At 46.2% G+C, this 144,179-nt stretch overlaps 2 protein-coding genes across 6 annotated transcripts; both read right to left on the bottom strand.

Annotated features, from left to right (window-relative positions):
• Window positions 1-30,288: 30,288 nt before the first annotated feature.
• On the bottom strand, window positions 30,289-77,550 carry CSNK1A1 (casein kinase 1 alpha 1). Of its 4 annotated transcripts, none has more exons than XM_088475774.1 (11): window positions 76,948-77,550; window positions 68,711-68,817; window positions 57,613-57,739; window positions 57,137-57,235; window positions 52,337-52,420; window positions 47,829-47,968; window positions 46,318-46,396; window positions 39,149-39,223; window positions 37,853-37,959; window positions 35,392-35,540; window positions 30,289-32,318 (listed from the first exon to the last, which is right to left on the bottom strand). In XM_088475774.1, exons 1-11 carry the CDS (start codon window positions 77,068-77,070, stop codon window positions 32,311-32,313), a joined length of 1,098 nt encoding a protein of 365 aa, XP_088331900.1. In that variant the 5' UTR covers window positions 77,071-77,550; the 3' UTR covers window positions 30,289-32,310. The 4 variants fall into 4 exon arrangements, with proteins under 4 accessions (XP_088331900.1, XP_088331902.1, XP_088331903.1 ...); XM_088475776.1 differs by having other exon boundaries at window positions 35,428-35,540; window positions 76,948-77,547; XM_088475777.1 differs by lacking the exon at window positions 52,337-52,420 and having other exon boundaries at window positions 76,948-77,545.
• Window positions 77,551-125,561: 48,011 nt separating this feature from the next.
• On the bottom strand, window positions 125,562-135,505 carry LOC148520039 (uncharacterized). 2 transcript variants are annotated; one of them, XM_088475801.1, is made up of 2 exons: window positions 135,423-135,505; window positions 125,562-128,772 (listed from the first exon to the last, which is right to left on the bottom strand). In XM_088475801.1, exon 2 carries the CDS (start codon window positions 128,611-128,613, stop codon window positions 125,809-125,811), a length of 2,805 nt encoding a protein of 934 aa, XP_088331927.1. In that variant the 5' UTR covers window positions 128,614-128,772; window positions 135,423-135,505; the 3' UTR covers window positions 125,562-125,808. The 2 variants fall into 2 exon arrangements, with proteins under 2 accessions (XP_088331927.1, XP_088331928.1); XM_088475802.1 differs by lacking the exon at window positions 135,423-135,505 and adding an exon at window positions 129,926-130,876.
• Window positions 135,506-144,179: the final 8,674 nt, after the last annotated feature.

Raw genomic sequence — 144,179 nt, 5'->3', positions numbered from 1 at the left:
GCCATTGTCGACTGTATATGTAAGTTCATGCTTCACAAACCATTCATTTAAAAAAAAAAAAAAAAAAAAAAAAAAAATGTCATTAGAGCTGGGGTCAGTACATCCTGTTCATATATGGTGTACTTTGGGTAAGAATGGGGAAAAAGCCAAATTATCCCATAGGCAAAATTTATGGAATATAGTCTATGCCCCTATCCTTCATAGCCTAAAGTTATGAAGTATAGGAGACTATTGTTTAACACTACAATTAAAAAAAAGTTAATATTGATGAGATTTAGGGGGGAATTTAATAAGCCCCAATACATTATCAGAGGAAAAAAAGGGCGGTAGCCTCAGGCTTTCAATTAAAGTACATACACATATAAAGATTTTCTATGCAACTAGTTTATTGGTTGGAATGAATATCTGGTAAGGGATGAAAGCAAATGAAAATCAGCAATTTGCTCCCAAACGCTGGAAAATGGACAAAATCTGTTAAATTGTTTATCTAAACAATTTGTTCAAACTTGTCTGAACGACCATTATCATCTGTTTTCTGGCATTTAAGAGCAAATTGCTGATCAGTTATTCCCATACGTTACCAGATTTTCATTCCAACCAATCAACTAGTTGGATGATTGGACAGAAAATCTTTGTGTGTACCCAGCCTTAGGCTCCCTTTTTCTCCAGATGCCTGTGGTAATGCACGTTAAATGAACGAGTTACTGTGCGTTAACTCTGGTTATCGGGTATTAACATCCTAATCCGTGAATTTATCACGGATTCTGAGGGTTAAGCAGCTGTCATACCCCCCCCCGATAACAGCACATTTATCAGGGATTTTATTTTCGTGTCTCGTGACCCGAAAATAAATTCCTGTTAAGTGGGGCTGATTGAATAGCCCCCGGGGGACAAATGGTAATTTACTGCGGCTAATTGAATTCCCCCTTTTGTGTTTTGATTTTACATTCGTATTGAATACTGTAAAAACTTGCCATTTAAAAATATAAATAAATAAATACTGAACATGCACAACAAAATACATATAACAATACCATCTCAATGGTCAGTCACATTAATATTTTTTTTTCCTAATGTAACGCTGTTCACTTCTTTGGAAGACGTGTCAACGCAATTAGTTATAAAGGTTGAGTCTCCCAAATACGAATATTCCGAAATACAGAATTTTTTTTGCTTTACTGAGATAATGAAACCTTTGATTTTTGATGGTTCAATGTACACAAACTTTGTCTAAAGGCAGGGGCGGATTGGGCCGCCGGGATGCCGGGCCGTTTCCCGCTGGGCCGGTCCCTTATTATATGTCTTTAAGGGCTGGCAGCAGCCCTTCCCTCACCCACCCCTCTGCTGGCCCAGCTGCAAGTTGCCGCGATCGGCGCTCAGCTCCGATCATGCAGCATTACAGCTCCCGCGAATGCCAGCAGCCGCCCATCCCTCACTCACCCCTCTCTGCTTTGCCGGCCCAGCTGCAACGATCGGAGCTCAGCTCCGATCGGGCAGCATTCTCTCTGAACCTAATGAAAAATGGCAGACGGGGGAGCTGCCGCGCATGCCCAGCCGCTGCAGCTCCCCCATAAGCCTTTGCGGAGCCTGTCAGTCACTACTGACGGCTCCGCCTCCAGGCGGACCACCTTGGCGCCTCCAGGATGATTTTGTACACGCCAGCCCTGCATTGCACGCGTACACGCACAGAAGAGCAGCAGCCAGCACACACTATATATATATATATATACATATATATACACACACACACACACACACACACACACATAACTAACAGAATAAGCTGGCACTCAATTCTATATAAATGTCATCCAGCCTGGGTGCCTCCAAAAAATTCCAAACAGTCAACTAGAATGTAGTGGTACTCTCAGGGCTTGTGATCCATTATATTGGTGGTGTATTGACACCTAACAGAAAACCGATACCTTCGTATGGTCATATTTATATTATATATATACATATACATATATATATATATATATATATATATATATATACACACATACACACACACACATATATACATATACACACACACACACACACACAACTAAAGTGCCGCCCATCTACTTGCTATATACCGTGTATGTGTGTGCATGTATGGTTGCGTACAGAGATGCTGAATCGATCACGTTGGCTGGTGCAAGTTTTGATGGCGTAACTAATGGTGGTGTCTAAAGGTGCACCAAGCGCTAATGCTGGGTACACATTTGTACCCAGCACAATCTCGTTAGTGATGGGACTAGCGGTGGTGTCAGGAGCAACATTGCAATGGCGGGGGGGCATGCTGCATTTGGCAGCATGGCCATCGCTAATGATGTCACATGTCGGATCTGCATGCAAGTCCGAAGGGTGATGTCGCTGACGATGCACCAGAGCGCGCATCGTCAGTGACATTGAGGATACACACTAGACGATGTGCCCAATATGTCGTCCGATCCGTCTGGTCGGACAACATATCGTTTAGTGTGTACCAGCCATAAGAGTAGGTGTCTCAGTCCTTGCACATTCGGACGCACATCTGTGACCATGTAAGGGATTAGTAGTAGCCGCAACTGCGTCCAATTTAGAAACAGGCCCTATAAAGAGGGAGTATCCCATTCCCTCAGCAGACCCCACCCTCTCAACAAAGCCCGCCCCCATCAGGGCTGCATCCAAAAATTTCCCGGGCTGGTTTTACATCCCAATCCGCCCCTGTCTAAAGGCACAAATTATTAAAAATATTGTATAAAATTACTTTCAGGCTTTGTGTATAGTGTGTATACGAAACCAAACTGAATTTGTGTACATAGATAAAACTTTGAGCCACAAAATTATTGAAAATATTGTATAAAATTACCTGCAGGCTGTGTGTATATATGGGTCCCATTCCCAATATATTTCATTATGATATGCAAATATTATAAAAAAAAAAGGAATATTCGTTATTAAAATAACCCTGGTATATAGAACCTCCTCCCCAATGCACACCTGGATCAGACCAAACATTAGTTTTCAGATACACAGACAACAACACAAGGCAATAGTGAATAGCGGTTGGACAGAGAATGTAAACTTTACAATAGCGTCTGATTATGAAAGTTAAATAGATTTTCAGGAAGTTCACAGATAACAGTGAGGAAAGACTGGGCTGATCTTTTACTAACAGACATAACAAATACTTAAAAGAAAACAGATTGTATTAACCGAGCATTGTAGACAGTATATTAATAATACATACATTCTGTCTCTGCATTTGTGATTGACTAGCAATTCTACACTAATCGCATGTCTTTGCAAAGCCACAAAATGACAGAACAAAATGTATACCATTTTCGGACCTAAATTCCCAGCTTCAACATGGGTCGTCCTCCTCAATGTGAAAGGGGTAGTCCGGCTCTGTGCGCAGGTAGAAGTAGGACTACCCCTTTCACATTGAGGAGGACGACCCATGTTATTCCCGGGTTGTCACCCTCAGTGGACCTGGGTATTCCAGCTTTAAGTGGGCTCTTGGAGATGCTCTAATCTCCAGTGCCACTATCCCTGGCCAATTAATTTGTTTTAGGCGTGACCCGGGTCGCACCTTTCACACTTGAGCAGAGTCATCAACATGTGTTGCAAGTTCTGGGAAAAACCATGCAAGGGACTGTCAAATCCAGGTCACACCCTTCAGACTTACGCCTGACCCGGGTTTTAGGCTTAAGTCTGAAAAGGGGTATTGAAGCAAATTCGATTAACAATGCTTGGCTATATCCATGTGCAACTAATATAAGCCGAGCTTTGGCTATGCAGTCCACACTATATAGAGAACAGCAGTAACACATGCTGCAGCAAATCTAGTTCTCGCATGTAAAATAAAAAGCATACAAGCGGACAACTCTTATTTATTTATTACCAGTTTATATAGCGCAAACATATATTCTGCAGCGCTTTACAGAGAATATTTGGCCATTCACATCAGTCCCTGCTCCAGTGGAGCTTACAATCTATGTTCCCTATCGCATGCTCACACACACACATACACACTAGGGTTAATTTTTATTTTATTTTTTTGTTGGGAGCCAATTAACCTACCAGTATATTTTTTGGAGTGTGGGAGGAAACCGGAGTACCCGGAGGAAACCCACACTAAGTACAGGGAAAATATACAAACTCCACACAGTTAGGGCCGTGGTGGGAATCGAACCCACAACCTCAGTACTGTGAGGCAGTAATGCTAATCATTACACCATCTTAAAGGTGCCTGTACATGGTACGATATCTATGAACGATAAATCGTTCATTTTTAAGCAGTGAACGACAAACGATGCGTGTTCCCTCATGGCCAATAACGATATCTATGCTCACCCGTACATGCAGGCCAACTTGGGACAATTTCATCACGATTTGCATGTTCACAGATGTGGCAGGATGACTTCACTAAAAGCTATCTATCAGACATTTATCAGTGTGTACACCCAATATAGTTTGTCCTGCACTACAGAAAGTTGAAGGGAAATCGTTCAGAGACATCGTTGGTTGTGCAGATCATACTGTGTGTACAGTATGCAGCTTTACTAATATTAAATAGTTAAATACACTACCAAAGCATGCAGTATTTGCATATAAAACACATATAAACCAGTAACCAATCAGTATTTTACAGAAGTCGGGAAAATGTGTAAATAAACTGAATAAAGTTGTGTGGAGATTGTCTTGTTGATTTTTCTCTTCTATATTTGACTTTAAATGAATGGGGGGAAATGTAATATGCTCATTAATACTCACACTCCTGTGTGATAGAGGTGAACTCATACACTGTTAAGGCCATTCAAGGATAAGGATGACAAGTTACCATTAGTTGGCAGACAGGATTTGGCACACGCTCTGCATTTTGTGACAAATACACTCATTCTGTTGTCCTAACAAAGACATCTTTCTTTTTATTTATTATTCACAATAGAGTCTAATCTCCCTGATGCAAATGCTGTGCAGCACCTGTATCTCCTCACAGCAGCACCTGCAGAGCCCCTTTATCATTGCTTTCATTCTGTCTCGTGACATTGCTTTGTTTGGCAAAACTGTGTGCAAGGTTAGGATTGGATGAAATTTCCAGCACATAAGTCACTGCAGCAGAACCCACTGACAGGAGTTCTACAGCCCGAAGCTTCGCACAGCTCATCAACCAAATAAGAGGATGGCTGTCAGCAAAGACGCAGGACTATTAAGTCATAAACATAAAGGAAAGAGTTTTAAATTACAGTGTACTGGTTTTTTAAATAACAAGTATACCCAGCCGAAACTCCCTGCCCAGTATTGCCAAGTATTAGTGTTTTAATTACTGTTAAATTGGTTTTTTTTTGCCTTTAAAACAAATGGTCACCCACGCCTGCTTAAAGAAGCTAATAGACACAAGAATTAAAATAAAGTAGGTAGTCAAAGAAATATTAAAGATAAAATGTATACCACAACACTTCATATACCATAAAAAGCACTAAGACCACAAACACATGGGCAAATAATTACAATGGCCAAATATACACTTGATGGCTAAAAGTATATGGACACCCGATCATCAATACCCTTTTGTACTAGTTGGACATCTCATTCCAAACCACGGGCAGAATATGGTCCACAGCATGCAGCCTCCACTCTACTGGGAAGAGTTTACACTAAATCATGGGAGACGGCCGAGAGGCAGTAACGCACGCAACCGGGGGGGGGGTCGGAGTACCCAGAAACCCCCCGACAGACTCGAGAGCAGGCATCATGCTCTTAAGCCTCACCCCCTCACGGCAAAATGCCACGATTTACGGGCCACTCGAGAGGAGGCGGAGCCAATATGGCGCAATTCCATTAGAATCACGTCATTTGGCTCCACCCGATTGACCTGCAAATCGTGGCAATTTCATGCTGGGGGAGGGGCCTAATGACATAGTTCCAGTCTGCCAGGTAAGGGTGTGTGTGTAATGTCTATATGTATGTGTTGAATGCATGTGTATAATGATATATTATTTATTACACACTGTGTGTGTAAACCCCCTATAAAAATCCTGTGTTTGCCCCTGAGAGGATTATCATCCATTCATCCACAGAAGCTTGAGGGACTTCAGTGATAGTGGTCAAAAGGGTCTGCTTCACAGTCTGCATTCCAATTCAACAAAATGCATTCAGTGGGGTTGAGGACAGGGCTCTGTACAGTCCAGTTCTTCCACACTAAGGGGCATATGTATCAAAGCTTGATGTGAGCTAAAATTGTGAGATATACACTACCGGTCAAAAGTTTGGGGTCACCCAGACAATTTCGTATTTTACATGAAAACCGACTTATTTATCAAATGAGTTGCAAAATGAATAGAACATACAGTCAAGACATTGGCAAGGTTAGAAATAATGATTTTTATTTGAATTATTTTGTCCTTCAAACTTTGCTTTCGTCAAAGAATGCTCTTTTTTCTAGCAAGTACAGCATTGCAGACCTTTGGCATTCTAGCTGATAATTTGTTGAGGTAATCTGAAGAAATTTCACCCCACACTTCCTGAAGCACCTCCCACAAGTTGGATTGGCTTGATGGGCACTTCTTGCGTACCATACGGTCAAGCTGCTCTCACAACAGCTCAATGGGGTGGAGGTCTAGTGACTGCGCTGACCACTCCATTACAGACAGAATACCAGCTGCCTGCTTCTTCCCTAAATAGTTCTTGCATAATTTGGAGGTGTGCTTTGGGTCATTGTCCTGTTGGAGGAAATTGGCTCCAATCAAGCGCTGTCCACAGGGTATGGCATGGCGTTGCAAAATGGAGCGATAGCCTTCCTTATTCAAAATCCCTTTTACCTTGTACAAATCTCCCATTTTACCAGCACCAAAGCAGCCCCAGACCATCACATTACCTCCACCATGCTTGACAGATGGCGTCAGGCACTCTTCCAGCATCTTTTCACTTGTTCTGTGTCTCACAAATGTTCTTCTGTGTGATCCAAACACCTCAAACTTCGATTCGTCTGTCCATAACACTTTTTTACAATCTTCCTCTGTCCAATGTTTGTTCTTTTGCCCATACTAATCTTTTCCTTTAATTGGCCAGTCTCAGATGCGGCTTTTTCTTTGCCAATCTGCCTAGAAGGCCAGCATCCCGGAGTCGCCTCTTCACTGTAGACATTGGCACTGGCGTTTTGCGGGTACCATTTAATGAAGCTGCCAGTTGAGGACTTGTGAGGCATTTATTTCTCAAACTAGAGACTAATGTACTGGTCTTCGTGCACAGGTGTGCACCGAGGCCTCCCACTTCTCTTTCTACTATGGTTAGAGCCTGTTTGTACTGTTCTCTGAAGGGAGTAGTACACACCGTTGTAGGAAATGTTCAGTTTCTTGGCAATTTCTCCCATGGAATAGCCTTCATTTCTAAGAACAAGAATAGACTGTCGAGTTTCACATGAAAGTTCTCTTTCTGGCCATTGGAGAGTATAATCGAACCCACCAATGTGATGCTCCAGATACACTACTAGCTCAAAGTAAGGCCAGTTTTATAGCTTCTCTAACGAGCAAACCTATTTTCATCTGTGCTAACATAATTGCACAAGGATTTTCTAATCATCTATTAGTCTTCTAACGAGCTTAGCAAACAGTGTACCTTTAGAACACTGGAGTGGTGGTTGCTGGAAATGGGCCTCTATACACCTATGTAGATATTCCTTTAAAAACCAGATGTTTGCAGCTAGTATAGTAATTTACCACATTAACAATGTATAGTGTATTTAAGATTAATTTAATGTCCTCTTCATTGAAAAAAAAAAAGTGCTTTTCTTTCACAAAAATAAGGACATTTCTGAGTGACCCCAAACTTTTGAACGGTAGTGTATATCATCAACCAATCAGCTTCTAACTTACATTTTGCAGGCTGTGTTTAAGAAATTATAGTTTGGAGCTTATTGGTTGGTGATCTATATTTCACAATTTTATCTCACATCAAGCTTTGATACATATACCCCTAAATTATATCAATTCACAATACCATTATTTCTAAATTTGGTTTGCAGTGTGCATACAGACAAGAGCTCTCCTAGCATTTCCCATCCCCAGATTCTTCTGTCAGACTGCTAAAAAAAATAATAATTGTAAAAGTGGATTCATCACACAAGATAACACGCTCCCACTGCAACAAAGACTGGGCTGTTTTGCTTCCAGACATTTCCACTTCAACATCAGCACTTAGTTTATTGAGGCAGCTTGAGGGCAGATATTTGACTTGGTAGAAAGGTGGCATCCTATGGCAGTGGCACGCTGAAAGTCACTGAGCTCTTCAGTATGACCCATACTACAGTTAATCACTTGCCTGGTGTGGAAGCAAACAATGCAACCACTCACACACACTAGGTGGCTGCCGGAAGATAATCTTCCAGTGGCCACCAATGGCAGAGGGACCTGCCGGCCCCTCTGCATCGCCCAAAAATGTCTACTGTGCTGTGCACACTGCTGAAAGGGCAGGACCCCCCACCGGCGGCTTCAGGAAGAACCAGCTGCCGGGAAATGTAAATCCAGTAGCCCCCCAGAGTATCCCTGGCGATGCTCAGAGAAGCAGCCACTGAGAAATTACAAAGTCTCCATGGTTCGATTAATAGTCTGATAGAGTACCAATCAACACTGGTGACACGGTTGGTGATTTATTCAAAATTCAAGGCACACTTAACCAACATGGTTACCACAGCATTCTGCAGTGCCATGCCATCCCATCTGGTGTGCGCTTACTGGGACCATCATTTGTTTTTCAACAAGACAATGACCCCAAACACACCTCCAGGCTATGTAAGGGCTACTTGACCAAGAAGGAAAGTGATGGAGTGCTGCGTCAGATGACCTGGCCTCCACAATCACCTGACCTAAACCCAATTGAGCTGGTTTGGGATGAGTTGGACCGCAGAGTGAAGGAAAAGCAGCCAACAAGTGCTCAGCACCTCTGGAACCTCCTTCAAGACTTTTGGAAAACCATTCCAGGAGACTACCTCATGAATCTGATTCAGAGAATGCCAAGAGTGTGCAAAGCTGTCATCCAAGCAAAAGGGGGCTACTTTCAGGAATCTAAAATATAAGACATATTTTGATTTAACACTTTTTTGTTTACAACATAATTCCATATGTGTTCTTTCATAGTTTTCATGTCTTCAGTATTAATCTATGTTGAAAATAATTTAAACAAAGACCATTGAATGAGAAGGTGTGTCCAAACTTTTGACTGGTACTGTATCAATGACAAATATGTTTTTGAAAAAAATATAAAATTATATTCATGTTATAGGTTTCAAAAAAATAAAATGCCTTAATAAAATTGTTGGATAGGTTTGAAATAGATGCTCTTAACCGAAGTCAATAAAACAGAACCGACAATTTCTGAGTGTTTTGGAAAAATATTAGCCAGTTAAGTTGTTAGTGTGACTATGAAGACTATATGCATCTGTTAACAATGGGTGCAGGTAAAATAGCCAAACACTAATTAAAAGGGGGTGTGCACATACATTTTGTGGCAAAAAGTAGCTAGAACAGTAGAGCTGATGCCAAACTTAACCCAATAGGTTTTAGGGGGTGCTACTGCTTACTATGCATCATTCCCCAACCTGAAGGATGACCTACAAGTTAGTCCTACTAGGGGAGTATTCCTCTCTTGCAAAACAGAAGCACTCAGAGACCTCTGCTTCTTCCTGTGCAGAGTCCTAATGAATCCTGTCAAAGGCCTAAATGAACGCTATGGCAGTTTCATTCTGAGATCATAATAAGAGTTCATGGTCATACCACCTTAACCCAAAACACTCAAGGCTGAATGTTACTGTAAACGCTGGCCATTCTCTACAAGATAGGGATGCTCAGTATTGCCCTTGATCTCTTGTGTAGCGATTAAACAGATGCCATTAGTCAGGGACAACATAAGTCTTCAAAACCTAAATATAGGATGAGAAATCACAGGATCAGTCTTCGTTAAAAAGTGATGTTTACTTACCTAAGTGGTGAATAAACATGAAAATATGTTTATGGAAAAACTAGAAACATTTGGAACACAGAAAATCTGTTATTGTCAGTGAAACCACTGCATCTTGAAATGGAAAAGCCTATTATAATACAGTATGCCATACATAAGCACAATTACAGTAAATACAAAATAAATTACAGGAAAAAAAAACATTTGTTTCAAAGTAAATATTAAAAATTGTGGGACTGCCTCCCTTCACAAGTCAGGACATGAAAATAGAGCTTTGTAATTTCCTGCATTATAGCAAAAAAAGTACAAAGAACAAACATTCTCCATATCAGATAAAAACAAAGTGTACTATGAAGTGTGAGCTTTTTCTGAAGTTATAAAAAAGGTTGTTTAGCACATTTAAACTAAGGGAAGTCTACAGTGATCTCTTGGATCGTAAAATCACACATATGTATGTGGCCCATCCAAGTATTGGATGGGAAATAAAAGAAAAATAACTACACTCATGTCAGCATTGTCATAGATATATGATTTCACAAGTCTCCATGGGGGGAGATTCAATTAAGTGCGTGGTGAATAGTGCCGAAGCTATTCAATTCACTGCACTGTTAAGTCTGACTTAAGTCGGAGAATGCCGGTTCTCGCGGCCTAACCTGGATGTTTTGTCGCTGACTAAATGCTGCTAAGCCGGAAAACAGTCTTGCGTCCATCACTTTAGTTGGAGCTCTTCTCGCATCCTCAGGAGAGGGCAGTAATAAACCCTTTAGACTGCGTACATCGCGGTCAATTGAATAGCTTCTGGACTTCCTTCCTGGGGCAATTCAACATCGCAATCAATTGAATCACCCCCCCAAATGTGTTTAAACATCTTGTACAGGAGAACTTCAAATTAGCATCTAATGCAGTTATATGGCCCATAACTGTTACAATGCAAAAAAAGAAAAAAGTGACTATTGCCTGAAGAGTAATAGTCTTATACACTCATAATTATATACTACAGATGTACCCTCACACATCTTTCTTCAGTCGTGCCAAACAGCCCCTCTAGGTGTGCCAGGTCAAGAGACACTATGGCCTCTAGGTGTGCCAGGTCAAGAGACACTCTGCTAGCAACTGGCATCGTTTTTGTTGCCAATATGTCCAAGTCTCAATGCGATGCGACTAGGACGCACCAGGAGACTGATGATTAATTTGATATGTGACACTTTTATATCTGTGTGCGACTGAGCCTCCAAATCAGTATACAAAGTGCTATGATGCAATGGTCGCAGCTTTTCTCTAAGCCAAGTTCTGTATAGAGACTCCGTCGCACACAGCTATAGAAGGGTCACATAAAATTAATGAGCAGCCTTCTTTTGCATCCTAGTAACATTACGTCAAAAAAAACAAAGCAACACCCAATGCTAGCAGAGTTGCACGGGACCTGGAGGCTCACTCACACCAGGCATGTGGCGCTGCATGGCGCATTGAGGATAGATGGACGACATCTATATACATTTTATCAAGTTGAATTTTTCCATACATCTTGAGAATCAGCTTGTTATAGCTAAGAGTATTGGAAATGTGACAGATTGACAGATGCTGTAGGCACAACGGCTAAGTGATAGCCATCTGATTCTATACACTGTAGGCGGTTTGTCATAAAACAGGAATGTGGATTAACAGAAAAAAAGGACACCAACTACGATGTTAACTATTCGGTGTATTGATGTGGAATAGCTAGGACAGATGTAAGATTTACAAAGTTATTACAACCCTCCTCAAAAAGCAATTCTCAAATTATATAAAAGGAGTCAAGCAATACAAGCTGCCTAATGAAAGGACAACACGTCTGCGTCCAGCAGATGTTTGCATGAAGTGAAACGATTCCCAGGCTAGGAAAATGCGGGCACAGCCCTTTTTTTGAACAATAAAGCAAACTGCTTGTATTACCAAGTTACCTAGGCAGCAACACGCTGCGCCATTTCTGGAGAGTAGGTTTTTTTTTAATCTTCTTTAGATTTATTGCATTTCGGAATTAAACATTTAGGGGTTAATTGACATACCAGAGCGGCATTGATCTTTTCTAACATGCACATCACACTGGACACAGAGCCAGCACTACCAATTCATCAATTATGCTAGCAAGCTACCATTAATATAGTAGAATGCGCTGACTTAAATCACTGGGAATGTTGTATGCAGTGTAGTGCGTTATATAGTATGTGATAGCTCTCACAAATATATAGATGTGTGGCAGGGTATATTACAATAAAGTGAAAGGTATAAAGCTGGACAGTATAAAAAGTAGGGATCAGCGCTAGCACAAGTCACATATAAACGCAGAAAAAAAAAATTGTATTTATCTCTGCAATGGGCACTACAATCAACTACACATAACACAGTGGCTGGTAGGATACAGCACTGTATAACCTGGTCCGTGGGAGAGGTATACAGAGAGACAGGACCCAGCGTTCCCAGAGACCTGTGAAGAAACTGGCTGCTGCGCGTCTGAGGGGGCGGAGGGTGAGGGAGGAGCAGCTCAGGGAACGGCTAGACCGCAATAGAATGGCGCACTGAGCTGGGGGAGGGGCTGCAGGGAGAACGCCTTCTTCCCGTGCTGACGTTAACCACCAGGTCCCCTGGCCTCTAAATATGCCCTGCTCCAGTATATTAATGCCCCAGTGGTCTAGTGGAGTCGTGGGCGCACCAGTGTCCACATCAGCGCCTCCAGTCCGTCTCCTGAGACCGGAGGCTAGACTGTGTAAAGACACGGGCCACCGCAAGCAGGAGTTGTGGGCGCACCAGTGTCCACATCAGCACCTCCAGTCCGTCTCTTGAGACCAGGAAGACGCGGGCCACCACAAGCAGGGGTCCCCCTGGATTCTGGGCTGCAGTCTGGGGAGCCTGCTAGTCCCCCTCAGAGCCCCGCCGGTAGTACATAGCCGGGGCTTTGTGTCACGGTGCTGCGGAGGGGTGATGGAGTAGCAGCGCAGACGTCTTTTGCTGCTGCTCAGTTGCCAAAACCCTAGAAATAAAAATGAATCATAAAAATAAGCTTGAAGCAGCCCCACTGTTAAACATGGTCGGACCCAGCTCCTGCTGGACAACAACAAAAACGGAGTTGCCCTCAGGCTGTGGGGGCAGGGTATAAAATGAAGGATTGGAGCATCCTGGGATTGAAAAGCTTTGCTGTTGGTGTCCAGTCCTCCACATCCCATCTACACCCCATTGTCCCCCTGTGGAGCCCTATGGACCCTGAAGACAAAATTACCTTTTGTCATTTAAAGGATGGCAGTTTTGCCTTAGGAGCAGGTTCGCTCTTCTATTTGAAGAAAAGATTTTACAGCTCTCACAAGCGCATAGTGAGCGAGGTCTGCATCTTCTGTCTCCCCAGATGATAAATCAGAATCTGATAGCTGGGTGGACTGGGAAGAGAACACAGAACGCTTAGTAGATTTGCTATGTAAGGGTTTCTATTTTTGCAGCATTTGCAGAAAAGCTGTAGAGGTATCCGCCAGACTCTGCACTGAGGTAGAAAGTAGGTCTACCCATGGGGGAGGCAAAGGATTTGCAGGGAGTACCTGTTGTGGCCATCCCATAGGGGGAGCTACCACAGGGACCAATAGATTGTCCGCTATTTTTGCCAGCATCTGTGAAAAAGTAGCCCAGGCCTGAGGAGAGGCCACCAGGGCAGTATAACAATGCACAAAGACCATCCTGATTGAGGTCCTCTGAAGTTAAGCCTGCTGAATAGGACTTACAAGACACCAGAGTGGGAGGAGCAGGCTGCTTGTCAGTATTGCCTCTGCTAGACATAGCTGCAATAATGTAACATCCAATCTGGCGCAGTGCAGAGAGCAACCCAGCTGAGTGTAATATTGCAGTGTAGTGCACAACAGCAGATTTTTATTTTATATATATATATATATATACACACATATACAATACACATACACATAGCCTTGCAAAAGTATTCAACCCCATTTGCATATTTCTTGTTTTGTTGCCTCACAACCTGGAATTAAAATGGATTGTTTGAAGGTGTGCATCATTTCCTTCACAGAACATGCCTACAACTGTGACGTTGTTTTTTTTTTTATATTGTGCATCAAACAACATTTGGGACATCATAACCGAAAACGTCAGCATGCATAACTATTCACCCCCCTAAAGTCAGTACTTTGTCGAGCCACCTTTTGCGGCAATTACAGCTGCATGTCACTTTGGATAAGTCTCTATGAGCTTGCCACATCTTACCCCTGGGATTTTTGGCCATTCCTCAAGGCAAAACTGCTCCAGCTCCTTCATGTTGGATGGTTTCCGCTTGTGAACAGCAATCTTCAAGTCGGATCAGATTCTCAATTGGATTGAGATCTGGGCTTTGACTAGGCCCTTCCAACACATTTAAATGTTTCCCCTTAAACCACTCCAGTGTTGCTTTAGCAGTATGCTTCGGGTCATTGTCCTGCTGGAAGGTGAACCTCCATCCCAGTGTCAAATCACAGGCAGACTGAAACAGGTTTTGCTCAAGAATATCCCTGTATTTAACACCATCCATTTTTCCCTCAACTCAAATCCGTTTCCTAGTCCCTGCTGCTGAAAAACATCCCCACAGCATGATGCTGCCACCACCATGTTTCACTGTGGGGATGGTGTTCTTGGGGTGATGGGATGTGTTGGGTTTGCGGCAGACATAGCGTTTTCCTTGGTGGCCAAAAAGTTAAATTTTAGGCTCATCTGACCAGAGCACCTTCCTCCATACATATGGGGAGTCGCCCACATGCCTTTTGGCAAACTCAAATCGTGTCTTATTTTTAGCACTAAGTAATGGCTTTTTTCTGGCCACTCTTCCATAAAGCCCAGCTCTATGGGGTGTACGGCTTATTGTGGTCACATGCACAGATACACCAGTCTCTGCTGTGGAACTCTGCAGCTCCTTCAGAGTTACCTTTGGTCTCTGTGCTGCCTCTCTGATTAATGCCCTCCTTGCCCGGTCTGTGAGTTTTGGAGGGCGGCCCTCTCTTGGCAGGTTTGTTGTGGTACCATGTTCTTCCATGTTCATCCGTTTGATGATGATGGATTTGATGGTGCTCCGGGCGATCATCAAAGATTTGGATATTTTTATTTATTTATTTTTTATAACCCAACGAAGAATTGTACTTCTCAACAACTTTGACCCTGATTTGTTTGGAGAGCTCCATAGTCTTCATGGTGTGATGCCTCTTGCTTATGCTGGCCATACACGCTGCAATTCTCGGGACGATCCGCCCGATATCGGCGGATCGCCGCGATAATTGTAGCGTGGGGGGGGGCGACCGAGGGTTAAATATTGCTCGGTCAGGCATGCAGGATTGTCCAGCATGCCCGTCCGATGCGATATTTACCCGGTAACTGTCGGCCGCATCGGGCAGTGTATGCCCAGCGCAGCCGATAGACAGACATTTCCTGTGTTCCTTCCTACGAAAGGAACAGGAAAATGTCTCCTCCCCCGGGGGCGGAGCGCAGATGTCGGGCTATACACTGTGAGATTTCTCTCACAGTGTATGCCGCGGACATCTGCAGCTGGCCAGATAAAATGTCTGTCGGTCTGACAGACATTTTATCTTGCCGTGTATGCCCAGCATTAGTGGTGTTGCAGCCTCTGGGGCCTTTCAGAAAAGGTGTGTTTATACTGACAGATCATGTGACACTTAATTTCACACAGGTGGACTTCATTTCACTAATTATGCAACTTCTGAAGGCAATTGGTTGCACCAGAACAGGATGTAAGACTGCGCATACATGCAGTTCCCACAAGTGGAGATCCGCCTTTCCTGTCCCCTTCAGTCCCGGCTGCAGTCTGGGGTCCGGGGAGCCTCACTTGCTAGGTCCTCCACAGAGCCCCACCGCGAGTACCTAGCCGAGGGTTAGTGTCACGGCGCTGCGGAGGGGTGCTGCTGCTCATTAGTAGAATAAGTGAAACCAAAATTAAATCATAAAAATAAAACTTGGTGGACTTAATAGCAGCCCCGTTAAAATGGTGATCCAGCTCCTGCCAGACACCAACGAAACGGCGTTGCCCTCAGGCTGTGAGTGGGGTATAGGGGGGACAGACCAGACCATCCTGGCATTGAAAAGCTTTGCTATTGTGTCCAGTCCTCCAGGTCCCACCTACACCCCACTGTCTCCCTGTCGAGCCCTATGGACCTAGAAGAAATTATTCTGATGTGTGGTAGATTAACAAAATATCAGCTATGTTACATTAGAAAAACAAATTGTGCTAGTCGTATGTGCTGCAATATTGGCCTGAAGAATGTAACCAAAGTTTATCGGCAGTGCTATACACTTCCACCAATGCGGTTATAGCAGATCAACTCCATCAGCCGCTAGCTCTGGAAACGATCATGAAATTAGGGATGAACACGGATTCCAACTGCGATTAGCTCATGTGGGGCTGCTTTACATACTGTCTGGTACTGAGCTCCACTAAAACTAATCTATTAAAGACTGGTCACTGAGGAAAACTTTCAGCGGTATGATAGCAACAAGGTAGGGATTACTCCTGTCTGAAAATATATGATCTGGATTGCAATAGCCTCAACATGTCAAATTCCACGCAAATCCTAAAGACAGCTTTCTTAGAATTGTGATCCATGATTTAGTGGGCATAGGAGATCATGCAGCGCTGTCCTTCCCCCATTAGAGTGTGTAGATGGGCACTCACCACGTCTGAAGCAAAACTAACATTTTAACAATTATATTGGGAACTGAACCTAAACCAAGGCCTACCTAACAAATAGAGGGGGGCCAAATTTGTTCAGGTATTTCTACTTCAGGGTCCATAGGGGTCCACAGGGTGACCTTGGGGTATAGCTGGATCCTGGATCCTCGGGCACCACAGAGTTAAAGCTTTTAGCTGCTCCCAGGACGCACTTGAGTCCAACCTCCCCTATACCCCGCCCCCGAGCCACAGGCACCTCAGTTTAAGATGGTGCCCGGCCGGAGTCGGGTCACCCTGCAGGGGGGGGGGCTGCAGGAGCAGCCCCCTAAAGCTTTTTATTTTAACTTAGTTTCATTTTTTTTTTTTTTTACTATAGTTTTTTTTCTCCAGAGCGGCAGCGATGGGCTGTCTGTACAGACGCCCACGCTGCCGCTCCTTCTCCCTGCTGGCGCCGCCAGCACTGAACTGGGGATCGCGGCGGGGGAAGCCAGAGTCTGTACTAGCCGGACTCTGGCTTCCCCCGGGGCTGCTGCCGGAAGACGCCGGGGAGATTAAGGTAAGCCGCTCACCGCCGATTAGCGGCGGTGCGCGGGTTCCTTGTAAATGCCGTCCCATGCCCCCGGTCTAGGAGACATACCGGGGGTGCTAGCGGTGGCGGCGGCCCCCCCTCCAGCAGAGGAATACCCCGCCAGACCACTAGGGTAAATTATGCGGCAAGCGGGATGCCGGCAACCCAGGGGTTAAATATGCTAGCCAGGGGAGGAAGCCTTCCCTGTCTAGCGGCTCCTCCCCTCAGCGCGCCTTTCAGCACGTAGTCTGGCGTCGCTGAGCTGCAGCTACTCGGCCACTCCTCCTCTGAGGTCTCCATCGGCTATTTTCTCCAGTGGCAGCGCGAATACTCTCAGGGAGCACGCGGAATGGTCCCCCTGTGTACCTCTCCCCCAACAAGGACAGTGTACACAGCACTATAGCCCTCCCAGACACTGAATCTGGGAGGTTGATTGTAGTGGAAAGGTGCAGTGAGTATATCTTCCTGCATGGTATGGGACTTTTGCTAGTGCTGCCTGTCTGTCTTTTTTCTACTTACTGTCAGCCTATACCTATCCCTTTCCTTCTCCTACAAGCCCTACAGGTGTGTGGGGGAAAGGTGTTTCTACAGACCTCACCTATATAAAATCACGTATTTGTGAGGTCCGTCACATACAGTTGTGTGCTACACAGTACCATATTGTGGGCTGTTGCTCAGCACACTGGTGAGTGCGCACGTTTTCTTCCTAAGTCATGTCTGAGGAGGAGATTGAGCACTCCGGGGCTCCGGTATTGTTCTCCTGCAGGCGCTGTTCTGCAGGAGTGGATAGGGAGGATTTGTCACAGGACGGCCTGTGCGGAGGGTGTCAGGCACTCCCTGGTATGTCTAAATCTCCCATGTCGCAGGAGCCACCATGGGCGATGTTTTCCCAGGTGCTGGTGTCCATCGCAGACCGTCTGTCGGTCCCGACTGCCGCCCCTACTAGGGCGTTGCCCCAGCCTGCCATCACCCATTCCCCGGGTGTCCCACAATTATTGCAGACTCCCCCGGGGCCTCAGCCTGTTGGTCCCTATGCGTGGTTGCCAATGTATATTCAGTCCACCCCTGTGGCACAGCAGGCTGTGGTGCAGTTTCAGGCTCCTGTGGCAGCTCCTCCACCCTGGGTGGATGCGCTTTCCCACACTGTCCAAGATTTGGCGGCCGCATCTTTGGGTTTTCAGTCGATGTTGCGCAGTGACGTGCCCTCCAGGGCGTCTAAACGCTCAGTCATGGCGCAGGCTGCGTATCTTTCGGATTCTGAGGGGTCCTCGGATGATGGTGAGGTGCAGGATGACTCAGCCTCAGATGCCTCAGTCCAGGAGGTAGACACAGTCTTCCATCAATGTGCGGGCTCTGGTTAAGGCGGTGCGGGCCATTCTTCTGATTGAGGATGAGGCACCCGCTCCCAAGTCGAGGTATCCTAGTTTTAAAAAAGCTAAGTTTACTTCTGCAGCGTTCCCCTTGTCTGATCAGTTGACTGATCACATGGCGGTGGCCTGGCAGACACCCAGTAAGCGTTTCCTGCCACAGAAACGCTTGGCGTCCAATTATCCATTCCCGGAAGCGCATTTTAAGAAATGGGAAACTCCGCCTGCAGTCGATTCCCATGTAACACGCCTCATCAGGAGTGCTACTTTGCCATTGCCATCTATATCCTCGCTGAAGGATCCTACGGCCAGGAAGGTGGAGACTTGTCTAAAGTCTATTTATTCTCTCTCAGGGGCTGTAGCCCGGCCGCCCATGGCCATCTCCTGGGTGGCCAAGGCCATTGAGGGGTGGGCCAACGCCTTGGAGGACACGTTTACGGATGAAGCTCCGGACGTCCAGAGGGCGTTGTTAGGACAGATGAGAGATGCCGCCTCCTACATTGGAGAAGCATCGTTGGATGCTAGCCTGTTGACCTCTAGGGTTTCGGCGGCAGCAGTGTCTGCTCGTAGATCCTTGTGGTTGTGGTCTTGGAGAGCAGACGCGGATTCAAAGAAAGGCTTGGAGGCCTTACCTTTTAATGGAGAATTACTATTTGGTCCGGACCTGGACAAAATAGTAGATACCCTGGCACCGAGGGTATTTACCAAGGTGATGGCAGTCATGGCGGCTCATCTTCGGAGCCAGGGAATACGGTTGCTACCATATCTAGACGACCTGATAGATCCTCGCGCAAGCCTGCTTCCGCGAGGATCTATCAGAGTGTGGCACACTTACTTTCAGTGGTGCGAGGCCAGAAACTGATTCCCAGGTGTTCCGGGTTTCGCGTATTCTGGCTTTCCTTCAGTCGGGTTTGGACTTAGGATTACGTCTTTCTTCGCTGAAGGTGCACGTGTCTGCTCTGTCGGTGTGGTTCCAGCGCAGGATCGCTGCTATGCCGGACGTACACACCTTTTTCCAGGGAGTTTTGAAAATCCAGCCTCCCTTTGTGCCACCTGTGGCCCCGTGGGATTTGGCGGTGGTTCTTCGGGCCTTACAGGGTCCGCCTTTTGAGCCCTTGGAGTCAGTGGAGCTCAAGTGGCTAACTTTTAAAACTGTTTTCCTCTTGGCAATTGCTTCTGCCAGGAGGGTTTCAGATTTGGGGGCGCTTTCTTGTCGTCCCCCTTTTCTGATTTTTCATCAGGACAGAGCGGTGCTTCGCACTCGTCCTGAGTTCCTGCCTAAGGTGGTTTCCAGGTTCCACATTAATCAGGAGATTGTTGTACCAGCCTTTCAGTCGCCTGATCTTTCGGCTGGGGAGGCTTCCTTAGACGTTGTCCGTGCACTCCAGGTTTATGTGGACCGGACTAGTTCTGTGAGGAAGTCGGATTCTTTGTTTATCCTCTTTGGATTTCACAAGAGGGGTTGGCCTGCCAACAAACAGACTCTAGCCCGTTGGCTTCGTTCTGTTATTATTGAGGCTTATATGCAGGAGTGTTTACCTGTTCCAGCCTCTGTTAAGGCTCATTCCACTCGGTCTGTGGGCCCTTCTTGGGCTGCTAGCCGTGGCGCCTCTGCTGTTCAGCTCTGTAAGGCGGCCACCTGGTCTTCCATTCAGACCTTTTTGAGGTTCTATGCGTTTGACACCTTTGCCTCTCAGGATGCATCCTTTGGGGGCCGGGTTCTCCTATCAGCACAGGAGCGTCCCCGCCCTTAGTTGGACTGCTTTGGGACATCCCCAAGGTCACCCTGTGGACCCCTATGGACCCTGAAGTAGAAAACAAGAGATATGGTAAGAACTTACCTTTGTTATCTGTTTCTACGAAGTCCATAGGGTTCACAGGGCACCCGCCCTGACGCACCTGGCTTCATATGGGCTCTGTAACTGGTCACCGGTTTTCCGTCTCCCATTTCTGTGAATATGGTTCTTGTGTGTTTCAGTCTTCCTTCTCTCTGTTTCGTCTCCTCCTCCGGCCTGGGCTGCTTACCAACTGAGGTACCTGTAGCTCGGGGGCGGGGTATAGGGGAGGTTGGACCCAAGTGCATCCTGGGAGCAGCTAAAAGCTTTAACTCCGTGGTGCCCGAGGATCCAGCTATACCCCAAGGTCACCCTGTGGACCCTATGGACTTCGTAGAAACAAGAGATATGGTAAGAACTTACCTTTGTTATCTCTGTTATTCAGTAACTTGCAGACCGGCCTTTAAACTAAATTATGGTCTAGCCCCTACACTCCTGTATACATTACCACAAAAAAACTGTCCATATCAGTATCGTCATATTTGCCTTGATATCTGCAGTCCCAATGCATTAAACAGATTTGCAAGTATTCTGTATATGTGGCTAAACATCTTGTGCAAGAGAATTTAGTGCACGATGCAGACAAAGCCTGTTTCTCAAACCAGTCTTGTCTTGTTTCAGACTGATAATTACAGTCAGGAATGTGGGAAAGCGTTTTCGGGAAAGGGAGGGGAACATAAGGAGGCAGAAGTTATAAAACCAGTACGTAAGACTCTATATATGACCAACTAGGCCTTTGATAGGGCTTTATTGCAGATCATTTAGAAACAAAGTTTCCTTGATGGCTTAGAATATATACAAACTAGATATTTACTTTCCTGCTTGAAATCTGACTTTTGTTTGCAATTGTTAATAAAATAAGAATCTTTTAAAACAAAACATACACAATATAAAACACACTAATATACACACACAGTGGTGTATGTGACTTAACTTTCTGTCGATATGGTATGCATGAAATAATATGAGATATGGTAAGAACTTACCCTTGTTATCTCTATTTCTACGAAGTCCATAGGGTTCCACAGGATACCTTGGGTATAGGTGTGACGTCAGTCGTAGGGCACCAAAGAGTTAAGCTTTCAGCCTCCCAGGATGCACTAGGTCCCCCTCCTATACCCCGCCCCCGAGCCAAGGCACCTCAGTTAGTTACCAAGCCATAGGCCGGAGGAGGAGAAGGAAGAGAGAGAACAAAGATCTGGACACATACAAGAATCACATTCTCACCAGAGGGAGACGGAAAACCGGTGACCAGAGCAAAGCCCATCTGCAGCACAGGTGCGACAGGGCGGGAGTCCTGTGGAACCCTATGGACTTCGTAGAAATAGAGATAACAAGGGTAAGTTCTTACCATATCTCATATTTTCTACTTCAGGGTCCATAGGGTATCCACAGGATACCTTGGGGATGTCCCAAAGCAGTATCCTTTAAGGGTGGGGACGCTCCTGTGCAGAAAGGAGAATCCGCCGCCCGAAGGAAGCATCCTGAGAGGCGAAGGTGTCAAACCTGTAATACCTCACGAAGGTATGGACAGAAGACCACGTAGCAGCCTTGCAGATCTGAACTGCCGAGGCACCACGTCGAGCTGCCCACGAAGGACCCACAGACCTAGTGGAATGAGCCTTCAGAGAAGGAGGGACCGGTAGGCCTTCATGAAGATAAGCTTCAGAAATAGCCATACGGATCCAGGCTGCCAAAGTTTGCTTTGAAGCAGGCCAACCCTTTTTACGGAAGCCAAAGAGGACAAACAAAGCGTCCGACTTCCTAAACGAAGAAGTGCGGTCAACATAAGTCCTTAAGGCCCGCACAACATCCAAAGAGGCCTCACCCACGGAAAGACCCGGTGAGTTAAAGGCCGGAACAACTATTTCCTCGTTAATATGAAACTGGGAAACAACTTTGGGAAGAAACTCGGGCCGAGTGCGGAGCACTGCCCTGTTCCCATAAAAAACCAAGAAAGGGGGTCTACAAGAAAGAGCCCCTAACTCAGAAACACGTCTGGCCGAAGCAATGGCCAGAAGGAAAACAGTCTTAGCTGTTAGCCATTTAAGATCCACTGAGCCCAGTGGTTCAAACGGCGGTCCTTGGAGAGCCCTCAGGACCACAGCCAAATCCCAAGGCGCCACAGGTGGAACAAAGGGCGGCTGAATGCGGAGAACACCCTGCATAAAGGTGCGCACATCCGGGATTGTAGCAATCCTACGGTGAAACCAGATAGGGCCGAAACCTGTACCTTCAAAGAAGCAAGGCGAAGCCCATGATCTAGTCCCGCTTGCAGGAAGGCGAGAATCCGAGACAGACGAAACTCCCGCGGTGCATAACCTCTCGGTCGACACCACTGGAAGAACGTATGCCACACGCGATGGTATATCCTCGCGGAAGACGGTTTCCGAGCTCGCAACATGGTACGCACCACAGAGCTGGAAAACCCCCGGGACCTCAGCATGGCCGTCTCAACAGCCACGCCGTCAAAGACAGCCGAGTCAGGTCCGGGTGAAGGCAAGGACCCTGAGACAGAAGGTCCGGTCGTAGCGGCAACCGCAGAGGAATGTCCACGGACAGACCCTGAAGGTCTGAGAACCAGTGCCGTCTGGGCCACGCGGGAGCTATCAACAGGAGCGTCCCTCCTTCCTGTTTGAATTTCCGGATTACCCGTGGAAGAAGGGAGACCGGAGGGAACAGGTATGCGAACCGGAACGTCCACCGGACGGACAGAGCATCCACCAGAGACGCCCCTTCGTCTCTTGTGCGAGACCCGTACACCGGCAACTTGTTGTTGTGCCGGGACGCCATGAGGTCGATTTCTGGAAGACCCCACCTGTCCACCAGTAGTTGAAAAACGTCCGGGTGCAGGGACCATTCCCCCGGATGAACGTCCTGGCGACTTAGAAAGTCCGCCTCCCAATTGAGCACTCCCGGGATGAAGACCGCTGATATGGCCGGAAGATTGCGCTCCGCCCAAACCAGGATCCGAGAGACCTCTACGAGAGCCGCCCGACTGCGAGTTCCTCCTTGCCTGTTTATGTAGGCCACGGTGGTAGCGTTGTCCGACTGGACCTGCACCGGGCGACCCTGGAGAAACCGCTGTGCCTGCTGGAGAGCATTGAAGACCGCACGGAGTTCCAAGATATTTATTGGAAGCTCCGCTTCTGTCGGCGTCCACCTGCCCTGGAACAAGTGTGGACCCGAAACTGCTCCCCAGCCCCGAAGACTGGCGTCCGTTGTCAACAGGACCCAATTTGGAACCCAGAACGGACGTCCCTTGTTGAGGTGGGTCGTCTGTAACCACCACGCAAGGGACAGGCGAACCTCCTGGGTGAGCACAATCGTCTGGGACTTCAGAGACTGAGTCAGCCCGTTCCACTTGGACAGGATCAGGTGCTGCAGAGGTCTGGAGTGAAACTGGGCGTATTCCACCATGTCGAACACCGACACCATGGAGCCCAGTAACCTCATCGCCGAGTGTAAGGACACCCGGCGGCTGTGCAGACAACTGCGCACCCTTGACTGTAAAGCAGAGATCTTGTCCTCCGTCACGAAGATCCTTTGCTGTCCCGAGTCCAATAAGGCTCCAAGATGCAGAATCCTCCGAGACGGGATTAGAGTGGACTTCTGCCAGTTGATTAGCCAGCCGTGCCGTTGCAGCAGTGCAATGGTCAGGTCCAAGTGGCGTAACAGGAGCTCTGGAGATCCTGCCACCAATAACAGGTCGTCCAAATACGGCAACATGCGGACTCCCTGCAGCCGGAGAGAAGCCGCCATGACCGCCATCACCTTGGTGAAAACACGTGGTGCTGTTGCCAGGCCAAAAGGTAACGCCCGAAACTGGAAGTGGTCGCTGCTGATTGCAAACCTGAGGAACTGTTGATGGCGCCAAAGAATAGGGACATGCAGGTAAGCGTCCTGTATGTCCAATGACACCAAGTAGTCCCCAGATTCCAGCGCCAGAATGATGGACCGTAGGGTCTCCATCCGAAACTTCGGGACCCGCAAAGACTTGTTGAGTGCTTTGAGGTTGAGAATCGGACGATATGACCCATTGGGTTTCTGTACCAAAAATAGATTTGAATAGAAACCCTGGCCCCTCTGGGAGAATGGAACCGCCACTATAACTCCAGCCTGGAGCATAGTGTGCAATACCTTCCGCAGCTCCGTAGCCTTGTTCCGGTCTGATGGGAGACCCGTGGTGAAGAAGCGAGCCGGGGGTCTGTGCCGGAAGGAGAGGGCGTATCCGTGGGAAACCACCTCCAGAACCCAAGTGTCTGTCGTAGTGGTCGACCAACACTGGGCGAACTGTAGCAGGCGGCCTCCCACCCTGGGATCCCCCAAAGGGAGGCCCGGACCGTCAGGCCGCAGGCTTGTCATCTGGCTTGGGGGCCGGACGTCTGGTACTCCATGCCTGCTTCCGGGGCTTGACCGATTTCTTAGGGCCAGCCTGTCGAGGAAACGACTGTGGTTTGGGCCTGCCCTGGGCCCTAGATGACCGAAAGGACGATGGTCCCGAACCAGAAGGAGCAGCGGCCGACGGGAGACAGGCAGATTTGGCTGCCGCCAGCGTGGCCACAATCTTATCCAGATCCGGACCGAAGAGAACTTCTCCGGTAAACGGCAACGCTTCCAGACCTTTCTTGGAATCTGCGTCCGCCTTCCAGGATCGCAGCCACAAGGTGCGACGAGCAGCTACCGCTGCTGAAGAAATTCTAGACACCAGAGTACTAATGTCTAAAGCCGCCTCGTTGATGTAGGTGGCCGAATCACGGAGATTGCCAATCAACTCCGCCTGATCGGCCGGACAGTCGGATTCAAAAGAAGCCTCTAATGAATCCGCCCAGCGCTCCATCGCTCTGGCAACCCAGCAAATGGCCATAGCCGGCCGTGCTGCCCCCCCTGCAAGGGAATAAGCGGACTTCAGGCAGATTTCTACCTTGCGGTCCGTAGCATCCTTAAGGGAGGACATGGATGGCATCGGCAATGTGGCACTACGGACAAGACGGGTCACGTGAGAATCCACCTGTGGAGGGGATTCCCACTTCGCAAAATAATTATCCGCGAACGGATAAGCCACCGCCAGGCGTCTCTGCGGCTGGTATCTTTTGCCAGGTTGTTTCCACGCCTCCTCTAAATGGTCCACCAACTGACCCGAAAGAGGAAAGACTGTGGCATCGCCCTTCACATCTTTGAAAAAGGCATACTTAGATTTAGCCGCTGGGGGAACTTCGTCCTCAATCACCAAGGCTGTGCGGACCGCCCGAATAAGTCCAGGAATATATACTTTGGACTTAGCATCAGCGTCCTTAGTATGGAGAGGTTCCTGATCGTAAGGATCTAGAATCTCCCCATCATCAGACGTCCCTTCGTCATCCTCATAAGGAGCGGACAGAGACGCCACCGGCCTTTTATGAGACCGCATCACAGACTCCCCTTGCAACACATCCGACAAGTGCTGTACAGAACTCGTCAGGGAGTTAACCCACGCTGGCTCCTGAGAACCCGGGAGCGGGGAAATAGGGAGACTGTGGGGTACCACCAATTGTCGTGGGAACCCCTGCATGGGTGACGACACCACAGACTGCTGGGACAAACCCATCGGAGTAAACGCGGGCTGCGGAGCTAACTGGCCCACTAAAGCTGTTAACGCCTGAGCGAAACAAGCCCAGGGCGGCTCCTGTACCGGTGCTGTAACCGTAATAGGCCGCGCCATGGACAAACACTGCCGGCAAAGGCCCTCCGCGCTACCCTCCCCCTCCGCTAACGGTACTTTGCACGTGGTACACTGTAGCCGGAGGGGAAAATCACTTTCAGACATGATGGCACCACGTATGTGACCTCTCTCACCAATTAAGTATTAAATAGGCGAGAGACCACCCTGCAGCACCGCACCGCAAGGGCTTTAGCAGAAAGAACAGGGACAGTAATAAAGCTGACAGTTTAGAGAAGAAAAGATTACAGGCAGCAGCGCTAGCACAGTCACATACAATGCAGAAAAATAACAATTCCTGCACTAACAGCGCTGATCACTCAACTACACAGACACAGGGCCTGGTAGGACACAGCGCTGCATACACAGACCTGACCACAGCGGAGGAGAGGTATGCGGGGGGACCCAGACCACGATGCTTCCTTCCAGCGCTTCCACCATGCGTTCTGGAGAAGATGGCCGCCGAGGAGCAGAGAGGAGGCTGGCCTGGGGGAGGAGCGCTGCCACAGGACCAGTCGGCAGCATGCAGAGAGGGCTGTGTGCAGCGGGGGAGGCGCCGGCTGTGAGACAGGGAAGGCGCGCTCCCCTGGCATGCATTTAACCCCTGGGACGCCGCAGCGCTACCGCTCTGCTGCGGTCCGCTGTCCCAGGGGGTAGTGGAAGCGCAGGTTGGTCGCCTGGCTCCACGCTGCAGCCAGTCCCCAGGGAGCCCCCTGCCTGGGGACTTAGGACCATGTGATCAGCGGGGACCCACCGCGGGACCCCGCTGCTTACCTCTGTTCCCCTTGAATCCGGCCATGGTCCGGAGCATCTGGGGTCACCGCTAGCTGTGACCCCAGACGCCCACCAGCATCCCCAGATCAGTACCGGCGTTCTGGTACCGGCGGGGTGTAGGGAAGACAGCATGGACGTCAGGACTGACTGTCCATGCTGTTCATCCAGTTGTGCAGCCACAGCTGCATGAAGAATAAGCTTCAGGGGCTCTTCTAGCCCCCACTCCAACAGGTGCACCCGACTCCGGCCGGGCACCAAACTAAACTGAGGTGCCTTGGCTCGGGGGCGGGGTATAGGAGGGGGACCTAGTGCATCCTGGGAGGCTGAAAGCTTAACTCTTTGGTGCCCTGCGACTGACGTCACACCTATACCCAAGGTATCCTGTGGATACCCTATGGACCCTGAAGTAGAAATAAGAGTTGTAAAAGGTATTTGTTAACTGACAATGAGGTCATGTTTTAAGCCAATAATATTAGCTATACCATTGTATCCAGCTTTGCAGATTTTAAAAAGGATAGACGCCCCTCCACCAACAAAGGGGGGGGGGGGGAACCCCACAACCTTCTCATATGACAGTGCAACCTATAAATCGATACTCCATTATTAGAGCCAATCTGGAAGACTAGGATTCTTTAATGTACTGAAATTGATTGAAACAAAAGCAGCACAATGTTTCCCAATTGCTTAAGAATGACCTTGTTCAGCTAAGTGCACATAGTTCATGAAAGGTGTATTCAAACAGATAGGCTTACATACATATTCATTCTTTTCAATGGGTCTGGTGAATAACCAGATCAGTAATCAATACATATCAAACTAAGCATCCAGACAACTGGCGCTTGGTCCACCTGTATTTTACCCCCCATACATGGAAATCATTTTCCCAGTGTAATCCACTACACCAGAGAACACAAACATACACGCCATCACACAACAAATACCACCCCTTCCAATGCAGTTCTTACATATTAGGGCAATATAGTCATTACCAAGCTCTAACAGTATTATTACATAAAAAGTTTTACTTTGTCCATTTAAAAAAAATCTCCAAAAATCGAACACGAGGAAAGCATTTGTGAGGTACAACCACGAATCAATAACTCAAAGACCCTCCTTTAGCATCAAAACCAAGTTCTATATATTATATAAACACACACCAAATACACAGTCCACATGTGAAGTGGTACTTCTATTTGCAATTTATATTTCTATCTCTGGGGGAAATACTGAAAGTGTAGTTTAAGAAAAGTAGGGATAAATCTTGATGATTATATTCTACTCCCTTTGTATCCATGTCACAATTCACTTAAGTATAAACATGAAGCCCTATTTTAAAAGGGAGGCTGACAAATATTGCTCCATAAACCTCAGGACAAAACAAAAGTGCTCTTCATAGTGTTAAACAGTAATTTATTGATAAAATATAATTCTACTCCCATAAAAAAAAAAAGAACTGAAAAAATATCCACCAAAAACATGCTATACTGCGTACCACACAACGGTAAAACAGGGGCACATATATATATTTATATTAGTTCCTGTGATAGTAATCCCAGAATACCAGGTCTTCCACTCCAATTAGTCCCTGGCTTGAAAGTAGGGATCTCAACAATGCATTAGCTCAAAACAGACACGTTTTGACCATAAAGTCAATTTAAAGGAAATTACTGGTAGTCCTGTAAAGTGTTCTTTTAAGGATTAGTGTTGTATTTTGTGGCTTTAGTATTTTGTTTGGTTGTGTATACTTAAGGTATACCGACCCTGGTAATTTGCATATGGACAGTGGGGGAGCAACCATCACCTTACAGGACCAATGTTGCAGAGAAAGGAATTTCCTTTTGTCTACCATTCCATGAATGCCAAAATATGTAAATTCTCTGAGTGAAGAGCAAACTTTAACATTCTTGATATAGACTAGTAGATCCCTGGATTTCTTAAGCTGGGTACACAACTGAACCACAGTGCAACCCGGCGATGCAGCGATATATATCACAACGTCATACACACTACACGACCAGTCATAAAACAGCTTTATATATCGTTACATGCTTCATGTAATACCACATCGTGCAGAACATCCAATGGGATGATGTGAAAACGACGGATTGGTGGTACACACATCAGTCGTCACATATTCCCATCTGACGTGCTGTACACACGATAGCACATAGTGTACAGGAGAAACAATTAATTGGATACAATCACCCGACAATATATTGGGCTGTCACCCTGAAGACTGCATAGTGTGTACGCTAGAAGGGAATGGGTATGAAATGCCGCCGGTTCGATTCCCGTCAGCGGCAGGCCGACATCAGCAGAGTTCCGAGCAGCGGAAGGCCGACAGCGCTGGAAATACCGATTGTGGATAGGTGAGTATCTACTAACCTAACCCCCCTAACCCTCCTTAGGGGTGCCTATCCCTAACCCCCCCCCCCCCCCCCAAGTGCCTAACCCTAACCACCCCCCTCCCCGCTGCCTAAACCTAAGTCCCCCCCGGGGGTGCTTAACCCCAACCCTCCCTGCCCCTAGCCTAACCCTAAGTCCCCCCCGGGAGCCCTAAACCTAACCCTCCCCCCCCCCCCCCCCGGCTGTCCACTCGCGGCGCCCGGCATCACTACGATCGGGATGCCAGGCGCTGGGGAAATGTGGGTGTCTACATCTAGACGCCCGGCATATGACAGTCGGGAAGCCGGCTGCCGGTATTTAGGCAGTCGGCTTCCCGATTGCTTCCCCGCTAGAAATAGTGTGTTCTGGTGTCATGGAATTGGAAGTAAAATTGGAATGACAGTTACATCACCAAGGTGTGTACTGTAGAGTGTGGTACCAGTTTTCAATGGCCCTAAATAATCTCACTGTATAATAATAGCCTTCAAATTGTTTGGAATTACCCCTAACAAGCCTTTCCATTTTTCTTCTTGGCATGGTGTGGACAGACGTGAATAGCTCCAAATCAAACTGGCATAAGTTCTGCTTTTTATATTGGAATGGCAATATTTCCCCGATGAACAAGTAATGCAGGGCTTAGGATTAGTAGCAGACAAAAATGGCCTTATTGACCTGGAAGTAGTAAATGTGCATTTTTTTTTAGACAAAACTTCATGTCTGTTTCTTTTTCTGTTGACTAAATGACAAACCAAAATTTGTTATGGGTTATTTACCATAGGAGCTTATGGGCATCAAATTTTAGGACTTGGAGAAAACTAGATTTATTATGTCCCGATACAATACACACACACTTTCAAAGAGAAATTTGTCAGGATCTTAGAGGGAAAATAAAACATAGAAAAGGAAAAAATTTAAAAATGGTATTATACATTCAACTCGCCTTTAAAATCCATAATTGGAAGAGCTGGAACCACATAAATGTGTGTGCAAACAGCACCAAGTTTCTGCAGTGCGGACAGACGGATTAAAATAAATAAAATTACACTGTTGAGTAATTACCAGCATTTTTGTCTTTATTATTTTGAGTTGGGCACAGGAACAAGAGATGGGCAGTACCAGAGAACTGCTTTCTGAGTATATTCTGTGTAATTGGGTCACTTTAAAACGGTATAAGTGTTAGGCAATTATTGCAAATCAGGTTTGAGAAGTAGCTGCATGCATGCAAAATGTGTGATCCCAACTCAAACACTCCAGTGTGTCATGTGTGTCTGAGCCATTCCATCATGGCAAAGATTAGGACAATCCCTATAGTAATAAAGAAAACCATACCTGTTAAACCTGAACTTAAACAGTACAGAGCACTTACATTCCATAGTAGTAGGCCAGTCTCTACCTAGGGGAAACTGTAAGCTCACGTAACCTTCCATTTTGCAGCTTGATAGGGAACCAAACCATAAAACATCTCCTTAAACCTGGAATTATATGTATCCATGTTAAAGCTTATGATATCCTTGGGCAAAGCTAAAATGATGGAGTGTAGTGAAAAAATAAAATCATTCAAGCTTAGTGAATTCTTGTCACCAAATGTTGTTGGTAGGGGCTGCACTATGCATCAAGCAACTATGGTGTATTACAACAAACACTGAAACTGATGCACAAAATACTTAAATTTTGGCAACTTTACCTATAGATAGCAAGCAAGAATGCATGCTAGATCCATCTGCAGCAGCTCTTCTGTGATTAGCCCTGCACAATAGCTAGAAACCTCTCTAACAGTGTCAAACACCGTTCTTACATTGACCGCAGGGGGCACAGATTTAGAATCCACTAGATCTTCAGTGAAAATGCATATAGCTTAACAGTCAGAACAAAAAAAAACCAACCATTTAAAAAAAAAAATTTTTAAGAACAAAGTAGTAACAGATTTAGGATAATCAGAATATTATGCAGCTAAAAAGGAAAAAACAACCTAATCTAAGTACAGAAACAGGATAGATTTTTTTCATTTTTAATGAACTTTTAAACAAACAAAAAAAAAAATTCAAAATAAAAACATATCCCAGATCATGTTTACAGTGATTACATTTCCTAAGCCACTTAAACAAGCTTTTAAAGATGTTATCTAATTTGACAAAAAATGCTTTTATTTGTACAAGTTATTTTCCATTTTCTAAAGACTAGAATTGCTACGCTGTCATTTTATGTTGATCTGCACTGTAGAACTTGTCCTTTTTTAAAAACCACAAAAGCTCAGTTTTATGATCTGCTTAAAATTGTAATCTTTGGTTAAATTAGGGACATTAACTGGATTCAGATTCTCTAGAATTGGCAGACTATTGTTTTAACAATATCCAGGACATTTCCTCTACAAAAAGAAGCTGCTAGGTCAGTGGGTCCTAATAACCTGGACCGATGCAGTCACCATAACCCCAACAAGGTGACAAGAGATTGAATTAAAGTAATAATGTCTAGTTACCCATGCACAGCAGGTGGCCCATACTGTGCAACAGCTAAGAATGGTTTAAGTGTACAACTTAAAAAACATAGAAGTTATAAGTGAAGTAAACAGGAACAATGGAGAGCGCTTTCTTTTAGACCAATGTTGTCACAACTGTCTCTATGAAACCATTTCATGTTGTTCTTCTGAAGCTGGTCACGAGCAGTATAAAAGGTTCAACATGTTAACCATAAGGGGGGAGAAGAAAAAGGGAAAAAAAAAAAAAAAAAATTGGCATATGCACAATTTCTTCCACCACTGTCGAAAGTCAGGTAACTGAAACACCCTTCCCATGCTTTTAGAGGGGTAGGCGGGAAAGGAATTGCAATAAAAAAAAAAAACTGGACACCATGTTTCACTAATCTTAGTGATATTCACAATTATTAACAGCAGCTACAGGTCAGCACATCGGTCGCCGCAGGTAGCCAGTTTTGACTGAAATTAAGTTCCTTTTACACCAAGTAAATGGTCTCCCACAACAACTGGCAAGTGTACATATGAACTAAAAATCTCTAGGCTTTAAAGGAAGTGACGGGTCCAGCTCGTGCCAGGTCTGCGAAGTCTTCTCCTTGAGTGATCAAAATCCTGTTGGAAAGAGCAACAAAGAGGCAAAAGGTTTTTACTAAACTATATTGGGCAGAATGAAAATCTTACAAGAAATATGTATTACAAGCAAGACCAGAGCTTATATGTTGGGAAAGTGTGAAACACTAGCATGTTTGTACAGAAACTAAACAGCCTGTAGGACTGAAGACTGAATCCTGACAATAGATGATTCCAGTCTGGGCTCATTTTTATTACAGGTGACTTGTGAAGCTTAAATAGTTCTAATCGTTTACCAGCTTTATGTACTATGTCACTGCTATTTCTGGAGGAAAAGAAAATAAGATCAAACCATTATTGAACAAGCTATAAACAGAAGCTCCCCAAATAAGCTTTTTATCCTCCATTTAACAGCAAAAGAAATAATAAAAAAAAATACAAATATATATATTTTTGTAATTAAGCATTGCCCAGGAAGCTTTTCAATCTAACACAGATGGGCTGTTAGGAACCCAAAGCCTAGCTGTAGGTAACCTTCCTACAAAGCTGGAAGATTAATTATGGTTGCATCAATAATACAGAGGAAGCACTGTCTGCACCCATGGACACAAATGCCAACAAAACACAGTTGCCAAGAAACCCTGACCGGCAGAAGCTGACAGATTTCATATGGTGTTACAGAGTAAATGCCTCCTGTAACGCATCAAGATTAGTGGTTTTTTTTTTTTCTCTTCCAGTTGTCTACATACTTTTCTATTATTTATGAGATACAGTAACCTCTCTACAGGTAAAGAAGCAGTCTTCCAGTCAATCATGAAATTCAAGTTGTATTGGTGTTACATTACGCATACATGATTACATACCACTAATTTCCTAGTGTTTGTATGGTATGGTAGGTGTCATTGCTTAACAGAATTCTGCTCCATCATTAGTACTCTGTATAACAGCATGCACAGCACAGAACTCAATAAGCCCATCGATTCACAGAAGCTGCCGTTACAGATTTTTAAACTTCAAACTTCATGGCGTATTTTAGACCAGGATCCAAACAAGCAGAATTACTATAGAAAAATGGTTTGACTGAACAAGCAGGACAATTCCATAAACCATAATTTTCCATGCACAAAGCACAACTAAAGCACATTTACAAATGAACAAGTTGACGCGCATCCGTCAAGAAAGTGGGTGACAACAGTACAGCATGATTTTCTCCCTATCAGTAATGATCCCGACTCCAAAAGAGAAGTAGAAAAAAAAAAAAAAAGTTACGACTTTAGCTCAAGTCAAAGTTTGAATAAAAGAATTTATTTATATTTATATATATATATATATATATATATATATATATATATATATATATATATATCATAAAGCACAGCATAACACTAGTCTTCCAATTTATTTGTAGGTTGCATGGGAAAAAAATTAAATAAAAGCAGCAATAAAATGTTGATAAAAATATAGACAAGCAGAGGAAAGCACTGCCGGTTATCAAATACACTTTGGAAAAAAAAAAAAAACAATTTCCTACTACATGAACAGGCTTACTGCCTCTTTATATGGTCTGGCATGTTAATTGCTTCCAGCCACTAAATGCTCCTGTTCGCAATTCTTAGTGATAGGTTTTGCCCCATCTCCAGGTGACCACATTTTTTGCATTACACCCAGCCCTGGTCAGATTTCCACATCCTCCCTTTGTGCAGATAGCGGTCACAAGTTCACTGGCAGGGTGATAGACCTGTGGACAGCAACATGTTTAATATGGTACTCCAGTCTTAGTGATCACTGGTCTGGTGGTAAAACAAAAGGACATATATAGAACATGTAATGAAAAACTTGGTCTTGCTCAGGAAATACACATATTCAAAGTTTAAACACCCATTTTTACATTCCCTTTAAAAATTAAACACCCTATGACCAATTAATGGTCAGACAAAAGATGAATGCCAAGTGGAAAATTGTGATACTCCTGTAGTGTGTAAAATCAGACCATGATAATGCAAAGTATATGTCATGGCTACACAAATACCAAGGCCGCATAGTAACCACAAAAATGTAGGTGCCATGAGCGGCTTTGGTTGCAGGTCTACTATTGTACATTTTTCATGGCTTTCCATTGGCTTATAGATTTGTTTCCTGTAAACCTAAAAACACAAGTTACCCTATAGGATATGAAATGTCAAGTTACAGGACCAGTCTAGATAGTACACCCATGTGGGTGACCAAAAAATTCTGGCTATGGATGCAGTATGGGCAGACTGACCTGATCACACAAGGCTCAATCAATGTATGTTGTTTATTGGGATATCTAGTGAAAACAACCCCCATATCCCAATGTTCTAAAAAAATATACAATTTTCCAAACATATAAGGTAACTTGCTGGTTCTTCAGATTATCTAATGGAAATGCTAAACTGTAGGTTACAGAGACGTCACACTGGACCTATTTATATGGTCAATCTATTAAAGCATACAGGAGTGCACTCAAAACTCTTGGAGGTTTAGAAACTTTCATTTTTATAATACATAAACCCACTTCAGTTCCAAAAACAGCTAAGGGTTTAATAGGCAATCACAATTTTCCACTGAGTTTCACAGAGTCCACCACCACATCCTCACCAGCATAATGCCAAAGGGACCTGAAGCTGGTCACAAATCCCTTTAGCAACAGAAGGGCAGAAACAGAAATACATGTAATTTAGGGGAACAAGAGGGAAGGCAGAGCTCCTGATAATCCTTTAAGTGTTAGGTCCAGGAATGTGAACTAAAAAGCCTCCACATTCACACCACCAGAAACTGGTACCCACAATTGGAAAAGGGAGTTAATGCATGAGAGAGATGCAGTTGTTAAGATGACCCGACATCCCAGAATATGAGAGATTGCTATATATATATTGATACACATATAAGGAAATTTGAATTTAAAGTTAGTAGTCAAATTTTCCAAGGACGTCTTTTGTTTTTCTTCACTTTTTCCTTTTAGAAGCCAAATTGGTATAAAAACCACCTCCTCGATCTAACACTCTTAGTTGTTAATCTCCAAATTGAGGTTTTTTTTTCCTAAATTTTTTTTTCTTCTTTTCCCTGAAACGTCTCTTGGTTCTTGGCTACTAACCTTTCATGTTACTCTTGGATTTGTCAGTTTGCTTGCCTGTGGGGGTTTGGGCTTGCTGGCCCTGCCCACTGGAGGAGGCCGCTTGCTGAGCTGCCTTCTGCTTCAGCATTGTCCAGTCAAATGTGTAGTCATATTGGTGGTTCAAGGTTCTGCAAGAGAAAACAGAGTCAGACACAGATTGATCACCACTGTTATAAATATTGAGATCTACACAAACGCCACCTTTTTCTTTTTACACATTTATTTGAGGAAAAAAAAAAACAAACAAAAAAAAAACAGTTTAAATTCTCAAATTCTTTTTCACATCAAATGTAGAGAAGATTTACTTATGTTAGGCATAAACGTTCCCCACTCCATTAAGCTTGTGGAACTTTCACTCGCTGCATATATTTAATATCTACGGCTTTGTTTCAGGTCATGCACAGCACTGGAGTATGAGGCATATGAATACACATTAAGGTTAACTCCCATCAGCTTCAACACTGCTTAGATTTCTCTCCATAGCATGATAGATTTAATACATTAGCATTATAATCCTCAATATTAAAGTAAAACACACACACAAAACCATTCATAATAAATGATTAAACAACCTGGTTTTGGATATATGTTTATACCCTCACAGTTACCATTATAACCTTGCTCAGGTACAGCCAATCACCTTCCAGCTCACACAACAGGGCAATTGGCCACCACCTAACAATCGATTGTATTGGTTTTGATTACTTTTGAATAAAACTGACTGTTCCTTGAGGATTCCACTACTAGTAGTGCAAGATAATACAAATAATTTAACAAAATGAAAAAAGGGCTTTGGGATAAAGTTGTGGAAAGGCACAAGTTAGGAGAAGGATACAAAAATAGTTCAGTCGAAATATTATTAAGAAGTGAAAAGTATGTCATCCAGTTTGGAGAGATGTCCCGATCTAGACAAAGCCAGGTAGATATTGGGCAAGTTAGCTACCGTGGGGCCAATGGCAACTTGAAGGACTTACAAGTCAATGGGCGGAATTCAATTGTTTCTACCACCCTTCGCGCCCGACGGAGCTATTCAATTCTTGCTCCTGTCGGGCACGATCAGCTGCCAGCGCTCCATTTCAGCTCGCAGCCCCAGCGGGGTGCGAGCTGAAATGTGCGAAAAGTGAAATGTTTGGGAACCCAAGCATCACTTTTGGCGGTCGCACCCAGCGCTTCGGTCGGGGGTAGCTGCTTTACGTGGCTAATCCCGACCACTTTGGGTGCGTTCAGCGTGAAAAATGGCAGCAATTGAATAGCGGCCCGCGATCCCGTCACTTTAGATGGGAGATCCGAACCGCGTAAACAATTGAATTCCGCCCTTTATGGCGGAAACTGGTCAGTCTGTGTGCGAGACAACTATTTCACTAGATTAACCCAAAGCTGGTCTGTATGGCAGGGTGGGAAGAAAGGCACCTTTTCTGAAAAATGCACACTCAGCGCTTTGCAAAAACAGAAAAAAAAACCCACTAGAAATATTTTGAGGCAAAAGGCTGTATGGTAAGATGAGACCAAAATAGAACTTTTTGGACTAAACTGCAAGTGCTATGTTTTGTGAAAACACAAACACAACATACCTACAGGGAAGCATGTGGTGGCAACATTTTGTGGGGATATTTCTCTTCAGCAGGGACTGGGCAGTTTGCCAGGATTGAAGGGAAGATGGATGCTGCCAAGTACATCCAACTTCTTGAAGAAAACCTGCGACCCTCTGCTAGATAGCCGAACATGGGCAAGTGGTTCACCTTCCAGCATGACAAAGACCATAAACATTACACCAGGAAAAACACAGTTATTTCAGGACAGGAAGATGAATGTTATTGAGTGGCCAGAAGTCAGAACACTGACCCAACGATGATAGAAAATTTGTGGATGAACATAGACAGCAGTCCATTGCCGTCCACAAAATTTGACTGAACGTGAATAATTCTGCAAGGAAGAATGAGCAAAGCCAATGTAGGTGCTCAAAGCTGGTGCAGAAATATCCATACAGACTGATGGCTATAATTGCAGCAAAAGCCAATTCTACAAAGTATCAAACCAGGGGATTGCTCACTATTCCGTCCCTATTTTAGTTTTTCATTTCTATATTATTTTTTTTTTTTTAAGTCATTTTCAGTCCTGTTGCTTTTTTTCCCACTATTAGCCAAATATGTAAATAAAGCTAGAAAAAGCTTTATTTCATATATATTTTATTTTCCAGGGTGTAAAGTGACCAAAAAAAAAAAAAAAAAAAAGGATTTTTATAGGGTATGATTATTATCTGTAGCCACTGTAATAATGTAGACAGGACAAAAGATTTGCTCGACAGCTTCAGAGCAAAGGGCATTAAAAAACACAAATCAGCTTAAACAGTTTTTGGACTCTTCCAGCTTTAAAAAAGGTAATTAGCAGCAATGACTAGTTTCAAAACACAAGAAATAAATACATTTTTACAAATACAAACCTGAACAGAATTCTGAAGAGCTGCCTCAGATACATGTAGTCTGGTGCCTCCTCAAATCGCAATCCCCGACAGTAATTTAGATACATGGCAAATTCTGCTGGAAATCCCTGTAATAAGGAGCATATAAGAACTTTGGCTTCAAAATAATGCAACTTGACAAATCTGTGAAATAAGACGTTCCATGAGGCACGGAGTAAAAGGTTTCCAACCAATCAACTCTTCTAATTAAACAAAGATCATAAAAAAAGAAAAGCTCAGCAGGCAAAGAAGGGATATTACAAAAAAAAAAAAAGTGGAAGATTTTTTGGATCCATTGGGAAGGTGGGTGAAGTGCACAGCCGTAGGTTTCCTTGCTCTTCAGGAAGCTTTATAGAGTAAAGAATATTTCTATGATTGAAGCTTACTTCATCTGAGTGCATGCAAAATTAATATTTGATAAGAAATCAAGGCAGCCCTCCAATAAGCATACACTTATATTTAAGTAGCCAGATTGGTGCATTGGCAAAAAAAAAAAGAAAGTGTACACAAACTTGAAGAAAAATGAAAACATGCCAGCCAGGCCAATGTAATTTAATTATTGTTGAAATAATGGCATGCCTATGGTTATTTAAAGGAAAAAAACAAAAAAGTATAAACAAATATACAATAATTCAGGCGCAAAAACCACAAATAAATTAACTCTCTTAAGACAAAGCAGCTCCTAAAAATGGGGTGGGGGGGAGGTGTCTATTCGGATTCCCCTCAATTTACAAAAAATAAAGTGTCTTCATTATCTTTACCAAAATTGACCCCTAGAATAAATTTATGATTCAGTTATATACTGGTTTAGGGTGACTGGGAACTGCTCTATGATTGACAAGACAGTGGGAACAGAAGTCTCTGCAATGAGCTCAGCTGTTACACATATTGCTAGTAGACGCCCATCTTAATTACTCCTAAAGGCTGTTACCCAAGCCTATTAAAAACAGTGCCAGGTTAAGATTCTCAATGTGTCTTTTTGCACATGATTTATTTTGCAGGATATTTAAAGTTCTATATTCAATTCACCAACCTGGCCAATGGAGAAAATAAACCGTATTAGTAGTTTGCTACTGAGGGAAAACAGATTATCTACTAAAATGGGCAATAATAATCCCTACCCATTGGTAGTAAATTAAGCCAAGTCTTATTATGTCAACCAGCAGATGCTGACGTTGTAGAACAGATGTAAGTCCGTATATTACCTAATCATCAGGATATGGATAGATAACCTATGTAGTTTGAGAAAGCAGTGTCCTTACTTAGCCGTACACTTACCTTGCACAAAACCTCAACAGGAGTGGACATCTTCTTTTCACTTATCTTTTCGTACTTTTGTTTCTTAGTTGCAGCCTGCGGAACATGTGGTTCACAATATAAAAATGTTGTGCAATACCAAATTAAACTGGGAGGATAAGATAAAGAGTATTCAACAGGCTTCTAAACTAAGCTGGAGACATGGGAAGAAAAATTAGTTTATTTCCATATAGCCTACCCACAGAATAGCAGTAGTAATTGGCATGCTAGATCATATAGCCATTTATTGGCCTACTTTAATTATAGAAACAAACGCAGCCTTTATCCTGCCAACAAGCTTTGCATCTCAGGCAGCCACTATCCATATTAAGAGGCTGCAGTGGCCCAGACATGGTCATTCTCTCCTTACCACCATAAAGTTGGTTTACAGCCCACAGATAAGGGGACGGTAAAGGAGCCCTACCAGCATTATCTTATAAAATATGAGATATGGTAAGAACTTACCCTTGTTATCTTTATTTCTACGAAGTCCATAGGGTTCCACAGGATACCTTGGGGTATAGGTGTGACGTCAGTCGCTGGGCACCATAGAGTTAAGCTTTTCAGCCTCCCAGGATGTACTAGGGTCCCCCTCCTATACCCCGCCCCCGAGCCAAGGCACCTCAGTTAGTTATCAAGCCATAGGCCGGAGGAGGAGAAGGAAGAGAGAGAAAAAAGATCTGGACACATACAAGAATCACATTCTCACCAGAGGGAGACTGAAAACCGGTGACCAGAGCAAAGCCCATCTGCAGCACAGGTGCGACAGGGCGGGAGTCCTGTGGAACCCTATGGACTTCGTAGAAATAGAGATAACAAGGGTAAGTTCTTACCATATCTCATATTTTCTACTTCAGGGTCCATAGGGTATCCACAGGATACCTTGGGGATGTCCCAAAGCAGTATCCTTTAAGGGTGGGGACGCTCCTGTGCAGAAAGGAGAATCCGCCGCCCGAAGGAAGCATCCTGAGAGGCGAAGGTGTCAAACCTGTAATACCTCACGAAGGTATGGACAGAGGACCACGTAGCAGCCTTGCAGATCTGAACTGCCGAGGCACCACGTCGAGCTGCCCACGAAGGACCCACAGACCTAGTGGAATGAGCCTTCAGAGAAGGAGGGACCGGTAGGCCTTCATGAAGATAAGCTTCAGAAATAGCCATACGGATCCAGGCTGCCAAAGTTTGCTTTGAAGCAGGCCAACCCTTTTTACGGAAGCCATAGAGGACAAACAAAGCGTCCGACTTCCTAAACGAAGAAGTGCGGTCAACATAAGTCCTTAAGGCCCGCACAACATCCAAAGAGGCCTCACCCACGGAAAGACCCGGTGAGTTAAAGGCCGGAACAACTATTTCCTCGTTAACATGAAACTGGGAAACAACTTTGGGAAGAAACTCGGGCCGAGTGCGGAGCACTGCCCTGTTCCCATGAAAAACCAAGAAAGGGGGTCTACAAGAAAGAGCCCCTAACTCAGAAACACGTCTGGCCGAAGCAATGGCCAGAAGGAAAACAGTCTTAGCTGTTAGCCATTTAAGATCCACTGAGCCCAGTGGTTCAAACGGCGGTCCTTGGAGAGCCCTCAGGACCACAGCCAAATCCCAAGGCGCCACAGGTGGAACAAAGGGCGGCTGAATGCGGAGAACACCCTGCATAAAGGTGCGCACATCCGGGATTGTAGCAATCCTACGGTGAAACCAGACAGATAGGGCCGAAACCTGTACCTTCAAAGAAGCAAGGCGAAGCCCATGATCTAGTCCCGCTTGCAGGAAGGCGAGAATCCGAGACAGACGAAACTCCCGCGGTGCATAACCTCTCGGTCGACACCACTGGAAGAACGTATGCCACACGCGATGGTATATCCTCGCGGAAGACGGTTTCCGAGCTCGTAACATGGTACGCACCACAGAGCTGGAAAACCCCCGGGACCTCAGCATGGCCGTCTCAACAGCCACGCCGTCAAAGACAGCCGAGTCAGGTCCGGGTGAAGGCAAGGACCCTGAGACAGAAGGTCCGGTCGTAGCGGCAACCGCAGAGGACTGTCCACGGACAGACCCTGAAGGTCTGAGAACCAGTGCCGTCTGGGCCACGCAGGAGCTATCAACAGGAGCGTCCCTCCTTCCTGTTTGAATTTCCGGATTACCCGTGGAAGAAGGGAGACCGGAGGGAACAGGTATGCGAACCGGAACGTCCACCGGACGGACAGAGCATCCACCAGGGACGCCCCTTCGTCTCTTGTGCGAGACCCGTACACCGGCAACTTGTTGTTGTGCCGGGACGCCATGAGGTCGATTTCTGGAAGACCCCACCTGTCCACCAGTAGTTGAAAAACGTCCGGGTGCAGGGACCATTCCCCCGGATGAACGTCCTGGCGACTTAGAAAGTCCGCCTCCCAATTTAGCACTCCCGGGATGAAGACCGCTGATATGGCCGGAAGATTGCGCTCCGCCCAAACCAGGATCCGAGAGACCTCTACGAGAGCCGCCCGACTGCGAGTTCCTCCTTGCCTGTTTATGTAGGCCACGGTGGTAGCGTTGTCCGACTGGACCTGCACCGGGCGACCCTGGAGAAACCGCTGTGCCTGCTGGAGAGCATTGAAGACCGCACGGAGTTCCAAGATATTTATTGGAAGCTCCGCTTCTGTCGGCGTCCACCTGCCCTGGAACAAGTGTGGACCCGAAACTGCTCCCCAGCCCCGAAGACTGGCGTCCGTTGTCAACAGGACCCAATTTGGAACCCAGAACGGACGTCCCTTGTTGAGGTGGGTCGTCTGTAACCACCACGCAAGGGACAGACGAACCTCCTGGGTGAGCACAATCGTCTGGGACTTCAGAGACTGAGGCAGCCCGTTCCACTTGGACAGGATCAGGTGCTGCAGAGGTCTGGAGTGAAACTGGGCGTATTCCACCATGTCGAACACCGACACCATGGAGCCCAGTAACCTCATCGCCGAGTGTAAGGACACCCGGCGGCTGTGCAGGCAACTGCGCACCCTTGACTGTAAAGCAGAGATCTTGTCCTCCGTCACGAAGATCCTTTGCTGTCCCGAGTCCAATAAGGCTCCAAGATGCAGAATCCTCCGAGACGGGATTAGAGTGGACTTCTGCCAGTTGATTAGCCAGCCGTGCCGTTGCAGCAGTGCAATGGTCAGGTCCAAGTGGCGTAACAGGAGCTCTGGAGATCCTGCCACCCATAACAGGTCGTCCAAATACGGCAACATGCGGACTCCCTGCAGCCGCAGAGAAGCCGCCATGACCGCCATCACCTTGGTGAAAACACGTGGTGCTGTTGCCAGGCCAAAAGGTAACGTCCGAAACTGGAAGTGGTCGCTGCGGATTGCAAACCCGAGGAACTGTTGATGGCGCAAAAGAATAGGGACATGCAGGTAAGCGTCCTGTATGTCCAATGACACCATGTAGTCCCCAGGTTCCAGCGCCAGAATGATGGACCGTAGGGTCTCCATCCGAAACTTCGGGACCCGCAAAGACTTGTTCGGGACCCGCAAAGACGTGCTTTGAGGTTGAGAATCGGACGATATGACCCATTGGGTTTCTGTACCAAAAAAAGATTTGAATAGAAACCCTGGCCCCTCTGGGAGAATGGAACAGGCACTATAACTCCAGCCTGGAGCATAGTGTGCAATACCTTCCGCAGCTCCGTAGCCTTGTTGCGGTCTGATGGTAGACCCGTGGTGAAGAAGCGAGCCGGGGGTCTGTGCCGGAAGGAGAGGGCGTATCCGTGGGAAACCACCTCCAGAACCCAAGTGTCTGTCGTAGCGGTCGACCAACACTGGGCGAACTGTAGCAGGCGGCCTCCCACCCTGGGATCCCCCAAAGGGAGGCCCGGACCGTCAGGCCGCAGGCTTGTCATCTGGCTTGGGGGCCGGACGTCTGGTACTCCATGCCTGCTTCCGGGGCTTGACCGATTTCTTAGGGCCAGCCTGTCGAGGAAACGACTGTGGTTTGGGCCTGCCCTGGGCCCTAGATGACCGAAAGGACGATGGTCCCGAACCAGAAGGAGCAGCGGCCGACGGGAGACAAGCAGATTTGGCTGCCGCCAGCGTGGCCACAATCTTATCCAGATCCGGACCGAAGAGAACTTCTCCGGTAAACGGCAACGCTTCCAGACCTTTCTTGGAATCTGCGTCCGCCTTCCAGGATCGCAGCCACAAGGTGCGACGAGCAGCTACCGCTGCTGAAGAAATTCTAGACACCAGAGTACTAATGTCTAGAGCCGCCTCGTTGATGTAGGTGGCCGAATCACGGAGATTGCCAATCAACTCCGCCTGATCGGCCGGACAGTCGGATTCAAAAGAAGCCTCTAATGAATCCGCCCAGCGCTCCATCGCTCTGGCAACCCAGCAAATGGCCATAGCCGGCCGTGCTGCCCCCCCTGCAAGGGAATAAGCGGACTTCAGGCAGATTTCTACCTTGCGGTCCGTAGCATCCTTAAGGGAGGACATGGATGGCATCGGCAATGTGGCACTACGGACAAGACGGGTCACGTGAGAATCCACCTGTGGAGGGGATTCCCACTTAGCAAAATAATTATCCGCGAACGGATAAGCCACCGCCAGGCGTCTCTGCGGCTGGTATCTTTTGCCAGGTTGTTTCCACGCCTCCTCTAAATGGTCCACCAACTGACCCGAAAGAGGAAAGACTGTGGCATCGCCCTTCACATCTTTGAAAAAGGCATACTTAGATTTAGCCGCTGGGGGAACTTCGTCCTCAATCACCAAGGCTGTGCGGACCGCCCGAATAAGTCCAGGAATATATACTTTGGACTTAGCATCAGCGTCCTTAGTATGGAGAGGTTCCTGATCGTAAGGATCCAGAATCTCCCCATCATCAGACGTCCCTTCGTCATCCTCATAAGGAGCGGACAGAGACGCCACCGGCCTTTTATGAGGCCGCATCACAGACTCCCCTTGCAACACATCCGACAAGTGCTGTACAGAACTCGTCAGGGAGTTAACCCACGCTGGCTCCTGAGAACCCGGGAGCGGGGAAATAGGGAGACTGTGGGGTACCACCAACTGTCGTGGGAACCCCTGCATGGGTGACGACACCACAGACTGCTGGGACAAACCCATCGGAGTAAACGCGGGCTGCGGAGCTAACTGGCCCACTAAAGCTGTTAACGCCTGAGCGAAACAAGCCCAGGGCGGCTCCTGTACCGGTGCTGTAACCGTAATAGGCCGCGCCATGGACAAACACTGCCGGCAAAGGCCCTCCGCGCTACCCTCCCCCTCCGCTAACGGTACTTTGCACGTGGTACACTGTAGCCGGAGGGGAAAATCACTTTCAGACATGATGGCACCACGTATGTGACCTCTCTCACCAATTAAGTATTAAATAGGCGAGAGACCACCCTGCAGCACCGCACCGCAAGGGCTTTAGCAGAAAGAACAGGGACAGTAATAAAGCTGACAGTTTAGAGAAGAAAAGTTACAGGCAGCGCTAGCACAGTCACATACAATGCAGAGAAATAACAATTCCTGCACTAACAGCGCTGATCACTCAACTACACAGACACAGGGCCTGGTAGGACACAGCGCTGCATACACAGACCTGAGCCACAGCGGAGGAGAGGTATGCGGGGGGACCCAGACCACGATGCTTCCGTCCAGCGCTTCCAACAGCGTTCACCATGCGTTCTGGAGAAGATGGCCGCCGAGGAGCAGAGAGGAGGCTGGCCTGGGGGAGGAGCGCTGCCACAGGACCAGTCGGCAGCATGCAGAGAGGGCTGTGTGCAGCGGGGGAGGCGCCGGCTGTGAGACAGGGAAGGCGCGCTCCCCTGGCATGCATTTAACCCCTGGGACGCCGCAGCACTACCGCTCTGCTGCGGTCCGCTGTCCCAGGGGGTAGTGGAAAGCACAGGTTGGTCGCCTGGCTCCACGCTGCAGCCAGTCCCCAGGGAGCCCCCTGCCTGGGGACTTAGGACCATGTGACCAGCGGGGACCCACCGCGGGACCCCGCTGCTTACCTTTGTCCCCCTTGGATCCGGCCATGGTCCGGAACATCTGGGGTCACCGCTAGCTGTGACCCCAGATGCTCACCAGCATCCCCGGATCGGTACCGGCGGGGGTGTAGGGAAGACAGCATGGACGTCAGGACTGACTGTCCATGCTGTACATCCAGATGTGCAGCCACAGCTGCACTGAAGAAAGCTTCAGGGGCTCTTCTAGCCCCCCACTCCGACAGGTGCACCCGACGCCGGCCGGGCACCAAACTAAACTGAGGTGCCTTGGCTCGGGGGCGGGGTATAGGAGGGGGACCCTAGTGCATCCTGGGAGGCTGAAAAGCTTAACTCTATGGTGCCCAGCGACTGACGTCACACCTATACCCCAAGGTATCCTGTGGATACCCTATGGACCCTGAAGTAGAAATAAGAAGATAGAAACTAAACAGAGGGAGAGGAGAGAACGTCTCAAAATGTCCAGAGAGTTTAAATATCGGAGGAGCTGCCTTCTGGGAATACAAATACTAACAATTCTTTTGTGGTATTGCTAATATTGTTTCCTTCACTAAACTTCTATATTGAAAAAAAAATTGAAGCAGCATGTAATGAGCTTAATCACCTGCACTTTTAATTTAAAAACACTTGTTGAGAACCAGCATTTCAGTGGTTATCTGTTAGCAATAGAGAGCAGCCACATGCCTGAAGTCAAGTGTATGGACTTGTAAAATAACCAGCAAAGGTGGGACGACTACTGAAAACTCCAGCAATGATACACTGCAGTGTCACTATAATTTCTTCTCTTTAGCAAGCTAACCACAGCAATGATTTTGATTAAATCAGTCTACAACAGAAGTATTCAACATGTGGCCCTCAGGAACTACACATCCCAGCATCCCCTGCTACAGTCTTGCCATTAGGCATGCCAATGTGTAATTCCACAGGAGCTGGAGAGACGCATGTTGAATACACCTGGTGTACAAGGTCACCATAGGCAGCAAGAGCTGCAAGGCATGAAGTGGAATAACCACTACAGCATATCAGATCTAACATTACAACAAGTCACAAGCATCCTTACACAATAAAATAAACCAAAAATACTATCACAATGTCCAATGAATACTAGAGATTATAGGAAACTTATGGTTCACATTGAATGAATGATGCTTTAAAACCTATTTCACAGTCCATGGCCTACCTTCAGTCCCTGCCAAGGAAGGCTGGTCCTGTTGAAATACATTAGCACATATCCTAGAGACTCCATATCGTCACGGCGACTGAAAAACAAAAAAAAAAATTATAAATACCAACGATATGGGCATGTTTAGAACGGAAATATCAGCTTTTACATAGCAATATACCAAGAGTCGGTAAAGAGCTTAAGTTATTAGGCGAGCAGACAAGCATTAGACAGAGACAGTAAATAGCACACATTGGGGTATATTTACTAAAGTGAGAGTTTTTAGAAGTGGAGATGTTGCCCATAGCAACCAGATTTTTACTATATCTTCTAGAAGGTGCTAGTTAAATGGCAAGTAGAATCTGATTGGTTGCTATGGGCAACATCTCCAAGTCTAAAAACTCTCACTTTAGTAAATATACCCCATTTTCTTGCATTCAGTAAGAAGATGCAAAAGACAGTAAAGGGAAAATTCAATTCTCTTGTCTGGCTCCTTAACTAATGAGTGCCCGTCGCAGCAATTCAATTGCTTTGTTCATTTATTATTTATTTACAGATTCTCATATAGCGCAGCATTTTCTGTTGCGCTTTACAATTGTATACATTAATAGAACAAGACTGGATAATAACAGATGGACATATAGGTAGGAAGGCCCTGCTCGCAAGCTTACAATCTAGTGCGAAGTGTACGCGCCCGACAGCACCGGGTTTAGCCACACAAAGGGCTAGACCCGTCTAAAATACTGCTTTTGGCACATAAACTCCCATTTGGGAGCCCAAAGTGCCAACTTCTCGTACATTTCTGCTCGCCACCTTAGGAGCCTGCGAGCATAAATGGGTCTAGTCGCGGATACAGGCGCCCAAACTGAGCATCAATTGTATTGCTTTGTCGGCCGCCCATTAGTTAAGGCGCCCTCTAATAGGATTGAATTGCCCCCTAAACTATTTCTTCTTTAACAGAAAAGCTGATATTCAAATATTATTTACAAATCTAGGTATTAAGAGCTGCGTAAGCACAGGAGGTGTGTGATTCTGCTTATACAGTAGAGTGGCAGAGCGATATAGCATTTCTTTAGCAATTTACTTCAACATATAAACAGCTTTAAGTAGGCTATAATGCTCAATGTATATTTTATAAAATGTTTAAATGCTACATATTTAATCATTTATTGTAAGTAAAGAGTTTCTGTAAACTGATTCCAAATACTAAGCGATTCCATATAAAAAGGTTACGATTTTTATACTATAATTCAGCTTACTATACTATAATTAAATGCTCTTAACGGGAACTTATTGTTTGCTATAAACAAATTATTTCTAAATAAATGTACAAGTAAATTTAAAAAAACCAACTGCAGTGTTATATGCAAGCTATAAGAATCAAATATTCAAGAGGTCAAACAATTTTATAAACAAAACATAACATTTTAAAGAAAACACAATGCAGACAAACAACAGAAGTGTAGTTACTATTAAAGTGCTCGTTAACAAATTTATTTTTGTTATTAAATTCACAGGAAATTAATTACCTCTGTTCAATTCCTAAGTGGGCATTGATACTAGCGTAGCGTGCTGTGCCAGTCAGGTTTTTGTCTTCTCTGTAAGGTATGTGCTGCCTTGTTCTGTTGTCTCTGTACTTTTTGGCCAAACCAAAGTCTATAAGGAATAACTTGTGAGGAAAATATAAAGTATTAGAGAGCTGATGACTGGGAAAACAGAAGTTACAGTTGGTTAAACAGATGCTTGACCATTGTTAAGATGACAGATATTCAGAAAAATGTTGTCAAGTCAAGGTAAGAGGTCATCAATGAATGTACTACCTGCACATACACTGTTAGTAGACTCCAAAGCCCCAAAACACACTGCAAATATGTATAGTAACTTGTTCCACAATATAATTAACCACAGAAATTCTAGTCCAAGAACACATTACAAGAACCATAATACTTGGCAAACATACAGTATTCACCAAAATGTGAGGCAAATTATGGAAACATTTAGCTAAATTTAGGTGTATTCTATTTAACTAGAGAAAAAACAGGGGGGCAGCGGATTAAGAGGACCTTCCACTTGACGTACATATCGGCAATATTCAAAAACTGTCTGCTACCCAACACTAACTCAATGCAATCGTGAAGGTATCGTTCTGATGTGTACCCAGCCTCATTTTCATTAGGACAGTAAGGAATGTTAGTGGAGCTCAGTAGGGGACACACAAACTTCCTCAAGATGCCCAGGGAATAGCAACAATAATTAAAGACAAAGCAGATATACAGCTCCCATGATGAAGCATTGGAGAGAGACTTGCTAATGTGTTGTGGAAAGTGTGACAGGTCACAAAAAGCACAAGTTTTGGGGCTATTTGCAATATAACTGACAACCAGCAGTTTTCAAAACAAATTCTAGTTGTATTATTGAACTACTGGTGTGTATAAGTGTGAGAATTAAGGGGCCTATCCATTAGACTTTCTGAACGATGCGACCAAAACCAGGAGGTTTTGGTAGGAACGTTCAAAAAGTAGTCTAATGTATAGTCGGCAAGGACAGCGATGCGCGTGTACGCTGGGTCCTTGCCGTCCCTGACTGACTATCTGTGGAACATGCCCATCAACCTGACGACGATCGTCAGGTTCGGCATGTTCTCAGATAGGTCGGTCGGTCTCCTGCACTGAATGACGTTCAGTGCGGGCACCGCACCTAGTCGACCTGAAGGACTGAAAACTAGTCAGGTCGCCTAATGGATATGCCCCTTTAGTGTTACACACCAAGCAGTAAAATAATTACTATTGAATATATCTGCATAAGTGCTTTATAACCACACTTAGGGCCATTTAAGGTGTGTCAAATGGTATTAAAGCAGTTTACTCCCTACACAATCCTACATGACAAGTTAACTTCGACACCTACTAATATTAAAGCCAGACACTGCTCGAACAACAATTGCAGTCTCACTGTCAACTACAAAAAATAAATACCATTTTCCAACAAAAATCAACATAAAAGGAAAACTGACCAAAGACATTTTCCACAGACAGGGAGAAATGACAACACTACAAACGTCATGCTGCCCTGGCACATGACTAATGTTATAAGGGGACTTTTGATCTTCGCTCGTTCACACCTTATTGCACTTGTCGTCGTGTTCTAGTTCTACAATGTCAGTGTTCTCCCTACACTTTATTTGTCGGGAGGTCCGCCGGGTAAAAGTCCGTCCCCCCCCCGCCCGGCACTGTAATATCCTGAGAGTTGAGTGCTGAGCACTGCCGCCCAGGGGCGGAACTAGCGGCTGTGCAGGCGGTGCACTGCAATGGAGCCCGCACCTGCTGCTAGTGTCCCCAGGGCCCCACAAGTGTAGGGCAGACCGCAGTGAGTAGCAGTCTGCCCTACACAGAAACAAACACAGCACCGCCAGCAGCAGCTGTGTGTTTGACATAGCAGCGCAGCCAGCCAATGAGAGTCATACAGACTGATAGGCTGCTGCGGCTCATGAGCTCCCATTCAGGCTCCCCCCGCAGCGGTTGAAGGGAGAGACGTCATGACGTCTCTCCCACAGTGCAGAGTGGGCCGGGAGCAGTGGACAGCGCTGGTAGTCGGCTGGAGCGAGGATCAGGTAAGTTGTCTATTTTTTTTTTCTTTTGTGAGTATGCGTTACTGTATAAGAGAGGCTGCTACCGGGGACACTGTATAAAGGGGGCTGCTACCGGGGACACTGTATAAAGGGGGCTGCTACCGGGGACACTGTATAAAGGGGGCTGCTACCGGGGACACTGCATAAAGGGGGCTGCTACCGGGGACACTGCATAAGGGACACTATTTAAGCCTGGGGCACTACATAAGGGACCAGTCTGGGGGCACTGCATAAGGGCAAAGCTAAACTACAGGGGGCAATGCATAAAGGGGAAAACTAAAGGGGGCACTATATAAAGGGCACAAATACAGGGGGCACTGCATAATGGGCACTTCTGACTGAGAGCCAATGGGGGAGCAGCCTGAGACCATTCGGGCTGGATTGGTAAGGGAGATACCCCTTTTCCCGGCACGCATAATTGCGAAGGCCCCCCACCCAGCTACTTTTTGGTGCCACCCGGCTGGGAAAAAATTCTGGGGAGAACACTGAATGTTAATATGGTATATTTAGTATTATACACAGAATGGCCTACATCCAGAATTAACATTTACTGCCAGTACAATAGATTCACTACTGCAAAGATCATTTAAATAGTTTTGATCAAATTTATCGCAAATGCTACAGGAAACCTACAAGATATGAGGATACAGGAACATTCAGAGTGGATGGAAGTCATAATGTCCTTAAGAGTGACAAACTGGGAATAGCCTGCAAATACTGCCCAGTGAGCTTGTACAAATAGTCATTCATATGAAAGCAAAGGCATCAGGTCTGTAATGTATTTCATACCAAGCACTATACTGGGCAGGGCAATCCTTTTTGAGCAGTTAGCGGATATGATTTTGTGCCGACAGTAATTTTAGGTTGCAGGGAGTGTGGGGATGGAGAAGTACACTGTATAATAAGTTTCTGCCTGTAAAATTGCATTGAGAAATACTAGAATCCATAACCAAGCCCTGTATCTCAACAGCAATTTACATGTCCTGTAAGGAAGTCTGATACCGTTTAAATTTAACAAATATGATCTGGACACTTTAAATCATACAGTATGTACATACAGTGTGATATACTTCTATATGTAATTAGTCAAAGTAGTCGGCTACTATATTGCCCTAATGCTGCATACACACGGAACAACTTGAACCACCATAGATATTGTCGATAGATTTCCCTCCAACTTTCTGTAGTGCAGGTCAAAAGATTGTGATTGTACACAATGATCGATATCTATGATAGATATTTCAGTGAAGCTATCTTTTTACAGGCAAATCTTTACAAAATCGTCCAAGTTGGCCTGCATGCAAGACCATATATAGCTATCGTTTATACAGGAAACGCGCATCGTTTGTCATTGTCAGGTTGGTGACTGCAAATCGCACATAAGTTGTACCGTGTGTACGCACCATAACATCAGAGTAACAAACACATGAACTTGCATTCCGAAACTGAAACCAGACCAGCAATCTAAAGTAATAATATAATGCATGCACAAACTGCATATATAGCAAGGAACATACAGAAGCCAACAGGACAGACAGACAGTGTCTTTCTAGAGGATCTAAACCTTAAACATAGCTGCCTGAAGGAAGTCAACAGTTATTTACAAAAAACAGACATATTGGGGGGGGACTTCAATTGTTTTCTCGCACCAGCAGCTCCTGTCTAAACGGACTGTCCTATAGTCAATTGCTGTGCAGCTGGGCGCCACATAAAGTGGCTAAACACATGCAAACTAATGGGCGCAATTGGTTTGTGTGGCCAAAAGCTTGACTGAGTGGACTTCATCTCGCTTCCTCAGGAGGGTGTGAGCAGAAATAACAGGCTTTCGCAGCCCACCAATTGAATATCGCAAAGGGAGCTGCGGCCGCAATGAGACAATTGCATTCCCACCATGATGTTCAACAGAATAAGTTCCAAATAATTAGGACCAGCATACAACAGCAAATTAAAAGAAAAAAAGAAAAAGTGGTTACAACCCTTAGTTGTAGTTTATCCATAAATTGCAGGTAAGATATTAAAGCATTCACGTTATTATAATCTGCTTTACATTACAATATTCACCACTGCACCAATGGGCCTATTTGGGTACATCCACAAAGTGCAGTAGCTCTCTTCTCAATAAGGATGTAACATGGTTTCGTTCTCACAACTGTGAAGCATGCTCTTACCCACATTACAACAAAAAGTTAATATAAAAAAAAAAAACACATTTCAGCAATTAAGGAAAAGGCCAGGAAGAAAATTTCTTAGTAATGTTACATGTTTGCCAAGTATGTCTGAATAATGCCAACATAAGAGGTGCTTGTGCAAGGCCTTGATTGTTTTGTTAAAATATGTATAAGGGAAAACCAAGGATAAAAAAGCACATGAATCTGGGGTGGAAGGTGGAATAGGAGACAGTTTTCAGACCTGGTTTAATCCTGAGAAAGATGGGTCCTGAGAAGTACTAACAGTCATGCTTCTTTTCCTCTTCCCCACTGGAGATTCGAAACACTGAACAGACAATAGAGGGTGGCAGTGCATCAAACAGTATTGCTTACATTGCAACAATTGCCGGCGCAGACAGGCAACACCGAGGCGGTAAACAGGGGAGTCAAATGCCATCCTCCTTCCACCAAGCAGCTAATAAATTTGAGTGTACCCCTTCCAAATTGTTCTTCCAATCAAAGTTAATATGTCCGAAAGGGCCATTTAAGGTCATGACACTGTCCACTCATTGCCAAATGGCAACACCCAATTTGTTTTAGAGTAGGAATGGAACGCATCTATCACTTCCATGGCAAAGGAGCAAAGAGCTCATCTGTTATGGAAGGAAATCAGGAAGCGGCTTATTCATTCCCAAAATGCCCTTCCTCACCCACCCAAATGATTTTAAAAATAAAAAATCTTCAGTAAGGAAGAGGTGCACGGCATTTTGTCACCTGAAAGATTATAGCAATATAAGCATGCAGGGCTTGTTACTATAGGAGAAGAAATCTGGCATTAAAAAAATAAAAATAAAAGTCTAATACACAAAAACCCGTTCTGTAGGCCAAACGATGCTGGAACAAGATTACCAGTTTCCTTTAATTACTTTCTGAGAAATACTTTTGGGAAGGATTGCTCAATATTACTAGCTTAAAATGTACATTCTGCTCTAACAAAAATGTAATTTATTAAAAAGTACTCCCTGCTCAAAAAAAAAAAAAAAAAACCTACCTAGAATCAAAGTTCAAAGCCTGGATTTGGGATCTACTCTAAACCCCGGAACCCCCCTCCCCCCCCCCAAAAAAAAACCCAAATCCAAGGCAACTGAAAAAATATACCGTTAATGTTACTTTTTATCATTAAAATCTGGGATACAGGTCCTGATGGTAGAATTGCACAGAAGATATATTTCAAGGGGGGGGGGGGGATCTAAATTTAGCAGGAAAGGAGCGGAAATCGGGAGGGGGTGGGCACTGGGTAGTATCACAACAGCATTCTTGTGAAACAGGTATAACTAAAAAAAAATAAATATATATATAAATTACTTTTAGGTGTCCTCATGGCAGGTGCTCTCTAAAAGCTTGCTGCATGAGAGCCCAACGTAAAATCGCAGATTTCTGCACAGTCTCTTGATGTGCGAGCAGAAATCCAAAGTAGGGCCTTTGGGAGTCTTAACTGCAGATTGTCCGACTTTTCGGCGCTGTAATTTGCACGACTAATTCCATGCCTTTTGGGTGCGAGAATGCAGAAGTCGAGACCAGCACGCGGCTGGTCACACAAAACAATTGAATAACTCCTGTCACTTTAGATGAGAGATTCAGGTGCCCAAAGCAATGGAATTCCCTCCATGGTTGGGTGTGTTCCAATCGTCCAGCCCTGTAAAAGTGCCTTTTTGAATGGTCTGGATGGATTGAATCCTCCTGCTATGTGAGCTTGGTGCAGTATACTAGTGGTTCAGGTAAAGGAGGGGAATGTTATACTAAGGGGAGGGGGTGTTCAATGCTTGCCATGAGAAGGTTCGTCTTTGTCAAAATACATGTTCCAATTCAAGGCGAAAAAAATTTAATGTGTTTAAAAGTGTACTTGTGAGAGAGGGGACCTTATCTAATGCATTAGAAAAATTATCCACCCAAGTAATAAAATCCAAAAAGAGAAGGGAGAAAATTGAAGAAGATTATACCTACGAGTCCCAAATTAAAGAGCAACCATCAAGGGAAAAAAAAAAAAAAATTAGAAATCTAATATATTGGATCCACCACACCATTAGATTGAAATTGTATTAAAATTTGCAACTGATTGTATGGCTACTTTTGACACTCATCACCCAGATTTTCATTCACTATTTCATCTACTACTGGCTGAGTATACAGGACCAATACACATTTGTGCATGTCCAAAAGCTTTGCAAAAATAAAGTAAAGCAGTCGTCATTTGCGGCCACCTAGACTGCACAGAATCCCTGCTACCTGTTACTGCCAGTTGTAGGTCAGAATTGGACATTCCCAAAGAGACAGGAATGGAAAGAGACCGGTGTTTTCAAGCAGTTACTCTGAATCACCAGGGCTGTTTTATAACAGCCACAATACACTATGGGGAGTATTCATTTAGCCGCAGGGTTTACCCAACAACCAAGAGCCGGCCGTTGCGGCATGGGGAAAGGCTATTCAATGAAATAGCCTTTTTCCAGTGCTGGGAAAAATAAAAATAAAAAAAATCGGGACTCACGCGTGGAAACACACCGATTCCGCGTAAACTGCGTTATTAATGGGCTTTTCCCCTGCACGTGAGCCAGATTTGTTTTTTGTTTTCCCCCACACAGACTTTACCACACTCCTCCATGGAGCTGCACAGTTCAGTCCGACTGCGGGTACTCTCGCGCGGTGTGATCCCCGCTAATTGAATAGCTCCAGCGCGGTTCACTGAAAACCCCCCGTATGATTTACCATAAACAGTACCTTAAATGTCTTTAAAATAGTAAATTGCTGCAATGTGTACAAACGTTAGGAGGTACATGCTAACCAGGCCTAACTTCTAAATTGTCACATGTATAAAGCAGGTTATTTTTCATGCACAGTCACTTCTTTCAATGAGCACAATGGAAAGGGGAGGTTAGAATAAGAATAAAACTATGTGGTCACAAGATAGTGTGACGACATTTGTACAGACTATGGGAGGTATTAAATTTGAAGCGAAAAGTCTGTGCTAGACTTTTCGCTCCACATTGGAGGTTTGACGGGGATAAAGTATCGGGCGTGTGCCTGCTTTATCCCCGTATTAAATCAGGAATCAGCGAAACAGGGAGCCGGCAGAAAGGTATCGCCAAACAATAAATTAAAAAAAAAAAAAAACAGATTTGGGAATTGTTCCTGGGACCCGCCTAAAGATGTCTAGACATGGGGGATCACTATGGGTTCCCCCATTTTTGCATGCTGAAGGAAGTCAGGGTTTGTAATAGCCGCGGCAGGTGCATAAATGCAGCATTGAAGAAGGAGTGAAGAATAGCACTTACATTTTTTTTTTTTATTAAACTAATTCCATCAAATTTGGGGTACAGGAAAATGGGTGCAAGCATATTTTTAAGTCCCTAAAGTTATTTTTGAAAATTCTTCAAAAATGCACCTGCCGCTACTAACCGCATTCTGTAAAACACCTGCCGCATACTTGGGAACCCCTCTGGAATTACTTTCGGTACTTTAGAAGTTTGTTCCCCATTTTTTTTTTTTTTTTTTTTTTACCCCAAAATTAAAAACTTAATTTTTGGGGGGTGTCCAGATTTTTTTTTTTTAGGGGACATTCCCAGGGGTGCAGGCTTTTTTAAGCCTGCACCCCTAAATCCCAATGCTGCACTTTTTTTTCGCCATGTAAAACATAGTGAAAAGTTATTCCAGTTTTTTTACAAAGACTCCACTTTATAGGGAAGAAAAAAAAACCTAAAAACTTGTGTTATAAGTAGTGAAAGAGGACATACAATCAGTTGCAAGATTTACACACATTATTTAAATTAACTTTCCCCATGATAGATTGCCCTTTAACGACTGATCCACGAAAAAATTAAAAAAATAAACCCACATACAAGAGACAAGAACAGACCCAGCAGAAAAATAAGTGTTGTTTCACAATTAGGGAGGCTAAAACACCTCGGTTGGAACGTGGTTCACTTAGAATGTTCTGGCCTCAAGTTGGCATTCATACAGGCAAACAAAGGTAAACATTAGCCACAACCAAATAGTTTAAAAACAAAACTCACAATTGGCAATCTTGCTTACACATCTGTTTATTTTAATAGATTTTCAACTGGGGATAAATCTGAAATATTTATGCACAGCATGCTTATTCATTTGCCAATTGCTGCCTGTCTGCCCGCTTTATACATATTGCCACTGTCAAGGAAGCACGTTACATTAGGTCAGTAAACTTAATGCTAGATATAGAAAAAAAATAAAGCATGCAATAGAAAAAAAGAAAAAATTATCTGTAGCAGCAGTTTATCAATGGGAGAGCTGCAATTAAAATGAGGTATGCAGTGTATCACAACAAAATGTTTTGCACAAATAAATGTCAAATCTTAAATTTGGACTACAAAGAAAATAAAAACTCTAAAATTAATTCTACCAACTGTGTGTGTTTATCCCAGCTAGACAGTGTAACGGCTTGGTGTACTTGTTTTGGAAACAAAACACACCCGAAATACACACACATTCAATGACATTAATGATGTTAAGGCAGCTATCTAAAGGTGCAATAATGCAGCTCACAGTAGTACAAACAAATATCCATCGTTTTCACCGACACCAAATTGTGACCGTATGTTTATGTGCATAGCCACTAAAGGACCCTTACTGGTAAATTAAATCTCTTGCACCCCTCCATTAAGAGTACAAGATACAAGAGGAGAAGCCTTTGTCAAATGAAGATACATTTTATACTTGTTTTCAAGAGAACAGTTGTTAACGCATAACCCATTTTAATCACAACTCCATTGATCCACTTAGTGTGTAGTATAAATCTAACAAATTCACATTCAAGTAAAAAAAAAAAAAAACTTCATATGGGACAGGTCAAGTTTGTGTAAAATAAGATTAGAAATGATGGTAACAAAAAAAAAAACTCTATTTGTAATGTGAAAAATGTGTAACTACAATTAGCGATGTTACAGTTTAGCCGATTAATACTACATGTAAAAAGGCAACTTAAAAACTGCAAACACACGGTGAAGACTCAGCACAGGAAAGTGTTACCAACCTTATTACAGTGACGTCCAATGCCCATTAGGAAGTTGTCTGGTTTGATGTCTCGGTGTATAAAATTCTTTGTGTGGACATACTCAATTCTACTGATCATCTAAGGACACAAAATAACCCAATAACACATTTTCAATACCCATAGCAAAGAAAAAATTCTTAATATTTTTACAAACAACAAAAATTATGAGTTTTATATACATACATGAGCTATTCATCTACACTTTTTGATAATACTGGTTCAAAAAAAAATCTGTATTAAAACAAAACTAAAAACCTCAAAACAACTTGTGTAATGTTTGATTTAGTTACTGTGCTGCATGTCAATAAAATGACCACGTGCCCCAGGCACCAAAACCAATAATTCAGCAGCCACCAAGACATATACTAATTGATTTAAAACCTTTAACAGCAAAATCTTCACATTATAGACAAAAATCTGAACATATAGCCTGATTAAGTTACATTAGACGTTACCTGGTCTGCTAACATGAGTACTGTTTTCATTGTGAACCTGCGTGAACAAAAATTGAACAAATCCTCGAGACTTGGCCCCAGAAGATCCATGACTAGAACATTGTAATCTTTTTCTTGTCCATACCACCTAAAAAGAAAAAAGTTGAATAGCAAACATTTTAAGACAAACACGCAAAAAAAGTTTTCAGTTGCAAGATTAAATATATGATATTCTAAACCCAGTGAACTCAAGGAAGCAACACACTGGATGGATTTAATATACCACAGGTTCTCAAACTCGGTCCTCAGGACCCTAAACAGTGCATGTTATCCATGTTTTCTCACAGAATCACAAGTGAGATATTCGCTCCACCTGTGGATCTTTTACAATGTGTCAGCGAGTAATGATTACACCTGTGCACCAGTTAGGTGACGTGCAAAACGTGAACTGTGTGGGGTCCTGAGGACTGAGTTTGAGAACCACTGTAATATACCATGGATTAATAAATAAGAGTTGCAGTGGGATTATAAAAGAAATTGGGAGAAAAAAAAAAAAAAAAAAAAAAGTGCATTACCACATTCACCACCCTAAAATGAGTCTACAAAGAGTGGACCAATCGGGTGCAACGAGTTTCACACAAGTATGTTTTGACTAGTCTACCACTCGCACAACCAAATTAGTAAAGATTTTAAAAAGGGACTATCCAATACCTTAACCCCCCAAGAATGTTAAACAGGTTCATGATACAACCCATTGTTTCTCTGCACTTTATACATACAGGCATCAGTTTCTATAATTAAGAGTTTCACTGCGAGCCAAAAACCTACATCAGTGAGAGTTTGCTATACAACTAGAAATCTGTGGTAAATTTAACATGGCTGTCAATGAGAGTTAATGTGGCTTTTTGTTTCCTGAGTAGGTGAAATTTGGAGAAATCTTTATTTTAAGGTAAAATGTTGGAACTTGTTACGGAACCCCTGGAAAAGGTGCACTTGAGAGGCACTTAATAGGTCTAGTCAATAAAGTGGTCATTTCTCAGGTCATTTTCTTTTAAATTCTCACAAATGAATTTAGTTTGTGGGACATGCATATGGTGGAGTTTTAGGGGCAATTCAATTCGTACACAGGAATTTCGTTCCCGGTCTAAGCAACTAATTTCTGCGACTACCACTTTAACGCAAGAATGTGTATTTTCAAATTTTTAAATGGTTAGTGAATTTGAAAAACAATATCCCTTTTAATCAGTAGCGTTCCCACTAGGCTTCTTTCGCAGGGAGCCGCGACTTGCCCCATTTGTAAGTGTCAAAAGACGGCCTGGCCGTTTTCAAGCGCCCTGCTGGGATCGCCTCACTGAGGCTGCAGAGCTGTCTCAGCTCTCCCCGGCTGCATGGCTCCCCCGGCGAGTGAATGCTCACACTGCGGGTGAGCTTGGGACAGCCCAGCATCTCCGTGAGTGCTGGGCACGTCCCCTACAGTGACCATGCCCCTTTACCCTGCGCACACACGGCAAAGTTGCCCTACCATCCAAGGAGGAACACTGAATCAGCTACTAAATAATTTCAGGTTTCATGCTTTTATCAGCAATACCATAATATTTCAAGTTGACATCTTCCCATCGCTTTTGAAAGTGTATTTGAGGAGAGTTGCAGAATCTTAATGTAAACAATCTTCAGCTAAACCAGGAAATCCCCAGTTTACCAAGCAATCAGATCAATGAACTACAGAGCACTCCAGGAGAGGAGAGTACTGATCTTCTGTAAGGCAGTAAGCTACAACTTGTGTGATGCATTAGTAAGGATGGGGCTGCATATGACTGTAGTGATCGCAAATACACGCTATAGCTCGTATTTTACCCGGTATTGGAGGACCGGGGACTCACTTTTGCAGAATGGGTGGGTTCCCGGGGAGGCGCTCCGCTGCGGCCAATCCCTGGCTCCTTAGTAGGCCAAGATGATGTGCACTGCAGCCAATAGCGCTACCTTCTCTACCCCTTCAGAAGCTGGATGAAATTTAATTCGCTGACGCCTCTCCTGCTATTTGGAGGCGGAACCGGAGGCCCAGCTCACAGTCAGGAGTAGAAGGGCTGGGCCGGAGGTGCAGAGTGGCCGGTCCCATCTTAACACCTTGGGTCGGCTGCTGTTATCTGTTGGGCTGTGTGTGCTGTCTATTGCCAGCAGTACAGTGCAGACGCGCGGACCCGCACCCTCACTATTTGCGACCAGAAACACAGTAGAGATGCAAGGTCCCACCCCTAGTCTCGTCTCCCCTGTCCGATAGCCTGACCATAGCCTAGAGAGCATCAGCATTTTTGGAATAGCCAGCCAGGTGCCTGCTGCGAATGAGGACACCAGTACCGCAGCGCACCTGGCCCCAGCAGCCCCCGGCTTTCAGCCTCTAATCCTCGCCTTCCCTCCACCCTTAATACCCGATGTCACCTAGCCCCCTCTGCGGTCCCTGCCTAAGCTTCCTGTTCTTAGCTCCCCTCCACATCTCCCCTCCCCATCTAATACCTGGCACCCTGCCTACTTCTCTTAGGCCCAGCTCACCTCTACCATCTCTTGTATGTGGCTCCCATTCCACTCTAATACCTGGGGGCTCCCAGCCACTTCTCCTGTCCCTATCTACCCCTAAATCCCCTCCCCACCACCTACGCCTGTGTCCGGCTCCACACCTCTTACTCCTGTGCCCGGCTCTGCCCCCATACATCAAGACAAGGAGCCAAAAAGGACCTGCAGCATTAGCGCAGCCTCCACATCCAGCTCCCACCGAATAAACAGGACAGAAGAATGCACAGCTAGACGCAGAAAATTCCTTAAGCATTTTTGTTCAAAAGGTAATAGAACAAAATCATTGGTATATTTTTACATTTATTAGTTTGTGGTTTTTCATAAACTACAGTTTCTACATAATTTTATGTATCACTGCTATGTAAGAACAGTCTAATGCAGAAGATTTCACAGAAATCTCCTGCAGAAGGCTAACTACCGCAGCAAACTGCAGTCCCATTATTGTCAATGGGGATTGCAGTCTGACCTCTAGGTACAAAACCGATGCAATTGGGGGTATCAGATGGGCATTCTAGGGGTGTATGGGCAAGTGTGGTAGCATGTGGTGAGGTCTGAAGGTTATTTGGGAAGCTCGAAAGCATAAGTTATGATGGGACCAGCTCAGCGCTATCACTGTGACTGGGTAAGGTCATGGTGAGAAGACAGTTGAAAGGAAGCAGGAATACAAAGACACTGGAATGAGCAGGGTCTCAACAGTATAATTGTTTAAAGATCCCATAAAACTGATATTAAAAAAAAATAATAATAATGTGGTAAACACCCCTCTTAACTTCATACATCCAAATCTGTATAGTGAACCCTCACTTTAAAAAATTGGGGTCCTACTCCAGTTTCTGGGTCCCATCACAATTTATGGTTTTGAGCTCCCCATATGCCATGAGACCACCCCACATCCCCTACACATACTGTACACTATGGAATGTCAGTCACCAAATACCCCTTAATCTTCCCCATCCCATTAGTGTCATCATTGGGATCTCCCCCCAGTCTCCATGGCCATAACAGCATCCAAATCAATAAAACTTATGAAATGAGCACAGACTATAAGGGGCCTATGTATACAGCTGTATTTACATAAAGTTATGCAGTTTCTGCGTAATTTTATGTATAGTTCCTATGCACTAATGGCACAATGCAGGAGATTTCATGAAATCTCCAGCAAGTGCTAATTAGCACTTCATATTGCAGTCCCCATTATTATCAATGTGGACTACGATCTGACCCCTATGTACTAAACTCCAAAAGCAAAGCTTTACGGAGTTTAGCTCCGGTAGTTTCCAGATGGTGTAAACTACAGTAATGCGGCCCATACATGGTGCGATAGGCACCGTGCGACGGGGGATCAGACGTCCGACATATCGGGCGGTCCCCACACAGTGCGATCGGGTGGCCGGCAGACCGCACGATATGCCGGCTCCCTCCTCTTCCACCCGCATAGCGCTGCATGGGCTCCGCACATCATATCCCCTGATCGACTGAAACTGAAGTAAGATTGGGGGATGCGATGTACGACCCCATGGGTGCGCGCTCGTTCCAACATCATGCCCATACACGGTGCGATATAGGAGCCAAATCGTACCAATCCGTCGGATAGGCTGCTTTATCGCAGTGTATGGGCCGCTTAAGTCTATGGGGGCTCTAGATGCAGGAGAGAGATCTTTCAATCTCTCTCCTGCATCTGCATCTCCTGCCCCCGGCCGGCTACAGAAGTGGACGCTGAGCGCACGTGCAGTGTCAGCTTACCCCGGAGAAGTCTTTCACTTCTGCAAAAGACTTCTATAATGTGTCGGGGATATAACTCACAGGGACAGCGGTGGAGATATAGATATATATATATTTATTTATTACACACACACACATATACAAAAGATGAAAAACAAGCGCCTCATAGTGTAATATGCTTATTGATTTATACACGCACCATAAACACACAATATGCATACCGTGATTTACTAGAATACAAGCACGTAGTATATAATCCTTAGGGCGGAATTCAATTGTTTACACGGTCCGGTTCTCCCGTCTAAAGTGACAGAAGTTTGCTGTTCAATTGCTGCCGTTTTTCGCGCTGAATGCACCCCAAGTGGTTGGGTTTAGCCACGTAAAGTAGCTACCCCCGACCAAAGTGCTGTGCGCGACCGCGAGAAGTGATGTTTGGGCGCCCAAACAGGTCACTTTTCGCACATTTGAGCTCGCACCCCGCTGGGGCTGCGTGCTGAAATGGAGCGCTGGCAGCTGATTGCGCCCGACAGGAGCAACAATTGAATAGCTCCGTTTGGCGCGAAGGGGGGGTTTAGAAACAATTGAATTCCGCCCTTAGAATTTCTGTATCTCCCTCTTTAGGATTTATTAGGTCCAGTTCTTACTCCAAGCTCATTAATGTATATAGGAGAGAAAGAACACACGAAAAAGACACACAAAAATGCGTAATTACATGAGTTCAAAAACAGGCTTATCTGAAAAAAATCACAGCATCAGCTGACAGAGGTCCCAGCTTCCTCAATGTGTTTCGTCTTATGGTGGGCACACACTGGGCGATATTACTGAGCGACTGCACGATTACGACATCGCAATCGTGCACAAATCGTGCACTTTTATGTCGGAAACGACCTGTGATGCGCACTCCCGCTGGTCGTTTCCGACATTGTCCATCGCCTGAACATGTAGCACAATCTGACGATAACGACAGATTGGCATGTTCAGGAATGATGGACAGTGTCTGCACTGAACGACTGATCGTTCAGTGCAGACACTATAGGGGATCAGGAACGACGATCCTTTACGATGCTGGAGAATTATACATTACTCGTCGCTCAAGAGCAGGGGTGGCCAACCAGTCAGAGGCTAAGAGCCCAAAAATATTGTCAAAGAACCGCGATCATGCGTGCCGAAGGTGTACGTGCAAAAGAAAATATAAAAAATAGAGGGCGTGGTTTTGTGACAGCTAGGCCACTCCCGTTATACTGATTGTAGGAGCCTGATCGTGTATCAAACCCCCATTTTTAGTCAGGTGGGTGGAGAGTTATTTAGGTGACCTTTTCTTTGAATAGCAGAAATTATGTACAGCTATTAGCATTTTCAATTGGGTATTAATAATTATATATGCCCTTGATAATTGAGATATAATAATTCTGTACAGTTATCAAGTAACACCAGGCAGCACAGTCTTCTGGCTCTGTCTGCTATTTTGACACATCTAGCCTCCTTCTGTCTCTCCAGCCCAGCCCTAGACAGCCAGCTCCACACTTACCTGCTACTTCGTGTTGCTCTCACACGCCACGGCTTCTCTATCGGTGGCGCAACATTATGTCACGTGTGCCACCGCCGCCAGATCTCCATAGGGAGAAAAAAAAAAAAAAAAAGCCGTCGGCGGGTAGTCAGCGTGCCCGGGAATCCCCAGTCCAATCCCCCTGATGACTGCCCTGGTCAGAGGAGCCGCATCAGAAGAACGGAAGAGCAGCATGCGACTCAAGAGCCACAGGTTGGCCACCAGAGTCCAAATATACATCACTACCAGTGAGGTCAATGGTTGGGGAGGCACACATGGATGTGCCAGGAGCCTCTCACCCCCTATTCAATGTAACTCTCCCCTCACTACACTAAGCTTCAATGTCTATTGATTCTCCTACCTGCATCAAACAGTCTCTTCTCTTCCTCCCCCTGCTGCTGACTAGCTGGCGGTCCCTGTGCAGCGCACTTCCTAGTCACTGCCACCAGACCTACAGTGAACACTAGGGAGTACGATAGGGGAGGGAGTATGACAGGAGAGGCTCAGCCCTGTTAACTACAGAGTTCTTGTGCAGATGTTTCTTGCAAAGGTAGTTTGGGGAAACTGCATTGGCAGACACATTTTACTCACTACAGCACTCAGCAATCCCTGCCAATGTTTGGCCTATCGCTTTGCAACTTAAATCGTCATTGCTCTTACAGTTCCACTTCACAATAACACTTACAGGTGACCAGCAAGTATAGCAACGCAGACATGTCACAAACACACTTGTTAGAATGGTGGTACAGTGATCGCACTGTGAGGAAAATTGTGGGTTCCAAGGACCCATAATTCAAAAAGTTTGGGGTCCTATTTCTGGGTCCCAACATAATTTGTTATTAAATCTATTATATAGCGATCAGACCGCTCCACGTCCCTTAAATACCCCTGACCTCTCAAAGTGTCTCTTAAATCTCCAGACCACCACATGTACCCCTAAAATGTCCATTAGTTCTCCCACATTTGCCCTCAGACCACTCCATATGGTTAATATGGACATCAGATCAGGAAAAATGACCTTAGGCCTTCCTGCATGCCCCTTATTAAACACATCAAACTCCATAAAGCTGCTAGTAGATAACAGTCAGCATTCTGTGGAAGTTGCAGTCTGGTTATTGCTGGTGTGTGTGTGTGTGTGTGTGTGTGTGTGTGTGTGTGTGTGTGTGTGTGTGTGTGTGTGTGTGGTGTAATTATTATATGGCTAATAGCTTGGAGGACACTGCTAAACTGCGGTATATAATATACAGATAAACCAACAACAGTAGCAGTGTCATACGGCAAAACTCTGTTTAGTGCACAGAGCCAAATACTACACTGACATTACACATATATTAATACTTGTGTGTAAGGTGAATGTCGTAGGGCCAGGATATACACACTATGCAGGCTCTACCTCCAATGACATTACACATATACACAGAAATCAGGATGGCACTCAGTCTTATTTACACCTTAAAATGGTCCTTTATTCAGTCCGTTTTAGGGTTCCCCCCTTTCGTCAGGGACAACAGTTTTCAGGGGGGAAACCCCCGAAACATTGGACTGAATAAAGGACAGGTTTAAACGGTGTCAAGACTACTGAGTGTTGTATGGAGTGACTGCAACACTCCGGAAGGGCACCTTAGCAAGTATCGCTGTAACCCAAAATGCGAGTGCCGGGTTCATATCTATACATACATACATACATACACTACCCCAGCCTTACCCCTCTGCTGCCCAGTGGCCTGTATAACTTCCACTGACATTACACATATGATGCCCCAGCTCTAGCCCACTCCACATTATCCCTAAAGACATGTAATACATGCTCTCCGCTGACTTGTATTAACCCCAGTGAAATTTAAACAAATACCCCTCCTCCCAGCTGATATTACACTGCAATATCCATGTCATTGTCTGTCTGCCCCATTGTATTTACAGACATTACACTGTGCCTGCTCACACTGAGTGATGTAGTTCTCTCTGGGCCTAATTCAGACACGCTCGCAAGCGGGTCGATGTTGGCCAAGTGCGCATGCGCACGATGGAGGCGGCGGCTCTGTCGTGCGCATGCGCGAGACCCGAATAACGACGGCCAAGCCGTCGTTATGGGTCTCGCACCAAAGGGGGCGCGCTGTCGATGGTGATTGACAGCACGTCCCCTTTGGTGGGCATGGCTGCCCAGACAGACGTTCCCATGGGAACGCCTACCGTCTGGGGCCGGCCCCACTGACATCACAAGTGATGTCAGTGGGAGTGCTTTTGGCTCTTATAGAGCCAAAAGCACTCCAGGGCTTGCGGCAACGAGACCCTACCGCAAGGGTCTCGTCGCAAGCCCGATGGTCTTGACCATCGCGACCATCATTTTGGCCGCTCGCTATAGCTGTGGCTGGTCACCCACAGCTATGCGAGCGGCCAGGAGGCCACTCTTAAATTCAGAGGGACGGCCCTGATTCAGAGTGAGCGCTCTGTCAGAGCGTCCGGCTCTGAATCAGGGCCTCTGTGTGCATGTAAGGACTTTAGACTCTTACACCTGACCCATATCCTTTCTTTGTCCTGCAAGTATACTACCATTCTGTGGGTCCTCTTCCTGCCCATGGCAGCCTCATACTGTATCCCATCAGTCACCTCCTGTCCTGCCACCTACTGCTGGCATCTACCCGCATACTGCTTCTTCCATAGTCACAGTCCTGCAGAGCCCAGCTGTATATTCTCATGCTCCTGTATATAAAAAGACAGTGCACCACAGCTTTCCCCCAGTATGTCACCGTCCTCATCCCCTGCCCGGCGCTAACAGCTCCTAGCCACACAACACAGCAGGCTGTACAGAATCCTGTGAGGGGAGGACAGGTGACTACACTCTCCATAGTCTCCTCCCGTTGCACTGCCATTGGAGCATGAAACTGATTGACAGCACAGGACAGCACTTTTAAATGATCAGAGCGCGTCCTGAGGAACTCAGCGGGGGGGTTTTTTTCCTTTGTTTTGAGTCCCCAACATCAATACTCGGGTAAAATACGGCAGCATGTAAGTGCGAACCCTGGGGATGTACCAGGACAGTGTCAAGTTGCAAAACACTGATCCTTACAGTACAATAAAGGCTACTGATAAATGTATGCCTATTGAGATTGCATAGCTGTATGCTTGATTTAATGTACCTGTTAGCAATAGGTGAAGCTGAAATAGCCAAACATTGTTTTGTCTGAAAGTTTTTTTTTGTTTTTTTTTTTAATAGTACTTACTAAACATTAAAGTGTATCTGTGTAGAATTCAAAACACTCCAGCAAGAGAGAGAATTCTTTACTGTACACAATTTAGTTTACAGTAGCTGCTTCTTTGTGAAGCCAAAATGTGCTTTTTCCACAACAATCCTGCCTGGACTGTAAATAAAATGTTTCATTTTAAAACTGAACAAACAAGGCAGCTACTATTATATTACTAAACAGACATATTTATAGAATTTATATGTCTTATGCTGGCCATACACTCTGCAATTATCGGGACGATCCGCCCGATATCGGCGGATCGCCGCGATAATTGCAGCGTATATGCAGGCGACCGAGGGTTAAATATTGCTCGGTCGGGCATGCTGGATTGTCCAGCATGCCCGTCCGATGCGATATTTACCCGGGAAACTGTCGGCCGCATCGGGCAGTGTATGCCCAGCGCGGCCGAAAGACAGACATTTCCTGAAGGAACAGGGAAATGTCTCCTCCCCCGGGGGCGGAGCGCGGATGTCGGGCTATACACTGAGATTTCTCTCACAGTGTATGCCACGGACATCTGCGGCTGGCAGCCAGCCAGATAAAATGTCTGTCGGTCTGACAGACATTTTATCTGGCAGTGTATGCCCAGCATTAGTCCCAGTGGTGTGTTTGTGTATAGGTTCCAAAAGTGCTAATATTTTGCAGACTAGAGATAAAAGCACATGGGTCCGATTCAATTTAATGCAAGCCACCAGCAGCTCGTGTCACACATTTTTCGCCTAGTAGGTTGATTCCGTTTCTTCGCCTCCATAGGCTGCGTGCAGTACCCATTCTCAGAAACGCCCAGATCTTCAGGTCGCCGAGGTGCGGTGCCCGCACTGAACGGCGTTCACTTAATGTCATTCAGTGAAGGAGCCTAACCTCCTATCCCCGAGCATGCCAAACCCGGCGAGTGTCAGGTTGACGGGCATGTTCAGTAGACAGTCGGGGGTTGCAAGGACCCAACATGCACGCGCATCGCTGGTACTTCCCGGCTATCCATTACCCAACTTTGTGAACAATACGAGCAAAACCTCCTGGTTTTGGTAGTATTGTTCAAAGTCGGGTAATGGATAGACCCCTTAACACGCAAAGTCACCAGAAGCTGCTTCACGAAGCTAAACGAATTGGCCCACTGATATTAGCATAGAATATTACATCTGTTACAGAAAAGCATCACCAATTGTCAGTGCAATCAGATAAAGGAGAAAAACAAAAATTAAAATGACCCTCACACAGGGGGAACATCGACATCAACCCCACATGTAGCAAGCTGCTGTGTACAACCTTGCAGTGTAGAAGACAAAACAAACCCCCATAAGTATTGGATTTAAGCAATTTAGCAGTATATGGGCGGAATTCAATTCATTCCAGCCCCAATCGCGCCCGACGGAGCTATTCTATTCTTGCTCCTGTCGGGCGCGATCAGCTGCCAAGATCTACATTTCAGCCCGCAGCCCCACGGGGAATGAGAGCTGAAATGTGCGAAAAGTGACATGTTTGGGCGCCCAAACATCACTTTTCGCGATCGCTCCCAGCACTTTGGTCGGGTTTAGCTGCTTTACGCGGCTAAACCTGACCTCTATGGGTGCGATCAGTGTGAAGAATGGCGGCAATTGAATAGCGGCCCGCGATCTCCTGTCACTTTAGACGGGAGATCCGGACCGCGTAATCAATTTAATTCCGCCCTATGAATCCATAGTTAGCAAGGACATAGGACTATCAAGAATCAGTGATTTTAACCGTAAAGAGTAGTATTTGGGCAGCAATGTCCTTGCGCCCAAGTTCTAACGTGGCCATACATAGAGCATTAGGAATTTGCAAACCTTTTAGTTACTCAAGAGACCATATCTGGGTCAATTAACGGTCAACCTGTGTTCAGCGAGCATAATATGTGGGCTTAATACACACTCAGACAACAGATTTAAGGAGGTATAAAACAGATTCAAAGACAGTTGGACTCTCCAATAGTACATAAGTCTAAAATGAGACATAAGGTAAACAACATGTTGATGTTGGCTTAAAAGAAAAAAAAAAAAAAAAAAAAGTTATGCCTTACCGGATATGTGGGATGCCAACTCCGCCTTGCAAAATCTTATAAAGTTTGCTCTCATACAACAATTGGGGATGACGGGCTTTCTGTGACTCCAGTTTTACAGCAACCTCCTGCAAGAAAAATAAAAATGTCATGGGACATATTACCCCCTGCTGAACTTAGGAGAAACAATTCTCCACCTATGGTCTACTAGTACTTTAGGGCTAGAAAAGGAACAGGAGGTTACAACCTGCGTTTGAGTTATGATCAGTTTGTCTTTACCAGTCCTAATTACTAGGTTGACATATCTCATCTTTAAGGGCTCGATTCAATTGATCGCAAGTTAAATAGTGCCCAGGAGGAAGCTCCTGGCGCCATTCAATTCTGCGCGCAGTTAGGTCGGGGAATGCCCGTTCTCCCGCCCCTCGTGCCTTAAACAGGGTGTTTAATCGCAAGAACAGGCATTCTCCGACTAAACTTCCCAGCGCGATGGGCAGAAAACAGCATCGTGTCTGTACTTTTGTCAGATTTCTGCTCGCATTCCTGGAGGGGTGCGAGAAGAAACCCATAAAAGTGCACTAAATTGAATAGATCCTGGAGCTCCCTCCCGCTGCCATTTAATTTGCAGTCAATTGAATCAAGCCCTTAGAATCTCACCAAATTATTTGCATAATATGTAATAACTACAGCGATTAAGCCAGCAATAGGACGATTCAATTTATAGCGATATTGAATAGCTCTGGGAAGGAGGTCCCGGAGATATTCAATTCAACAACTTAAGTGCTTCTAGTTAGACTTAACAGCCGATTAGCGCAACTAAAGGAGAGTGTTTAGTCGTGAGAAACGGCATTTTGCCAACTTAAATGCTGGCCAGGTTGCGGTTAGTGCTGCGCTAAGCTGTAAAACAGCATTGCGGCCTGCACTTTATTCGGATTTCTGCTTTCTCCTCGGGAGGGTGCGAGCTGAAATCCTCCTTAGTCAGCTTAACATTGCGGTCAATTGAATAGCTCCAGGACCTCCTTCCCAGGGCTATTCAACATCAAAATCAATTGAATTTCCCCCCAAAAAGGCAGTTTTAGATCATAATAAAATGAATGGCACAGAAGCTTGAAGTCTTGAATTTATTTGTTCTAATTATATTTTATGGAGCAATGTGCATGCTGCTGCCCAGATTTCTCACATTCATAGGGCACGATTCAATTGAGCGCGATGTAAATAGCGCCGGGAGATAGCTCCCGGAGCTATTCAATTCATTGCGATGTTAGGTCGGGGAAGGCTCGTTCTCGCACCTTAAACAGTGTGTTTAGGCGCGATAACGGGCATTCCCCGACCTAACTTCCCGGTGCGAGGCTGTTTTCCCGGCGCGAAGGGCAGAAAACAGCCTCGCGCCGGGACTTTTGTCGGATTTCTTCTCTCATCCCCGGAGGGATGAGAGAAAAAATCCTTAGTAGGATTTGGCAGCGCGGTGTATTTAATAGCTCCGGGAGCTCACTCCCGGCGCTATTCACATCGCGTTGAATAGAATCGTGCCCATTGATGTGTCACAACACCTCAGTACTCATGTGGATGGCACATTAGACAAGGCTTAGAAATCAATTTATCCCTAAGCCTGCAGTTCATTCTTAGATTACATTTACAGGGCTCGATCCCATTAGGTGCGAGAGGGGTAAGTTGCCATTACAACGGAGTGAAACGCATGCATTGGCACCGCAACTAGCCTTGGACTTGAGGATTTTGAAAAAAAGTGCAGCTTCACTCACGGCTAATATGACCAAGTCCGGTCGCAAGGATGTTCTGATAGAAAAATCCAACACAACTTAGGGCCGTATTCAATAAGTTTCGCACCCGCGATACTTTTCTGCATGCAAAACACGCGATGTGGGCGAAAAGTCCGGCATGCGAAAAAGTATCGGGCACGCTCCCGCTATTCGCCGTATTCAATTAGAAAGGACGCAAAAACTGCACCCAGCGAAACTGAAACAGGCGAAAAGTCCTGTAAAAAATGGAGAACACCCCCCAAAAGAAGCACTAACATTGGGGATCACTATAGATGACCCGGATTAGCCCTAATGAAGGTATTTGGGGTACTTAAGTTGTGCCAATTAGCGCATTTACACAAGTGGTGAAGAATAGCTTTAAGCAATATTCTTTGGAAAAAATAACTACTCCCAGCAAATTTGGGGTACATGAAATTGGGTGTTAGCACATTTTGAAGTTTTAAATCACGTAAAAAACCTTCCGCAAGCACCTGCAATACAAAAAAAAACACCTGCCCCATACTTGGGGACCCCCCCCCCTTGTAGATGATTTCGCTAGTTTAAGTCTGTCCCCCAACCTGGATCTTTTTCGCCCCCCAAAATGAAACTACATTTTTAGGGTGCGCTAAAGTCTTTAAAAAATTTTTTGGACACAATGGGCGGAATTCAATTGTTTTCGCAGCCCAGATCTCCCATCTAAAGTGATGGGAGATTGCGGGCTGCTATTGAAATGTTCCAGCTTTTCGCGATGAAAAGTGGTAGGGTTTAGCTGCGTAAAGCAGCTAACCCCCGACCCAAGTGCTGTGCGAGACCGCGAAAAGTGATGTTTGGGCGCCCAAACAGTTCACTTTTCGCACATTTCAGCTCGCATCCCGCTGGGGCTGCGAGCTGAAATGGAGCGCTGCCAGCTGATCGCGCCCAACAGGAGCAACAATTGAATAGCTCCATCGGGCCCGATGGTGGCTGGAAACAATCGAATTCCGTCCAGTTTAGTTTTGAGGGACTGTCCCAAGGGTGCAGGGGGGGTCCCGAAGTTTGCACCCCAAAACCGCAATTCTGCACTTTTTTCTGCCTATTCACGGGCGAAACTTTTCGGATGATTACATTGCATTGACTTTTCGCGTAGGCGAAAAGTCTTTGGAATTAAATGCGATGGAAACTTTCTGTCTGGCGAAATGAAGTCACCCGCGATACTGTTCCACAGATTAGAACTTTTCATCTCTAATTGAATACAAGCCTTAGTCTGAACAAACGATACATTATTAGAAAGGATTAACTAAAGAGCCCTATATATCACCACAACACAAAGCCAATGTGTCATTTCAGGATACACACTTACATCTGAAAAATGTTATATGAAACAGAATTTCATGGCAGATAAAAACCACTTCAACCATCTAGTCTGCCCTAAACACATGTACACGCACATACTAGGGTTAATTTTTTTGTTGGGAGCCAATTAACCTACTAGTATTATATTGGCTTTGGGAGGAAACCTGCGTGCCAAGAAGAAAGCCATGCAAGTACAGGGAGAATATATAAACTCCACACAGTTAGGGCTGTGGTTGGAATCAAACTGCTGTGAGGCAGTAATGCTAACCATATCATCCATCCTGGCCTATATGGGCACCAAACTGAACACACTCCAGTGCTTACAGTGTTGCAGCTAGTAGCAGTAGAACTAAAGTTGTATGGTTACAGACAAGGGGCTCAATTGAATTCAACGCGAATTTAATAGCACCGGGAAGGAGCTTCCTGAGCTTTTCAATTAAGGGCGCTGTTTACCCTGACTAAGGATTTCTTTGTCGCATTGCTCATGGGATGCGAGCAGAAATCCGACAAAACTACAGGCGCGATGCGGTTTTCTGCCCTTAGCTCGGCGGAAACAGCATTGTGCCGGGAAGTTTAGCCGGAGAATGCCAATTCTACCGACTAAACACCCTGTATAAGGCGCAAGGGGCTGGAGAACGAGCATTCCCTGACCTAACTGCACGCAGAATTGAATAGATCTGCGAGCTCCTTCCACGGCGCTATTCAATTTGCGTTGAATTGAATCGAGCCTTTGAATCAGGCCCAATATAAGGGCTATTTCCCAATAGCTGTGTGTTCAAAATTGGTGACATTATATGACATGACATGCTGTGAACAAGTGCTTAGATTTGTGGTTGGTTTAAGGGGGCCACTAGTGGATATTCCACTGATCCAAATATGGTCACTTGTATAACACAAGCACATTTATAGCTTAAAATAATTGACGTAATTTAGTGAAATTTGACACATACATCTTTGTCTACGGCAGGGGTGAGTAGTTAGTGGCCAGCCAGCTGTTATTGAACCTCACATACCAGTATGCCTTGCAACAGTTTTAGCATGGCCAAATAGCAAAACAGTGGCAGGGCATGCTGGGATGTGTCTATCTACAACAGCTGGGGGGCCGCTTATTGCCCACCCTTAGTCTATGGGCTCAATTCAATGTGTATTGAATAGCGCCAGGAAGTCGCTGCCAGAGCTATTCAATTCAGCGCGCTGTTATGTCGGAGGATGCCCATTCTTGCGCCTTAAACATGGTGCTTAACCGGCATTCTCCGACTTAAGTGCCTGGCGCGATGCTGTTTCCACCGCGCAAAGGGCAGAAAATAGCATTGCGCCAGCAGTTTTGTCAGATTTCTTCCCAGGAGGGGTGGGAGAAGAAATCCTTCAGTCGGGCTTCACAGCGTACTGAACTGATTAGCTCCTGAAGCTACTTCTTGGCGCTATTCAATTTGCGTTGAATTGAGCCCTATGACAAACATGAGGACGTCATAGCAAGTGTTGTAAGTGTTGGCCATTAGCATCCAGGCCAGCTGTTCACGCATGCGCAAAGTGAGGGCCAACTGTTCACCACCCTAGTCAGCAGCACAGTCCAGAATTCAAATAGGGGAACCACACCAACTGCCAGTGAGGATGCCAGTGAGGATGGCAGTTGGTGAGGTTCCCCTGTCTGAATTTTGGACTGAGCTGCAGCACCGCGTCTGGAGCCGCCACTGCTAGTCAGTAGGTATTCCCGCGTCTGACAGTGGTGTTGTGTACTGAGGCGCCCACATTCACAATGTCTTATGTGCCGATATGAACCTTTATCGACTCAAGTTTAGTGTTCACTCTAGGTTTGGCAGCAGGCAGGGGGCGCCTAAAGGCGGGCGCGTCCGAAAAGGGGACATGATCAAAGAAAAGGGGACGCATCCCCCTTTAGTCACTCCTGAAGTGTGCCCGGCACTTTCCAGTACGTCTGGACAATAGGCGTTGTTCAGCTGTGTATCTGTTCATATCGGCAAGTAGCAAAAAAGGAGGTATGTGTCAAATTTCACTAAATTACGTCAATTACTTTAGAAGTTATAAAGAAAACCTTTATGGCCAATAGAGAGTGAAACACCCAGTATATGGAGACAGCGGCATCAGAAAATAGTGCTGCAACACAAACAGTTAATGGTAAGAGGGTATGGGACACTGGAACCATTGGGGAGGGTATTCAATTAATTGTGGGGTTTACATTGCATCTAATTGGCAGCCAAAATCCCCATGGCGCGGGGATAAGCTTTTCAATAAAATAGATTTTCCTGGGACTAACTCGTGGAAACACACCGATTCCACGTAAACTGCAGAATCAATGTTCTTGTTTTTCCCCACGCGCGAACCCCTACTTGGAGGTGTGAGTTTAACAAAAAAAAAAAACAACAAAAAAAAAAAAAACACCATGAGTTGCGATGTAAATTCCGACTGCAGGGACTCACGCGCGAGGAATCCCCGCTAACTGAATAGGTCCAGCGCGGCATTAGCTAAATTGAAAATGCCCCTATGAGATCCAAGTACAAACAAGTTTACATGCATTACTAGCAAATAAAGCAGCGCAGATGGTGTAATGGTTAGCATTACTGCCTCACAGCACTGAGGTCGTGGTGCAGAGTTTGTATATTCTCCCTGTGCTTGTGTGGGTTTCCTACGGGTACTCCAGTTTCCTCCCACACTCCAAAAATATACCGGTAGGTTAATTGGCTCCCAACAAAAATTAACCCTAGTATGTGTGTGTGAGCAGGTGATAGAGAACATAGTTTGTAAGCTCCACTGGGGCAGGGACTGATGTGAATGGCCAAATATTCTCTGTAAAGTGCTGCGGAATGTGTGCGCTATATAAATCATGGGAAATAAATAATAAAATAAATGTACTTTGACATTAGTGGCTAAGGGACAAAAAGAAATTATTATCTTTATTAATTGCAAATCTATTGATGTAGGACAATAAATGCAATATATAGGTATTAGCCATGGCTATAAGGAGTAGACACTTGCCCAAATTAGGAAACTGTTAGGCAATGTTGATACTTCCTGATCAGTCTGTTTGCTGGGAAATTTTTGGTATGAATTTCCAATGAAAGTTGTTTTTATTGAAAGCCACATGCGGTTTCTATTTGTATTCATGTTAATGTAATGATCCAAGTATTACTTACACAGCGCTACCATTTTACACAGTGCTTTAGACACTTTCACTGCCTCAGGAGCTTATAGCCCAAATTATCCAGAAAAAATTAGGGCCCACTGGTCACCTGCTAGTAGATTTTTGGACTGTTTCGGTGGTATTCAATTGTTTTAGTACGCCCGACGTATCTTAAGTGACAGGAAATCGTGGGAAAGCTATTCAATTGATGCCTGTTATCGCGTTCATAGAGGTCGGGTTATGCTATGTAAAACGGCTACCCCCAACCAAAGTGCTGGGCGCGATTGCTTAAAGTGCCATTTGGGCGCCCAAACAGGTCACTTTTCGCCCATTTCAGCACGCACCCCCCCTGGAGGTGCGAGCTGAGATGGTGCGCCGGCAGCTAATCGCACCCGACTGGAGCAACAATTGAATAGCTCCTGCCGTGTGCGTAGAAGAGCGAAACAATTGTATGTTCACCCAAAGGGCGGTATTCAAGTGAAATATGTCAATATATTTCAATGAAAACATTTTTAAATTGAGCAATAAATAAAAACAGAGCCTTAAATTGATCTTTGGGGGTGTTTTAACTAATCACCAAGTACACCTATGTAGCTCGCATATGAGCATTGTTACTATTACTGCTGTTTTTGTGCAACAGAGGCTACCATGAAACTTTGCAGATAATTTAGTCACCCCAATGTCTGAAGCCTCAATCTTGTTTTATGGGGCATATGTATCAGAGCTTGATGAGAGATAAAATTGTGAAATATATCACCAACCAATCAGCTCCAAACTATCATTTCCAGTGTTCTCCCCAGAAATTTTTTCCAGCTGGGTGGCATCCAAAAGTAGCCGGGTGGGGGCCTTCGCAATTATGCACGCACCGGGAAAAGGGGTATCTCCCTTACCAATTCAGCCTGACATGTCTCAGGCTGCTCCCCCATTGGCTCTCAGTCAAAAGTGCCCATTATACAGTGTCCCCTGTAGTTTTCCCCTTTATGCACTGCCCCCTGGCTGAAGTAGTGCCCCCTGGCTGGCTCCTAATGCAGTGCCCCCAGGTTTAATAGTGTCCCTTATTGAGTACCCCCAGGTTTAATAGGTGCCCCCAGACTGGTCCTGGCCCCAACACTTCCTTTTACTTGCTGACCGCTGCCTCGTGCTGACTGGATCTAACTAGATCCAGCTGGCGCGCGGGGCAGGCTCCTCAGAGTTCCACAGCAGGGGTCAGCGGGAAAAAGTTCCGGGCGGCAGGCTGTTTCTGCCGGGCGGTGCGCCCGCTGAAAACAGCCTGGGGAGAACACTGATTTCTTAAACACAGCCCGAAAAATGTAAGTTAGAAGCTGATTGGGGTGTGTGTGTGTGTGTGTGTATATATATATATATTTTTTTTTTTCTCTCACAATTTTATCTCATATCAAAGTTTTGATACATATGCCCTTAGGGCTGTGAGCAAAGTAAGTCTCTGGCGTACATATAAGAATAGCTGTGACAGAAGCCGTAGTCAGTCACTGTGGGAAGAGTCTTCCTCCAACTAAAGTGGCTTAATAAAGAAAAGGGCTTACAATAAGGTAAACAAGGTGGCGCAGAGGTCTAGGGTCGCCTTGCAGTAAGCATATCGCTGATTTCCCTAGTTCGTTTTCATAAAGACATTAATAACATTTATATGTACGTTTACCATAAGCCCAGCAGACAGAAAAACACTGTACAGCAGGCAGGAACCAGTTTGGTCAGGCGATCATCCATAGGGAGCAGTATCAGCACAATACAGAAGGCTAGTATAGCTATGGGTATAAAGGGCCTGATCAGGACACAACACAATTTAGAGAGATGAACAACAAGAGGAACCGGAGCGGGGCCATAGACAATACTGTGAGTGTAGCTGCCCCCTCTCCGTGTACAATACGGTGCAGCCAGGCGGGGCAGTGACCCCCGCACACATACTGCACACATACACCGACTATACTCAGCGCTGTGCGCCCACCCCGCGCATACTGCAGCACAGGCAGAGCAGCGTGCGGCCAGCAGGGGGCGCTACTAGGCAGACGCCTCATTACCTCGCCATTGGTGATGTTGATCGCCAGGTAGATGTCCCCGAAGGAGCCGGATCCGATCTTCCGCACCAGCTTGTACTTTCCCCCGACAATAAACTCGGCTTTGGAGCCGCTACTGCTCGCCATGATCCACGGGCGTAGGGCAAGGACGACCCCGGGTAACTAACAGCAGGCCGTTCAGGAAGCGAGCGGAGCCCCGGGGAGAGGGCAGTGGTATTCCAGGGTACCGGGGGGCTCGGTCTCTGGACTCTTTGTTCGGGAAGAGATGACCTGGAAGCCGCGTTCCCGCTCCCCTCAGTCTCGCTGTCCCTGCGTCCGAGCTCTGTGTGGCCCAGCCGAGCCTCCCGGATCCCTACGATCCGGGTGGTCTGTGGTCTTCCCTCCCTGTTTCTCTGCCGCAACCCTCCGCTCCTTCCTTAGGCCGCCATCTTGTGCTCTCTTCTTCCTGCTCCCCCCCCGCTTTCTCTGCCTCACCACAAAATGCCCTCCTCCGCACCGCAGTGCACCCTGGGTACAGAGTACAGTCGAAGGAAGGGCGATGTTACTGCGAGCCGCGTCCTCAGTAACAGCAAGCTTCTAAGCCCGCCCACTTCGTGATCTCTCTGCGTGACGTCACAACAGGTCTAGCGGCCATATTTGTCCCGGGCGCTGAATATCCCACTTGCGCTGCGTGTTGCGTCGTGTCCAGGTGATGATGACCGTGACTGGGGAGAAGAATTACACGGTTACACGCACCAGCGGGTGTTCGGGCCGAAGAAGCAGAGCGTTATGTAATTGTATGGCGGTCATGTTTCATCACCCTAAATAGGCTGACGATGACTGTCGTATGTCACAGCGGAGTCCCGATACGCCCTAAAGCCGCCATGACTTTTCATTTGTCAACTGAACATTAGCGAAACGTCATGGCGGCGGTGACTACAAAATGGCGGCCTGCTCCACCCACTCCCGCCAAACAGCCCGCGCCGTGGTAGCCCAAAAGAAAGATGGCGGCGGCGTTGCCCGCTGGGGTAATTGCGGCTCAGAAGAGTCGCCCGAAGCTGCCCTGGCAACCAGCTCAGCAAGGCCACGGGCGTCACACCCCGCACTCGCCACCTGCCTTATTACGGACATTCTATTTACTCGAGACAGCCACGAAGACAATGGCAGACACGTTACGTTTAATAATTATTAGCTGAGTAACCCGTGTGTTAGTCATGAGTTCCGTGCACTGATCTCTACACTAGATGCAGCTGCAGCGCTTTACCACACTTCTACTATCTGTAATATAGTAGGGCTACCGTGATAGAAAATGACACTTCCAACTTTATTTTTAGGTTAAATGAATACAACAGTATGTGGACTGTGTGACACTTGTAGCATAAATTCTCTTGACCAGAAATAATAGTGGAACCAGCATAATATTAGCGCTGCCGTGAGTGAGCTGGCTAGTAAATGAAAGCCTGGGGTAATTACAAAGCACCGAGCCGCGAGTAGTGGCTCCTTTATAAAAGGAGGTTTTAGGATTTGGACAGTATGTGCTAATATGCTACATTTACATCTTCAATTAATGCTATCATTAATTAAAAATTAAGCCTTTTTTTTCCTTAAGTAAAACTATTAAAACATCTTCTTTTGCAATTTTTTTACTTCCACAAAAGTGGACTGGGCTTGCAGTTTCACTAATACCCCTTTGAAACCGACGACCTGGGAAATACTCCGTCCCCGACTCTGGTACAGAGCAGGGTTGTGTACCCAGGACTACGACCCAGGTTGGCACCTTTCACACGTAGGGCCGAATTCAATTAGTCGTGATAATGCAAAAACGTAAGTTTTCGCATACTTTGGCACGTTTTGGGCGGTGTTCAATTGTTTTACAGCTGCTAAAGTGACGGGAGCTCGCAGAGCATTTTTCAATTGGTGTCGATCGCGTCCAAAGAGGTCGGATTTAGCAGCGTAAAACAGCTACACCTGGCCAAAGTGCTGGGCATGGTCGCGAAAAGTGCAGTTTCGGCATCCAAATGGGTCACTTTTCGTGCATCACTTCGGTGCCAGCAGCTGATCATACCCGACAGGAGCAACAATTGAATAGCTCCGTCTGGCGCGAAGGGGGGTTGAAACAATTGAATTCCGCCCTTTGATAATTTTGTGTCTTTTGCCTATGCGTGCTCCCGTTTTTTGCACAATCCAATTCCAAATGCCGTGTTGCGGTATTCTCCCAAAAACTCTGTAGTGTATCTGGCGAAGAGTACCGTAGAAATGGGGAAATCTGTACCCTAAAAAAAGGCAAACTGAGACAGGAAAACAATATAGAAATATATTAGTGGTAGGATTGGACATCGGAAGCTCGGAATCTAATGGTTGCCGGGCTTCTGACATCAAATCATGCGATGGCCACTAACCATCGCATTGCAACAATTTCGATAGTATAACTATTACGATGGTTATACTAACGTCTGAGAAGGGGGCAGGGTCAGCACTCTGAGATGATGAGCTGCCCCCAGGCTCCCTCTACACTGAGAATAGATGCCATACGCATATGCACGGCATCTATTCTGCTGCTCTGCTATGCAGAGCAGCAGTGTGTGCTTCCCCTCCACAGCCATCCATCAGATGGGCATCAGAAAGCTGCATCCGATGGCTGGCAACCATTGACTTTCTGGTATCCGATGGAAAAAGTACTTCCATCGATAATTGCTAACCATCGGCTTTCGCTGGAAAGCACTGTATCGCAGTAATGGAGCATACACACGGTCAGATCTGTCAGATGAACGATTTTACCAAAGATTTGAACGATTTTTAACTGCATTAAAATGAATGGAATCGTCCAAATCTGACTGCAAACTCATCAGATATCGTTATCTGACCATCGGGAACGCGCATCGTTCAAATCCTTCATCTGACAGATATGTCAGATTTTCCTTCAGATATGAACGATTGAACAATTTTTGAAATCGTTATCGTTCAGATCTGAAGAAAAATCTCACCGTGTGTATGCTCCATTAATTGAATTCGGGCCATAGTCTAGACCCGGGTCGAAGGCTATGGGCAGTATCCAATTAGACACGAAAACGTTAAGTTTTCACATGTGTGTTCTTCCGTACCCTTCGCTCGAATGTGCTGGTTTTTGCACAATTTTATTGCAAAAGACGCTAAGCGGCATTCACTCAACATATTCTCAATGTGTTATATGCGAAAAGTGCAGGTGAAATTGGGGAAATCTGCCTGCACCCCCAAATAAGTCAAACTAATGGTGCAACTTGAACAACTATAGATATCGTTGATAGATTTCCTTCCAACTTTCTGTAGTGCAGGGCAAACAATTTTGGTTGTACACACTGGATATTTCAGTGAAGTTTGGCCCTGATTCAGAGCCGGACGCTCTGACCAGAGCGCTCGCTCTGAATCAGGGCCCACCTCCATTAATATGGAGCGTCCTCCTGGACGCTCGTATAGCTGTTGGTCACCACCCACAGCATATACGAGCGTGCAAAATGATGGTCGCGATGGTCTTGACCATCGCGACCATTGGAACTGCGAGTAAAAGCCTGCGGTTGGGTTTTTCAACCGCAAGGCCAGGAGTGATTTTGGCTCTATCAGAGCCAAAATCACTCCCACTGACATCACTAGTGATGTCAGTGGGGCTGGCTTCAGACGGTAGGCGTTCCCTTGGGAACGCTTCCGTCTGGCAGGCACGCCCACCAAAGGGGGCGTGCTGTCAATCACCATCGACAGCACACCCCCTTTGATGAGACACTCCGAGCGAAGGAAAGTCCTTTGCTCGTCGGGTCTCGCATTTGCGCATGCGGATCTCCCTCCGTCGTGCGCATGCGCAGTGGGGACCATCGACCCACTTGCGAGCGGACAGCCGCTCACGAGTGGGTCTGAATGAGGGCCCTTATCTTTACAGGCAAATCTTTACAAAATCGTCCAAGTTGGCCTGCATGCATGAAAGACCATAGATATCGTTATCGTTCATGCGGCAACCCACATCATTGGTCGATCGTTCATTGCATAAAAATAACGATATGAATGATATCATTATCGTTCATGAAAATCGGCCCGTGTGTATGCAGCTTAAGATGTGGTAGAAGTGTATTAGTGACAATAATCAAAGGAATTGGGGATCTTAAATTGTGTCAAATGGCTGTTATATGCATTTTTCTTTAACAGTGGAAAAATTATAGAAAGCAAGGTTTTTTTTGTCCAAAAAAAATGCTGTAGTTAAATTGAAGGTACATTAAAATGAGTGCAAGTATTTTTTTGTGTAAAAAAATGTTAAAAATACACCTGCTGAATCCACCTGCAATGTTTAAAACACATGTCCCATCCAAATAGCACCCCAAAAAAACCAGACCCACTACATTAAAGTAATTTCTACTGAAGGGTCCATAGGGCTCCACAGGAGACCTTGTGGTATAGGTTGATGACGTCAGTCGTCGAGCACCTCAATAGTTAAATTGTGCTCCAAGGATGCATCGGGCTCCTCTCCTATACCCCAGGCCAAGGCAGCTCAGTTTCGTAGGTGCTCGGCACGGAGTCGGGTCACTTCAAGAGGGGCTGCGTTGATCCCAGAAAATAGTTGATGTTACTGCAGTGGACACCCCGCTGGCGCCGAGACGCTGGCACTGCGCTAGGGATCGCGGCGGGTGTCGGGGCTTTGGCTAGCAAAAGCCCCCAGACACCCAGGACTGTGGCTGGACGTCACGGGCAACATTTAGGAAAGCAGCGGGCGTCCGCGGCAGGTGCACCGCTTTTAACACAGTTCATTTACTTCCCAGGTCTGGGGGGTCCCTGGGAAGAGGCTGCGTGTGGCACCAGGCACGGCGCCTGCACTGCCACTAGACCACCAGGGATAGGGGGCCACAACGTCCGGACATTGTGGCATCCCAGGGGTTAATAGCACGCCAGGGGACCAGCCTTTCCCTGTATGGCTTAGCCGACCCCTCCCCCGCTGCACTGCGCGCTTCTCCACAACGGTTTGGCGGTTGCAGGCAGCTCTCCTCCCTCAGGCAAGCCCCCTGTGAGTCCTCCGGTGGCCATATTAATGTGCACAGGGAGCTGCGGAGCCTGGGTCCCCCTACATACCCCTCCTCCAAGCAGGTCGGTGTATGTAGCACTATTTCTACTAGACACAAGGTCTAGTTGATAATAGTGCAGGTTTTCCTGGCATTGTATGTGTCTGTTGCTAACGCTGTCTGACTGTAAACTCTTTTTCTCTGTCAGCCATTTTAGCTATCCATGTACCGTATATACTTGAGTATAAGTCGACCCGAATATAAGCCGAGGTACCTACTTTTACCACAAAAAACTGGGAAAACTTATTGACTCGAGTATAAGCCTAGGGTGGGAAATGCAGCAGCTGGTAGTGCCCCCAGTGGTAATCCCCCCTTTCAGTGCCCCCAGTAGTAATCCCCCCATGGTAGTGCCCCTAGTGTTAATCCCCCCTTTCAGTGCCCCCAGTAGTAATCCCCCCCTGGTAGTGCCCCCAGTGGTAATCCCCCCCTTTTAGTGCCCCCAGTAGTAATCCCCCCTGGTAGTTCCCCCAGTGGTAATCCCCCCTTTTAGTGCCCCCTGTAGTAATCGCCCCCTGGTAATGCCCCCAGTAGTCCCCCCCCCCCCAGTAGAGAGACGTAATAATAAAAAAAAAAAATCACTTCCCTGAAACTCCTGGTCCCGCCGCTAACAGCTCCTCCGGCCGCTTTGCATGGGAGAGACGTCATTACTCATGACGTCTCTCCCATTAGCCACTGCAGGAGCCGGAAGATGGCTCCCGCAGTGGGAGCAGCAGCAGCCGCTGAGAGTCTGACAGACTCTCAGCGGCTGCTGATTACAACAAACACGCAGCTGCCGGCTCCGGTGGCTGTGTGTTTGTGCTGTGTAGCTCTAACTGAACTCCGTCCGGTCAGCGCTACACTTCACTCGAGTATAAGCCGAGGGGGTACTTTTTCAGCACAAAAAATGTGCTGAAAAACTCGGCTTATACTCGAGTATATACGGTACTTTCTTTTTCACTAGCCCTTGCGGTGACAGTGCTGCTGAGGGATCAAATTACTTCACAGTTCAGTGGTGAAGGCGGCGCCTAAGTTGAGCTGATGAGTTTGACACATACATTCATTGGGTGGAATTCAATTGATTCCAGCCCCTATCGCGCCCGACGGAGCTATTCAATTCTTGCTCCTGTCGGGCGCGATCAGCTGCCAGCGCTACATTTCAGCTCGCAGCCCCAGGGGGATGAGAGCTGAAATGTGCGAAAAGTGACCTGTTTGGGTGCCCAAACATCACTTTTCGCGGTCGTGCCGAGCACTTTGGTCGGGTTTAGCTGCTTTACACGGCTAAACCTGACTTCTATGGGCGCGATCAGTGCGAAAAACTGCAGCAATTGAATAGCGGCCCGCGATCTCCTGTCACTTTAGACGGGAGATCCGGACCGCGTAATAAATTGAATTCCGCCCATTATGTCTGGCAGTGATTCTGCTCAGGCTGATATCCCCCTTACACAGTCCTGCAACAAGTGCTTTGCTGGACAAAAGGAGTGAGAGATTATTGTGGGAGGTGTACCCTGTGTACCAGAAATTCAGGATTAATTGCTGGGCCCAGCTCTTCTCAAGAGCCGCCCTGGGTTTGTTTTGCACAAGCACTAACTACCCTGATGGGTCGGCTTGCTGCACCTACAGTGGCCCCACAATTGGGGTACGCTCCGCCAGGGGTGTATCTAGGGATCTGAGCGCCCCTGGCAAGGTAATGGACTGACGCACCCCCCCCCATATTTTAAGGAAGTGCCCCCAGTAGTAGTCCCCACAGTAATCCCCTCTATGCAGTGCTCCCAGTAGTAGTTCGTATGCATTGTCCCCAGTAGTAGTCCCCCCTATGCAGTGCCCCCAGTAGTACTCCCCCTTATGCATTGCCCCCAGTAGTAGTCCCCCCTATGCAGTGCTCCCAGTAGCGGCCATCCCCCCCATAGCATGCCCCCATTAATGGCCCCCTCTATACAGTGCCCCCAGCAGCGCCCATCCTTGCATAACGTGCTCCCAGTAACGGCCCCCCCCTATACAGTGCCCCCAGTAGCGACCACCCCCCCATAAAGTGCCCCCAGTAGCGGCCACTCCCTATTCAGTGCCCCCTAGTAGCAACACTCCCCCCCCCCCCCCGTGCTGTGCCAGAAAAAAAACCACACACAGAAATAAAAAAGCAACTTACCTGATCACCGCTCCTGCCGACGTCCGCCGCTGTGCACTTCTCCGGGCCCGCTCTTGCTCTGCACTACGGAATGGGAGAGACGTCATGACGTCTCGCATCACTCGCTGCGGGGGGAGCTGGAAGACTGAGCTCATGAGTGAGCTCAAACCGGCTCCCTCTGTGGACGCAGCAGCCAATGACAGTCTGTCTGACTCTCATTGGCTGGCTGCTTTAACAAACACAGCCGGCGCTGGCGGCTGTCTATTTGTTACTATGTAGGGCAGACCGCTCTCACTGTGGTCTGCCCTACACTTGTGGGGCCCAGGGAACTAGCGGGGCTAGTTCAAGCACCTGGGGTAGTCCACCCATTGGCTGTTGGTGGCACTGTTGGACGGAGCCCCCCCTTTGGCCGGCGCTCCTGGCAAGTGCCATCCTGGCCAATGGGTAGATGCGCCCATGTGCTCCGCAGGTTGCTATGCCATCTACGTCACGGGATTCCCCGACAGTTGGTAGTGACTCATAATATGCCCTTACAACCTACTCCCTACCAGACTGAAACTGTTTGGGTTAATACTCTCTCCAATACAGTGCAAAACCTGACGGCACTTTGGTTGCTGCCAAGTCTGCCTGTTTACCTTTGGTCCCAATGCCATCAGGATCTGGAACTCAGGGCCTATTCAGACCCGGACGGTATCTGCAGTCCGTTCACAATTGCCGATGGTTGCTAATCTGCGCATGCATCGCAGTGCGCAAGCGCGAACTACACTGCGATCACATCTCTCGCTCGCCCAGCAAAACCAGCAGAGTGAGTGACAGGAGAGGCAGTTTGTCGGTAGTGACGGGCAGTCCAGTAAAAACGGGGGTTTGAGATGTGAACGCAGGCGTGCCCGAGTGTTTTAACGCCATTTTAGAGGCGTGCATAATTAACAGGCAGCGTCATAGTACACGTCACCAGCCATTTTTTCCTCGCAATGCTTGTGGTAAAAAAAACTACCACAAGCACTGCGTTCACATCCGATAGTGGTCGATGTACCAATGTTTTTATAAACTTCCAGGAGATGACATGGGGCAGTGGGCGTCTCTGCATACGTTAAGGGGAGTCTATACACAAAGTGAACGCTTGTACAGTTACGATGGGCGTGCTTATGCCTTGGCGAGCGATCGCTCCCCGCCATGTCACTTTCAAATATTTGCATAAGCATCATACGAGCGTACGCTCATAGCGACCAGGTCTGAATCAGGCCCTCAGTACTTTCGGACTTTCCGTCCTCAGGGTATGTCCAAGGTTCAGTCTTTTCCCAGACTGTCAGGAGCTAAGAAGGTCACAAAGCCCAAGAAGCAGGCTTGGAGTACCAGCTGTCAAGCCCGATGCTAATCCCTCAGCCTGACGGGCGGGCCTCTCCTTGGGGGACCCCAAGGTGGGAGGCCGACTTCTTTAGTTCGCCCAGTGTTGATGGCATACCACAACAGACACTTGGGAAAGGAAAGTGGTCTCTCAAGGGTACGCCCTTTCCTTCCAACACAGACCTAATCAATTCTTCCCTACGGGACTTCAAATGGATCAGGAAAAGGCATTGGAACTGCAGAAAGTTATACGATCTATGCTCCTACAGGGAGTTATAGTTCCGGTTCCTGCTCCTCAGAGGGGAACAGGCTATTATTCCACTCTTTTTGGTTCCAAAACCTAATGGTGCATACAGGCCTATCCTAAACCTCAAGTCCCTAAACAAGTTTCTCCAAGTGCATCGGTTCAAAATGGAAACCCTGCGGTCAATTATACTGGCTATGGAACCTGGGGATTTTATGGTGTCTCTGGACATTCAGGATGCCTACCTGCATGTCCCGATAGCTTTGGCTCACCAGAGGTACCTCAGGTTCGCAGTGTTGCAACAACACTTCCAATTTCAGGCCCTGCCGTTTGGATTGTCCACGGCACCCAGGGTGTTCACCAAACTTATGGCGGTGATGGCGGCCCAACTGCGGCTGCAGGGGGTCCGTCTCTTGCCCTACCTGGATGACCTACTATTGCTAGCCAGGTCTCCGGAATTCTTCAGCATCTACAGCTGACAATAACTGCTACAAAGCCACGGTTGGTTGATCAACTGGAAGAAGTCCTCGCTGACGCCCTCACAGAGAATGCTACATCTTGGGGAATTGCTGGATTCTCAACAACAGAGGATTTTCTTAACCAGGGACAAGATAACCACGCTGCAGCAGCGGGGTTGCAGCTGCCTGCACAGTCACCGGGTGTCGATTCACTCGGCAATGCAGTTACTTGGCTCCATGGTGTCGACCTTCGACATGGTCGAGTATGGCCAGTTCCATTCCTGGCCTCTACAGACACTGATGCTTTCCAGATGGGACGGATCTCCACAGCGGATACGAACCCAGACATTGGTACTGTCTCCGGAGGTACGTCTGTCTCTGACCTGGTGGCTCCACACAAGTCACCTTACCAATGGCCGCCCCTTTAGGATACCGGAGTGGGTCCTTCTGACAACGGATGCCTGTCCCCAGGGTTGGGGTGCAGTGACGGGGTTCACACCTCTTCCAGGGAAGGTGGACAATTGAGGAGTCCATGCTTCCAATAAACATTTTGGAACTCAGGGCGGTTCTAAGGGCTCTTCAGCAAGCAAGGCTCATACTTCACGGAAAACCCGTGCAAGTCCAGTCAGACAACCACCACAGTGGCCTACATAAACCGCTAAGGAGGCACTCGAAGTCAGGTGGCACTAATGGAAGTGTCCCGCATCCTGACTTGGGCGGAGGAAAATGTTCCAGCCATATTGGCGGTGTTTATCCCGGGAGTCCTGAACTGGGAAGTGGACTTCATAAGCCGTCACGATGAACCCCCAGGGGAATGGTCACTTCTCCAGGAAGTATTTCAGCTTCTGGTGAACAAGTGGGGACTTCCCGAAGTAGATCTAATGGCATATCGGCACAACCACAAGTTTCCAATGTACGACACAAGAACAAGAGACATGGAGGCTCTGCTGGTAGATGCTCTGTCGGTCAAATGGACCTTCCAGTTCGCGTACCTGTTTCCTCCATTCTCCCTTCTGACTCGGGTGATTCGGAAGTTTAAGCAAGAAGAAGGTATGCTACTGCTGGTAGCTCCAGCGGGGCCCAGACGTCACTGGTGCGCAGATCTTCAGAGTCTATCCATAGACACTCCGATGCTGTTGCCTCAACGTCTGGACCTGTTGTCCCAAGGTCCTTGCCTCTACCCGGACCTGAGTCGTCTGTCTTTGACGGCGTGGCTCTTGAGACTGCTCTATTGAGTTCCAGGGGTTTTTCCAGCTCGGTGGAGAACACTATGCTCAGAGCTCGCAAGCCTGCTTTTGCGAGAATTTATCACAGAGTGTGGCACACCTTTGCATGGTGTAGCCCCAGAGATTATAATCCTCAGACATTTGGATTATCCAGGATTTTGGCATTCCTACAGGCGGGCTTAGATCACGGTCTTCGCCTTGCTTCTCTGAAGGTGCAGGTTTCTACCCTGTCAGTACTGTTTCACCGTAGGATTGCTACTCTTCCAGATGTACACACCTTTATGCAAGGTGTGCTTCGCATCCAACCTCCCTTTATCCCACCGGTGGCTCCTTTGGATTTGACTGTGGTCCTTAGGGCTCTACAAGGACCGCCATTTGAACCACTGGGCTCAGTGGATTTAAAATGGCTCACAATTAAAACTGTTTCTTCTAGCCATTGCTTCGGCCAGAAGGGTGTCAGATTTGGGGGCTCTTTCATGTCGCCCTCCCTTTCTGATTTTTCATAGGGACAGGGCTGTTCTTCGTACTCGCCCTGGTTTCCTACCTAAGGTGGTATCCAGCTTCCACATTAATGAGGAAATTGTAGTACCAGCTTTTAACTCCCCAGACCTTTCAGCTGGTAAGGCCTCTTTGGATGTGGTACGTGCTCTACAAACTTATGTGGACCGTACCAACTCATTTCGGACTCGTTTCCCCTTTTTGGTTCCGAAAGAAAGGATGGCCTGCCACTAAGCAGACTTTGGCAGGTTGGATTCGCCTGGCAATTTCAGAAGCTTACCTTCATGAGGGCCTTCCTGTACCGTCGTCTGTTAAGGCTCATTCTACTCGGTCTGTGGGTCCTTCGTAAGCAGCTCGTCGTGGCGCCTCTGCTGTTCAGCTGTGCAAGGTGGCCACGTGGTCTACTGTCCATACATTCTTAAGGTATTATGCATTTGATACCTTTGCCTCTCTGGATGTTTTCTTCGGGCGGCGGATTCTCCTTTCTGCACAGGAGCCTTCCCATCCTTAAGGAGACTGCTTTGGGATATCCCCAATGTCACCTGTGAAGCCCTATAGACCCTGCAGTAGAAAATAAGAGATATGGTAAGTCCTTACCTTTGTTATCTCTATTTCTACGAAGTCCATAGAAATCCACAGGACTGCCGCCCTGTCGCACCTGTGCTGCTGATGGGCTGTGTTCTGGTCACCGGTTTTCCGTCTCCTTCTGTATGTGAGAATGTGATACTTGAGTGTTCCAGAATTTCTTCCTTCTCCTCCTCCGGCCATTGGCTTGTTACGAAACTGAGGTGCCTTGGCCTGGGGGCGGGGTATAGGAGAGGAGCCCGGTGCATCCTGGGAGCACAAATTTAACTATTGAGGTGCTCGACGACTGACATCATCAACCTATACCCCAAGGTCGCCTGTGAATCCCTATGGACTACGTAGAAATAGAGATAACAAAGGTAAGGTCTTACCATATCTCATATTTTTCAATCACTTTTATTTTTGTCACTCCAAAATTCACATGTTTTTATTGGCCAACTTAAGTTAATTAAAAATTAATTGTCATTAGGGGGTGTCTAAAGGGTTCTGCACCAAGTCCTTAAATTTTTAGCTAAAAATAGGGATTTTGGAAAAATTTTCACCTGCTCTGAGATGATGAAAACAGTTTGCCAGTTTTGATCTTTGGAGATTTCGCAGGTGCGAAAAGTACGGCAATTGGTTAGCGTGATACGCATTTTGTGCGTAAAGTACGCACATATGAAAAATTATCACGAAATCGCGTCTTTCCGCATTTATTTGAATATGGTCCTCTGTGTGAAACAGCTATAAGCATGCGCAAGTCAGCATATGTAAAAGGCTCCAAGACTGGCTGGTGAAGCGTTATGAGTTACAGTGCTTGATAGTATTGCAGATGCTCAGTCTCTCTGCAATTTTTTTATAAATTGCATTGATTATATTTGCAATAGGTCACAATAGAAAATATTACATTGGCTACAGATTGATAAATAGACCTCTTAAAGTGGGTACACACTATAGCGATATATTTGCAGATCGAGTGATCTGCAGATGATGGTCGTTCATACACACTGAACGACCATCATCTGCATGCTGCAGCAGGTCGGGCCGGCCTGGGGGCGGGTAGGGGCATGGCCTAACCGTGGAACTGGTAGCCAGACCCCCTTAAACTCATTTGCGCCACTGCACGCTGGGGAGGGGACGCTGTGTGCCCCTCAGCACGGCGCACAGCGATCCTGCCCTTGGCATAGGAGACTCTCCGACTGCTGCTTTAGCAGCCTCGTCTGCTGGGTTACTGTGACCTAAAAGGGATGGGGAGCGGTGTTGGACCTGGGTAAGTAGTACCCCTCTCGGCTGATCGCCCGTACACACTTACCGATGGAAAGATATGTCTGCAGACATATCTGTTCATTGGCTGTGCAGCACAGCCAATGCGATATGTCTGAACTACGTTATATATCGTCTGTTAATACTGGCCGATGGGGGCACGATATATTGGCCGATCAATATATCGGCCAGTGTGTACCCAGCATTAGTCTCTTGGGGAGCGATTCAATTGTTGGTAGCTCCCATCTAAACTGCACGGGAGCTATTAAATTGTTTGTGCGACCAGCCCCAAGGCTGCATTTATTGCAGATCTGCGTAAAGTAGGGCTTTGGGGCTGGTCACGAGTTCCAGGTGCGCCGTAACTCCAACCTGCCCGGCACTTTTGGGAGAAGCTGCTTAATGTGGCTAATCGTGTGCATTCTCGCAGGAGAAAGGGGCTAGCTTTGCAAACAATTGAATAGCTCCCATGAAGACGGGCACTACAAACAATTGAATTGTCTTCTTGGAATTTCCTGTACTAAATTGAAAACTGTTAACAGGGTCATTTGTAACTATTGTATGTGTTCATTGTAGGAGTGGCTACATTAAATTAGACTCTAAATTATTGCACGTAATTTGAATTATACACAGAACACTGCCACTTTTAGTATTAAAAAAACAACTACAGCATGGTAGGTTCTCCATTGTACAGACTGATGAAAAATGTAAATTTGGCCCACCTTGGGGTGGGAGTAAGTGCCATCGGATGCCTGCCATCGGAATCCGGACTCTGGATTAAAGATAGGCGTCTAAATTCCGACGCATATCTTTAGCCCGACGTCGAAAGACCGACAGCCAGCATCCCAAACGAAGGGGCAAGCAAGAACAGGTTAGCATTAGTCGTGGGCAGGGGGTAAGGTTAGTTTTAGGCACCCCGGGGGGATTTAGGGTTACACATCCCCCGGGAGTGTTAGGATTAGGCTGCGGGGAGGGGGGTTAGGCATCACCGGGGTTAGGGTGCGGGGACGGGGGTTAGGTTTAGGTACCCTTGGGGGGACTTAGGGTTAGGCACCAACAAGGGAGGGTTGGGGGGAGGGCAGGGGTAGGTTTAGCCTACTTACCTTCTGTCGGGATTGCAGCTTATAGGGCTTCCGGTGTCGAGATTTCACACGGCGGCTATTCAGCCGCCGGGATATCATACCCAACCCGATATAAATCTAGGGCACAAGTGCCCACACTAACCCTGCTGCTGGTGCCAGAGCACATGTTCCAACCACACTAAGTACCTACCTACAAGACTTCTGGGAGACCATAATGCCTCAGTGCTTGCCCACATCTAATGCCAGGTGGTGGTCCGGCCCAGGGGACACGTCCTCCAACCTCCGATCTACGGTGTTCATGCCCATGGCCCAGTCTCCCCTGCTTGTGAAGTGGGATAGCGAGCGGTTGAAGATTATATTATTTGTAACATTGTGTGATGTCCTGGTTTTGTTGTGGTCCCGGGGTGGTGATAGGAGCAGACACAGAAGCAGATTTAAAACAAAACGTGGAACTTAATAAGTGGTTTGGCAGACATGAACAATGGGAGAAAGTAAGTCCAGGGATGGCACTAAAATACAATGGGAACTGAGGTGAATGCAATGAGTTATGGTGCGTACACACTACACGATATGCTCCCTGAGCGATATCGTGTAGTGTGTCCACGGCAGGCTGTGCTCAATGTCGTTCATGACATTGAGCACAGCCGCTGAACGATATCATTAACGATATCGTTCAGCGCCGGGCTCTCTCCCCCATTCCCCGACATGCAGCAACCTGACGAGGTCGTCAGACTGTGCTGCATGTTCAGGCGATGGACAGTGTCGGAAACGACCAGCGGGAGTGCGCATCGCTGGTCGTTTCCGACATAAAGGTGCACGATTGCACAATTACAATGTCGTAATCATGCAGTCGCTCAGTAATATCGCCCAGTGTGTACCCACCATAACAGTCCAGGTAGTGGCAGATAGGAGCAGTCCAGTATCCGACTTGACTTGTCCAGCAGTGTGAGTTTCTTGTTAATAGGGAAATGTCCAGTTAATGACAGGCAGGGGAAATCAGGTGTAGTGGTTGAAATGAAAAATGTAGGCTGAGGGAAAATCATCCAGCAGAATGTCAGTGGAGACAAGGTGCAGGGTGAACAGCAGACTCAGGTTCTCAGGCAAGGGAAAGGTAATGGAGGATGCAGGGTAGTCCAGCGGGATAGGAGAAGACAGGTAGCGTTACACAGGAACAGATGGTGAGCACAGGGAACTCTCAGCTATGCTGAGAAACACGTTGCACTGGCAATGAAGTGAGGCTCCGAACCTCCCTAAATACCATGTGCTGTGCCGTGACTGGCCAGAGAGAGCATGTGACAAACCAGGATTGGGCGATTAGGTCACGTGATGAGGCAAGATGGCTGCGCCCATGCCAGAGCGGAACGGAAGCACCACCAGGCCCCACCAAGCCCAAAGTGACAACATGCCCGCACAGAACCACGCACAGCCAACACCCCTCGCCAAACACCAGCGCCACCGCCAGACGCCCCCTGCCATAGTGACCTCACAGGTAATACCCGTCGACCACCATGCCGAGAAACTCTGGTCGTGACACATTGCTATACTGACCAGCTTTAATAACCAATCTTGAACTAGGTTATCAGTTATTATAGTAAAAGGTTTTACTGGAATATATGAACAGCAAATGGAGTGCTGGTGTATGTAAATTAGAAAAGTTTAAACAACTTCAATAAATGCCCATATAAAATAACATGTAAATAAAACTAAATAAACTCAGGAGTGTAAAAATACACATATAAAAAAAAATGTGCTGAGTGTATACACTGATACAGACTCAATTAATTGCATGCAAGCACCTGGTATCAGTATGTGGACAAAATACAAGGTGCTTTGAACACATGGGGGCCCATTTATTACTGATCGCATTTTGCAATGCGATCAAGGCATGCAGTACCGCCCATGATTGCATTGCAAAATGCGATCATAGCGGCCGAATGTATGATCCGGGGGAGCCCGTTCCTGCGATGTGGCCGGAGGCTGCTGCACATGCGCAGTCCCGCGCACTGCACATGAGCTGCCCCCATTGCCGGCGGAGGGATCTGGTAGATCCATCCGCCGGCTGACATGCGGTAAGTCCCAATAGACAACAGCGACTAACGTTATCTTCAGATGGCGTTAGCTGCTGGTGCCAATATCGGGAATGCTTCACATATAAATACAGAGATGTTATTCCTGAGATGCGGCCTTGAAGGCCGAGATGTAAAATCTGAGATGCAACCTTGAGGGCCGTGGTGTGGCTTCAGAGCCGAGATGTAAAGGCTGAGATGCAGCCTTGAGTGACAAAGACCCAGAGAATACCACTGCTCACAGAAAAACAATTCGATGGAATGAGAGTAATAGTTGAGAATCTCCGAAGCAGAGGCAGAAACAGGCACAGATGGGCAGATACACGACTGGCAGGAAGGGAAGGACACCTCAGACACGCTATAGCCAGCAAGCCGGCAGTGAACTAGCAGGCTTAAGAAAGGAATTGAACCAATGGACTAAAAGGGCAGGTAATTAATGGTAATCCACAGGTGAGGAGGACACATCATTCAGTGTCCCGTGCCGTAATTCGGTGTCAAAGTCTCCTAGGAACAGAAGGTGTCATTCCAGTACGGCGTGTAATTTGCACAGGAGCAGCTGCCTGGGTGTGTGACAGGCGACCGGGAGGAGGAGAGACAACCAGAGCATGGGTATGTAACAAGGTGCTCTGGCGACTTGTGACACCACAATAATGTGAATTTAAGGGCTTGGAGGAGAATTTTGCGGATTCTCCAATTGCCCCATCATACATTTCTGTCATACTAACATAAAGTGAAAAGGGTGTGAAAACATTATTTTAGCAAAAAAAAGATTGCTAAATATGCCCCTTGAAGATTTAGCATTGTCCCGCAACTCGCAAATTAATAGGGTGCAAGTTCTAGGGTCCCATTTTGATGAGCATACGTGTTAAAACTGCAGGTAAACCCGCACCTTGTAATGTGACTTTCATTACAAGGTCCATGTTACACAGAGACATATACAGATCAGTGAAATCCATGCATGCTTATGTGTAAAAAAACAAACTAAAAAAGTGTAAAAATACAAAAAAAAATTACATAGGGTTCCCCCTAAATGCATTACTAGCACCGGTCTTTTCTGGGCCAGTCCTGGTTATGAAAATATGGGGGAGAAAAGACGCAGGGGTATCCTGTTGTCAGGACTGCGACTATTTCAGCACATAAAGATAGACTATTTTTGCCAAAGTTCCATTGTGGTCATTGGAGGAGCTATCCTGCTTGCTGGCATGCTTCTCATTCAGGGGATAGAGTGTTAAAGTGATCATCTGTTTCCCAGGTGTCGTCAGGTTGTGGGATTCCTATATTGCTCATTATTTCAAACCTGATTCCATTTGGGTCACATGTTCTGAAACTTCCTATGGATCTCAGACCTCTAGTATAAAGCCTGTAACTGTGTCTCAGTGTCTGTGCAACGTTGCTTTCAGGTCTTTTTTTGGACTCCTGCCAGATCCCCGCTGTGCCTGTGGATTGCTGTGGACTTTGTTGTATTCCAGATGAACTTCTGATGTCAGTCACCCGCTGCACTACAGCATTTCCTATTGCCTAAGTATTGATTGCACCATCACTGCAGTTTCACCATTTTGCTGCACTATTTACTCTGCCTGTTTATCCGTTCCTGTGGATATTGAACTCATACTTGTTACAGTTGTCAACTGCACTGGTACATCACGGGGCTCAACCCCGCTCCGAACCCTAGCCACACTACAGGGCCCAACCCTGCTACAATCTTCTCCTCATCATGGGGCTCAACCCCGCTACAATCTTCTCTGCATCACGGGGCTCAACCCCGCTACAATCTTCTCCACATCCCGGGGCTCAACCCTGCTACAATCTTCTCTGCATTACGGGACTCAACCCCGCTACAATCTTCTCCGCGTCACGGGGCTCAACCCGCTACAATCTTCTCCGCGTCACGGGGCTCAACCCCGCTACAATCCTCTCTGCATCACGGGGCTCAACCCCGATCCGAACTCTAGCCACGCCGCAGGGCTCAACCCTGTCCTTTAATCTCATCGCCTTACAGGGCTTAACCCTGCTCCGACTTCACTACTCCACAAGGCTCAAGTTTGCTTCATCTCTCACTGCACCACAGGGCTCAGTCCTGTCCCGGAACTATATTATTCTGCAGGGCTCGCTCTGCTCCGGATTTCCATTACTACAGGGTTCTACCTTGGCAAAGGTCCTTAATGTCATCCTGAGGTGTTGGCCTCATTCTGGACTCGGGGTTCCCTACCACGTTAGTTCCTATATGCTAAAGACTGCTTATATATATATTTTGGGATTCTCTCCTATACATATTATTGCATATGTGAACCTCTGTGCTGTTTGAAACTTTATTTGAGACCTTGCTGTTTGTAATTCTTATGTGAATAAATTCTATTTTACTTTTATCCTGTGCTACTGAGTTTCATGGAAAGGTCATTCCTAAGACCACCCCAGTTTATTGTGCCTAGTAGGCCTGCCTCCCTCCAGGAGTCTCAAGTGTCGAGGGCCGTGACACCTGTATTTTCAGCAACCAGTGGGCCAGTCCTGGAAATACAGGGAACAAGATGAGTTGGGGTTCCCTGTATTATACACAACCAGCACCGGACTCTTTCTAGTGGGGGTCTAATGCCACAGCTGTGGGACCAGCTTCATGGAGCCCCCCGGCCAGAACATTATCACCCCACGCTAGTCAGTCCAGGCAGAGGATCTCTGGGCAGATGGGGACCCCCCAATAAAGGGGTTTCCCCACTCCAGGGCACCCCAGGCCTTGGCTGATAGCTCAGGGCTATCCACAGTACCCCTGGGTGGTGGGTGCCAAGTTGATTGTGTGATAAAATAGTATTGTATTTTACTGGAGAACTAGAGGTAGCAGCAAGCCTCCCTTCGCTTGCTGGTACTTGGAGAACCACAAGTACCAGCATGCGGGGCATTAAGGGCCCTCTGGTACCTCTAATTCACTATAAAATAAATATTAAAAAAGACAGGATACATACATCGAAGGTTTTAATATTTTATTACACATACAGACACTCATTCACTTGCACTCACACTACATACTTACCTTGTCCCTAGCACTGGTCTGATAGGTAACCTAGCGGTTCCCACCATTGAAGTCAATGATGGAAAACAGCTCATTGTCTTTCTCAGCCAATGAACGCTCAGCCAATGCATGGATAATGCAATATTGACAAATTATTAAGGTGACAAAAACACTGTAAGGGTTGTAAAGGAGATATATATTTCCGGAGTTTTTGGCTTCTGTATGGTAAACAGAAGCTAATTAGCAGCCTTGATTACCAGACCACCTGTGAGAGTCTGATAAAGGCTGTCAGTCTTTGTAGGCAGTCTCTCACTGCTTGGGGAACATTTAAGAGGCCTGTTAGGTCCTTCCACTCTGAGAGGAAATCATTTTGTTTCGTTAGAGCCAAACAGGCCAGGATTTACTTTTATGTTTTTGTTTATTTCTGTGCTACTAATAAAACTAGCTGTGCATACTTGTACCAAGGTCATAGACTGGAGCACTACTACTTGGCTGCTGCATGACAAATGCAACTGGTTACCCCAGGAGATGGCACCCTTACCCTAATCTTGCCACATCTATTATAATTATTTAGCACATAGTATGTATTTGTATAACCTATGTACTGTAAGTTGTTCAGGGATGGGGAGCACACAAGATCTGTACAGAGGCTTGCCTTAAAAGGCAGACATTTTGGATGTCAGAGTGACAATGTGTGTATATGCTAACCAAATGAAAGGCTAAGATCAAGTCATGAAGCCAAATATTTTACTTGAATTCTGACATCAGTAGATCAGGCATGAGCACTAAGGGAGGATTGGGGAGACTAGGCCGAGGCAGTAATTTACTCTGGGGACAGAGCATTTCCCCTGGGGCTTGTTAGTGAACGTTAAAAGTTTTAGGGGCTGGATTCCCGGATAGGAGGTGGTAACATAAGGCCAGTGGAGTGGCCAAAACTGCAATAGGGTTACAGCCATTTTGTTTAAAAGACTTCAAGCCATTTTCTTACCACTGTAATAAAGAGTCCCCTCATGAACCTTTATATGCCAGCCCAGAACCCTCTTATGCACCTATATATGCCCATATATGCATCAAGGTCCCCGCTCATACCCCTGTATATGCCAGTGCCCATCATGTCCTTTTATATTGCATCAGGGAACTCCTCATGCCCCTTATACTCATGTGCCACCAATGCCTACCCCCTTAGGCCAGCACATTAGCAGCCAGATTATGCCAGCAGCCCTGGGCCTGCCCTTATTCATCACACAGACATATACTGACAGATCTTTACCAGTACAGGGCCAAGCAGCACCTCTCTGTCTCTGCAGCAGCCGAGCCAGGCCAGCATAGCACTCCCACCAAATGGCGCACAGTACATAAGCCCACAATGTCCCTACTCCAACATCGCGACTCACTTCAGTGCTCACGTCCGAAGTAGGAGACAGTCTATCACATTGGCCGAGCCTGATATTTACCGACACTACTTATCCGGGAGTGTGATTTCCAGACTGTCCGGAGGAATCTCCGACGGGTGGTGATACGTTGGGAGATGGGGAGGGTACTGATTACGTGGGCCCAAGTTTGCCAGGGTGGTCTGGAGGGGGCCAAGGCCAGCCATGGAGGAGATGCAATACCCCTTCTAGACAGGGGCGTTTCTAGAGAGGAGGGGGCCCGTGTGCAGTCTCCGACACGGGCCCCATCCTCTCTGTCCAGCAGCCGGCAGTGCACTGAACTGTGGCGGCCAGCGCCAGAGTTATAGACTCTGGGCACTAGAGTTCGCCTAGAGTCTATAGAGTATGCGCAGGTCACCGGGAAAATGGCTGCGGTAGCCATTTTCCCTGTACTGCGCATGCGCAAACGACGGGAAAATGGCTGCGGCTGCCATTTTCCAGTCGTTTTTACAGAGCCGGACCCCTCGCCGACGTGGGACTCCGGAGAGGTAAGTAATACTATTGGTACAGGGTTGTGCGGTGCGGGGCCCCCCGGGACCCAGGGGCCTGCACACCCTGCACCCATTATAGATACGTCCCTGCTTCTAGAAGTATACCACTGCAAAGTTTTAACAAGTGGATGTGGTCACACCTCTGTTTGGCTACGGCTACTCTGATACCCCAGCCCGCCACTACAGGACATTGCAGGCCACTTGTGGCCCACAAACTGCTAATTTCACATGGCTGAAGTGTAACCTGTGTGGCCAACTTGTATGAAGATGGCACACTTTGTGTCATACACAGTAGCACTATTTGTCTGGATCAGCTTAGAGGTGTAGAAGCGCCTGGTCAAAATAAATACATGTCAGATGGTTGAAAATTAAGAAGAACCTTGTGTTTAGGAGAACCTTGTGTTTCTTTCACCCAGCTGAGATTTTATTCTTAATACATAATGATCAAAAATAGTTGCACTTGCTTGTTAAAAATGTAATTATGTATTTATAACCAGTTATTTTTATAGCACAAACATATTCCCCAGCACTTGAATGAGAGATTTGGTACGGGATGCCCCTGTCAGAATCCCGGCAGTCAGAATCCCTATGTCAGCATCCTGACAAGGTTAAGTATCCTAACCCTACCTCCCCGCACCCTAAACTTAACCTCCATCCCTAGTGCCTAAACCTAACCCTCCCTCTAGTGCCTAACCCCACTGCATCCCTTACAGAATATATTTGGCCATTCACCAGTCCCTGCTCCAGTGCAAAATACAAGGAAATTAATACAAATTCATCATGTTGTTTTTCCACTGCTCGGATTCCAGCTACTTTATTTGTATGTTCTGTACAACCAAGCAAACTGCTGTTCTTCAATCAAGCCTGGTTTAAATTAGGGGTGAGCGGGTTCGGATTTCTGAAATCCGAACCCCCCCGAGCCCCCCCGATCCGAGTCAGGCTCGACTTTTCCCGCCTGACTCGGATCTGAAATCGAGGCAAAACGTCATCATCCCGCCTTCCGGGTCTCGGGGTTTTGGATTCAATATAAGGTACCCGCATCGGCGCCATTTTCTCACTCGGCTGTGGACAGTGGAGAGGGAGGGTGGGAGCTGGGCTGGCTGGGCTGTGTAGTGTAGTGCAGTGTTGTGCTGTGCTGTGCTGCTGTTGTCCATAGGGGCTGTGTCCACTCCTTCAAAGTCCATAGGGGCTGGCTGGACTGTGTTGTGCAGTCAGTTGTCCATAGCGGCTGTGTCCACTCCAAAGTCCTGTGCAGTGTCCCAGTCCTAAAGGGGTGCTGTAGTGTTGTCCAGGGGGTGCTCTGTCCATCAGGGGTGCTCCCCCCAAGTGCCAAAAAAATTAATATTTTTTCTGTGTTTGTGAATTGTGTGCACTGTGGCTGCACGTGCATCAACAAAGCAGCAGCGCCAAGCGTGCGCCTGTGTCCCATAAGTAAAGGGCCGGCTGGCTCATTTCTTAAAGGGTGGTGTAACCCACAAAGTACACTCCATACAAAATAAAAAAATATTTTCTGTGTTTGTGAATTGTGTGCACTGTGGCTGCACGTGCATCAACAAAGGAGCAGCGCCAAGCGTGCGCCTGTGTCCCATAAGTAAAGGGCCGGCTGGCTTGTCCGTTAAAGGGTGCTGTAACCCCCTAAGTACACTCCATACAAAATAAAAAAATATTTTCTGTGTTTGTGAATTGTGTGCACTGTGGCTGCACGTGCATCAACAAAGGAGCAGCGCCAAGCGTGCGCCTGTGTCCCATAAGTAAAGGGCCGGCTGGCTTGTCCATTAAAGGGTGCTGTAACCCCCAAAGTACACTCCAAACAAAATAAAAAAATATTTTCTGTGTTTGTGAATTGTGTGCGCAGTAGCTGCACTTGCATCAACAAAGTAGTGCCAAGCATGCGCCTGTGTTCCATAAGTAAAGGGTTGGCTGGCTTGTCCGTTAAAGGGTGCTGTAACCCCCAAAGTACACTCCAAACAAAATTAAAAAATATTTTCTGTGTTTGTGAATTGTGTGCACTGTGGCTGCACGTGCATCAACAAAGGAGCAGCGCCAAGCGTGCGCCTGTGTCCCATAAGTAAAGGGCCGGCTGGCTCATTTCTTAAAGCGTGGTGTAACCCACAAAGTGCACTAGTCTCCAACAAAAAAAATAATTATTTTCTGTGTTTGTGTGCGCCTTAGCCGCACGTATATATCAATGTAACTTAAATGGAGGACCAAACTTTCTCCGATAAAAATAAAATAGGGAAAGATCAAGAACCACTTCCTCCTAGTGCTGAAGCTGCTGCCACTAGTCATGACATAGACGATAGCATGCCATCAACGTCGTCTGCCAAGGCCGATGCCCAATGTCATAGTAGAGGGCACATACAATCCCAAATGACAAAGTTCAGGAAAATGACCTTGAAAAAAACATTGAAATCATCTGAAGAGAAGCGTAAACTTGCCAATATGCCATTTACGACACAGAGTGGCAAGGAATGGCTAAGGTCTTTCCCTATGTTCATGACAAGTGGTTCAGCTTCACATGACGATGGAAGCCCTCCTCCCACTAAAAAAATCAAACGAGTTAAGCTGGCAAAAGCACAGCGAAGAACTGTGTGTTTTAAGGAGATATCACAAATCCCCAAGGAGAGTCCAAGTGTGGTGGCGGTTGCGATACCTGACCTTCCCACCACTGGACGGGAAGAGGTGGCTCTTTCCACCATTTGCACGCCCCCTGCAAGTGCTGAAAGGAGCACCCACAGTCCACTTGCTGATATGCAAATTGAAGATGTCACTGTTGAAGTACAACAGGATGAGGATACTGGCGTAGCGGGCGCTGAGGAGGAAGTTGGCGAGGAGGATTCTGATAGTGATGTGGTTTATTTAAATCGGGGGAGACAGTTGTTGTCCGTGGGATGAAAAAGCCCATCACGGTCATGCCTGGGCAGAAGACCAAACATTCCACCTCTTTGGTCTGGCAATATTTCTATCCAAATCCGGACAACAACTGTCTTGCTATATGTACCATATGTAAAGGTGAAATAAGTAGGGGTAGGGATGTTAACCACCTAGGAACATCCTCCCTTATACGGCACCTGCAGCGCGTTCATAAAAAGTTACTGTCAAGTTCAGAAACTTTGGCTAAGACCGTAAGCAGTCCAGGGACACCTAAATCCCGTTGTCCTGTTGTATCCAAGCGCCTGCAAACCACACTGTCAACTCCCTCCTCGTCAATTTCCTCCTTAGTCAGGATCGGAAGTAGTCCTGCAGGCCATGTCTCTGGCATGACTGACTCTCCTATCCGGGATTCCTCCGGAGGATCCTGCATTGCTACGCCTACTGCTGCCGCTGCTGCTGTTGCTGCTGCTGGGAGTCGTTCATCATCCCAGAGAGGAAGTAGGAACACCACTACTTTTACTAAACAATTGACCCTCCAACAGTCCTTAGCGAGGAGGATGAAGTACGACAGCAGTCATCCTGAAGCAAAACGTATAACTGAGGCCTTGACAGCTATGTTGGTGTTAGACGTGCGTCCGGTATCCGCCATTAGTGCAGTGGGATTTAGACAATTGATGGAGGTAGTGTGTCCCCGGTTCCAAATCCCGTCTAGATTCCACTTTACTAGGCAGGCGATACCGAGACTGTACAGAAACGTCAGAAAAAGTGTCCTCAGTGTCCTGAAAAATGCTGTTGTACCCAATGTCCACTTAACCACGGACATGTGGACAAGTGGAACAGGGTAGACTAAGGACTATATGACTGTGACAGCCCACTGGGTAGATGTATCACCTTACGCAGCAACAACAGCAGCGTCACCAGTAGCAGCATCTCAGAAACGCCAGCTCGTTCCAAGGCAGGCTACGCTGTGTTTCAGTAAGAGGCACACCACCGACAGCCTCTTAGAGAAAGTGAGGGAAATCATCGCCCAGTGGCTTACCCCACTTAGACTGACTCTCCTGGGGATTTGTGATATCTGACAACGCCACCAATATTGTGCGGGCATTACATCTGGGCAAATTCCAGCACGTCCCATGTTTTGCTCACACAATAAACTTGGTGGTGCAGAATTTTCTGAAAAGCGACAGGGGCGTGCAGGAGATGCTTTGGGTGGCCCGAAAAATTTCTGCCCACTTTCGCCATTCAGCGACTGCGTGCCGAAGACTGGAGCGCCAGCAAACACTCTTGAACCTGCCCCGCCATCACCTGAAGCAAGAGGTTGTGACGCTGTGGAACTCAATCCTCTATATGCTTCAGAGGATGGGGGAGCAGCAAAAGCCCATTCAAGCCTATACATCCACCTATGACATAGGCAAAGGAGGGGGTATGCACCTGACTCAAGTGCAGTGGAGATTGATTTCCGTGTTGTGCATGGTTCTCCAACCCTTCGAACTTGCCACACGTGATGTCAGTTCAGACACTGCCAGCTTGAGTCAGGTCATTCCCCTCATCAGGCTTTTGCAGAAGCAGCTGGAGAAAGTGAAGGAGGAGCTAAGACGGAGCGATTCCGCTCGGCATGTGGGACTTGTGGATGAAGCCCTTCATTCACTTTGCCAGGATTCCAGGGTGGTCAATCTGTTGAAATCAGACCACTACATTTTGGCCACCGTGCTCGATCCTAGGTTTAAAGCCTATGTGGTGTCTCTCTTTCCGGCCGACACAAGCCTACAGAGGTGCAAAGACCTGCTTGTGAAAACACTGTCAGCTGAAGCAGAACGTGACATGTCAACAGCTCCTTCTTCATTTTCTCCCGCAAATGGGGCTGCCAGGATAAAACTTAGGTATCCGAAGCAACCCGCTGGCAGTGATGCAGGGCAGGCAGGACCAAGTTTGGACATCTGGTCCAGACTGAAGGACCTCGCAACAATTTCTGACATGTCTACTGTCACGGCATATGATACTGTCACCATTGACAGAATGGTGGAGGATTACATCGGTGACAGCATCCAAGTAGGCATGTCAGACAGTCCGTACCTGTACTGGCAGGAAAAAGAGGCAATTTGGAGGCCCCTGTACAAACTGCCTCTATTTTACCTGAGTTGCCCCCCCTCCAGTGTGTACTCCGAAAGAGTGTTTAGTGCAGCCGGGAACCTTGTCAGCGAAAGGCGTAGGAGGCTGCTTCCACAAAATGTGGAGAAGATGAAGTTCATAAAAATGAATTACCAACTCTTCCAGGGAGACCAGCCTCTTGAACGTACAGAAGGACCTGTGGTGGTGGATTCCAGCGGGGACGAGTTAATAGTCTGTGAGGATGAGGATGTACACAACACTGAAGAGGGTGAAGAATCGGTGGATGAGGACGACATCTTGCCTCCGTAGAGCCAGTTTGTGCAGGGACAGATTAATTGCCAGCTTGTTTTGTGGGGGCCCAAACGAACCAATCATTTCAGCCACAGTCGTGTGGCAGACCCTGGCGCTGAAATGATTGGTTTGTTAAAGTGTGCATGTCCTGTTTATACAACATAAGGGTGGGTGGGAGGGCCCAAGGACAATTCCATCTTGCACCTCTTTTTTTTCTTTGCATTATGTACTGTTTGGGGCCTAGTTTTTCAAACTGCCATCCTGTCTGCCACTGCAGTGCCACTCCTAGATGGGCCACGTGTTTGTGCCGCCCATGCGTGTCGCTTAGCATAGCCTTTTGGACATAAAAACACTATTGTGAGGTGTGAGGTGTTCAGAATAGACTGGAAATGAGTGGAAATTAATGTTATTGAGGTTAATAATAGCATAGGAGCAGAAAAACCAACACATTCTGTGATTTTAGCTGTTTTTATTCTTTTTTTTTTAAAAATACAGATCCAAAACACAAAACCCAGAACCCAAAACACGGAAGGGTGGTTTTGGCAAAACCAATCCAGATCCAAAACACGAAGAAAGATCCAGATCCAAAACCAAAACACAAAAAGTGGCCGGTGCACACCCCTAGTTTAAATTATACATAATTGCAACTAATTTGCATTGAGCTTTGGACAAATTGCGTGTTTGCAAGCCTTCAGGATCTCAAACAATGGGGATTCTTTATAGTGTCAATAGGACATGTTTCAAAGCCTAAAGCAGCACCAATTGTAGGCAACATATGGCTCTCCAGTTGTGGTGAAACTACAAATCCCAGCATGCTCTGCCAACTCGCCAGATGAGGTTTTCTAGATTTTCTCGCTCATGAAACAATCAACAATGCCACACAAATCACCCTACATTTCTGTATATCTACCGCCATCTCCCATTAAATAAATATATTAGTATTAGTAATGACTACAAACCTTAACAATCAGAACTGGGTGGTTAGCAGAAGTTGAGTAGCCCATTATAACCTACATACTGCCAGGCCCAATGGTCAGGCTGGCACAGGCATTCTAACCATAATGCAGTAAATGTAATAATCACCTCTTCCATTCTGCTCCAGACTAGCTTATACTACAACCTCCATAATCCTCAGCCATAAAGTAAATGTGAAAATATAGCTGTCATTTTGAAGCTACATGTTGCAAATGCTGTCAACTAGTCTGTGATGCAAATCATTGAACGTGCGTGAACTAGGAAAAAAACACTTTTTTTGGATAACAAATTATTTTATCTGAGCAGACACAGGGAAACCGGATAGGCGAGGCTTATCTTTCCACTGGCCAGCAGCAAACTGCCTCAGCCCTGGCACAAGTGGTGGCTTCAAGCTGATGTTGCAAGATCAGGCAGACAGCTGTGCTAGAGGAGGGAAGGGGACAGAATATATTGTGGGAGATGCATTGTACAGAGGCAGAACTCTAACTGCAGAGTACAGGACATGCATCTACCAGTGAGGAGACATTCCTTCCCCTTTCTGTCACATTTTAGTGAAAGAAAAGTCTCTCTGTAAATCACTACCTCCTCCCACCATTGCTTCACTCCACAATCACTTTTCCCAATGTCTACAGAATGCGGGTGCCAGAGACACAACAAATTAACTGTCACATTTGAGTTAGGGAGTTCTCCTACGGAGGAACTGGAAGTCAAGGTCCCGGGTTGAGGAAAGAACTGGAGGCAAGGATATATGGCCTCCTCAGGTTGGGTATGAAATCCCGGCGGCTTAATGGCCACCGGGTAAAATGCAGACGCCAGAAGCCCGAACAAGCAGAATCCCGACGGAGCAGGTAAGTCCCCTAACCCTACCCTCCCCCCCTAACCGTAACCCACCCGTAGGGGTGCCTAACCCTAAAACTCCTGGGGTGGTGCCTAACCCTAAGTCCCCCCAGGGGTGCCTAAACCTAACCATCCCCCCTGCATCCTAGACCTAACCCTCCCGGGGGGTTGCCTAACCCTAACCTCCCCCAGTGTTGCCTAACCCTAACTCCCCCTTCCCCTAGCCTAACCCTAAGTCCCCCCAGAGGTGCCTAAACCTTACCCCCCCCCCCGCCCCCCCCTTCCACGGCTAACAAGTGTCCCCGCTTACATTCGTTCCGGAAGCCATCCTGTCAGGATTCTGTTGTCGGGCTAAAGATAGGTGTCTGGATTTAGATGCCTGTCTTTAGTCCCGTGTCGGGATTTAGACAGCGGGATTCCGACGGACGGCTTACCGTCCGTTGGTAAATTGACTGTATCCCGTCCTCATCCACAGATGAGACCTGACCAAAGGCACGGAGTCTAACTTGCTGGGAGGTGTTTACCAGTGACCCCTTCAATTGGGGTTTGAGTTTAAGCTGCACCTAGCAAGCAGGTCGCGGCCCTTTGGCCAGGTATCCGGTACAAGTGGGAAATGGAGGAACACAATCACAGGAGAGGCGCAGGAGAATGTAACTTTGGGGATAGCACTGGAAAGATATCCTAAATTCTCACACTGAAGATACAGCACTTTGAAGTTAGTACTTAGGTAGCGTATTGAGGGCCTGATTCAGACCCGTTTGCTATGCTGCGCTCGCTCGCATTGAGCGATTTATCTCAATCTGCACATGCATATAATTCACAATGCACGTGCGCAAACCAGTCAGTGCGATGGAAAAGTGCTCACCCGTAGCCTGCAGTCGGGCCGCTATTTTGAGTGACAGATAGAGCCATTTGTGGGTGGTAACAGGGGAAGGTGCTTGTGAATGGGGGAGTGGATGTTCGAACGCAGGTGCGCCCAACCGCCAGAACGGAGTTTGATGGGTGTGCATAATTAGCAAAGTAGCGTCATTGAACATGTGACTTTGATGATTTTTCCATGAACTGCTCGCACTGCTTGCGGGAGGCTAGGTCTACCTTAATGGTCCCGATTAATCCTACATTTTCTGGATATGAAGTTTGTTGCGAGTGGCAAGGGGGCGTCTTTAAACACTTGCGAGCATAATAAGCCCTCGCCCGCTAAGACATAGAGGCGTCCTTACACCGCAAAGAGCGAGCACATGTTTTGCATAGATGGCCCCTTTTTGAGAGCGAGCAGCCGCAAATAGCGTCCGGCTCTGAGTCAGGCCCTGGGTACGCACGCTACAGACCCAGATGCAACATGGGCACAGGAGAATGTCACTTTGGAGTTGTACTCAGATGGCATATGGAGTATGCATGCTGTGGACCCAGACGCAGCACTGGCACAGGAGAATGTCACTTTGGAGTTGAACTCAGATGGCGACTGGAGTATACACGCTGTGGACCCAGAGGCAGCGTTGGCACAGGAGAATGACACTTCAGAGTTGTACTCAGATCGCGTATGGAGTATGCACACTGTGGATCCAGACGCAGTGCTGGCACAGAAGAATGGCACTTCAGAGTTGTACTCAGATGGTGTATGGAAAAAAAATAAGCCCATGAAAAGAGAGGAGTATGGAACCTGGAACGCTGTAACGGCAAGCATACACTGGAAGTAACGACATTGAGCCTGATTCAGCAAGGAACGCACGGATGCAGACGCACGCAATCGGCCGATGTTTGCAGTGTGCGTCTGGGTCGAATACGCAGACCCAGGGAAAAGTGACTGACAGGAAGTGCCGTTTGTGGGTGGATACAGGGAGTGGTCAGCTAAACGCAGACGTGCCAGTGTATTCGCACCCCGTTACAGGGGCGTGCATAAATTAGCCACTGAGATGCCGGACGCAGCCTTGCGTCCCTCTGTATGCATGAAATCTCTCAACTCCTGGGGCAGGGTCAGGTCTTCCTTTAGTCTGCGTGCTGTTCTGATGTTACTTGATGTTCCCGATGTTTGCTCAGCCTTGCGCATCAGTACGGACGTTAGTGGACGGGGGCGGCATTATGTAGTGCTGAGCATCTGCATCTTTGTGCTGTGATTGCCATGCGTATGCATTCATTAGCATATTCTCGTAGCTACCGAGTACGTGCGTCTGCATCTGTGCGTTCCTTGCTGAATCAGACCCATTGTACAGGCAACTTCCTGTTGTCCATAGCTCGTCTAAATACCCTAAGGTAGCAGTCCATTGGAGGACAGTGTCAGCTGACAACAACCAAGCTACCATTGGGTAAAGGGCCAGTCAGGTGATGAAGACTGTCATGGCTGCACCCACGACGGCAACCGCAGGAACCAAGTCACGGAGCAACGCATGGATGTCCAAGGAGTCCCTAGGCATAATCCTCAGCATGTCACCTGCCCCCGCACCTGGCGTCTGACCTCTCGAGAAGTCGGGGAAGCTGGCGCTGGGGTGAGTAACGGCCGATCCTGGGCCACAAACTGACATGAGCTACAGAGCTGGGACCATCCCAACAGCCATTCCAAATATGCATTCATCAACTCTTACAGAAGTTGCAAAGTGAGTCCTTGATCCCATGTTCCCACCACTGCAGATGCTCTTGGGAACTAACACTTGACAAGCAGAGGTGTGATTGGCAGCTTTGCAGGAAGTTCTGGAGCAACTGATGTCACCTGGGTGCAGTGCAGGCTCAGCTCCTGGGAATCCCCTGGACCAGCCTCCAATCAACAAGTCAGAATCAGAGAGACTGATTTGTTGCTGGCATATATTGCTGTCTTAAATCTGTGATGCAGACAAGCTTGTACACAATGGCATCCTGTGAGCCAGGTATGTGTGTAGTATGTGCATTGTGCTAATTACATTGTACAACAATGTGTGTTGTGTCTGGATCATGTATGACTCTGACTGCATCTCCATAGTAAATTTCCACGTGGCTTAGTTCTCCAAACCTCTCAGTTTGGTGAAGGTCATGCTTGCAGCTGCACTGTTCATCTTTCTGTATATGCTGATTCAAATTAGGGGTGAGCGGGTTCGGATTTCTGAAATCCGAACCCCCCCGAGGCCCCCCGATTCGAGGCAGATCCGAGTCAGGCTCGACTTTTCCCGCCTGACTCGGATCTGAAATCGAGGCAAAACGTCATCATCCCGCCTTCCGGGTCTCGCGGGTTTTGGATCCTATATAAGGTACCCGCGTAGGCGCCATTTTCTCACTCGGCTGTGGACAGTGAAGAGGGAGGGTGGGAGTTAGGGCTGGCTGGGCTGTGTAGTGTAGTGTAGTGCAGAGTAGTGTTGTGCTGTGCTGTGCTGCGCTGTGCTGCTGTTGTCCATAGGGGCTGTGTCCACTACTTCAAAGCCATAGGGGCTGGCTGTGTTGTGCTGTGCTGCTGTTGTTAATAGGGGCTGTGTCCACTACTTCAAAGTCCATAGGGGCTGGCTGGACTGTGTTGTGCAGTCAGTTGTCCATAGGGGCTGTGTCCACTCCAAAGTCCTGTGCAGTGTCCCAGTCCTAAAGGGGTGCTGTAGTGTTGTCCAGGGGGTGCTCTGTCCATCAGGGGTGCTCCCCCCAAGTGCTAAAAAAATAATATTTTTTCTGTGTTTGTGAATTGTGTGCGCAGTAGCCGCACGTGCATCAACAAAGTAGTGCCAAGCGTGCGCCTGTGTCATAAGTAAAGGGCCGGCTGGCTTGACCGTTAAAGGGTGCTGTAACCCCCAAAGTACACTCCAGTCCAAACCAAATAAAAAAATATTGTCTGTGTTTGTGAATTGTGTGCGCAGTAGCCGCACGTGCATCAACACAGTAGTGCCAAGTGTGCGCCTGTGTCATAAGTAAAGGGCCGGCTGGCTTGACCGTTAAAGGGTGCTGTAACCCCCTAAGTACACTCCAAACAAAATAAAAAAATATTTTCTGTGTTTGTGAATTGTGTGCGCAGTAGCCGCACGTGCATCAACAAAGTAGTGCCAAGCGTGCGCCTGTGTCATAAGTAAAGGGCCGCCTGGCTTGACCGTTAAAGGGTGCTGTAACCCCCAAAGTACACTCCAAACAAAATAAAAAAATATTTTCTGTGTTTGTGAATTGTGTGCGCAGTAGCCGCACGTGCATCAACAAAGTAGTGCCAAGCATGCGCCTGTGTCATAAGTAAAGGGCCGGCTGGCTTGACCATTAAAGGGTGCTGTAACCCCCAAAGTACACTCCAAACCAAATAACAAAATATTTTCTGTGTTTGTGAATTGTGTGCGCAGTAGCCGCACGTGCATCAACAAAGTAGTGCTAAGCGTGCGCCTGTGTCATAAGTAAAGGGCCGGCTGGCTTGACCGTTAAAGGGTGCTGTAACCCCCAAAGTACACTCCAAACCAAATAAAAAAATATTTTCTGTGTTTGTGAATTGTGTGCGCAGTAGCCGCACGTGCATCAACAAAGTAGTGCCAAGCGTGCGCCTGTGTCATAAGTAAAGGACCGGCTGGCTTGACCGTTAAAGGGTGCTGTAACCCCCAAAGTACACTCCAAACCAAATAAGAAAATATTTTTTCTGTGTTTCTGTATTGTGTGCGCAGTAGCCGCACGTGCATCAACAAAGTAGTGCCAAGCGTGCGCCTGTGTCATAAGTAAAGGGCCGGCTGGCTTGACCGTTAAAGGGTGCTGTAACCCCCAAAGTACACTCCAAACCAAATAAAAAAATATTTTCTGTGTTTGTGAATTGTGTGCGCAGTAGCCGCACGTGCATCAACAAAGTAGTGCCAAGCGTGCGCCTGTGTCATAAGTAAAGGGCCGGCTGGCTTGACCGTTAAAGGGTGCTGTAACCCTCAAAGTACACTCCAGTCCAAACCAAATAAAAAAATATTTTCTGTGTTTGTGAATTGTGTGCGCAGTAGCCGCACATGCATCAACAAAGTAGTGCCAAGCGTGCGCCTGTGTCATAAGTAAAGGGCCGGCTGGCTTGACCGTTAAAGGGTGCTGTAACCCCCAAAGTACACTCCAAACCAAATAACAAAATATTTTCTGTGTTTGTGAATTGTGCGCGCAGTAGCCGCACGTGCATCAACAAAGGAGCAGCGCCAAGCGTGCGCCTGTGTCCCATAAGTAAAGAGCCGGCTGGCTCATTTCTTAAAGGGTGGTGTAACCCACAAAGTGCACTACTCTCCAGCAAAAATAAAAAAATATTTTCTGTGTTTTGCCGCACGTATATATCAAATCGATATAACATAAATGGAGGACCAAACTTTCTCCGATAAAAATAAAATAGAGAAAGATCAAGAACCACTTCCTCCTAGTGCTGAAGCTGCTGCCATTAGTCATGACATAGACGAAAACATGCCATCAACGTCGTCTGCCAAGGCCGATGCCCAATGTCATAGTAGAGGGCACATACAATCCCAAATGACAAAGTTCAGGAAAATGACCTTGAAAAAAACATTTAAATCATCTGAAGAGAAACGTAAACTTGCCAATATGCCCTTTACGACATGGAGTGGCAAGGAACGGCTAAGGTCGATCCCTATGTTCATGACTAGTGGTTCAGCTTCACATGACGATGGAAGCCCTCCTCCCACTAAAAAAATCAAAAGAGTTAAGCTGGCAAAAGCACAGCGACGAACTGTGCTTTCTAAGAAGATATCAGAAATCCCCAAGGAGAGTCCAAGTGTGGTGGTGGTTGCGATGCCTGACCTTCCCAGCACTGGACGGGAAGAGGTGGCTCTTTCCACCATTTGCACGCCCCCTGCAAGTGCTGAAAGGAGCACCCACAGTCCACTTGCTGATATGCAAATTGAAGATGTCACTGATGAAGTACAACAGGATGAGGATACTGGTGTAGCTGGCGCTGAGGAGGAAGTTGGCGAGGAGGATTCTGATGGTGATGTGGTTTGTTTAAATCAGGCTCCGGGGGAGATAGTTGTTGTCCGTGGGATGAAAAAGCCCATCACGGTCATGCCTGGGCAGAAGACCAAACATTCCACCTCTTTGGTCTGGCAATATTTCTATCCAAATCCGGACAACAACTGTCTTGCCATATGTACCATATGTAAAGGTGGAATAAGTAGGGGTAGGGACGTTAACCACCTAGGAACATCCTCCCTTATACGGCACCTGCAGCGTGTTCATAATAAGTTACTGTCAAGTTCAGAAACTTTGGCTAAGACCGTAAGCAGTCCAGGGACACCTAAATCCCGTTGTCCTGTTGTATCCAAGCACCTGCAAACCACACCGTCAACTCCCTCCTCGTCAATTTCCTCCTTAGTCAGGATCGGAAGTAGTCCTGCAGGCCATGTCACTGGCATGACTGACTCTCCTATCCGGGATTCCTCCGGAGGATCCTGCATTGCTATGCCTCCTGCTGCCGCTGCTGCTGTTGCTGCTGCTGGGAGTCGTTCATCATCCCAGAGAGGAAGTAGGAACACCACCACTTTTACTAAACAATTGACCCTCCAACAGTCCTTAGCAAGGAGGATGAAGTACGACAGCAGTCATCCTGAAGCAAAACGTATAACTGAGGCCTTGACAGCTATGTTGGTGTTAGACGTGCGTCCGGTATCCGCCATTAGTGCAGTGGGATTTAGACAATTGATGGAGGTAGTGTGTCCCCGGTTCCAAATCCCGTCTAGATTCCACTTCACTAGGCAGGCGATACCGAGACTGTACAGAAACGTCAGAAAAAGTGTCCTCAGTGTCCTGAAAAATGCGGTTGTACCCAATGTCCACTTAACCACGGACATGTGGACAAGTGGAACAGGGCAGACTAAGGACTATATGACTGTGACAGCCCACTGGGTAGATGTATCACCTTACGCAGCAACAGCAGCAGCGTCACCAGTAGCAGCATCTCAGAAACGCCAGCTCGTTCCAAGGCAGGCTACGCTGTGTATCACCGGTTTCAGTAAGAGGCACACCGCCGACAACCTCTTAGAGAAACTGAGGGAAATCATCGCCCAGTGGCTTACCCCACTTAGACTCTCCTGGGGATTTGTGATATCTGACAACGCCACCAATATTGTGCGGGCATTACATCTGGGCAAATTCCAGCACGTCCCATGTTTTGCTCACACAATAAACTTGGTGGTGCAGAATTTTCTGAAAAGCGACAGGGGCGTGCAGGAGACGCTTTGGGTGGCCTGAAAAATTTCTGGCCACTTTCGCCATTCAGCGACTGCGTGCCGAAGACTGGAGCGCCAGCAAACACTCTTGAACCTGCCCCGCCATCACCTGAAGCAAGAGGTTGTGACGCGGTGGAACTCAACCCTCTATATGCTTCAGAGGATGGAGGAGCAGCAAAAGGCCATACAAGCCTATACATCCACCTATGACATAGGCAAAGGAGGGGGTATGCACCTGACTCAAGCGCAGTGGAGAATGATTTCCGTGTTATGCAAGGTTCTCCAGCTCTTCGAACTTGCCACATGTGAAGTCAGTTCAGACACTGCCAGCTTGAGTCAGGTCATTCCCCTCATCAGGCTTTTGCAGAAGGAGCTGGAGAAAGTGAAGGAGGAGCTAAGACGGAGCGATTCCGCTCGGCATGTGGGACTTGTGGATGAAGCCCTTCATTCGCTTTGCCAGGATTCCAGGGTGGTCAATCTGTTGAAATAAGACCACTACATTTTGGCCACCGTGCTCGATCCTATGTTTAAAGCCTATGTGGTGTCTCTCTTTCTGGCCGACACAAGCCTGCAGAGGTGCAAAGACCTGCTGGTGAACACACTGTCAGCTGAAGCGGAACGTGACACGTCAACAGCTCCTTCTTCATTTTCTCCCGCAACTGGGGCTGCCAGGAAAAAACTTAGCTATCCTAAGCAACCCGCTGGCGGTGATGCAGGGCAGGCAGGACCAAGTTTGGACATCTGGTCCGGACTGAAGGACCTGGCAACAATTTCTGACATGTCTACTGTCACTGCATATGATACTGTCACCATTGACAGAATGGTGGAGGATTACATCGGTGACAGCATCCAAGTAGGCATGTCAGACAGTCCATACCTGTACTGGCAGGAAAAAGAGGCAATTTGGAGGCCCCTGTACAAACTGCCTCTATTTTACCTGAGTTGCCCCCCCTCCAGTGTGTACTCCGAAAGAGTGTTTAGTGCAGCCGGGAACCTTGTCAGCGAAAGGCGTAGGAGGTTACTTCCACAGAATGTGGAGAAGATGATGTTCATCAAAATGAATTATCAGCTCTTCCAGGGAGACCAGCCTCCAAAACGTACAGAGGGACCTGTGGTGGTGGATTCCAGTGGGGACGAGTTAATAGTCTGTGAGAATGAGGATGTACACAACACTGAAGAGGGTGAGGAATCGGTGGATGAGGAGGATGAGGATGACATCTTGCCTCCGTAGAGCCAGTTTGTGCAGGGACAGATTAATTGCCAGCTTGTTTTGTGGGGGCCCAAACGAACCAATCATTTCAGCCACAGTCGTGTGGCAGACCCTGGCGCTGAAATGATTGGTTTGTTAAAGTGTGCATGTCCTGTTTATTCAACATAAGGGTGGGAGGGCCCAAGGACAATTCCATCTTGCACCTCTTTTTCTTCTTTGCATTATGTACAGTTTGGGGCCTAGTTTTTCAAACTGCCATCCTGTCTGCCACTGCAGTATCACTCCTAGATGGGTCACGTGTTTGTGCCGCCCACTCTTGTCGCTTAGCATAGTCATCCAGCTACCTCAGTGCAACCTTTTGGACATAAAAACACTATTGTGAGGTGTGAGGTATTCAGAATAGACTGGAAATTAGTGGAAATTAAGGTTATTGAGGTTAATAATAGCATAGGAGCAGAATAACCTACAAATTCTGTGATTTTAGCTGTTTTTATGGTTTTTTAAAAAAAAATACAGATCCAAAACACAAAACCCAGAACCCAAAACACGGAAGGGTGGTTTTGGCAAAACCAATCCAGATCCAAAACACGAAGAAAGATCCAGATCCAAAACCAAAACACAAAACACGAAAAGTGGCCGGTGCACACCCCTAATTCAAATACAGGATCTTTACACTTGGGGAGCCTGGATCCATAACCTATTGATATAGCCTATTGGGGTGATTATCATAATAGGCATCAGGCAGAATGTGAAAATGATTATTAGAACACAAAGAGTCCCCAAACAGGATGCTAGGAACGGATGATGATGAATGGGAAGGGAGGATCTCCCCTCCAGTCGGATTACCCCCTCCCTCGTCACTGACACGGCTGCACTGAGGGGTCGATTCAGACCCGGACGCTAAGCCGCGATCGCTCACATCCAAAAGGGACCGGGTATGCAAATTCCGCGATCGGACTGTCTGGTGTAAGGACGCCCTCTATATCTTAAAGAGCAAAGGCAGAGTGAGCGCACACCAGTATAAAGACGCCCACTTTTCTTTTTTAGCACACGTCATCTCTAGGAAGTGTATGATTAATCAGTAACATCGAGAGCCATCGGAGCTGCACGTAGCGCTTGAGGAAGCACTGCGATCACTGCAGGCTGAAATACAACCAAGTGACGTGTACAGTGATGCTTCTATGCTAATTATGCACACCCATAAAACGCTGTTTTGATGCCCAGACACGCCTGTGTTCGCAGCACCACTCCCCCGTTCATAAGCTCCTTCCCCTGTTACCACCCACAAACGGCACTATCCGTCACTCAAAGTAGCGCTCAGTCTTTGTGCTACGAGCGCATGAGTCCCGATCACAGTGACTGGCTTGCGCACGCGCACTGCGATGCTTACGCATGCGCAGACAGGTGACTATCGGCCATAGTGTGCGTCCGCCGTTTAGCGAACAGGTCTGAATTGGGCCCTGAGTGAGACAAGACACACAGTAAATTATATAATAATGTATATAATACTGTATAATGAGTGTCACTTAACTCAGACATGTTAGTAAACAGAGAACTCCCTTCACCCTGCTACCCAAAGATTACATGGGTGACACAGCATTGGGGTCATGGATTTGACTCCAACCAGGGCCTTATATGTGTGGAGTTTGCATATTGTTCCTGCGTGTGTGAAAAAAGTGTGGTAGGGAATTAAAATTATAAGCACTAATAAGGTAGGGAATGATCTGAGGTAGGGATTAATACCGGGTACACACTTGCCCATACATCGGCCGTTCAATAGAAAGGCTGATATATCGTGGGCGCATCAGCGGGTGTGTACCAGCGATATGTCTGTGAACAAAGTCTGCGGATTAAAGGGGGGGGGCAACATGGGCGGACGTCCCTGGGCCCCCACACACAGAGCGGTCCCCACTAGCGGCGGTGCAGCTGGTGGCTTGCACTGGCATCCGCTGTCTGCACCCGCCGCTAGTGTAGTGTAGACTGCAGTGAGCGTAGTCCACACTACAGTGACAAACACACAGCCGCCGCCGGTGACTGTGTGTTTGTTATAGCAGCCGATGAGAGTCAGACAGACTCTCATTGGCTGCTGCGTCAATGGAGGTAGCCGGCTGGAGCTCACTCATGAGCTCCGCCTTCCGGCTCCCCCCGCAGCGGGTGATGATGTCTCTCCCATAGTGCAAGAGAAGAGCCGGGACTCGGAGCCGACAGCGGCGGTCGCGTCAGGAGCAGGGCTTCAGGTAAGTTGGGGTTTTTTTTGTGTGTGTGTGTGTAAGGGACACTGGCACTGCATTGGGGGTCACTGTATATGGGGGCACTGTATAGGGGGGCCGCTTCATGGGGGCACTGTATAGGGAGGGGTTGCTACTAGTTGCAATGCATGGGGGGACTACTACTGGGGGCAATGCATAGGGGGGACTGCTACTGGGGGCACTGTATAGGGGGGACTACTACGGGGGCAATGCATAGGGGGGACTACTACTAGGGGCACTGCATAGGGAGGAACCACTACTGGGGGCACTGTATAGGGGGATTACTACTAGGGGAATTATATAAGGGGCACTGCATAGGGGGGACCACTACTGGGGGCACTGCATAAGGGGCACTACTACAGGGGTCACTGCATAGGGGCGACTACTACAGGGGGCACTGCATAAGGGGAACTGCATAGGGGGACCATTACTGGGGGTACTGCAAAAGGGGTACTGCTACTGGGGACATTGCATAAGGGGCCCTACTACAGTGGGCATTGCAAGAAGGGCATTACTACTGAGGGCAGAAAGAAAAATGTTCCTAGGATGACAAGAAACGGTGGTATATAGGGCCCCCACAAGTTTGTTGCCCAGGGGCCCCCACAGACCTTAATCCGGCCCTGCATGTTGGTCCATATCGCCTGACTAGTCTCTCCCAATGGTAGTCCTGCGGTCACTCAGCTGATCTTCTGATCCAATGACCAACTACCTAAGGATATTTAGTCTGACTCCAGGAACAGGAAGCTGCTGTTCAACTTCGCTTTCCCAGTAACTATGATGCCAGTATGTTTCAGGCTCTAGGTTACTTTCATAGCGTATCCCACAGCTAGTCTGCGTCTGGCTATTTAGTACTATTGGAGCCAGCTCTCATCTCCATCACCTGTGCCACCCCAAGAATATCCGTGTCTGGATTCCTAGTGTCTTACTTTTGTTAATCCTCTTGTGTTTACCCAGCTCTGGCTCATTTACCAGTTTCCTGTGTCTCCTCCTGTACCATTCCCACGCACTAATTTCAGTAGCTTTCCCTGCGTCTGGATTCACAAAGCACCTTCTGTTATCCCCCCGACTGGATCTACAGTGTTCAAGTTCACTAACCCACGTCTGAGTTCCTTGCACAGTTACTTGTATTCCGTGACTGGTTCTACAGTGTATCAAGTTCAATAACACGCGTCTGATTTACCTGCACAGTTACTTGTATTCTGTGACTGGATCTACAGTGTATCAAGGCCCTGATTCAGAGCCGGACTCTCTGACAGAGCGCTCGCTCTGAATCAGGGCCGGCTTTCTTGTTTTTTAGAGCGGCCTCCTGGCCGCTCGCATAACTGTGGGTAACCACCCACAGCTATAGCGAGCGGCCAGGAAGATGGTCGCGATGGTCAAGGCCATCGCGACCATCGGGCTTGTGACGAGACCCTTGTGGTAGGGTCTCGTTGCCGCAAGCCCCAGAGAGCTGTCGGCTCTAACAGAGCTGAAAGCTCTCCCACTGACATCACTTGTGATGGTAGGTGTCCCCATGGGGGCGTGCTGTCACTCAACATCAACAACACACCCCCTTTGGTACGAGACCCGGAGCGACGGTTTGCCCGTTGCTATCCGGGTCTCGCGCATGCGCACGACGGAGCCGGCTCCGTCGTGCGCATGCGCACTGGGCCACCATCGACCCATAGCGCTCGCGAGCGGGTCTGAATCAGGTCCCAAGTTCACTAACCCACGTCTGAGTTCCTTGCACAGTTACTACTATTCCGTGACTGGATCCATAGTGTATCAAGTTCCTTAATGTGTGTCAGAGTTCTCTGCACAGTTATTTGTATTCTGTGACTGGATCTACAGTGCATCAAGTTCACTAACCTGCGTCTGAGTTCCCTGCACATTTACCAGTTTCCTGTGTCTCCTCCTGTACCATTCCCGAGCACTAATTTCAGTAGCTTTCCCTGCGTCTGGATTCACAAAGCACTTTCTGTTATCCCCATGACTGGATCTAGAGTGTATCAAGTTCACTAACCTGCGTCTGAGTTCCTTGCACAGTTACTTGTATTCCGTGACTGGATCTACAGTGTATCAAGTTCACTAACCCATGTCTGAGTTCCGTGCATCTACAGTGTGCCTATGCACTAACCTGCATCTGAGTTACCTGCACAGTTATCTCCATTCTGCGACTGGATCTACAGAGTGTCTTTACACTACCCTGTATCTGGGTTCACTGTACACCCAGTGTCTCTCTGTGTCTGGATTACTGAGCTTCCTTCACAGTACCCTGTGTCCAGATCTTCCAAGTTACCCAAAGCATCCAGTATCTGACCTTCCATTATTCCTCGTCACTCCCAACTAGTCTGTGTCTGGATCTCCTCTGTCACTTTTCTGGTGTATCCTGCCTCTGAATCCTGCAACATTTCATAGAGCATACCAGTGGATCATTCCACTCATTGTATTAGTGTCATTCCCTAGTCTCCTAGTCACTCTCCTAGTCTGGTTAGGTACCTAACCAGACGGCCACGACCTGCTCACTCGGTGCAGCGAATCCCAAATCCCAATAGGAGGGGTCACTAGTGAAGACCACAGACTGGGTTAGACTTCACACCTCTGGTTAGGTCTAGCCAACACCTGGGTTTGACCTTCATTGAGGACACTAGTACTGTTACTCCTCTAGCTATCTCCTAGCCATCCTAACCCCCCGGCTCCCTGTCCTCCACAGAGGAATTCCTTGTACCGGATCGTGACAGTTTGAACAGCCTTAAACATGCAAGCCGCCTAGTTTCAGGGTGAAGCGGGTTTTCAAGATCTACTCTATCGTATGAGTGCGCAACAGGCAGCCCAGCAACTCATGGGTCAACAGTTACAAGATATTTTCTCTCAATTAGGATCCATTCATTCTGTTGTTGCCACTTTGTTTCCAGCTTCACTTCAAGTTCCACCTGTAAATCCTCCTGTGCCCCTTCCTCCAGAGCCATATTCTCAAGTAACTTCGACTCCAACCGCAGATTTTTTTTCTGATTGTATAACTCAATCTTCCAGTAGTCCTCTGACTTACAAGTCCCCAAATTTCTGTAGCCCGGTGCAGCTTACTAGTTTCTACCAACTTCTAGTACAGATCACCTTATTAAGGACTGTCTCCTACATCGGAGGTTCACTGGTGAAGACCACCGAATGGGTTAGACTCCGCGCCACTGGTTAGGTCTAGCCAACACCTGGGTTTGACCTTTATTGAGGACACTAGTACTGTCTCTCCTGTAGCTGTCACCTAGCCATCATAACCCCCTGTCATCCACAGAGGTATTCCTTGTACCAGATCATAACACATACCTCCCCAACTGCATGGCGAACAGGACAATGCAGTGCCGAATGTGACAGTGGGACAGCGCCCTCAAATCAAGACTGTCCTGCTGAATTTAGGACAGTTGGGAGGTATGAAATTATTACAATTTGGTGTTTTACAAAGTAATAATAATAATAGAAGTAATAATTGCATTATGCAAATTGCATTATACATTTCCCTGTTCATATGTTTCATACCAGGAAATAATGGTAAATAATAGTTATAAGCCAGTGGCTTTAAACAGCAGAAAATACTGTTGTTATCTCTTTGAAAATTACATTTGTTTCCTTGACTGTATTTCCTTTAAAAACAAATGTTTATGACGTGTATTATCACATTTTACACTTTAATTTTTAGTCCATGTACTTCCTTGTTTATATGTAACCCTTACATCTCAATGAGAGGCTTTCAAAATGACTTTAATATACAAAAGGAAACGTGCTTCATGGAGAGAATAACATAAGCTAATGTAAATATGTGCCTAATATAAATGATCATTTCTTGAATAGCACAATATTAGCGTCTACAGAGCAGTTACTGACTGCGTCTTTCAGTCTTTTCCTCCTTTTGTGGAAGGATTGGCAGGCCACGCCTGGCAAAGCTCCTGAGCTGGCCATATATGGGTATATAGCTAGTACACACGTTTATCATTTACTACTAGGGTTTCCTTTACTAAATCGTGTGCAACACTGACATCTTCTGGCACAGTATATTAATTACTTGCTCATACACTAAAATTCCAGATTATATAGATAACAGAACTTTCCTTGACACTTCTGACTACTTAAGGCCTGATTCAGAAGCGGGTGCTAATGCCGTCATGACTGCGATTTCGAACGCAGTGGTTTTGTGAAAATATGCTAATGTCGCAGCCGCGATGATTTGTACAGAAACGCCCATGACTGCGTCTGTAATACGCTTCTTGCATACAAAGACGCACCATCGATCTTATTTGCAACTCTCTGGTTGCCAGGAAACCCCACTACCGTCACCACCACCACCCAGCTTATATGATTGACTATCTATAGAGTTACTTAGTGTATGTAATATAATACAGTGTATAGGGAAACCAAAATGTACATAGATATCCAGGGTCCAGAGGACTCCCATACTTGCTTCAATGCTCCATAGAACAGAAGACATCCTGAAAACCAGGGGCTTCCTTATAATGGGTGCAAAGTGTGCGGTGCCACGGGCCCCTGGGTCCAGGAGGGCCCACACAGAACACCCTGCACCCACCTCCGGACTGGCGCTGCATAGCAGCAAAAAAATCACAGGAAAAATGGTGGCATGCGCAGAAGAGATGAGACCCACGCATGCACAGTAGATAATGGCATGAAGCCAGAATCTACTGCGCTAACAGAGAAGGGGGGTGCCTAACAGAGAAGGGGGGGGGCATGGGCCCCCTCCTTTCTTAAAACACCCCTGCTGAAAACAAATTCATTTAGCTCAGGGAGGCTGGCCTTACTGCTTTGATCACTGGACCTGTACATACCGGATGTATTACATACACTGCACCTTGTATGAGGCAGACTATAGCTTGTTAAGTGATAATTATGCCCTCTTGGTGGTATGGTCATACTGGCACTAAAATCAAGCTTTAGGAAACCCCTGTTTAGAAATCCTGTGTTTGCCCTTGTGTCCCTTGCTGAATCAGGCCCTCAGGCCCATAGCTTGCATCATAGTTGTCTATTCTCCCGAAATGGCCGGGAGGCTTCTGAAAATCGGGTGGTGCATTGTGTACTAGGGGCACGGCCGTGATCACCCCCAAAGTCGCGTCAAGTACCTGTCAATGTAAGGTAATCTCTGCATTGTGTAGCAGGGGCAGGTCCGTTATCACCCCCAAAGTCGCGTCAAGTACCTGTCATACCCCCCTTACCCTTGGAAGGGGTAGCAAGTATGGGCAATGGGTTTGAGGCGGCGGTCTCACTGAGGATTTATTCACTAAGTAAGTGACAGATAGTCAGCATTTGGAGGAGGTAACAGCGAATGCCTGTAAAAATGCAGGCGTGTCTGGGACTTTTCCTATGCGTGCCCTAGCGAACCTCTGCAAATTTGTATGCAGCTGCAGAGGCCCTGGCGTCTTAGGTGAGATGCTCATTGTGGGACAGCATACTGTTGCTCCGATGTTCCCAATGTTTGGCCTTTAGTACGCAAGTGGCAGATGTGAAACGCCAGAGGTGGATGTCTCTGTGTACAAGACATCAGCTAAATCATTAGCATATTTTTTCAGAAGCACTGCGTACAGAATCATGGCTGCATCAGGATTTGCATGCACCTCTGAATCAGGCCCAATTAGTGTACATCTATGCAAAAAGGCAGATAAACATGACCAGTGCCCGCACCAATGCATTTACGGCATCAGCTGAAATAAGGACTGGATAATTCATCCAACGATGAACGTACATCTCCAATTGTTAGCGGCGCAGACCCCTAACAATCCGTGCATGTGCATGTGCAGAACGGGTCCTGCAATCTCGCTCGCAGACCCCCCCAAGCAGCAGCATGATTGACATGCTGCGATGGTTGGGGGGCGGAGCGTGCCTAGTCACCGTTCCTGGAAATGAGGGTGTGTCACCCCCGTTTTCTGGGAGGGACAAGGCCAGGGTCAGAGTCGGTGGACGCAGATTCCTGGCCTCTTACGTGACCGGCACCTGGTCAGGCTGCAGGCGGCTCTGCAAATCCGCCCATCTCTGAATCAGGCCCCAAGTACATAGTAATGTTGTTTTGGGGTCAGTAGGTGATTTTGGTATATAAGAAATATATATATTGAAAAATGTAAATTTGCTTGAACTGTGTAGTAGTTGGAAAGAATTGGGACTGCCACCAGAAATTGGGGGCCCCTGTACAGGTGAAACATTCAGTGACCCTTCCTCAAGTCATCCCCCCAACACACACATTGCTCCTTGACATACCCCATTGCCACCAGCACGGTAGGTGCAAAGGTGCTGTGTGGGACCCTGGTGCATCCCTTCCTGCCCCACCCCAAAGTACAGAAGTGCAACACATGCCACTCAGACGTCCCCACATGCCTCTTACATGGGCGTTTATGTACGCAGCAACTGTGCAAAAATATGCAAATGTCCCAGCCGCCGTGATCTGCATTGAGACGTCCAACTGCAACTTCACAAATCCAACCAATTGTGTACAAAGATGCAGCATCTGATGCAGATCTGTCGATTGATGAAATTCCGAGTAACTCTATCATCACGCAGAATGACATGAACTGAGACACCGGAGCCTTTGCAACTGTGTATGGATTGCAGTCACAGGCTTTGACATGTCCTGAAAATGGTCTTGATACGCCTGTGTTTGAGTCACCACCACCCGTTGCTGCCCACAAACGGTCGCTGCATGTCAATCACTTTGAATCCTCACTGCGAGCAACAACGGTAATCCATCAGGACGCAGGCGACGAGCGGCTCCGACGTATGCGCAGTAATTACAGCATTGGCCATTTGCGAAAACATCAGCAACATGTCCATCTCTGAATCAGGCCGATGCTCCTCAGCCCTCCTTACATGCCCCATTACAATAAAAACATCTTAAAAAAATCTGTAGAAAAGAAAAAAAAATGCTTTATTCAACTATAACAGCAGTACTTGTTCCATGGCTTTAAATCCACAATGGCTGTTTGGTAGGGATGGAATTCGTCCTGTATGATGGCTCCGTTTGCACGCAGCCGGTCGATGTTTGAGCTCTGCGCATGTGTATGCATCGCAGTGCGCGTGCGCGTACCGGGCGCTGCAATTGGAAAGCGATCTCAGTGATTGACATGAAATGACCATTTGGGGCTGCAGAGTGGGGGTGGTCGAAGGAACTCAGGCATGCCTGTGCGTTTTTAAAGGGGCCTATTCATCATCGAAGGCCACATGGCCTCCGATGATGAAGTTTTGAACTCGCTGCAAGGGATACTTAAGTATCCAACTCGCAGCGGGGGAAAAGTGACACCGGAGCAATTCATCATTGCTTCGGTGAGGAGACAACAGCTCCAAAAAGCAGTTGTCCCGTGCTACTCCTGTAGCTGCATTACTTACCTGCTCCCCATTGTCACGGCTACGCATGCATGACCTCGGGTCACGCATGCACAAAGCCGCCGGGGAGGTAGTGAAGAGGCGGCGGAGGGATCCACTCAGATCCCTCTTCGCATGCCCGGAACTCCTTCCCATAGGAAGGAGCGGGGCTACGAGAGCAAGCACTGTCTGAAGATGGCAAATGTTCTCGGCAGCAAACTCCGAAAACTTAAAATTTTCGGAGTTTGCTGATTACCATGCGTTTCCGCATGGCCATTTATCGTTTGATGAATAGGCCCCAAAGAGTATTATATAACACCAAGTTGAATAAAAGCAGCAGTATGTGTTATTACATAGACAAAATGATGCCTGTCTTTCAGCAACTAACGTCTGTTGGAGTGCAAGTGGATGATGAAGAGATTGCTACAGCAACGCTGTAGAAGTTGACATCTCAGTTTAACTTCTTGGTTGTAGCATTAGAGATAAAGTTAACCATGTCATACTATGCAGTACAATGAAACCTGCAATCATATGTGCAGGAGTACATCAGGTTGAAGATCTGACCTCCCTGCAGATTCTGGGTCCTAGTGCCTAGCATGGAAGCCCAATCCTGACTGCCTCTGTAAACTGATGCTCCATTTTGTCGAAGCTGATAATGCGCTTCTTTTAAGGGGCAGGGTTGCCATCAGTGTTCTTAACAATGCAGCTGCTCTTCTTCCTAGCAAAGGAGGAGTTATGGGCTTTTCTTGGGGTTAGCCTGCCCTGCTACGCCTTATCCAGATCTGTGCAGAGTAAAGGTCTGAGTCATTAGTGTATCTGTCATGGGTGCAGGTGTGCGGTGCACACGGACCCCTGAGTCTAGGTGGGCCCACACTGCACATCCTGCACCCATATAGTTATACTCCCCTCTCCGCATCGGTGCTACAGCAGCAGTAGAAATCACTGGTAAAATGGTAGGTGGACGGTGACCATTTGTGCATGCGCAGTAGAGATGTCACTGGGAGCATGGAATGGGCGTCATGTTCCCGGAGACCTGCGCATGTGCAGTAGACTCTGGCACAATGCCAGCAAAGCCTCTTTAAAAATCAAGATGATAGTCACCTTTTGTTTTTCCTTTACAGGTGAGTAGTCCCATGTGTACAGTATTACGATACATGAGACTGAACTCATGTGCCAGGCTTATTTAAGGTGTTACGGTCAGAATGACAACTCTTACATTACCGGTGCCAGATTATCGACCCCAGTCAGAATCCTGTGGCAGTAGGGGGAGGGTTAAGCACTAAGGGGGGAGGATTAGGGTTAGGGTGCAGGAAGAGGGAGGTTACAGTCAGGCACTAGGGGGGGAGGTTAGGGTTAGGCACCAAAGAGGGAGGGTTAGGGTAGGGAGAGGAGGAGGGTTAGCATACCGACCAACAAGTGTTGGTATGTTAACCCTGTTGGGATACCGACGTCTGGATTCTGTGTCTGATTCAGAGCCGGACGCTATTTGCGATCGCTCGTTCAGAAAAAAGGGGTGGCTATTTAAATTAACCGTTCGCTCTTTGCGGTCTGTTGACGCCTCCATGTCTGAACGAGCGAATAAAACATGCGGTCGTTATTTTGAAAAATACGCCCCCTGGCCGCTCGCATCATACGTCATGTCCGCTATTTATTAGATTAATCGAGTACATCGAACAGCGTATGAACTGCTCGCTATTCTTGTGGTTGGTTTTTCCTACCACAATCATGCGAGCAGTTCTGGCTAAAAGACACCCCACTGATGTGGTCGATGCCGCTGCTTTGTTAATTATGCACACCCTTAAAACGCCCGTTTTGACCTTTAGGCACGCCTGCGTTCTGATTTCCACTCCCCGTTTTCAAGCACCTTCCCCTGTTACCACCCACAAACGCCTCATCCTGTCACTCAAATTAGCAGGCATTCGCTATTTTGCGAGCACACGATTTTCGGCCGCACTGACTGGTTCGCGCATGCGTATTACATCCCGTACGCATGCGCAGATGTGCGACCAACGCTCGGAACGAACGAGCGGCCGCTTACGAGCGGCTCTGAATGAAGCCCTCTGACCACCAGGATCCGGACTGTCGGTATTTCATACCAATCCTGGTTTTACATCCACTTTTTCTCACAGAAGCTAAGTACAGGGCCGGCGCAATGTGGTAAGCCTGGTAAGCAATGCAGGGAGTCGCCGGGCTGGAGAGGCGCTTTCCCCAGTCCATCGCTACTGCTGCTGCGCCTGTCAAACTTTATGACAGGCAGCAGCAGAGCAGTAGCGGTAAGGCACTTCAGCCCCGATCCCCCAGTGATACTGCTACTGTAGATAGGAAGTTTTTTCCTGCTACAGCAGCCATCCAGTGGCCAAGTCTCCGCCCCCTCCCGTAGGCTGCAACCCTGTCCCCTTTCTGAGCTAGAGCACTGCGGACACTGCTGAGGACTGTGCAGCAGGAAACTGGGGCAGTGCTGGGTGGAGGTCTTATTGGAGAACTGCTGCATAGTTCTCCTTCTGGCTGGGGTGGATGGGGGTAGTTCTCTGGCAGTATAATGAGAGTGTGGTTCTCTCTCTGGCTGTATAAAGTGAAAATGTGACTTTGTAAAGCTCCACAGGACAGAATGTGGCTTATACTGTGTACATTCATATAACCATAGGACATGGAGTGTAGTGTATACAAATATTTAGATTAATATGTAATATATAGGAGGGCGCAAATTTATAGTTTTCAGGGGGCGCAAAACACCCTAGCACTGTCCTGGGCCAAGTATATGGGCTTTTAATACATTTGTGATGTATAATAAATTTATTCGTCTGTCACGTTTATTTACCATGTTTATTTATTGTGAAACTATACTTAACAAAAGTGTGTAACACCACTAGTGCCGTGGGTGTTTAATTCCATTGGACACAACTCTCAATAGCTTTGAACATTTGTACTGAAACAAAGATGTCATGGGGCTAACTGAATCCCTGAGTACATTGCAAAATGTCTTGGCTAAGACAGTTTTCCAGTCCTAGATTTTATAGTTGTATACCTGTACACAGCCCAATATCCATTCCTACCACTTAATCATCTCGCAGGGCTTGATTCACCATATGCCAGAAGACAGTGAAATCATTTCCTTTCTTTGGCCATATGAGGTATGTCTTCTGTTTTAATAGTCTTCTCATCTGGTGATAAGGGGAAAGCCTGTGATTCGGGATTTTTTCTAAAAACAACAAAATCAGTACATCAGCATGCTCATCAAAAAGGCGATAGCTGGCCACCTGCATTTCCTTGGAACACCATTCACTGTCTAAGTAGTGTCTACTGATGACACAAATTGTTTTTCTGCTGCTGTAGATGCTATCGATGATATTATCCACAATAGCTTTTCCTGGTTCAAAGTCCCGGTGATGAAGACAGAGCTTCCAATGATAGGTTTCTTCTAGGTTTGGTACGAGATGACTAAAAACCCACTCTTCATCACTACAGTTGTAGGAGATGAAAGCATCATACGTATACTCTCGTTTCTTCCCTTTGTATTTCCTGTCATACAAATAACCTTGGAGCATGTAATAATAGTACACAATTTGCCGATTTAAACACTTCCACACTGTCAAAGACACCAACAAAATGCTGATGGACAAACATGTGGACAAAAAGAGTACAAAGTCATAGTTAGGCCTACATGAATCAGTGTTCATAGTGACAAGCTTATGTCCCCTTTTGGATGGCGGATAAGCACATTGAAAATCATAAAAATTGAGCACTTGGGTTTTTACGTCAGATTGCGCCCAGTTTAGAAACCATTGGTTGTCACAATTGCAGTACAGTGGGTTACTGCGTAAGTCAAGGAATTTGAGAGATGGTAGTGCTTGACGTTGTTTGTCAGTGAATATGTTTAGCTGATTACCTGCAGCTCGAAAGACTACTAGTTTGGAAAAATGTAATACAGTTAGAAAGTCAAGCGATTCAAGCTTTAGTCGATTCAGGTGGAGTTCACTCAAATTGTGTACAGGCTTTAATAGATTCTTATCCAGCATCTGGATAGGGTTATTGCCCAAGTCCAATTCTTTTAGCTGAGGAATATATGAAAGCACATTTTCGTCAATTTCAGACAGGGCTAAATTGCCTATTTGGAGTTTATTTAAAGCCACCAAGCCTTCAAAAATATTACCTGGCAAATTCCTCATGCCGTTGTGACCCTGACTATTAAGACTAAGAAACTTTAAAGATTTTAAGATTTGGAAAGGTGGGACATCTAGTTTTTTTGAAGATTCATATTCTATGTAATTGCTAAAAAGTTGCAGTTCAACAAGTGACTTCAGTCCTTGGAAAGTATTATTTTGAAAATTATTTCTTGTTATTTTATTGCTGCCGAGTAGTAATGTTTGCAAGTTTTCAACCCCTTCAAAGGCTCGTGGGTATATGACTTCTATTTGATTGTCTATCAAATTTAAAAATTTCAGGAGTGTTAAGTTTGTAAAAGTATATGCAGTGATATAACTTAATTTGTTTTTTCTCAGTATCAGGTCCTGCAGATTTCTGAAATTAGCTGCAAATGACTCTGAAATATCAAGAAGGTAATTTTGTCCCAGGTTCAAATATTGCAGACTCCAACTCACAGGCGATGAAGATTGAAAAAAAGAAATCCTGTTTCCAGATAAATCTAAATATTTTAGTTGACTATATGACTTGGTGTCATTCAGATATACTGTTGTAAGCTGATTGGTGCTGAGGTTCAATCTTTCCAAAATGATCAACTGGGATAAATCATCTGGAAGTGATGTTAATTTGTTATTGGCCAATGTCAGATGCATAAGGGAAACTAAATTGTAAAATGTTCCTGCAGGAACATGCACAAAACGATTGTGAGATAAATCCAAGTTTTTTAAGGAAGTGCAGTTTTGAAAAATATAAGGTTTAAGCCCAGTGTAATCATTACCCTGGAGATGAAGAGTTTGCATTTTGGGGTGTTTAAGGCATATTTCTTGGATAATGTGGTCAGAGTCTGTTAGGTTTAAATAACCAAGATTAATTTCCTCCAAGGAGCTGCAACTGAGACTCTGGATAACTTCTAATATGTCTGGTGGTTTCAGTTTTATGCCTTCCATGATTAATCTCTTTAGCCCCTTCAGGAAGCAAGGGTCCTTTATTGACCACACAACAGGTGGTCCACAAAATGATATATCCAGGGATGTTAGGTTCTGTAGAATTTGGGTTGTAAAGTTGATTGATGAAAATAGATTTTTTGTAGCATCAATAATATGAAGTGAATCAGATATATTTTCAATATCTGAAGATGAAAATAATAAGAGGCTGCAGTTTCCAATATATATCTCTTCCAAGCTGTGTAGCTGAAGAACAGTACTTATAACTTTAAGTGTGCGGAGGGGGTTTGATGAAAGACCAAGAACTCTTAGATCTCCTAAAGCAGAAAAAGCCATCGGCTGTATAGTCATAATGCCATTATTGTCCAATAACAAAGTGCTAAGGTTTTGCAGTCCTTCAAACATTTCAGCGTTTAGAGATGATAACCTATTTTTACTAAGGTTCAGTAGCTTCAGTCGAGATAACTTTTGGAAACTTCTCATCTCAATCAAGTGTATTAAATTGGTTGAAATATTTAGTTCCAGCAGGTAACTAACATTGCTGAAATCTGCAGCCTTTATAACTTCAATTCTATTAAAAGAAATGTCTAGAATGGATGTTGTTGGAGGTAGCTGCTCAGGAACATGATCTAAGCCCTTGTTGTAGCAGAGAACTTTAGGTTGATTCAGATTGTGAACCTCACAGCCCCGTATTGCAAAGGCATCTCCTTGTTTGATTGAAGATAGTAATATAAGCCATGTTAGTGGGACGAATATCATCTTTGTGATTAGGGCCATATGATGTGGAGTAGAGACTACTAGATAATTGTAGAAACTAATCCTTGCTGGATTTCATTCTAAACATAAATTAATTTCCATGATTGTCTGTAACCGTGCTCAGTATTCTTGGTGATATTGTTAGAAGCAGTCATTCCAGCTGTGACCATGTAACTTCACCTAGTGGAAAACAAAAATAAAAGGACAATTCTTAGGATACCATTTTAGCTGAACTTTAGCATGTTCTTCGTGTCTCTTCTCCACCTCTTCTCAAAAATATCCCATCAATCTTATTTATACATCTAATCCAAGTCGGACTGGGACATGAAGGGCCCACAGGGGGAATGCAATTGTAGGGGCCCACTGAAGGGAGGTGGTGCAAAGCTAAAGGGGTGTGGCCAGCCAGGGGTGTGGCTAGCTAGCAGAGGAGCATAAGTAACATTTAGAAAAATGCACAGGTCCAAAGCCAAATTAAAAATAAAATCAATAACAATAATAAAGCTGAATTTGGTGTTCTAGTTATAATTTAAAACTAGGTAAGTAATAATTTTTACGACCAGTCTCCAGAAGGCATAGGGTTTAGAAGCTGTAGCTCTAGTCACCTTGGGCTACCTTGGATACAGCATCAGCATTGTAAAGTCTGAAATGTATGTACGGTGAGAGAAAAACCCATTGTTAGTCCTGTTACATTAAGGTGCCAGCACCTGCTACACTTTGTGCCACAGTGCCCATCATATAATGCAGAGAGTTGTCGCATTAATAACTATATAATGCAAAGAGTGTCTCAGTGCCCGCCATATACATAATATAGAGTGCTGCAGTCCCACCATATAATGCATATAATGCAGAGTGCCTCAGTGCCCACCATATAAAGCAGAGTGCCGCAGTGGCCACCATATAATGCAGAGAGTGCCACAGTGCCTACCATATGATGCAGTGTCGCAGTGCCTGCCATGTAATAATAGAATGTTGCAGTGCCCACCATATAATGCAGAGAGTGTCGCAGTGCCCGCCATGTAATAGAGTGCCCACCACATAATGCAGAGAGTGTCACAATGCCCACCATATAATGCAGAGTGCCGCAGTGCCCACCATATAATGCAGAGTGTCCCCGCACACCTTGCACCCATTGTAAAGATGCCTATGACCCTTTACACACACTATATTAATACACCCCACCCCAACACACACATACAACATTATTACACCACCATAGATAATATTAAAACACAGCATCCCCCAGAAAAAAACAAATCCACCCTTCTCCCCCCCACCAAATACCAACCCCCTTAGATAACACTAAAACATTTTTGACACCACTAGTCACACATACCTGCCCAGAGGGAGTATATGTCTTTCATTGATGGATGGACCTGGCTCCTCTGGTCTGTGTTTGTGCACTGCAGTGAGGGCCTCCAGCAGCCTGGGCTCCTTCCCCCGCTGGCTGCTCGTGACATCACAGTGGAAAATTGTAGGAACCTACTTTACACGGGAAGTGGGCGGAGCTTCGACCTGTTGCGGTTGGGCGGGGCTTCATTGGCTGTGGACGGGGCTTCGTAAGGCCGGGGTCTGGTGCTTCACTCGCTCATTTTGTTAATCAGACCCTGACGGCAGCGTACCCCCCCGTTCGTGCAACACTAAGCCCCGCCCCATAACAGAAAGGCGTGGCCACCATGCATTGGGGCCCACCGGGGAATTACCCGAATCCCCGGCAGCCCAGTTTGAGCCTGCATCTAATCCCCTCACAATATAGTGGCATGAAGATGTCTCCAAGTGTCTTGTGTTATGTAGTTTGCTATGGAAGTAATTTGTGATCTCTACCTCAACTTGTACAGAGCCACAGTGTAAAACTATGAGTAAAGTAGATTAGTGAATGATTAGGCACTGTTCAACACCAAATGGGACCATATAGATATATAGTATATAAAATTGGAAAAGTGCAATATAAACATTCATTGTTGTACTCATTGAAGTTTACATATATAGTTTGCCATCTATTTGATATTTCTTGTACCTAATTCCGTACTTACTATGTCTCATGTCTCTGTTGAATGGCTTCTAACCATTCACCAATCTACTTTACTTATACTGTATATTACCAAGTGAGGTAGCACTCTTGTGGTGCTATGTCTCGCACTGTGCTAACTCTCTAATTAGAGGGTTTATGTCACTGATGGGTAGCAGCTGCTTTATTCTTATGCAGAGTGAAGTTTTTATTTTGTATTTATATTTGTTCAAGAGATATTACCACTGGATCAAATAAACTTTTATGTGAACATCAACACCTCTGGGGGGAGATGTACTAAGCTCTGAAAAGTGATAAAGTGCAGAGTGATAAATGACCAACCACTCAGCTCCCAACTGTCATGTTACAGGCTGTGTTTGAAAAATGACAGTTGGGAGCTGATTGGCTGGTGGCTCTCCACTTTATCACTTTCAGAGCTTAGTACATCTGGTCCCAGGTGAGTGTAAACTTCAATCAATCCTTGTAAAAAGAAACCTTTATATGAATGCATTTTATTGTTAAGAGGTGAGTTCCAGGAGAAGAACTTCAAGCATTTGGCTCGTTCATATACATTGGCATAATTTGATGTCTTGTTTCTTCTATCCCTGAGCAGAAGTCTCTATCAAAGAGGACATAATCTATACGCTAAATAAGAAGACTGAGCTTAATACTTGGAACACTCAATATTTTGTTATATTGCTTGGAGGTGTGGTGCACTCAAGTGTGGACTAAGCTGCAGTTGTGGGGCACAGGTTGCTTTGTCTCTTGTTCAGAGTTACGCTGCTTTTTGTGATTAAGAATTTAGTAATACCACTACACTACAGAAAATATTAAGTGGACAATAATAAATAAAAATTATATTATGGCCCCAATATTTATATTTTAATTCATTTAAGGGGCACTATTCTATCTGATAACATCCAAAGGTGCAAAGTTAATTATTGTTAAATCTAAAAGATTGGTGGGAATCGAACCCAAAATCTCAGTGCTAAGGCAGTAATGCTAACCATTACACCATCCATGCTGCCATTTAATATAAGGACACAGTTAGAGGACACCAGATTTATATTACTGTCCTTGTACCCACCAACCAGGGGCATCTAGAAAGGCCCAGTGCTGCTGCGTAGGAGAGGGGGGTTTTCGCTTTTACATTTCTTTATTTTATTTAAGACAGACAATTTACTTATATTTGTATATGCTAAGAAAGTTGGGATTGTGATGTCTAAAGTAGCAGTTTGGCCTTTAGTAAATCTGGTGGTTTGAAAACCACAAAGAAAAACACTTTTATGAAATTCACACTTTGATCAATTTTGTCCCGTCTGTGGGGCAAAGAAAATAGTGTAGAATGTGTCATTTATATGGACACAACATTCCTTTAGCAGATGTTGATGTATATGTTGTCCCTCACCTTAAGATAGCCAATGAGAATTAGAAGTAAAACAATTGCTAGACTAAATTAACCATATAGGAAAGCTGTAAATGAGAGTAAATGTCACTACACTATGCAATATGGGTTTGATAATAGAGAAATTCACATTTTTGTGAATTAAATTTAGACTTCATATTTACTTCATTAGACTTGTAAGAACTTGTGCCTTATTACCACCATGGAGGGTCCATCAATCATGTTGGTTATGAGCATTCAATAGGGTCTATGTGCTAAGCATTGTAGAGAGATGTCGACTGAGAGAATGCACCAACCAATCAGCTCCTAACTCACTTTACAGGTTGTGTTTGAAAAATGTCAGGAGCTGATTAGTTGGTACTTTATCTCTGTCCACATTATCTCTCTCCAAGGCTTAGCAAATAGGCCCCTATAAGAGGTAGATGGACCTTTATTAAAAAAAAATGGAAATATATATTGGCAGCAAGGAACTGATTACAGCCAGGTTTAGCAAACCCCATAAAGGATTTTGAAGTGCCGCAATAAGACGTGCCTCATCATCAAGGGTATTACCAGCTCCCTTGAGTGCCAGAGAATGTTCTCTAGCACAACCAGTTTCTGCCCAGTACGGGGGGGGGTTAGGGTTAGGCACCACTGGGGGGAGGTTATGGTTAGGCACCCCCTTGGTCGAGTTAGGTTTAGGGTGCGGGAGGGGGTTAAGGTTAGGCACCACTGGGGGCAAGTTAATGTTATACACCCCCCAGGGAGGTTAGGGTTAGGCACCACCAAGGGAGGGCTAGGGGGGGGAGGCAGGAGAGTGTTAGCATACTTACCAGCCCCAGTCGGGATGTTTAGTCTTCGGGCTTCAGCCGCCAGTATTTCATACCCATTCCGTATGCACATATGGTTAGAGTGAATAAAAGTCCAATGGCTCAACTAATTTGCTGTTAGACAAAAATGCAGCTGGTTGCAGTTCTGTGTGTATTATTGCAAATTGAGTAGCCACTGAATGCGCACTAAATTCTTGCCCACATTGGACTTAGTAAGCATATCATGGCAGGTACAGGTGGTGGAGCATAATAGAGCTAAAACTGTGAGTATCTTAGCTGTTGTCCAATATGTGCAACTTTTGCATTGATCTCTAGATGAGTTCAACCTTAATAAAAATTAAAAAAAAAAGTTGAATAGCAGATTGGTTTTACCTTTACTACAGTGACCACACCCATTTAGCAATGAGGTGTGTTAAACACTACTGGAAATAGTATACCCCCCTGCATTAAACTAAATGTTATTTTGGATAGTCCCCATTGGCCAACATAAATGTAAGGAGAACATGATATAGGGAAGTGATGAGTAATTCTAGTTTTGCTAAATTACCAGAAACATTCCACATTCTAGGAGGTATATTTACTAAAGTGCTTGTTTTTAGAAGTGGAGATGTTACCCATAGCAACCAATCAGATTCTAGCTATTATCTTCTAGATCGAGAAGGTGCTAGATAAATGTTAAGTAGAATCTGGTTGGTTGCTATGGGCAACATCTCCACTTCTAAAAACCCGCTCTTTAGTAAATATACCCCTTGCTGTATGCTATACAATATCAAATTAACAATTTGCGTATTGAGGGCCTGATTCAGCAAGGATCGCTATTGCGATTGCAGTAGCAATTGCACATGTAGTTCTGCTGCAAAAGTATGCTAATAATTGCAATCGCAAAGCATTCACACTGACGACATGCAGACGCCCACTTCCCCTCTCGCACATCTGTAATACATTACAATCCAGCCAACACATCGGTAACATCGAAGTACATCGGAGCCACTCGCACATTTAAGGCAGGTCTGACCCTATAACTAAATTGCTTTCTTTCCTGCACGCAGTGAAAGCTCAAGCTGCGTATGCCAGCGCAAAGGCTAATTTATGTATGCCCCTGCAACGGCGTACAAATGCACTGGCACGCCTGGGCTTCTCCGACTACCCTCCCCCCCGTCACCACCCCCGAATCGGTACTTCCTGTCAATCACTCTGTGATGGGTCTGCTTAGTCACTGCGATCGCAGACCAGATCGCAGTGGTGCCTTTGCGCACGCGCACTGCAATGCATACACATGCGCAGTGAGAAACAATCGGCCGTCTGCGTACACTTTAGCAGTTGCGATCGTTGTTGAATCGGACCCTCAGACAACTGCATAGTTCCTCTTTGCTTCTTTCTACCAACTGACTACATCTGAATCATAATATAAAATATTGCTTAAACTATTCTTTTATTCATCAATGCTTAGAAACAAAGTACTTCAGAGCTTAATAAACATTATTTTGTTTGTTTAATTATATCTATAAAGGGTACATTTATTAAGCTTCAGTTGTTTTTTTATGGTTTTCCATCAGTATCGCAATTCGCAGATTTACTAAAGGCAAAACCGACTTACAAAAACTTTTAACAATAGCCAGATGTTAGTAGGTAATAAAAGTATACATGTTACGACAAGAAATGTTTACATGGCCAAAAACTTAAACAATATGTTTCTTTCATATCGTGGAAAGTGGTCAACTATGTCTTGCACAACAAAATAAAGTAAGAAATAAAATAGGAACTAAAATAAAAACTCTTTGTTCTTAACCATGATAAAATTAGAAACTGGGCAATACTTAATTCATAATAGGACTGGACTGAATGAAACCTTTAGCAGGTGTCTAGTCCAGTTATTAATGCCTTTTGGCACTGCGGCAAATTCATGTCAACAGTTTTCAAATTCTTTTCCAACTGAACAATTGCCTGAAAATCACACAATGCAGAATTGTATATACGTTCTCTTCCACACTATGGCAATGCTTAAACAGAAATAAAATCAAAGCTGTAGATAGTGACATAATTTTGACAAAGCAATACTGATATAAACTGAACTATAGGAACTGTGAGACAAGGACTACATGTAAATCTTTATAATGCCCTAAATTCTCAGATTACTAGCTATTGCTTACATACAAATCTAATGGTGCGTACACACGGGTCGATTTTTTGGATGACTGAACGATAACGATGTCGTTATAGTTCAGTCGTCCTAAAAATCATCCAGTTTCAGCCCCAAAATGATGAACCATAACTACCAATGCGCGCTCCCGTTTGTAGTTGGTAGTTACCGTTCATCGCCCGAACCTCCCGTTGAAACCTTACGATAATGTCAGGTTGAACATATTCGGGGATGAGGGAGGGAGCCCGGCACTGAACGAAATCGTTTTTGATTTCGTTCAGTGATTTGCTCCGTGTCATGAACGACACTGAGCACACCCCTGCCGGGGACACACAGGACGGTTTCGTTAGGGGAGCGAATCGTCCCGTGTGTATGCACCTTTAGTCTTGAGAGAATGTTTAAAGCAAAAATTTTATTCCAACCTTATTAAAGCCAGAAGTGATCGAAGGAAGAACTCGCTGAGGTACTTACCCTAGTGTATAAACTTAAAAGTTGCCTGGTTTTCTTGTTGTTTTGAAATATCGTTGTGAACTGAAGGAGTGATCAATGTTTGGTGAGGAAGGCGGAGACTGAAGTCTCAAGTTACTGGATTGTACCTGCTGTTTCATTCTAGCACAGTGACTGCATACAAACTGTTTCATCATCACTTTCCACTGGTTGCAAAATTTGCCAGCAGTATTCTGTTTTCCTGTGTTCTAATTGTTCTATATGTGACGGCAACGTGTTAACAGCAACTATCAAGATCATTGTGCATGATTTGTTTTATTATTTAATTGTGTTGCATTTTAAAATGGGCTTATTATCAATAATTAGAACATTGATTTCCAGAAAAAGAGGAAACTGACTTGTTTTAAAAAAATCCCCTTTTCTTTGACTCATGCCTGCCTTCCAGGGATATTGTGACACCTTTTCGATGGCATGAAAGATGGTGGGTTCTGCTCCCCACATAGAGGAATACCATAAAATTGACTACTTCTGTAAAACTATAAAAGAGCATCCGGGCAGTATAAATACAGCCACTCGTATAGCCATCAGTGTTCTGGGATGGGTACGGGATGCTGGTGCTCGGCATCCCGGTGGTCAAAATCCAGACGCTGGCATTCCGACAGGGTTATGATATTGACACCCGTCAGTAGGTAACCTTACCCACCCCCTCTCTCTCCCTGGTGCCTGAACCTAACCTCCCCCCTAGTGCCTAAACCTAACCTCCCCCTCCCCACACCCTAAAGCGAACCCTCCCCCCTAGTTCCAAACCCTAACCCTCCCCTTAGTGCCTAACCCTCCCCCCAACCCCGCTACTTACCTTGGGGATACCGGCGCTGGGATTCTGACAGGTGTCGGGTTTCCGTCATCGGGTTTCTAATGCGAGCATCCCCTGCGCCAGGATACTGAACATATCCCAATGTTCTGGAGAGCAGCGGCCATTTTCTTGTAGCACACATGCTCCTTATTCTTCTCCCCACTATTTTCTCTATGGTGGAGAAGAGTGATGGCGTCATCAATGTGTCCTGTGGGCTGAACCAGATTTATGTGCTGCCTAGAAGCCAGGAGATAATGAACTGCATTCACAAGAATAGAGCCCCACCTACACTGAGCCAATTTGCCTCAAAGTATGCATACAGTAGAAAACTGAGAGAGAACAGTGTTTCTGGGCAACAGGAAGCCCCCACTTCCAGACTTGGTGTAGTTATTATAAACTATATGAACTTAAAACACACTGCCATAGTGTATACATACTGTGATAATTAGGATCTCTTGGATACAACCGAATCAGATATTGTCCTGCCCACAAGTCTGCAGAAGCTTTATCTTTCAAAATTAAATGGTAGAAAACCTGAGATTATATCAAAGAATCAATGCAATAATGATGTTCAATAAACATATATGTGATCGTACCTGCAAAACAATTTCTAATTTATTACTCATAAAAGTCAACAACCATATATGAAAGCAAATGGAGATATATTCCAGGAATCCAGGGCCATGTGAATCTTAAGACATAGAGTTAACCACAAGCGCTGCGATCGCTTCCGAGGGTCTACGATGTACCAATGTTTTAAAGCACTTCCTGGAGATGACGTGCACTAGTGGGCGTCTAAATACACGCTAATGGGCATCTACATTGACAAAGTGTTCGCTCGCCAAAACATTGTGGGCACGCTTATGCCTTGCCGAGCGAGCGGCTGCCTTGATGTCACTTTGCAAAATTTAAATACGCTGGGAGCGAGCGGCCACAATTAGCGAGCGGGTCTGAATGAGCTCCAGAATTCATTATATCAAAATAATATGCATATGTTTACTTAACTTGAGTGAGTGGTGTTCCTAATGTAACCCTGGTTAAGGGTTACGGAGATATAGATATATAGATATATATACACGACACACACAGTATATATATATATTAGGGGTGTGCACCGGCCACTTTTCGTGTTTTGTGTTTTGGTTTTGGATCTGGATCTTTCTTCGTGTTTTGGATCTGGATTGGTTTTGCCAAAACCACCCTTCCGTGTTTTGGGTTCTGGGTTTTGTGTTTTGGATCTGTATTTTTTTTTTTAAAAAGCATAAAAACAGCTAAAATCACTGAATTTGTGGGTTTTTCTGCTCCTATGCTATTATTAACCTCAATAACCTTAATTTCCACTCATTTCCAGTCTATTCTGAACACCTCACACCTCACAATAGTGTTTTTATGTCCAAAAGGTTGCACCGAGGTAGCTGGATGACTATGCTAAGAGATACGAGTGGGCGGCACAAACACGTGGTCCATCTAGGAGTGGCACTGCAGTGGCAGACAGGATGGCATTGAAAAACTAGGCCCCAAACTGTACATAATGCAAAGAAAAAAAAGAGGTGCAAGATGGAATTGTCCTTGGGCCCTCCCACCCACCCTTATGTTGTATAAACAGGACATGCACACTTTAACAAACCAAACATTTCAGCGCCAGGGTCTGCCACACGACTGTGGCTGAAATGATTGGTTCGTTTGGGCCCCCACAAAACAAGCTGGTAATTAATCTGTCCCTGCACAAATTGGCTCTACGGAGGCAAGATGTCGTCCTCATCCTCCTCATCCACCGATTCCTCACCCTCTTCAGTGTTGTGTACATCCTCATCCTCACAGAGTATTAATTCGTCCCCGCTGGAATCCACAACCACAGGTCCCTCTGTACGTTCTGGAGGCTGGTCTCCCTGGAAGAGTAGATAATTCATTTTATGAACATCATCTTCTCCACATTTTGTGGAAGCAACCTCCTACGCCTTTCGCTGACAAGTTTCCCGGCTGCACTAAACACTCTTTCGGAGTACACACTGGAGGGGGGCAACTCAGGTAAAATAGAGCCAGTTTGTACAGGGACCTCCAAATTGCTTCTTTTTCCTGCCAGTACAGGTACGGACTGTCTGACATGCCTTCTTGGATGCTGTCACCGATGTAATCCTTTAACAGACAGACGCACGCTTGTCGCTGCTGCTTTGAGGATGCAAGTGCGGCTACAGCCCACACAATTCACAAAGACAGAAAAAAGAAGAAGAATATTTTTATTGTTTGTGTAGCACACTTTGAGGGTGTCACCACCCTTTAACAGACAGACGCACGCTTGTCGCTGGTGCTTTGAGGATGCAAGTGCAGCTACAGCCCACACAATTCACAAAGACAGAAAAAAAAAGAATATTTTTATTGTTTGTGTAGTACACTTTGAGGGTGTCACCACCCTTTAACAGACAGACGCATGCTTGTCGCTGCTGCTTTGAGGATGCAAGTGCGGCTACATCGCACACAAGTCACAAACACATTAAAAAAATAGTTTTTTATTTTTTGGATCACTTTGAGAGTTACACCACCCTTTAACAGACAGACGCATGCTTGTCGCTGCTGCTGCTTTGAGGATGCAAGTGCGGCTACAGCCCACACAATTCACAAAGACAGAAAAAAAATGAACAATATTTTTGTTTGTGTAGCACACTTTGAGGGTGTCACCACCCTTTAACAGACAGACGCACGCTTGTCGCTGCTGCTTTGAGGATGCAAGTGCGACTACAGTCCACACAATTCACAAAGACAGAAAAAAAAAGAACAATATTTTTATTGTTTGTGTAGCACACTTTGAGGGTGTCACCACCCTTTAACAGACAGACGCACGCTTGTCGCTGCTGCTTTGAGGATGCAAGTGCGGCTACAGCCCACACAATTCACAAAGACAGAAAAAAAAGAACAATATTTTTATTGTTTGTGTAGCACACTTTGAGGGTGTCACCACCCTTTAACAGACAGACGCACGCTTGTCGCTGCTGCTTTAAGGATGCAGGTGCGGCTACAGCCCACACATTTCACAAAGACAGAAAAAAAAGAACAATATTTTTATTGTTTGTGTAGCACACTTTGAGGGTGTCACCACCCTTTAACAGACAGACGCACACTTGTCGCTGCTGCTTTGAGGATGCAAGTGCAGCTACAGCCCACACAATTCACAAAGACAGAAAAAAAAAGAAGAATATTTTTATTGTTTGTGTAGCACACTTTGAGGGTGTCACCACCCTTTAACAGACAGATGCACGCTTGTCGCTGCTGCTTTGAGGATGCAAGTGCAGCTACAGCCCACACAATTCACAAAGACAGAAAAAAAAAGAAGAATATTTTTATTGTTTGTGTAGCACACTTTGAGGGTGTCACCACCCTTTAACAGACAGACGCACGCTTGTCGCTGCTGCTTTGAGGATGCAAGTGCGGCTACATCGCACACAAGTCACAAACACATTAAAAAAAGTTTTTTATTTTTTGGAGCACTTTGAGAATTACACCACCTTTTAACAGACAGACGCACGCTTGTCGCTGCTGCTTTGAGGATGCAAGTGCGGCTACAGCCCACACAATTCACAAAGACAGAAAAAAAAACAATATTTTTATTGTTTGTGTAGCACACTTTGAGGGTGTCACCACCCTTTAACAGACAGACGCACGCTTGTCGCTGCTGCTTTAAGGATGCAGGTGCGGCTACAGCCCACACATTTCACAAAGACAGAAAAAAAAAGAAGACTATTTTTATTGTTTGTGGAGCGCACTTTGAGGGTTACACCATCCTTTAAGCAGACGCACGCTTGTCGCTGCTGCTTTGAGGATGCAGGTGGAATCTAGACGGGATTTGGAACCGGGGACACACTACCTCCATCAATTGTCTAAATCCCACTGCACTAATGGCGGATACCGGACGCACGTCTAACACCAACATAGCAGTCAAGGCCTCAGTTATACGTTTTGCTTCAGGATGACTGCTGTCGTACTTCATCCTCATCGCTAGGGACTGTTGGAGGGTCAATTGTTTAGTAAAAGTAGTGATGTTCCTACTTCCTCTCTGGGATGATGAACAACTCCCAGCAGCAGCAACAGCACTAGGAGGAAGTGGTTCTTGATCTTTCAGTATTTTATTTTTATCGGAGAAAGTTTGGTCCTCCATTAATGTTATATTGATATATACGTGCGGCTAAAGCGCACACAAACACAGAAAGTATTTATTTATTTTTGCTGGAGAATAGTGCACTTTGTGGGTTACACCACCCTTTAAGAAATGAGCCAGCCGGCTCTTTACTTATGGGACACAGGCGCACGCTTGGCGCTGCTCCTTTGTTGATGCACGTGCAGCCACAGTGCACACAATTCACAAACACAGAAAATAATTTTTTTTTTAGTTTGGACTGGAGTGTACTTTGGGGGTTACAGCACCCTTTAACGGTCAAGCCAGCCGGCCCTTTACTTATGTGACAGGCGCACGCTTGGCACTACTTTGTTGATGCACGTGCGGCTACTGCGCACACAATTCTCAAACACAGAAAATATATATTTTTTTGGTTTGGAGTGTACTTTGGGGGTTACAGCACCCTTTAACGGTCAAGCCAGCCGGCCCTTTACTTATGACACAGGCGCACGCTTGGCACTACTTTGTTGATGCACATGCGGCTATTGCGCACACAATTCACAAACACACAAAATATTTTTTTTGGGGTTTGGAGTGTACTTTGGGGGTTACAGCACCCTTTAACGGTCAAGTCAGCCGGCCCTTTACTTATGACACAGGCGCACGCTTGGCACTACTTTGTTGATGCACGTGCGGCTACTGCGCACACAATTCACAAACACAGAAAATATGTTTTTTTTGGTTTGGAGTGTACTTTGGGGGTTACAGCACCCTTTAACGGTCAAGCCAGCTGGCCCTTTACTTATGACACAGGCGCACGCTTGGCACTACTTTGTTGATGCACGTGCGGCTACTGCGCACACATTTCACAAACACAGAAAATAATATTTTTTATGGTTTGGAGTGTACTTTGGGGGTTACAGCACCCTTTAACGGTCAAGCCAGCCGGCCCTTTACTTATGACACAGGCGCACGCTTGGCACTACTTTGTTGATGCACGTGCGGCTACTGCGCACACAATTCACAAACATACAAAAAATATAATTTTTTTAGCACTTGGGGGGAGCACCCCTGATGGACAGAGCACCCCCTGGACAACACTACAGCACCCCTTTAGGACTGGGACACTGCACAGGACTTTGGAGTGGACACAGCCCCTATGGAGAACTGACTGCACAACACAGTCCAGCCAGCCCCTATGGACTTTGAAGTAGTGGACACAGCCCCTATTATCAACAGCAGCACAGCACAACACAGCCAGCCCCTATGGACTTTGAAGTAGTGGACAACAGCAGCACAGCGCAGCACAGCACAGCACAACACTACTCTGCACTACACTACACTACACTACACAGCCCAGCCAGCCCTAACTCCCACCCTCCCTCTTCACTGTCCACAGCCGAGTGAGAAAATGGCGCCGACGCGGGTGCCTTATATAGGTTCCAAAACCCGCAAGACTCGGAAGGCGGGATGATGACGTTTTGCCTCGATTTCAGATCCGAGTCAGGCGGGAAAAGTCGAGCCTGACTCGGATCTGCCTCGGATCGGGGGGGCTCGGGGGGGTTCGGATTTCAGAAATCCGAACCCGCTCACCCTTAATATATATGTATATATATAATATATATATATATATATATATATAATTCATCTGATAATTCATATATTTGCCACCAAAGGAAATATTTTATTTAAAGTTAATAAATAATATATATAATATTTTATTGCAATTCATGTATATTCAATGAAATGTGTGATGTATATGGACACTGCTGAATTTTGTGTTATGTACTGTAGTGCTTGTGTACACTTTCAGAAATGGCATCCAATGCAGCACAGGCTGCTGATGGCATGTGCCAGAAATAGCACGAGCCCACACTGAGGAAACCCTGCTAACTCATGGGGGGCATCCACTAAACGATTTTAGCCCTGTCCAACCTCCAAACGATTTTCCCTTGAATTTTCCCTTGAAATTTGATCTTCCACTCTAAACGATTTGCAAACGATTTGCAAACGATTTTCAAAAGACCTAAGGATAAACGATGTCGTTTCAAACTGATTGACAGCTTTCAGCTATAGTGGGCAGATAATATTTTAGAGGGGTGGGCGTGGCTATAATGAGGGAATAAATAGGCGGCGGCCATAATACTCATTGCATTTATGCTCTGTGGCTAGTTTGTTTTGGTTTATACCTGCTGAACGCTGTTGCATTGCTCATTTGCTGTGGTTTGTTTTTGGCTTGTCTTATTTCTCTTCCTCATGGATCCTTCTTATCGCTATCGTGTGATGACAGCATATGCTGGAGTCGTGCTTTTAGCTGATAGGGAGAGGTCTGAGAGACGGAGAAGGGTGCACTCATGCTGGGCCAGGGAGTGGTTGCTGCAGAGGGATACTCTGTCGCACATGCCACTGCTGATGGGACTTCGTGAGAACAACCCTGATGACTTCTGAAACTATCTGAGGATGGATGACGTCACCTTCCGGGAGTTATTGAGTTTGGTGACGCCCTATATCGAGAGGCAGGATACGAGGAGATACCACCTGATACCCCCTGAGGAGAGGCTGATTGCTACCCTGCGGTTCCTGGCGACTGGCAGATCCCTGGCTGACTTAAAGTTTGGCACCCTCATCTCTGCGCAAACTTTAGGTCGCATCATTCCGGAGACCTGTTGAGCCATATTTATGGTTTTGAAGGCTGAGTATTTTAAGGTAATCACATTTTATACTGTTCATTTATTAAGTGATCCAGGAACCCATTACCCCCCTCTCCCCTCAGAAATGTTTGTATGTGCAGGACTCCTAGTATAGACTTGCAGGTCCCCGCAGTCTGCCCTAATCTCTCACACATCATGTGCTGCCCCTCTACTATATGCTGCAGGACCCCACATTCCCCCCCATCCCCCGAAATGTGTATGTGCAGGACTCCTAGTATACACTTGCAGGTCCCCGCAGTCTGCCCTAATCTCTCACATATCATGTGCTGCAGGACTCCACTATCCCCCCCCTGAAAAGTGTATGTGCAGGACCCCACTATCCCCCCCCCCCCCCGAGATGTGTATGTGCAGGACTCAAGAGTAATTTTATTTGCTAAAACACACTTCACATACCCTTTTTTAATAATCTGTTTTAAATTGGAATATAATGGGGTTGATGTATGAAGCTCAAAACCAGTATCAGCGCACGTTATGTGCGCTGATACCGCTTCTCCCCGCTGTATGATCGGGGCGTCTGGATGGTAAATGATAGGGGCGCTATGTGCCTCTGTCATTATTGGTGCTGCTATCTACAAGATAGCAGCGCCGAGCATAAGCGCTATATATGAACGGCAATACCGCATGACCATTCGTCAGGCTGTAGCTGGCGTTATGGATAGCTACAGCCTGGCGCTAGCCTATACCCACAACAGGGACAGCGCTGTCCCTTCTGGGGCTGCTGCCGGCTCTAGGGCTGCACGTGGGGATCTCGCGATACTGGCGAGAGCCGGCCGGGACAGAGACACAGTGCATCAGCACTAGGCTGATGCGCTGTGCTTTCCATCGGTTAGTGCCGGAGGGGGGATTTAACGCTCCCACCTTTCCGTCCGATGAGATGTTCTTACGTCTCATTGGTAGTGCTTCCTGCTTCGCTTCGGAAAAGAGGCGAAGCATGAAGCGGTATAGGGGCACGGTAAGTGCCGCTATCATACATCTACCCCAAAGTGTTTAAATCTCTTTTTGCATTTTTTTATTTTTTTTATTTATATTATTTTGTTTTAGTTTCCATCTACCGTGGAGGAATGGCAAACAATAGCTCAGCAATTTGAAGATAAGTGGAACTTTCCAAA

This window comes from Taudactylus pleione, unplaced genomic scaffold (genome assembly GCF_031769625.1).
Source record: "Taudactylus pleione unplaced genomic scaffold, aTauple2 ptg000178l, whole genome shotgun sequence".
NCBI classification, from domain to species: Eukaryota; Metazoa; Chordata; class Amphibia; order Anura; family Myobatrachidae; genus Taudactylus; species Taudactylus pleione.
Note: the sequence above shows the minus strand (reverse complement) of the source record. Positions and strands in the feature narration are given on the sequence as shown.

Coding starts and splice junctions, on each gene's coding strand:
- CSNK1A1 (XM_088475774.1), bottom strand. CDS start 77,070: ATGGCGAGCAGTAGCGGCTCCAAAGCCGAGTTTATTGTCGGGGGAAAG. Junction 46,397..47,828: donor CACTTAGGAATTGAACAGAG/GTAATTAATTTC, acceptor TTTGTTTTTCAG/TCGCCGTGACGATATGGAGT. Junction 35,541..37,852: donor CTCTTCAGAATTCTGTTCAG/GTTTGTATTTGT, acceptor TTTCTCTTGCAG/AACCTTGAACCACCAATATG.
- LOC148520039 (XM_088475801.1), bottom strand. CDS start 128,613: ATGGCCCTAATCACAAAGATGATATTCGTCCCACTAACATGGCTTATA.